The 144,179-nt window shown below is 41.1% G+C and overlaps 5 protein-coding genes across 9 annotated transcripts in view; all 5 read left to right on the plus strand.

Moving 5' to 3' along the window:
- skor1a (SKI family transcriptional corepressor 1a) overlaps positions 1–2,751 on the plus strand; it is a 10,019-nt gene extending 7,268 nt beyond the window's left edge. The window contains exons 8-9 of the mRNA XM_046393394.1: positions 319–384; positions 1,488–2,751. Coding sequence (XP_046249350.1) covers positions 319–384; positions 1,488–1,585 — 164 coding nt within the window. The 3' untranslated portion in view covers positions 1,586–2,751. The remainder of the gene's footprint in view (positions 1–318; positions 385–1,487) is intronic.
- An 8,358-nt stretch (positions 2,752–11,109) lies between these two features.
- On the plus strand, positions 11,110–55,778 carry LOC124061414 (E3 SUMO-protein ligase PIAS1-like). The gene is made up of 13 exons (XM_046393195.1): positions 11,110–11,180; positions 30,470–30,965; positions 42,551–42,635; positions 42,748–42,886; positions 43,048–43,182; positions 44,334–44,439; positions 45,316–45,389; positions 45,701–45,861; positions 46,517–46,653; positions 47,039–47,267; positions 48,626–48,765; positions 49,306–49,346; positions 50,632–55,778. The coding sequence occupies exons 1-13, from the start codon at positions 11,157–11,159 to the stop codon at positions 50,995–50,997; spliced, it is 2,133 nt and encodes a 710-aa protein (XP_046249151.1). The 5' UTR covers positions 11,110–11,156; the 3' UTR covers positions 50,998–55,778.
- A 114-nt stretch (positions 55,779–55,892) lies between these two features.
- On the plus strand, positions 55,893–58,802 carry LOC124061480 (relaxin-3 receptor 1-like). Its single transcript, XM_046393333.1, has one exon. The coding sequence runs from the start codon at positions 56,358–56,360 to the stop codon at positions 57,342–57,344; it is 987 nt and encodes a 328-aa protein (XP_046249289.1). The 5' UTR covers positions 55,893–56,357; the 3' UTR covers positions 57,345–58,802.
- Positions 58,803–61,774: 2,972 nt separating this feature from the next.
- LOC124061485 (mortality factor 4-like protein 1) lies at positions 61,775–70,846 on the plus strand. Of its 3 annotated transcripts, none has more exons than XM_046393347.1 (12): positions 61,775–61,976; positions 62,400–62,446; positions 62,563–62,630; positions 62,780–62,866; positions 62,989–63,069; positions 63,297–63,322; positions 64,153–64,241; positions 65,167–65,268; positions 65,438–65,526; positions 66,362–66,534; positions 68,387–68,471; positions 69,367–70,846. In XM_046393347.1, exons 1-12 carry the CDS (start codon positions 61,937–61,939, stop codon positions 69,449–69,451), a joined length of 972 nt encoding a protein of 323 aa, XP_046249303.1. In that variant the 5' UTR covers positions 61,775–61,936; the 3' UTR covers positions 69,452–70,846. The 3 variants fall into 3 exon arrangements, with proteins under 3 accessions (XP_046249303.1, XP_046249320.1, XP_046249311.1); XM_046393364.1 differs by lacking the exon at positions 61,775–61,976 and adding an exon at positions 61,994–62,299 and having other exon boundaries at positions 62,376–62,446; XM_046393355.1 differs by lacking the exon at positions 61,775–61,976 and adding an exon at positions 61,994–62,299.
- A 2,307-nt stretch (positions 70,847–73,153) lies between these two features.
- Positions 73,154–113,545, plus strand: uacab (uveal autoantigen with coiled-coil domains and ankyrin repeats b). 3 transcript variants are annotated; one of them, XM_046393063.1, is made up of 20 exons: positions 73,154–73,376; positions 92,501–92,586; positions 93,299–93,429; positions 97,482–97,570; positions 99,660–99,724; positions 101,196–101,253; positions 101,473–101,543; positions 101,890–101,996; positions 102,599–102,780; positions 103,271–103,308; positions 103,793–103,849; positions 103,958–104,065; positions 104,348–104,380; positions 105,211–105,303; positions 106,024–106,054; positions 106,150–106,199; positions 106,542–109,256; positions 109,493–109,645; positions 110,051–110,116; positions 110,976–113,545. In XM_046393063.1, coding segments are annotated over exons 1-20 (4,206 nt in total). In that variant the 5' UTR covers positions 73,154–73,375; the 3' UTR covers positions 111,048–113,545. The 3 variants fall into 3 exon arrangements, with proteins under 3 accessions (XP_046249019.1, XP_046249037.1, XP_046249028.1); XM_046393081.1 differs by lacking the exon at positions 110,976–113,545 and adding an exon at positions 110,222–110,887 and having other exon boundaries at positions 110,051–110,160; XM_046393072.1 differs by lacking the exon at positions 92,501–92,586.
- The last annotated feature ends 30,634 nt before the right edge of the window (positions 113,546–144,179 follow it).

A 144,179-nucleotide genomic window follows, 5' to 3' on the forward strand; every position in this document is an offset into this window, starting at 1 on the left:
CTCCTAAATCATGCTCTGGAAAATTGAATAGACAGACCATTATGCAGTGCTGTATCGGTTACATGCAGTAGACAGCAACTAATGCCAGCCGTTAAAGGATTGGTTTAATGTTACAGTAGTTTAAATACAGGGTTCAAGTACACAGAAGGGTCACTCTAAATACCATAGGGGCAAACGGCATACATTACACTCCTCTGGTTCAGATGCTGACAGCAACTCACATTTTCTTTTTCTTTTTCCCCCTTCTGATTTATTTTCTCGACCCTTTTTTTTTTTTTTTTTTTAAATTTACTTTTTATTCATTTTACTTTTGGATAGACACTTTGTGCAGCGAGTTGGACCAAGAGAGAAAGGCTCGTTATGCAATACAGCAGAAGCTAAAAGGTAATTTTATCTGGTCCAAAGAAGAAAAAAAATGAATATATGTCTTCTTCTTCTTTTTTTATTTTAGTTTTTTTTCCTACAAACATAAATATGCAAGTGCTACTTTTTTTTTTTTTAATTCTAAAACCTCTCCTGTGGTCAGTGTGATTGATATTTACAGTGAGACACCATTAAAGGATAGGTTCATATTTTTTTTCTTGACTTGAAACAACACTCACCTGCCCATATGTACATTAAAAGCACCGTTTTAATCGTTCTTCCTGTCTGTTGTGGCTGTAAGGAGAACCTTTCTTGAAGCAGTTTGGGTGTAAGTGATGAGAAAATCCGCAGTTGTTGTTCTGAACAATACGTTTCCTAAGTGCAATCAAAGCTAACTTGCGTTTTAAGGAAATATCCCGATAAAAGTTGAAGTCTGAGGCGATAAAGTTGGCGTGTTGTGTAGAGGAAAGATGGGCCAAAGCGCAGTGGAAACAGACTAAATCACGAATAAATCACGACGCACACGAGGAGCGTGACTTAAACATTGACTGAAGAGACTAAAAACATCAACAGCGATGAGGAGATCTGATTAAACATAAATACTTTGTTTCCATCATGTTGTCCACTCTTTGAGGTTCACTGACGTTCTTTTAGTCGCCCTCTTCCTCTGTGATGGTTTACCGGCTCCTGACAGGAGAAACAGTGTCACCACCAACTCCTTTTATTCAGTAATGAATTGAAAGGCACATTAATTCTCATACTCTTTCACCAATTCTGTTCAAATTTACCCTACAGTTGGATGGAAACCTGGCTTACTAAACTCAAAGAGGACATTTTGCATAATTAGACCCTCAGCCGATCTTTAAAAGCCATTTTAAAGCCAAACAAGACAGAAGACTTTGTCCCCCATCACTTACATCAAAGCCACGTGAAGTTCAGGTGTCTTCATGGGCAGAAACTGCCTCAACGCACATACGGGCAGGAAAAAAAAAAATGTGAACCTGTCCTTTAACAACAACATTAGCTAGATAACAAACTGGCACCAGCAAAGTGAGCAGTAATTTGTGAGAGCGTCTGTCTGTGTTTGTCTGCATGTTCTCACTGATGGGCCCGTTCCTCCCCAGAAGCTCATGACGCCCTTCACCATTTCTCCTGCAAGATGCTCACCCCTCGTCAGTGTACCGGAGCCTGCACCTTCAAACCCCCGCTGCTGCCCCCATAGTGCCCGGCATGATGCTGCACCTGACCCCAGCACAGCCAAAAAAGAAAACACACAACACACACACACACATGCGCGTCCGGCTCGCCTCGAGACCTCTCATGTGTTCGCCTCCCACTTACAACCTGAGGATTACCAGCCTGCGGTATAAATACACACTGATTTACACACAAGACATCAAGATACCCCCTCCCTACACACACACACACACACACAAAACAAAAAAAACTCTTGAGCAAAAGAGATCAGGATTTATTCAAACACGCAGTTTATATTTTACGTTGTGAATCGGAGGATTGTCGATCTGAAACTGCAGAGCTCAAACCGAGGAGTCTCACTCTTAATCAAAGTCGTCTACTCTTTAGCTAAAGAAAGAAAAAAAACCAACACGTTATACACGTTATACATATAAACATACATATGTATGTATGTATATCACGTGACAATGTGCAATGGCTTGTATAATTGTGATATTAAGTTCAAAATGTGTCTCATTCTTTATCTTCTGTTGCTGGTTTGAATGTCTTGAGTTTTTACATGTATTTGTTAATTTATTTGTCTTTGGTTTAATTCATTCGTTTAGGTTCTTTGTAACACTGTATGTCGTTAAGCACTTTAAATGGGCAACATTTCTGAATTTGAACATGCCGTCCGAAACCAAATTCTTTTATCAAAAATGTGAGGATCTTTATGTTTATAACAGAGCACATTATGATGAGCACTTACTTCAACAAGCGTCACAATAAAAGATTTTCTTTCACCGAGTGTGAAGTGATAATTAGAGAAGAACAACCGTTTATAGATGTACAGTTTAGACTAGTTTAACACAAATCTAACCCCATAATCTCCTCTGTTCCAGGGTTTTTTCTATCATCACACGCTTCTGTGAGTCACAACAGACAAAACCAAAACTTTTTCCTATCACGTCATGGTGTGATTTTATAAGAAGACACTCAATAAAACACGTGTAATCTGCCATTCACACAGCTGCAGTTTCATTTTCTTTCGTATGTTGAATTTGGTTTGTAAAAAAAAATAATAAAATAAAATAAAAATAAATAAATAAACACAAAGAGCAGTTCTAAAAGAAATAAATCCTGGATTCTAACACAATCTACCCATAAGTTTCCTATTTATGTATGTACCCATGTCAATATTAATAAAATGTGAAAGCCACTTTCTGCTTTATGTCCTTACTTTCATTATATTATATTTTATTTATTTTATTTTTTTGTCTTCCACTGGTGTAAGCCTGCCACCTGCTGGCCTCCGGAGATCAACTCCTCATACGATGGATCATATTTCCTCTTATTGTATTTGAGTTCAACATGATCTCTTTCATTAGGCGGCTACATCATTGCATGACATGTCCAGTCAACTTATAATGTTTGACGTCGCGTCAGGGGAGCAGGCAGATCTAATAGTGAAATCTAATTCTTCTGATGGGAGGGCTAATAGATATTGATTACGCGGCTCTCGGTCCCTGGATGCTTCATACTGAGACAGATACTCACATAATGTCACTGACACACAATGAATGTTAATTTTCTGTGAACGTAATTGCCCTCCATTTCAAAGCCGCTTCCCTTTGAATACTAACAAGGCCTGCAAAGCTGAACTGAGCTGAACTGTGGGGAAGATGTGTGGCTGCTTTACTGGGGTTTTATTTAGCTGTTTAAGAAAATCCTGATATGTAGCCTGGATGGATAAGGTGACAATGGGGTCCTGGGCACAGATAGGTAAAAATAAAACCAAAAATCCTCATACATAACAGGAAAACCCACACATACAAAGCAAATCAAAATGACAGAAGAAGTTTTGCTTCTCTTTGTTCCCGAGTGTCTCTTTGCTGACCCCAGGGGCTCCATGACCCCCTTGGGGCTCTGGGTTTGTACCTGGTAGGCCAGTTCACTAATGCCATCCATGTTGACAAATAGTAAAATAACGTCTCCTTAACAAGGTGGCTTCAAGCTTTTCTGAGCCCCTCCAAAGTTGGACTGAGAGCCGAGTCTGTGGAGACGTTAAGGACAAAAAGCCTGAAAGCTGCTGACTTCTGGCAATTTCATAATTATGCAACAATTTACACATTACCACAACATAATGATAAATTGTTGCTGTTTTACTTGATGGGCACGAGTTTACTTAATACATATAAGAGGAACAAAGATAAGATAAGATAAGAACTTTATTGATCCCGCAGGAAATTGTTGTGCCTGGATTGCAATACAAAGAAGCATAAAAAAAGTAGAAAGTAATTTTCCCACACCATATAATAATATATAAAAAATAGTATAGTATAATAGTATGTAGTATATACATGAGAAATAGATAACTGGATGTTCTGGATGTTTATATGACTTTTTCATCCTTGCGATAAAGCACCTTCATTTGTTGCACGTTTAATTTGCTTGATAGCAAGTACAGGAAAGAAGTACAGACAAGTACAAGTCAGAGTTCAGGAGTAAAAGGAGAATACTGGCAGCAAAATGTAGTTAGTATGTATGTATGTAGTTTTTATGCAGATTGGCCCCTGTGTGTGTGTGTGTGATATTTCATTTGAATGTTTGGATGATGATGGTTATTATTGATGCATTAACACGTCACCTTCATTTTGATGCTGTTGCTGGTGCAAGTGGAGCAATTTATTAAAACTATGTCGTATTGTTCGTGTAATTTAATCGTTAACAGTGAATATTACTTCATCAACTTCATCATTTGTTTTAAATTCAATCAGAAAAGTACCTTTAAGCTGTGACATAAATGCATCGGCGTACGAAGTGCAAAACTTCTATACAAAATGTGGTTGTGTTGACATGTAAAGCAGCAGAAAATGGAGTAAGTTAAAGTAGGGGGGACAGTTGCAACACTCTTTGCATTTGACTCTGTTACTCAGAGACAGTTTGGATTAGACAAACCAAGTTTTTATACAATAAACCTACATCTGTCTGTTAATAGTCAAAACCTTTTAAAGATGATTACAGAAAGTACACCCTTCACAATTTCTATCTGAATGTAAGGAGTCAGATGTTGCAACTGACCCCGTGCCTGGTGTAACATTGGGGATGGTTGCAACATGTTACAAGAACAATACGTTTCAGTGTTAATAAAAGGATTATTATATAAAAAAATGTAAGTTATAATAATATTACAGTGTTATTTATTATTTATCAGCTTTGATCAGATGACAATTATAGATTTGCAGATGTAAGATTCAAATTGATATAAAATACAGTAAGCTTTCAGTGACGACTGGAAGACTGGAACAATTTATGAGGCAATTAACTTTTATTTTGCCTATTGTCAGTATAGACATTCATTATGCAAAACTGACATTTGAGAAGACTGGACTGTAGTTTGAATATAAAAACAATATTTCCTGTCAGCCATGATAAAACCTCATGTGCTAGCTAAACAAGGTGACCTGATACATGATAACCAATGTCAGCTAAAAGTTAACATATCACTTGTTTAAAGCATATAAGTTTGAGTTGAATCACAAAAACAGTGACAACAGACAACAAAGCTCAAGAAAAAAAACTTTCATACATCAAAAGCAGTTTTTTATGATAAATCCTGCAGCACCTCTCCAATCTGCTTGCTTTTTCTCTGCGGGGGGGCGGTCCAACTGAGCATGTGCAGTGTGAGTGTCATCACTTTGTTTTGTTTCTGATGGGAGAAAAATGACATGTTGCAAACATCCTCTGTTACAACTGTCCCCAGTCTCCTATCATACTGGTACTGAGGAATCACATCTTGGTTACTTTCCACCACTTTTGCGTTTAGCCTCTTTTTTATCCATTTATTTTTCTTAACTAGCTAAATATTTTCCCATGAATAGTTCCTCATTTGATTTTCTATATCCTGACAAATGTATATAGATATGTAATAACAGCAGTGTCCTCATAGATTGCTATCACAACATAAATTACAGGCTACAGTGCTGTGCCAGAGGATTTTATCGCTCGTGTAAGCAACTCAGTACAGGAAAAAAATGCCACATTGTCCCCACTGAGTGCATTTACTCAACCGAACATTAAATCCATAAACTGTAATATCAAACGCTTCAGAAGAAGAAGAAGAAGAAGAAGAAGAAGAAGAAGAATGTTTATTCTTCCAGTTGGACATATTGTCTCGTGGTATTTGCAGTCTGTAGTACTGATTCATTATGTGCTTGTATAAACGCGTGTGGTCAGCGAACACCTGCCCCATCACTGCCCATCAACAATGCGACAGATGGCAGAGATACATAATCATATAATAAAAGCTCTGTGAGTCTGTCTGTGTGACACACGCAGCACAACTAACTTGTCAATAGATTCTTTGTATGAACCTCAAGGGAACGAGCATTTTCTGATAATGGATTTGGGCCTGGAGCTTAATGTGTGTGTGTGTGTGTGTGTATGTGACAGTGAATTTTTGTTCAGTTCGGAAATACAAAACCATCGCAGACATGTCATTGCTAAGAAGCACACAGGAGGTGCAGACTCAGGAGGATCCGGAGCTGAGAATAACTGAATCTGTGATCCACTTCTGTGATCTTCGTCATCGTCCTCTTAGCACGGCTGAATCTCCTCTTGCAAACACTTTTCAATAGGATTCACTCACACCCCTTTTCAAAACAAACCAAAAGTCTGCTGTAAACAAAAAGGAAAGCACTCACTCACACCTGAAATCACCTGCTTAGATATGAATCTTTAATGCAGCCGTGTGAAACATCTTTGCACATGTTTCTGATCCTCATCCATCTGTAAAAGCACTGCGTTATACAAAAGCTGTACCTTCATGAGGTACATGACCGATCCAGGGGTCTCCAGTGTGTTCCTGCACATAAGAATAAAATGAACAAAGAAGGGTTTTATTATCCCTGGTGAAACCATCTTTGTGGAAAACATACGTTCCTTGCTGTGATATGCTTGTTTGCTATATTGGCACCTCTTATGACTAATATAACTACAGACATATAACGCAGATTATGGCTGGATCATACTGACTGTATTTGGCGTTTTGTTGTCCCTTGACTAATGACTGATTGAAAGAATGTATTAATTTGAGCACAAATAGTGTTGTTTGATGTTTGTAATGTTCTGTGAGTTTTGCAGACAAAATATGTTTCAGTTTAAGCTTGTGTCTGTGTACAGTCTTCCTGAAATAAGTAACTCCTGAATGGACTGCAATGTGACTTTATCTTCATTCATAATGATAGGGCGCCACCTAGTGGCAGTAACTTTTCCTGGTCTTGATTTTCTCCTGTCACTGTCTTGTACAGATTTCTTGAGTCTCATTTAGATTTTTTTTTTTTTTTTTTAAATCTTATTTTAAAACTGCTTGTACAGAAAGGCAGAGACATGGAGGAAGTGCACACATACTATATGAATATGCTATAAATTGACCATTTTTTTCAGGGTTTTATTGCCAGATTTTGGTTTAATTTTTTTTATTATATATTTCATATATTATTATATATTTTGTATATTGTCAACATGTAAATGTCTAAATTCTCCACAGTGCTGGGACAAACATTCTAGTGAAGAAATATTTAATCCTTTGTTTTGTTTGCTGCAGACTAGTCAAATTTAAATGTATTCAAAATGTCTACAACTGTTAGAATTATGTACAGTATGAAACCCATCGTGTTAGTTTTATATTATAAAAGGTAATGTCAATTATCAGAGACGATAAAACAAGGTCATGACTTCAGTATCCTCAGCCTTGGCTGCTGTGCTGAACAACAAAGGAGGAAACTGAAAGCACTTTTACTTTGGAGTTACTTTTCTGTTTAAGGTGCCTTCCTGTGATTGAGTTTTACACTTGCAAAATTTGCCAGACTTGTGTGAAACACTGGATCTTAAACTTCCCACAATGCAACTTCAATCAGAATCAGAATCAAAATCAGTTTTATGGGCCAAATATGTTCACACATGCAAGGAATCTGACTCCGGTTTCACTTGCAGAGAGACACAAAACTACAACAGAAGTAAAGATAAGTAATAAAATAATTAAATAGTAGATAAAGTGACCACGTGAACAGTGCAAAGGAATAAGTAAATTGTACTGGGTGGACAGAGGAAGGATGAGTATGAACATTGATTGCTATGCAATATGACGCACAATTATTTTATTTACATGTTTAGCTGTTTATTAAAGTTACTTGTTTGTTTTGGCGTTCAGGGTCGGGTAGTTCAAACAGGATGTGACTGGGGTGTGATGGATCTGCAGTGACGCTTCCTGTCCGTTTCCTCACTCTGGAGGTGTAAAAGTTCTGGACGGAGGACAGTTTAGCACCAGTGGTCTTCTCTGCAGACCTGATTGTCTGTTGTACTCTGTTGCTGTCCTGATTGGTTGTTGAACCAAACCAGAGTGGATTACGGCTGTGTGGGACTGGACTAGCAGGTCCTGGGGCAAGTTGAACTTTCTGAGCTGCCTCAGGAAGTCAATCCTCTGCTGGGTCTTCTTGATAACTGTGTCTATGTTCAGATCCTGGGAGACGGTGGATCCCAGAAACCTGAAAGCAGTGGCATCTATTTGTTCAACCCTTCAAGCCCCCATTTTATTCCACATTTCTGTTTAAAAAAATCGGAGTCTACAATTTTTTAGGTTTAAGCAGGCTCCCTCCAGAGCCACAAACATCATACCATGGTTTCACAGGCTGAGTATCCTTCGCCCCATCATAAGTAAACTGACCCCAATGCACAGAAGAAAAGTTACCGCAGAGAAGAAAACATCTGTGCAGCCAACCAAAAGGTTCTCAGTGGCCCTCAGAGGACAGACCCACTGTATGTACGTATGCATGAATGGTGATGTGATGCTTTTGATCAACTTGCTTTAAGGTTTGATAAGAAGCACATTGATTATGGGGGGTCAGGATCCTCCCTGAAGTCTGGTTTTCCCAGTAGATGTGGAGCTGTGCGAAACCTTTTCATGAGGACCACAGCAGTTCAGACAGTTCAGCCCACCACAAGTATTCAGGAAATCGTAACTTTTGATAAAATGATCTCGGTGATACCGGGACTTCTATGGACAGCTCGCTCTGCTTTACTGCCAACTCACCCATGAAAACAATGTAAAAAGATAGAATAAAAAACAAGGGCGAGGTTGTATTTTTAAACTGCAATCAACTTGGAAATCTGAGTCATCGTGCCTGAGTACGATGAGCTGATTTTACTTCCCCACTTTAAACACGGGTTTTGTATTTGTAAGATCTTTAACAGAAATAATTGTAATTGAGGTTAAGAGAGCCAGCTGGTATTAAATTCCAAAAGACAACAAAACCTGCCTGTATGTGCGGCACATACAGAAACTCTCTCTCTCTTGCCAGGGTAGAGGACAGTAGCTGAAAAGCAGATACCACCTGACCTTTAAATCTCAGGTTTGATCTCGTCATCAGTGTCAGGTTAATTTCTCTGTATGCCAAACTTCTCCTCAAGTCACTTTGAGAGGCTTTTCTTTTGTTAGCTTGGATGGATGGCACTGTATTAAGTATAACCTCCAAGTGACGAGTGATACCAATAAATCTATACTATGACAGAACAATATATGAACATATATATATAAGTGTATCTTATATGAATGTTGTATAAAAGGGCCACTTATTACATTAAGTGTGCTTAATGGATCTTGAAACCACAGAGGTGTTTTTTAATGCTCTTATTCCTTCCTATGCTGCACAGAATCTGTGAATACGTTTTAAGGTTTCAGACCCACTTTGATTACAAACAGTGATTTTTAAACTCCATAAGCAGAGCGCATACATAATAGGAGGGATTCAAGCAGTGGCCCCTCTCAAATAACATTAATTTACAGGTTGTGAGCAATAACGCAACTGTTATTGTTATTGTCTTCTTTCCTGGTTTACATAAGAAGAAATGAATGATTGTGGCCCAAAATCAGACTCCATTACACCATTACATGCCTGTGGAGGAAGCGCATTGTGTCTCCTGCTCAGTGCTTAAAAACTCAGGGACGAGTCACTTTGAGTGTTTTACGATTAGCTCTCTGGTTACTAAGAACTGGGTCGACCTTCCGCTGCAACTGTTCCCTTTATACAGCGGCGTCCCTTTTTAATACCAAAGAGACACACAAAGGAATGCGGTCCAACAAGTTTATTAAAGGGTCAGTTCCTCCAAATTACAAAAACACATTCTACCACTTAGCTCTGCTGGGGTTTAGCCATGCAGAGAGGTATTGCTGTCTAATATTTCTGCCCACATCCAATACAATGGAGGACACCACAGCACAGAAAAAAAAGATTTATGATTTATGACTTTCTTTTCCATGAACATCACCATTTCAACTGTACATACTGTTAGTCTGGATAACTACAGAAGACAGCATAAGAAGTTTTCACACAGGATTATTATCAGTATTAAGTAGTTCCAGACCAACCCTGACAGTAAATTTCTTATTATTTCAAAAAAGTATGTGTAAGGTTCAGTTTAGTATTTTTTTTTTATAATAAACCCAAGACAAAGCATTATGTGCATGGTGCATATGTGACATGTGAATTGCAACATGTCAGACACCTTCTAATCATCCAGACAATAATAATTTTGGTTTGCCAGTAGTCAGATTTCAAGTTGGACGGGGGATTAGTTTTAAATTCTTGTTGGTGAAGAAAGATTCAAGGATTCAAGGATTCAAGGAACGTTATTGTCATACCAGCTCACATTCACATGTTTATGGTACGAAATTAGGACTCAGGTCCTGGGAGCAGTAAGTGGACTATAAAAATATAAAAATATAAAGTACGAGGTAACATAGAATATAAGCTAAACAGAAAATAGAATATAAAAAGAATATAAAACTAGACATTTAAATAAGCTAAACCTTAAATAAGAAGCCGGTTTTAACATATAGCAGCCTAAGTATGCATGTGCAAGTGTGTGCAAGTATGAGGTAGTCCAGAAAGTACTCCTTAATATTGCACTTGTGAGTCCTTAATATTGCACTTAATATTGCACCCACATAGCAGATAGATCTGGACCCGATGTGTCTTCAGCTCGACACTGCTGGCCTTCGGTCAGCGTCGACAAGTATGTTGGGTTGTGCCAGCGTTTGTACAACAGCCATACAAGATATGGACTGTTTTTCTGATATTTTAGACAAAGAGGAGATTAGAGTGACTCCACATTGTTAAAGTCAGAGACTGACATTTTTACATCAATACTAATGACATAGCTTTGCACTAAATTAAAATAAACAAAACAGTTAATGTCCTTTGACCTTCACTTGATGAAGGAAACACTGTATCTCCAATAAAGTTTTTTCCCATGGATATTTCCTCCTACACACCTGTCTACAAGAAACTTAAGGTGTACCAGAGCGTTTACAACCAACAGTCAGTGTTGGCTGTAAAGGTTTGAGTTAAGATTAAGTTCCGATTTTTATGTAGTCATTCTACTCTATTCTATTGTTCTTTACTATGTTCTCTAACACTCTACAACATTCTGCTGCCGTTTTTCCTCTCTTAATTTGTGTTCCTGAACGCACTCCCGTCGCTGTGTGCGCGTTCACGCGGTGCTCTGCGCGTCCCAGTCATGTGATAACGCTTCACCACGCCTGCGCAAACAAATACAAGATGGCGGAGAGTGCGGAACTGAAGGTAAGGCGCAGCCCGAAATCATTATAAATTTACTCGGTTACCGAGCGTTTGATTGCCGAGTCACACAGCGCGTCAGTGATTTAAGTCTTCGTGTGCTGCGATGTTGTCAGATCTGGTGTTTATCGCTCAAACGCAGCAGGAACTTTATTGAATCCGCGAGCGCCAAAGCTTGCGCGAGCATGTTTATGTTGATGTTGAGACGCGCTGGTTTGGCTGAACGGACCGTTTTCTTCAGTACACCAGCTCCTGGCGGGGCGGTATTCACTTTAATAACAATCCACTGTGTCTTGTTTTAAGGCAGCGGTTCACCTCATGACATGATAACCGTCTGTGTGCCGATTGTAGGCAGACGTTCTGAGCAAAATGAACATTTGCTTACGAGCGTTTGTCGCGCCGACAGCGTCCAGACTGTCAGGCGGTTTGAATATGACAGCGGCATCGTGCGTGTTGCTTCGTGTTTTGAAAACAAGCCACATGTACGGATTCGTCCGCACCATATGATCGATTATAAAGTTGATATCGATACCTGTCACTGTGTCCGCGCTGATACTGTCTGTCTGCCGCTGAAGTAACGTTACCTGGCCCGTTCATTAATACGTGTGACTCACTTAACCTGTTGATACATGCGTAATAAACACACGTCGCTTCATGTAACGGTACACATTCAGCCGGCTAACTGTTTTATCAGCCCAGGTGGTCGATTCTCATAATATTCATCGTTGATGCCCATTGATATTTTAACATTAATCTTTTTCCTTGACAGCTGCACTCCAGTATTGTTTTAATTTAACTTTGTAAAGCAGAGTTTGAACATGTGGAGCTGTTACTGATCAATGTTATTTTTGGTTTCCACTGCCTGCCGTGGATCTGTGGATCTGTACATCTGTACATCTGTAGATCTGTGGATCTGTAGATCTGTGGATCTGTACATCTGTACATCTGTACATCTGTACCTGCTCCTTTGAGTCAACTGCTGCTCAGCACACTGTAATGAACAGGGTTTTTGTTTTTTGGAAGAGTCACATGTGGTCTTCCTATGTAGCTTACCAACGCCTTTGTAGGCATACTCTGATTGATGATAGTCCAATGCTCTTACAGCTTGTCAAGCTTCAACATTTGTTTGCTTTTTCTCATGTGTATAATGGAAGTTGAACATCTGGCGATCGGCATGCAAAACAAGTGGATGGTGGAGACCTCTGGACCAGCATAAAGGAAGTCATTACGTTGGTCTGTTTTTCAGTGATTTTAGTGTTGACCGTACGACAGCCATGAACCGTTGATGATACATCACACACTCCCTCTCGAAGGAAGATTTTATAAATGCATATATATGGTTTCTGTATATTCACAGCATATACAATCACGGTGGGACTGCATCTGGCAGACTGGCCTGAGGACTTTGTTTAGAGTGAGGCTTAGTCTGTTAGTGATTTAGTGGTGATTGATTTGAACTGGTTTGAGTGTCATCGCCGGAGTCAGTCACTCACAAGCACTTCTGAAATACAACCTCAAAATGTAGGAAAGCTTTTTGAGTCAGTGCAGAAAGATGAAATACTTGCTGCTTTATGTCCCAAATGCATATATTTCCTAAACCCACATAAAGGAAGATGGCCGACCTGTTTAAAATCCTGGTTTGGACTCTTCCTCTCACAGAGTCAGCAGCAACATCTCTGAAATGACTGTTTTCTTTGCTGTACGTGGAACCCGAGCTCGACATAACCCCACAGGTTTTCAGAAGTTATACGTTGAAAACAAACAATTCTGCACCTTGTTAATTGTTGAAGAAGCTGATGTGAAGCTGAAGCTGCTACACACAACATTTTACAACAAAAATATTCAACAGTAATGCACTGAGATGAGACCCCTAAACCTCAAACTGCATAGTTTTTTGGGGGTTTTTTTTGTCTCATTGTTATTTTTGATTGGGTTTCCAAGTTGTGGGTGTCGCAGCTACCATTGATAGAAGACAAAAGAGAGTTTATTTATTCATTTAATTTTATTGGAGACATGAAAGCAGATAGAAACGGTGCCAGACTGCCAGCCTGAATGGATCGCCAGTCAGCCTTTATTTTCCCAGGAGATTTTGTGCCAAGTGGTGGACAAAATTGCACAGTGAAAGCGAGGTTTTTAGGGTGTCATTATTCAATTACCACCACGTTGTGTAATTAACATTTACTTCAGAATGATACATTAAAGCAAAAAAAAAAAAAAAAAAATCTACTGTCAGTTTAATGATAATTTAGGTATTCATATTATAGGACATCTCAGAGCACAGTGACCAACACAACACATGCTGATGATACTGATGGCGGACGAGCCCCCAATATATTTAACACACCCTGAACAATAAGAACTTTGTGTTCAAGTTCACATTTTAAAACCAATTGATTTCATAGGATTTGGTTAAAAACTGACACGGCTTTATTGTGTTAAAAGAGAAAATAATTAAAAGCACTTTTTTGTTTTTTTGTTTTTTTTTACAAGCAGATCTTTATCGGCATAAAGTTAAACTGAAGAGTAAATATTGTCTAATTGAGAATTTTCTCAGTTAAAATGTCCGAATTTGGTTGAATTTAAACCTTCACATAAGCTATTTTTCACGTTTCTAGAGTAGGACAAGGACATGCAGCAGCTGAGATCTTCACCAGTTGACGTTGTTGATGGATCATGTTAAATGCATGCAAGCAAAAATGTTTGGAGTATTGGAATATGCATTTCTTTTTAGCTCCCTTCATCACAGTGTAGGATTTTTGCACTGTGATACATACAGTATTATGCCAAGATACACCATGTTGCACCAACATGTGGGTTACTACTCCTAAAATGTTTATGTTGGAATGTTATAATTCATCGTGATGATGATGATGATGCGTGTCACCTCAGCCGTCTCCTTTGTGATGTGAATATACTTGAGACTTGAAGAGGTAAAACGAGCCCCGATAACTCTGCTGCTTCACACCTGAGATGAAAATGTGTGTGTGGCTTTAGTGACTGCACCGATGTGGTGTGTTTGTCAGCCACTGGCTCTGATGATGCACGCTGGCCTGGCCTTAAGTCCTGCTTTTGCTGCGAACGAACAACAGTGACAGTGTGTGACAGGAGTCATCAGCCCACCAGAAACAGAGAAACATTACACTGCTCTGTGCTGCATTTAAACAGAATTCCTATTTGCTCTGTGACAAATTATTTAAACCGTTGGCTAATCTGCTGTTTGTTTTCTCACTTAATTTTTTTTTTTCAATAAATTGTCAGGAAATTGTGAAATTTGGCCATCGGCTATCATCCAGAGCTGAAAGAGATTTACAAATGTGTATGTAAAGCACATGTGGGAAGCTGAAACTAGAGAATGATTGGAATTACCGTACTAAATAGTTGTAGTTTCTGATTCATTTTCTGTTAATCACCTAATCGATCTAGCTCTAGTAACACCACAGTTTATCCCCTACCTACTTAATTGTTTTGATCTCAGTAAAAAAATTGTTTATTTCACAATGGCAGTTAGGGGCAAAATGATCTGATTTAGCAAGATTTAGTAAAAATTACCTTTCACGGCTTCCTGAAGTCTTCAGATTGCTTGTTTTAGTCAAGCCAAAAGGCATTCAGTTTACTAAAGAAAAGGCATCAAATCTGGTTAGGATTTTGGGTTGAAAATTTACTTAAAGCAATTAATTGAGTATCAGAATCGTTGCTGATTAATTTTATGGATTGTTCATTTATTATTCCAGTACTCGTTTCAGCTTCACAATATATAGATTTGCGCTGCTGCACGTGCTGATGCACATGCTGCTGTGTATTATTCTAGCCTACTTGGTGAATTGGTGCATAGATCTGTGCTTGTGAAAGCCTCTGATGCTGCCAGCCCCCCCAAATGTGTCCTGTTGCTTTGCATTTTGTTTCACAGGAGTCCCGATCCGCCTCAGCTTCTTTGAACTGTCTCCTCTTTTCTCTGGAGCTGCTTCAGGAGCAACCTGGCAATACAAATAAGTGTCTGTGTGCTGGCGGCTTATAGGTGGAGACAGTCTATTTGTAGAGCCTGTGGCTGGGTTAATCCTTAATGATACAGGTCCTCTTCTCTGCTCCCCTACGTCCTTTCAACACCTGCCTATTTCCCTTATTGTCAGTGTCATTATCGCTGCAGTTAATTAACGGTTGAAAGAGAATTAGACGTTCACATGGAAATGTGAATGATAACCGTTCTCATCTGTTGGTCTATTTAAATCTTACTCATACGTTGGCATGTATTTTGAGCTCACACCAGGCCTTTCACAGCATCACCTCGGACACAAAAGCACTAGAAGCAGCTCTCAGTGCCAAAGCCGAAACGGGCAGTTGCATGTCTCGTCTGTTGCAGAGATGTCAGAGGTGGTTGGCATTGAGCAAGCTGGAACAAACTGTTACAGAGAGTTTACTGCCTTTTTTCTTGTTCTCAGCATTTAGTGAAGTTTATCAGTAAGGCTGCCAGGTAGAGATAAGAAACATGCTTTGTCACCTCAGATTGCATGACACATGTTCTCTGTCTTCAGCCCAGCATTTGAGCTGTTATTGTCTGAAATTTTTTTTCTTTTTTTTTCTTTGCCCCGTGAGAGCAGCCATCGACTTCTGTTAGGCTTCGGAGAGATGGAGCGTTTCTTAACTCCTGTGGTGATTTGGTTACAGCCTTGTTGCCGTGGAAACATGTCACATTTTGAGAGAGACATGGGGAGGTTGCAGTTTGGAGCTCAATTATGTTTCCAACCAGAAGAAAGAGAGAGAGGTTTTAGGTTTTTAAATATTGGAATATCAGAGCGATGTTGGTGTGTAACATGGTAACGGTTCATCCTGGATCCTTCGGTACAGGACCTTGTGTTCAGTGTGAGACATTTGCTGTCAAAATAGTCTGTTTATGCCCAGTTTTACCTGGTCCGTTTTGGTCCACTGTTGTTTATCAGCTCATGTAGCATTGCTGCTCTACTGTATGGGCGTATGGCTGTTTCCCGATCAGTCGCAACGAAAATGGACAACAGTTAATGTTGAACTGTGTGCCGATATCATCCAACTGAAATCTGCGTAAACACGTGTCCTTTATGACGGCATTGCATGAATTTGACGATTAGAGGAACGAGACAAAAACCATCTTGAAGGCAAGTCCGCCTTCCCTCGGTGTTGAGGCAGCCTTTCGCCGCACATTCAGACCAAAGTGCTAACTATTATAGTATTTGTGTTTAATATGTGACTGTGCTCAGTCTTCAGAGTGTGTCTACGGGCTTTAAGCATGTGGTCAATGATACAAGAGCTTGAACTCTGCAACAGTACGCCTTCATGTGTGCAGTCATTCCAGCATTCAGGAATTCTCAACACTCTTACAGTGGAGCATTACTGACATTCGTGTGTTTTTGTTATTGACAGAATGACATTATTTGAACTCCTTAACTGTTTCAGTATGAATTATAGCTAATGTGCTGTTGTCGAGTGTTTACATTTTTCACAATAAATGACAAAAATGTTATGCTCTCCACGATGTGTTCCCTGCTGTATGTTCCCTGAGAATGTACTGAACCTTGACCCTTAAACTGAGGTACATACCGCACGGTTTTGTTTACCATCAACCACCCCAACAAGAAAGATGAATGAATAAAAACTGTCCTAAGGAAACCTTGTTATCACAGCGGCAGGCTTTAGCAGTCTGGTGTGTTGGTGAAACCTTCTCCTTGACGTTAATAAATCTTTCCACCCTGTGACGTGCCGCTCTGTGCAGAATTAAGTTTCACTGTCACTTTTGTAAGTTGTGGCTTAGAATTCACTTATGATTTGCAGCAGTGTGTCAGAATTTTTATTTTTTTATTTTTGTGTCAAGTTTCACTGCCGTTTTTCAGTAGATCTGGCGCACAAGTTTTAAGTCCTGCAAACCTGTTGCGGTATGTCAGACATCCTGTTGCCAAAAACACCTGATAGCACCTACATCACAGCTCAGCCAGACAGAGACAACAAAAGGATTTGGGACACCTTGTCGTACAAAACTGAAACATCTGCTTCAAGATTCCCAGGCGTTTTTATCTTTTTGGCAAAGTTTCTCCACCACGTCATAGCATAACACCTGCAGCCCCACAGCTTTTTTGTCTCAGTTGATGAGGAAGTGATTGTGAATCTCCAGAAGAGAATGAAGCCAACTGTAAAGATGTTTCTGTTCAGTACTGAACAGTCACCTCAAAGGGTTAATGGCTAATAATAGAAGTGAGCGCATGCCGTAGCCTCTTCGGCGACCTGTAACCCGAGGGACCGCGGCTTTAGACATTGATTCTCCAAACCCTCTTCATTCTTAAGGAAGTAGCCTGCTGTGAACGGAAATTCCCTCTGCATTTTAAAGAAAACAGCTTTTGTGTGCTTTGCTTGAAGGATAACATTAAATGAAAATGTTGTGATGATTCAGTTAACCTGTGGAATAATGACCTTCTGGTTGATTCTGCTTTCAGTCCATTTGAATGTTTATTATACACATTTCTGGGATGTAATCCAGCTCTGCGTGATACTAGCGTGTTTCTGTAGGGAACCAAAAGAAAAATGCCCATCAGAATGAATCTGGTTCTCTTTTAGAGCCAAATGAATTGTTTTGCTCAGGTTGTAGTTTTATTTTCTGGTTTTTGACCAATCGATTAGTTCATGGTGGGTACCGAAACCTGTTTGGAACCAATGTGTGAGGAGCGAGTCAGCGGTCACGCACACGTTGAGTTTAAATAAAAGCAGTACATTTTAACTAACAGATGTCCTCATTCCCCACCAACAAACCTAAAACTATTTGATTTGAGGTTTTGATTTTTCAGTTTTCTCAACAGTAGGTGAGCTGCGTGCGGAGACACGAACCATCAAAACCAGCATGGTGCCAAACGACATCGCACCAACAAGGTGCACTTACAGGCTTACAACAATGGCACAATCAGAGCTTCATTAAACAGGGGAGGTCCCACAACAATCGGTGCATTTACAGGAGGGGTGAGGAGAGGAGAGTCTGTCTCTGTCTGTCTCTCTGCAGGACATGTGAGACTGAAAAGTCAGACACACACACTCACCTTTTGCACCGTGTTTGATGAAAGCTGGAGCTGTAGTCACAGCTAAGTTTGCTGTTTTACGATTAGACCATGTTAGACCAATGCCGTGTGAGCGACATCTTAGTTTTATCCTAGAACTTGGCCTAAGCAAGTATCAGATATGATTTATTTTTCATACTTCTTTAGTAAAATGTCCGCAGGCCAAAGGCTGTAATTTTAATTTATTGTATTGTGGAAAGCTGCTGAACAAAGAAATAATAAAAAAAGAAGAAATCAAAGATATTATATTGATTTCAGCAAAAATGAACTGCAGTCCATTTTTCCCATCATGTAGCTGTAGTGAGATGTGAGGCAGAGTAGAAATTGAATTGGGAGACTTTCAACCCAGACCAGCCTCATGTCCCCACTTGAGCCTGACGCCTTTCTCTGAATGAAGCTCAGGACACGACCACCATAATGTGAGTGCAGTTCCCAGGTGGTCCTGTGTCCAAAATCTGATAGGACACTCATAATAAAAAGGCATCTGTTCTGCTGCTACTCTACCAGCAACATGCTTGCTGCACAGCCTGCAGTCTCAGACTACTCACAGTTCTCCTTCATCTCGGTGTCTGCAGACCTCCGCCAACTCTGCAGGATTAAAAGGGTGCAGAGGGCTACTGCAGCTCATTGGTCTTCCTACTCGTCTTCATTTTCTCGCCAAATCAGTGCAATTGGATTTTGCTGTCTAATGTCTTTGTTGTCGGGCCTTTTAGCTTCCATTTCTTATTGCTTTCCTTAAGATGGGTGAGGTCAGGATTAATCTAACAGGTGTTTTGCCCCTGCTCACTTTGCCATCACTGTTTTCCTGCCAACAGTCTTTGTCCACATACATCACAGCAAAAACTTTGTTGTTTGGTTGCTACCGGCAGCATGTACCTGCAATGTTCTGGTACCCTCTCCACCCTGTCATCACAGCTTTGCGCCATTCAGCATTGAAAGGGACGGGTTTCAGATTTACTATCTGCCTGTGGCATGCTGGGACTAGACCTCCTATAGCCTCAGGTGTGGTGGCACAGCATTTAATGTACTGATGATTAAAAGAGAAATCATTCTGAACTGAGTCCAGCTGGGTTGCACGAACTGATCCTGCTTGGGGAAGGAATGGCCTGATATTTTAGTCCATCTTTTGTTTAATCCACAATGCATGCTGTGATTCTGATACCACAGACACAGGAGGGAGAGGGAAAAAAACAGGCAGAGAGTTAAGCCTGAGTCAGAGTAGCTGGAAGGCTAAGAGGTGGGGGGATGGGAGGACAGAGGGGAGGAGGATCGGGAGGGAGCTGGCACTCAGTACAGAGACCTCTAGCTGAGAGTGGGAGCTTTATATAATGGCCAGGTAGTGTGCAAGCTCCCCCCTCCATCCGCCTACGCAACCTCCGCACACCCACGCACAAACACACACATCCTGCAGAACCTTTTCAGAAACTGCTTGGCACAACATTATTAGCCTCACCATCTTCCAGTCTCCTGGGACTCAAAAGAACTGCATTACTGTTCACCTCCTCAAAACCAAGTAAAGTGCAGCAGAATTTTTTTTTTTTAAGCTCTACTGAGAGAAAGTGCGACTCAAAGAGAAACGATGTCTGTTGCTCAAAGCCGTTACTTTGGTCTGTTCAGGTGGGGGCGCTAGTGGAAGATTTAGACTTAATATTCATCTCTATGTTGTGGCCTGGGTAAAACAGGTTAGCTCATGTCAGCAAGCCTTTGTTTGTGACAAACCTGGGTTGAACTCAGGTCGGACACTGGCAGCCTACTGTGAACGTCTTTGTTGGGCAGGGAAATTCATTTTACTAATACGGACATTTAGATGTCATTTAATCATTTGCACATGTGAACACTTCAGCTTACACGGCGTCTCTAACTGGTCTTCTCATGAGCATCCGTTGTGAATCATCCTGTTTCGAATAAGGTTTTTCCATGGGCCTGCGTCAGTCTGCTTTAGCCGCAACATGCTAAGCCAAGCCAAGCCAAGCCAAGCCGTGATATCACGTACATCCACTGAAGCATCACAGCAAGGGTTAGCTGTGCCGTGTCACACCGCTGTGGTCTTGCTAGGTATCAGGACCGACCACGTGAAGTCCCCCCCCCCACCATCTGTACAGCTATGTGGCTTTGCCAGCGATTAAAGAGAAGATTTTGTTTTGTCTCAGTATTTTTGTAGCTTCTGCCTTAATCGCTGTGGTCTTGAACTTAGTTTCACCTGTCAGCCTCATTTTACTGCAGAATTTCACTGTGCAAATAGTTCCTGCTTTTACTGTTCACCCAATATCACCTAAATGGAAACCCTAAAACACAGACCTCAAACAAAGGCATAAGTAACAAGAAAGTAATTTTTTCCATAATCATCACTATGGATATTTGTCAGGTCTTAACATTAAGGCTACCTCAGAGCAAGTAACTAACATTGGATATCTCTTGAACGCTGCACGTGAGAGACTTTCTTTTGCCCAGAAGTCAACCATTAGCTGTTTCAGCAAGGCCTGTAGGGTAAGCACATCCCTTTGAAATCTGCAGTGTCTTTTTATGGTGACATTGTAAAATAAATCAATGAAAATAAATCCAATGCTGAATGTTCGCTGTGCGTATGATACCTTGGTTGAGTCTGTTGACCAATCAGAAGTTGTGCTTCTGACCCCGTGCCATCACGTCCATCAGAATTTCTGTACCGTCTTTCAGTTTTATTAGTCCTTAATCCCCAGAGATTGTCTCGTGGAGTCGTAGTTGGACTGTTTCTTATAGGACTGATTGTAGTCTTAGCCCTAGAAACCGTCTGCATCCCCAGTCAGTGAAGACAGCGATAGAAACATGGAGGTTTAGCTGACTGCCAGTTTTTTCTGACTAATTTCAAGTGTGAAAGTGTAAAATTATTGCTTAGGGCTGCAGTTTAGTATCAAGGTGTGGTCCAGAGGCTCCCGCTTTGGCACATTACTTCTCAGTGTTGTTGCGAGGAGAGAAAACATTTATTGTAGCTACTGTGTTGCCTCAAGCTGCAGGGGAAAAAAAGTCAGCCTGAATCTGTCTTCCTATGCAGACTAAATTTACACCAGGCCAAACCAACCAACGATTGTTTCTCAACCATAGGCAATGTTAATCATCAACATCTTTTGTGTCTGTCAGCCCTGTGAAAAGGAAAGTTTGGAGCTTGTTGTGGCTTCTGGCATCTTTGCACTTTTAATCACTTACCCAATAAACATGCAGAAAGTGTCACTGTGCGCATCTCATATGATGGTCATGTGGCTGAACGGTGAACATTTGAGTTTTTGCACACACACACACACACACACACACACCCCCACACCAGCCATTTGGCCAGCACATGCAATCACCGTGGGCTTAATGATCTCTCGTGTGGTGCGTGGGCCTTGATGCTCGGTGTGTGTGTTTGTGTGTGTGAGAGAACATGTTTCCTCTTGCATGCTATCTCTTTGTGTACCAGAGCTGTTGCATGTGCGCACAGTCTTTGTTACTGCACTCTGCACGTGAGCTCAGTGGGAGTGAAGCAACTCGCATGACAACCACGAAATATTTGGCGTCCCTGTGTGTGTGTGTGTGTGTGTGTTTCTGTTTGCACTTATTGGTGGTTGTTTCCCTTTTAACGTTTGCATTTTTGCTGATTTTGTGTGATTTAAGATTAAGGACACTAAATTATAAAAAAATCAGTAATGGTCAGTTTTCAGAATACATCTTGACATGTCAGTAGGAAAAGCACAAGAGAATAATTGAACCCCATTATGGTGTCATGATTTACTTATAAATAAATGTAGTTTATGTTATTGTTACTGAGCATTGAAAAATAAGGCCTAACCTAACACTGACCGCAAATGTAACAGTACATTGACACAGTAACCCTCTGGAAAATAATTTACACTTAATAATCACCATGTACAGCAGTACCACCACAACAAAAATATTGAGATTGGGATAAGAAATATAGGACTCAATTTGCAGCCTTTAAAATAAAAGAAGTCTGGATTTTCATAAACTATATTGAGTCATTACTGTCAACAGATTAAACTCTAATTAAAATCCCTTTTCAGTTCATAACATAACAGAAACTTTTGTTATGTACTGAAAAGGGATTTTCAGTACATAACAAAAGTTTTTGGCAGACTCCCACTGTAGGCCAGCACTGATTAGAGCTGCATGTCAATTAATCTATTAGTCAAGCCACTAAATTATCCAGTAAACTCTTTTATAATCAATTAATCCAGTTAATTCATTATTTATTTAAGAGACTCCAATCGTTAGTTTCAGCGCTGATACATCTTTGTTAAGCTAAAATTAACCTTTGCTTTGAATTGTTTGGGCTCTAAGCAGTCATCTTTTCAGGTGAGGTAGAAATATAAAAAGCTAATCTCGGCCCATTCAAGGCGACTTGGCCATCGGCCAGTCCCAGGCGGCCTCGCCGCTGCCTCTTTCCTTCCATCATATCTAACTTCCTCTGTGATCATTCATTGTAAATGTCTAGTATTAATGAGCTTAGATCAAATCTCACTACTTCCAGAGTCTGACAGCAGAAACAGAAAAGTATCTAAATTAGAACAACATTTTTTATACAGTATATTGTGATCAACCTCTCTAACTACAAACACAAAAAACTAGTTTGCCGTATTTGTTAAGACAAAGCCAAACAAAATGCAGAATTAATGGTTTTGGCGTCGGTGTGCAGAGTTAAGGTTGCACAGTGCACTTTGTCAGGATTGGCAGACGGAAAAGGGATCATGTACGGGATGCTTTGAATTCAGGAGAAGAGTGCAGAATAACAGTGATCTTCATCACCATTCTCTGACTTTTCTACAACAGTTTAGTTTCTTAATAATCAGTAATGCTGTCAGTTGAGCATGCATGTTTCTGTAAGCCGTGTGTTTTAATAACGTCGAAGCCTCTGACAGATGCACTGGTGTCACTCTGAACCTCTCTGCCTCTGTCAGTTTAGTGGTCGGTGTTTTGAAATGTGACTGCAGTAGAGCGGAGAAGCCTTATTTAAGGAGTCCTCGTAGTAAAAGTCACATTAATTTTCAGCAAAGACGATGTTAGACACCTGACATTTGGAGCTGTGTTACAGTTAATCCGCTTCCTGGATGTAAAAAGCTCGTCAAACACAAGGATTTGCTGCTTTTTTTGTGTTTACTTTTTAATTTTAAACCAAGTATCTTTGGGTTATGGGCTGTTGGTCAGAAAATTGAAGGTGTTTTTGAAGATGTCACCTTGGGCTTCACTCTTTTCTAACGTTTCAGTTTTGTCTGTTTGCTCGTTTGGATATTGGATCAGTTTTGGATGATATTGATTTGTGACAAAGCATTTTAAATTTGCTCAGGTTGTGCCAAAGACTAGTTTGTGGGTTTCGAGCATTGAAGAACATTATATCACATTATTAAAAGAAAATTGTAATGGGAATTTTTAGTGCTTAAACGACCCCCTCTCTCCTGTGTTTTCACTGCGAGCTGTGGAGAATTTCATTTGGTTTGGAGGCTCAGCTGCACTCTCTCTCTCTCTCTCTCTCTCTCTCTCTCTCTTCTTCTTCTTCTTCTGCCCATCCCCCCCTTCCCTTTATCCCTCCATCAGTCATTCTCACCAGTTCTGGACACAGCAAATTATTACCTTACACCCCTCTCTCCAGTCCGACAAGAATCTAACAAACACACCGAGGGATGAGATTGTGGTTACCATCGTTAAAGTCGGTCTCAAAGTCAACACTGACACAATGTACACACTAAATCGGGCAATTGTGAGCAAAAGCTGTTTTGTAGTGCATAAAGTACAATTTTCGGGACATTCACGTAAAGATCCACTCTGAATTATGGCTAAATATCTTCGTCCTGCTTCCCTTGTGATCAGCAAACAACAAAACTGTGCATCGCAGAAAGGAGTGGGATAAAACACAGCCTGGTTACTCTCCATTACCGTCATTCTTTATCCTCCTACTCTCTGTGATCACCTGTTACTGCTTATCGATACACAGATTATCTGAATTCGGTTTTAACCACTCAGGAGCGAGTTTTTGAAAAAGTTCTCTTTAGGGGTGTCGGAAACCAAGGCTGAGACTGGAAAAGAAGGCCACAACTGTGAGGAAACGTAGACCCGCATCTCTAGCAGCTGTTTCTCATAAAGTGTTGTAGTTACAAAGTAGAGTTTTCTGTGAATGATCAACAGAGATGGAAATCTGTTAGGGCTTGTTAGTAGTCGCCATTGGCCCAGCAACATTTTCTCCAAATTTTGGGCCGGTCTGGACGCCGAGTCAGCTACAGATGTTTTGGAAAAACAGAGCAACATGTCTCAGCAAGCACAAGAGAGAAACAGCAGGAGACAGAAGCAGCTTTGAAGGACTAATCACAGTCCAAACACCAGAGTGGACATAAGACTTTTCTGAATGACTAATCTGTCAGTTAGACACAAAGATGTAAAGTTTAGGTTCAGTCAGTTTCTTTTTAAAGTGTGTCTTTTGTCTTTGTGAGAAATGATGGTTTCTTTACTGCTGTGCCAGTGGAGTTGAGCGGGGGTTTTATTTCCATCCTGTTCAGTCTGTTTATCCCACCGTCTGTTCACGGGATTTGCTCAAAGCTTTTTTGGAAAGGTGAGTTGAGTTGGCTTTTATTAAAAAAAATAAATAAATAAATAAAAAAGGGAAAAATCCAACGCGAGAAGCTGTCACATCTTCACAGCTGTATGCTCTGCTGAGCTGCACGTCTGTCCTTCTGCAGGTGGCCTGGCTGGTAGAATTAGTAGCGCTTCTCTAATTTATACAGACTGAGAAGTAGATGGAAGGAAGGGGCAGGGGATTTTATCTAATTATATAAGAGAGGAGGTTTGGTTGATTAAAGAAAAAGAAAATAAAATGATACTGAGTGATAGTGGGTATAGTGTGGGCTAGGAGTGTAGAAGATATCGGTACACGATGTTGCCAATTCAAACAATTTGGATTTTTGGACCTGGGAGCTTTGATGCAGTCCTAATATTCAGTGGTGACAAGTGCCCACTTGCAGTCTGAATGACTGCAGCACAGAGCTTGTAGGATGAAGGTTGTATTATACCAGTCAGCCACTGGTCAAGCAATTGGATGGTGCCAGAAAGAACAATGACAGGAGGGACTTTCTGGAGGCTAAGTAACACTACCCAGAAGCCAAAACTGACTTGGTTCCTGTGGTGGATACGTAGGCAAAATTCCTGGGTTCCTTAAAAGGTTTACAGAAAAGTACCTGCACTGAAAAATGTTTTCTGCTTATTTTTATTCTTCTTCTTCTTTTCTTCTTCTTCTTCTTCTTCTAATTGCACATTTCTGATTGTGTAGTTCTGTACTTGCCTGTTGAAGTTTCATTATTTCACAATCAGGAATCAGAATCATCTTTATTGCCATGTAAATGAAGAGGTTTCACATTACTAGGAATTTGTCTTGGTGATTGGTGCATACATAGGCGCATACATTTTGGGTGTTTGTGGCTTTCAGTCTTAGTGTAATGAGTCGGTCAGTCAAGCTGTTGGCCAAACGAGAATCACTTCACTGGACGGTGAAACTCTTCTTGACACCTGAAATTGTCACTTTTGAATATATTATTTACTGGCACAAAATGTCACATGTTGGTGAATTTAAGAGAAAACTTTGCTCTTTAAAAATCCACACTGGCCTGTGTGTGTGCATGTGTGCGTGTGTGTGTGTGTGTGTGTGTCTGTGTGTGACTCCCCTGTTACCACCCCCAGCTATTCTCTTTGTGTTGCTGCCTCTCTGCCTCTTTCACCCTCCTTCCTTTGTTGCAGCTTCCCTTTGCACCTACATGTCAAGTTGTTTGAGCAGAACAATATAACAGAGCACATCGTCACACGAACGCGCTTTGTTCAAACCTGAATTTTCAATGCGGTCAAGCCTATGATGCTTTTTGTTTTTCAGAATTAAGCAAAAGGGAGAAACTTTCAAGTCGTTAAAATGAAATGATTTTCGCTGTTATGTTTTCAGGGGATCAGTAAGCAACATCTGCCTCATCGGATATTAATACTGTGAAACTATAATGTCAAAAAGCCTCTTTGATATTACTTTAAAGCATCTCATTGTCTCTCAGTGGCTTTAATCAATGTCATGACTGAACCATCCATTGATTCAGGCTCGCTGCACTGCTTCATTGTGATGTGCAGGAGGATCTGCTGCCTTTGTAGTAAGGTGTGTAAAAAGATACTGATACACATTAGTATCGCAGAATTGCTTTTTGTGAGACAGCATCAATTCTCAAAAGCACTGCCGATTTTTAAAGAATAGTTAACCCCTGACTGCTCGATAGCAGCGTTGCAATCTGTCTTCAGCCATGTTGCTCTTACACTTCATTGCAACAACATCAACTGAGACAGAAAGAAGTAAGCTTACAGGATAAACACAAAGAACCAAGGCCTGTGAAACAGTATATCACCTTGCTTACATTATCCCAGCATGTCGCAGCGTGCTGAATCGTAACCTCTGTATCGTGATCCGTGTGGTATTGCCAGGTTCTCGCCGATACGCAGCCCTTAGCTAAACAACTACTTACAACAACCAGTTAATCATTTGAGTCATTTTCAAGCAAAAGTGCCAAAAAATTTGCTGACTGCACCTTTTAAAATGTGAGGATTTGCAGATTTTATGATATTAAACAGAACAAAACTGAGCTAGTGTCTCTCAGAGGTGCTTGCTGGATGGTTGAGTACCTTCAGAAACCTCCTCCCTTCTGTTGATTTGGAAGATGGAGGAGTTTAGGGGCTGTCTGTCCCGAGAAGGAGGATGATTGACTGATGGACGTGAGGACAGAGACGAGAAAGAGCAACAGGGAGATTGAGAGCTGTGAGTTGTTCATCTGTCTCTCCTCCAACACCACCCGCTCCACTGTTTTCTCTCCTCTGTTTGTTTTCCCTCTTTTCTGTTTTTTTGCAAGCCAGAGGAATGTTACACATCCGCACTGTGGTGGATGAGTGTGTGTGTGTGTGTGTGTGTGTGTGCGCACGTGCATGTGTGAGGCAGTGTTTGTGCTTGTGTGTATCTGTCTCTCCTTTGTGTGTGTTTGAGAGAGGGTGGGGGTGCCTGGGGTGTGTGTGTGTGTGTGTGTGTGTTTAGGTGTTTGTGTGTGAAATGGTGGGCAGCCAGTGTCTTCATTTTCTTCACACAACCCTCTCTACCACATGCATATTTCATGGAACTGGTCATTTATGTCACCAACAGTAGAGTTTCTTAGCTGAACCAATATGCTGTGTGTGTGTCTGTGTCCAGGTTTAGGGATTCTGACGATATATTATTGAATATTAAAATGGTTGTTCTGTTAAAGGCGAGGCAGCTGCTGTCTGCATGCTGCACCTGTGATTGATGCTGTGAGAGCCGACTGGCTTTGACTGATGTGTTGTTATAACTGCAGTGCGGTTCAGACCAAAGCCATCAGAATTACATTAAAAAATGGAGGCCTGCCACCAGATGTTTTTTTTTTTCCCCCACATAAATATGCCTTTACCATACATCCACGGGGACAAAGCACAAGGGCAGGTCTGTGTCCTGACTGGTAATTGTGTCTGGATCTTGTATACATCAGGCACTTTGTTAGTATCTGTTTGTGTGTGTGTGTGTGACTGTGCATATATGGCAGCACTACACGAGAAACTGTGTTTGGTCTGTAAACAGCAGACTGTGTGGAGCTTGGTTGCAGCCCAGATTGTCTGAAATGATGCCCTCTGTGCAGGAAGTTAAGAACAACATAACCTGAGTCCTTGTGAATAAAACTCAAAAATTTTGTCTATTAATTGATTGGTCAATTGACAAAAAATGAATCTGATAGTTGGACAGTATTGATAATGCAATTTTTTAGCATAATTGACTAAATAAGCTTTTCAAAAGTGAGTATTTGGTGGCAAAATGATTAATAGATCAATCAAGAAAATGATCAGTAGTCACTATTTTCAGCCCCACCTGCTTTGCTCGAAATGAAATATGTTTAAAAAAGAACTACAAACTCGTGCTCGTCACCAGTCATCAGTGTGCTGTTTGATTGGCGGTATGTGTCCCTGTGTAAGTGGATGGAGAAGAGCAGCTACATGTTACATCACCTTTAATAAATATTGCCCCACATTTTAGCAGAAAATGTTTTGGATGGCTTTCGAAGTTTCAGGTGTTGTGCTTTTATTTGAAGCACATGTTGGTTTGCTGCATTTGCAGGTGCTGCAAACTAGAGATGCAAAAGTGAAACAAGTTATGCATTAATTGCAGCACTTTGCAGGTTTCGGTTCCTTTCACAGCTACGTCAGTTTTAATGACACATTTTGGTTTTGTGGTTGGGTCAGAGTGAGAAGTTTTATTTTGTTTTTCTTTGGAAAATTAGATATGCTTCATTGCATTAAACAGTAACATTATTGTTTAAATAAAACTCCTCCTCCTGAACTGTAGCAAACTGTTATTTAAAGACACAGATTAGACTGTGCTATCTGTGTTCAATATAAGAACAGTTTTCATAAAATTCTTTCCAGCAATGAAGAACTGCTAATGGTGTTTTTGTTTTTCAAGCCTAAAATGTCGCCACTATGGTTGGGTCACAAAGCATCGCCCACAGCAGTCATGTATGCCATTTTAAATGTCAATTGAATGCAAAACCCTGGTGTTATCCATGAAGAATGTGCCTCATTATAAGAAACAAAAATAAAATCTTGAAGGCTTAAAGGTTTATTCCATCGTAATGACACAGAGTCACATAATTGGTACATAACAATAATAACTGTGTGTTTATAATTGACTGGGGGACAAACAATTGACACTTTGTCACTGTCATTTAAACAGTAGTTTCGTTTGTATGCATCTGTCTTTGCATCTCTCTGTTTTCGTTCGCTCTGTTCTGTCGCTTTGTTACTTCACCTGTTTTGATGCAAGGATGTTATGTTTGCTTTGGTTTTTCCAGGAGGGCTGAATGACATTCTGGTGAAAACTGAGAAAAGATATGTCTGAAAGCACTTTTCCTGATCTGAGGTTCTTCCCTTACGTGCCGGCTTGTTTTTTAATGGCAGGTTTTCAGTGTGTGTGCTCAGTGTCTCCAGTGATATGGACCAGACGATGAGACGTTTCTTGCTCGGGGTGTCCTTTAATATTGATGAGCTGTGATGTTTAGTTTTTGATTTATGTTTTATATTTAAGCTACATTTAGTGACTGTAGTATTTATGCAGTTGTGTTTCACTGTCTAAATCTAAGTTTGTTTTTTGATCACTTGAGCTGAATAATGGGATTTCTTTACATTTAAAAAACTGCGGGAAGTGCTCAGTTGCAGTCATTAGGGGTAAAACTTGATGATTTGGGCAAACCTGAAGCCTAACCTGAAGTCAGTACAGGGGACACTCCCTCCTGCTCTCCCCTGGGAGGTATCACCTCAGCCTCACACTGAGCGTGCTCCATAGTGCAGTGAAATACTTTTCTGCCAAGAGGAAAACTCACACTATAGTGTGCGTGTGTGTGAATTTTTTTTTTTTTTTAAACATCTGCGAGGCAAACTGCCAGATGTGCCATGCTAATTTATCTCAATGTTGGGAGAGAGAGAGAGAGAAAGAAAGAGAGTACACGCAGCCTTTGGCATCAGTGACAGGCAACACACCAGCGTCAACCCAGACAAAGACAGAATTTGGGTGCAAATCATCCCATTCTGGATTTACAATCCATCCATTTACCTTCACACCTGGTCAGTTTCACAGTGGCAGAACGTCTAGTAGAACAGCGAAATGTCTTTTTCCTCTGTAACTTCCTCCTGCTTGTCCCTGGGAAATTCCCAAGTGTTTCAAGGTGAACTGAGAGGAACGCATTCACACTTATTATTAGAAAGTATTTGAAATTAATATATGTTAATTAAGCCACATACCACTTTAAGGGAAGTTGCTAGTTTTCTGTTGCACTGCACAGAATATCTTTCGGTTATGTGTAACAGAATGTAATTTTTAACGCAGTTGCTTTGTTGAAACTGTTCAATACGTTGACGTCTGAATGCGAAAGCCTGATCCGCATTGTGGTCCTGTTCCTGGAAGCCATCCTCCACTCGGCAGAGTGGAGTAGAGTACTGAACAACTCTGTGCTTCTGTTTCTCTGGGAATCAAAACGAGTGCGATTTGGTTACACGTCCAAGAATTTAAAGGGTCATCAGATGCCCAAAGTTGGGACAGCTGTTGCTGCCCTCTCTTGAAATCTCACTTGTCAAGTATCGGCGTTACATCTCAAAGAGTTGATTTCCTCTCTTTCGTTCCCTCTTCCATTTCAGCAAATGGTGATGAGCCTGCGGGTGTCAGAGCTGCAGGTGCTGCTTGGCTACGCTGGGCGCAACAAGCACGGACGCAAGCACGAGCTGCTGACCAAGGCGCTGCATCTGCTGAAGGCCGGCTGCAGCCCTGCCGTGCACATGAAGATCAAAGAGCTGTACCGACGACGCTTCCCTGCCAAAATGGTTTCCCACTCAGAGCTGGCCATGCCCGGGCCGCACCACCCGGCCACAGTTGGAATGGTCGGAGGAGGGGGCGCCGCACTGCCCGCCGGCCTGACACAGCTGGCGTATGAGGGTCACGCTGGGCATGGTGGGGCCCCATCGCCTGCTGCTTTGCTGCCCCTCTCTCTGCTCGGCCCTGGGAAACACGAGCTGACCGGGCTGACGCACCACCTGTCCACCTCGGCCACGCTGCACCCGGTCCACCCAGACGTCAAGCTCCAGAGGCTGCCCTTCTACGACATGCTGGACGAGCTCATCAAGCCAACCAGTCTAGGTGAGTGCTGGTGTGCATGTGATTTGTGTGAGAGCTGTGTTTAAGGGGAATGATGCTTAGTCAAATCTAGTTTCAGTTTTGAACAGCAACATTTGCATTTATAATCTGGTGGTTGAAGAAACATGCATGACTTTTTTGTCACCTTATAAAACCAGAATTTACATGGCTGCTTAATGTCCAGAAATGTAAGAATAAAGTAGTGGTGGCCAATCCTGGTGGTTAACGTCATCCCCCTCTCTCACTCCCTCCAGGTGTTTATAATGTCTGTATCTTTACTTCAATGATGCAGTGAATGCAAAAATGCCAAAATTGTAATCCACAGGGTTGTGGGTGTTTATATCAGTATGTTTCCTGTAGTAAGCAATCATGGCAGCAGTCACAGAAAACACTGACATTTGTGTTTCTCTCCGTTGCGGAGAGGCTTCCTGCCAGTGCTGCTGTTGTGCTGCCTGCTAATGTGTTGACAGGGCACAGAAATGCTCAGAGGTCAGAGTAGACACATGAGGCCACAGCTGGTTCCCAAAGGTGTAAGTGAAAATATTAATTGGGTGCCACATCCATCCATGCCTCCTCAGAGTCTCTTGTACTTCTTCAAAAACCTGACTTAATAGAGTGGCGTTCAGGCGTTTATTTCCATTAATGCAAAAGAGAGCCTGCATTTTGTTAACACGAATCATATAAATAATTTTCCTTTTTTGTGGATGTGAAGGTAATGGCTTTCAGCCACTGAATAAGTCTCTGTATGGATTATAAAAGATTAATGGCTCTTATTTTTGATATTTGTCTAATTTCATATTAGACTGCTGTGCTATAATTTGTTTTTGGATGTGCTGAGCGACAGGCTGCATGATGAACTGTCCTTATATTTTCATGGTACCAATGTATTTCCAGCTGTGAGACCAATTTTGCATCAGTGTTTAGTCATATATGAACTGAATCTCTGCACGTTGTAGACCATCAACAACATATGTTGGCTTTGCTGGATTTATCTGCACAAAGTTGCAGGTCTCCAAAGATGCTACATCAAGTGGGCAATGACATCCCAGGCATTGATGAGTACAGGAGTTGAGCCATCGCTCTGCAGCACTGCTGATGAAACAGTTCTGCACTGGCTCTGCAAAACACCATCATATCTTAACACCCCTATAAATTGTTTTTTTTTCCTCATGTTTCACACACCTAATTGTGTGTACAAAAAGGGTTTATACATAAAAACTAACAACTATGATAACAACTGTGTGTACCAGGTTCGTACTAGCTAGTGAAACAATCTAATGATGTTGTCAGGTTACAAGAAGATCTAAAAGCAAGTTTTTTTAATGTACCATTAATCAAGATTAGCTAGTATTTATTAAGTCTTTAACAGTCAAAAACTTATCTGCTCCATCAGGGCTGTGTGGGTGTCGTTGGTCAGATTTCGAGATGGTCAGTGGCACCGCAAGCCAACAACTCACCAGCTGTCATTTGATTTTGATTCAGATATTGCGAAGTTGTCTGGTGGAAGGATGTATGTGACACCCCTTATTTCCATCTGTGGCCCTGCACCTTCAAACCAGAAAGACACAATCGTTAAACTCCTATCTATAAAAGGACTGAAACTTAAATTACGACAAGCTGATTGAGAAAATGTGCTTTTCAAGGCTTTTCATAAGTTCAAACGTCCAGAATTTTATGAAAGCCCAGCATTCAAGCACCGTGCTGCTCTTTAATCCAGTCCATGAGAAGACACTTTTAATCTTGGCTTTATCTTGGCCGGATTTGTCGTTGTATTAGGTGTGCATCCAGCACCCAGGCTGCATTTAGCATAATAACACTCTTTGGGCTCTGGGATATATTGCGAATATATGGAAATGTCTAGATTTTCCTACATTAGCATTTTAATGGAGTAAGAGACCATCTCGTGATTAATTTGCCTGCAGATGCATGTACAAACACAGCGCCTGCAGCTCTGTCATCACACCATCTTTCACCTCTTCTCTCTCTCTCTCTCACTCTACCCATTACCTGCACATGTTCCATCCCTCTCTGCTTCCTCTCTGCTTCCTCTCTCTCCCCCTCCGTCTTCCATCCTCTGCCTCTGTGGCCGTCCTTGCTTAAAATTTGCATGCAAAGTGATGAAATCACACAGACGTACACCTGTGCCCGCAGAACACACCCTCCACTCATTTGAATCTGAATCGCACATTCACATCATTCTCACGCGCGCACACACACACACGCACACACACACGTCTGTGCATGCAGTTCTTTCAAAACACAAACATATTTTCCAATAAATAATGCATGCTGATCGTATTGTTTTCAGAGAAGCAGGGAGATTGAAAGGACGACTGTGAAGAGCAAAAACCCGCAGGAAGATGATGCACATTGTTTCACAGAGCTGAAGATTTGAATTTGCTCCAGAAATGAAGCTTAGCTGCAGCTTGGAGGCGACGACCCTCTTTATCTTAATAATAATAGAGGGCAGTAATGAAACCACTTGATTAATTATAATTCCCCGCTCGCGGGCTGACTGGGAGCTTTTTTTTCCCCTCTTGTTTTAAAAAAACAGCTGTTTTCTCCTAACTCCCTCATCACACTCTTTCACACACTCTTTTCTCTGCTTGTTTACTTCTCTCTGATCTTCTGACAACTGCTCAATCCTCCCCCCTCGCCTCTCCCATGCATGATTCCTCTTCAGCCATTTCTCTCTCCCTCACTCCCTCATTTTTTCCGACTCCCTTCCTCCAATTGTTTGCTTCTACTTATGATTTTTTTTTTTTTTTTTTTTGGAGGGGGGGCAGCTGGAGAGAGCTGATTTGTTGTCCATGTCTGTGCTTAACCAGGACTCTAACAGGGTTTTTACAAGAGCACATGTGCAGACACAGAGTGAGTGCAGTGAAAGGAAAAGATTATTCCATGTTTGGTCCGTCCTTGCATCTAAGATTGGAATAAGATTGTAAAATGAAATGTAGTTTCTGTCCAGCTGCGTTTACATTCATGTTTGCAATAACAGGGGAACTGAAATGCATGTACACGAGTTTTCAGATTTCCTGTCTTCACCTGATTTCTCACAGTAACCTGGTTTCATGTGTGCATGTTAACGTAGTGATTATGTCTCTCACACCATCCTCCCTCCATCCCTCCCTGCTCCCACAGCTCTCTCTGTCATTATTTTCCCCTCCCTCCCTCCTTAGCAGCCTCATGCTCTTTGCTGAGTCGTATCTGTTTGTGGGATAAAGTTTAGTTTAGCCCTGCCAGTCCAAACTGGTCCACAGTCTGGGCTGTGTCAGCTACTCCTTCATTACCATGGTGACCTCAGTGGTTGAACTCCAGTCTCATCTCCATCATTATCCATCCTCCACAGAGAAAACTATGCCTCTGTACTCATTATGGACATAATTGTGGTGCACATGCATTATACATGATTTAATCACCATATCTTCGGGAAAAGGATGCAAGCCCTTTTTGCGTTTGATGAGCGTTTTGTGCATAATGGCTTGTTGCACGGAGAGATTTCTGTGATATTCATACAACAGAGGAAAAAATGGTAGTATAATCAAGCATTTGGATCATCATGTCCTGCAAAGATGAGTCAGTCGCTGATTTTGTTTCTGTATACTGGAGCTTTGAAAAATAGACGTCTGGGCTTCATTGTCACAAATTCTTTATTGCCTATTCAGGTCAGTAGGTCACAGTTATATTTGCCTTTGGTATATTTTTAAAGGCCAAGGGGGAAAAAAAAATCTATCTTCAGCTCTATGTTGCAGTTTGCTTTGGTGGCAGGACATGAATCATGTCAGCATCTGCCTGTCAGTTGCACAGTTCATATAATAACTTATTGAATAATGATACCCGATACAAACTTTATTAGAAAACAGGTTGCCTCTCTACAATTGATGATTTGATTAGATTTGATTTTGGAGTAAGGCAGCAACTAACAGGTATTTTCGTCAATTAATGACCTGAGTTTTTTCTTGATTAATCATATTGATTACAGATGGTTTGTTTCATCCAACTAATAGCCTAAAACCAAAAGATGTCCAATTTGCTAACCATTTATGACCAAGAAATGCGTTAAATCTCATTATTTCTGAGTTGGAAATCGGAGTATTGAAATATGACTGAAAACATGACTGGAATAAGTTGTCGAAACAGGTGCAGGTTGTCCCTCAATCGTCAAGTTTTTATATATTGAAAGTTTCTGAGTCTGTCACTCAATTCTCAGATAAAAGTTCACGTTAATACAACCTACGTGTTTTGCAAATGTAAACTACTGAATGGTATCTGAAAAATCTTTCTAATCATCATAGCCATAAGTGAAATTAATGGTGTTATTTGCATACGACTAGCGATGCTGCATATATCATGTTGATTATAGTTGGACCTCTTGAGCAGCCACTAAATGACTGATTATGAATTAATTGAATGTTCAGTGCTTTTAATGAGTGCGAAAGTACAGGTTGGGAATTGCTGGCTATTTTTGACAGCATTAGATTTTCGATGTGTGTTAATCAACAGCGAATGAGACGCACAGATCTGTTATGTTTTTATTTTTGTTTTTATTTTATTATACTTTATTAATGGGCTGCCATTTCAGGTGCCTGGGCAGCAAATTGGTGAGGGGTTAAGTGCCTTGCTCAAGGGCACATCAGATGGCTAATAGATTGGGGGGGGGGGGGCATTATTAATCACTCCTCCACACCCAAATTTTTCCTTCCAGTGGAATCGAACTGACAACCCTCCTTGAGAAGCCGCTTCTCAAGCCTCTAGGCCACGGCTGCCCGCCCATGTGTTCTTGATTTATACAAAAGGTTTAATCCAGAAAGTGATCATTTACAAATCCTTGTTTGACACATACTCAGCTGAAAGAGTACAAAGTCAACATATATAATGTTTTACCTCATCAGCTTCATTGTGTCTTGTATATATGTGCTTATTATTCTTTATTTGATGTGAGCAACGTGTTTTGAACGAGTTGGGTCAGGAACAACAGAAGACTGAGAAGGTTGTGCACTGCTCAGAAAACACCTGTTAGGCACATCCCACAGGTAACCAGGTTCATTGGTAACAGGTGATGGTGTGTGATCGAGTATGAAAGGAGCATCCTCGGAAGACTCGTCTTTAAGGTCCAGGACTTTATTATTTTGTCCATGGCAAAGTATGATATCTTGTATTTTATAAATATATTGGAATGTTTTCAATAAACCAAACCAAAAAAGAAATGACGGTGAAGGGAGCCAAGTCTTGATTTAGATCAGTGATAATAATAATAATCAGTACATTGATCATACGCTGATCATATTATTCTAAGAACTCTTTCTATTTCTGAATTTGTTGCTCCTCGCTGTGTTTATCTGCTGTTTTTTCACATTGAAACACTCTGAGTGGCTGAGAAGCAGTAACTCCTTCACTCCCCATGACAGGTTTTGTTAAGATTAAGGGAGGTAAAGTGCAATCAGTCTTGAGTCACTGAGTGAAAACAGTATTTGAGACCCAGCCATTATTTGAGAATTTACTCTTAGTTCAATAAATAAATTTAATCAACCATGTCATTCCTCCCCTGTTCAAGAGTAACAGCAGTAAACATCAGGCCAACCACTGACAAATCCACACTTTTGTTTTGAACGTTTTATTTCATCGTGGGTCACAAAGCTGTACACTCACAGCAGCAGGATGTCAGAAATTGCACCAGGGTGTTTTTTTTTTAATTTACTGATTGATTTATTTATTTTAATACATTCACGTCATGCAGAGATCCTTGGTTCAGTTCCTCGTGACAACTGTTATCATCTACCCTGTTGGAGTGTCCTTGAGCAAAGATAATGTGTCACGTAAGACAAGTCATGATTGTAGTACTCCCAAGCTTTTACAGCACAGAAAGCTATAAAGACATCAGAACACCCCGTGATTTTACGTGCTCATACTCCCTTACGCCATTCAGGGCAAAATTCTTTAACTCACTGTAAACTGCTCAGTACTCTGAAAGCAAAGGAGCCCTGGCTGCTCTGAACTACAGACACGCTGCACAAAATGGCTTCCCCCTCTCAGGCCCTTTAAAAGCAGCAGTAATTTCTTTTAAACCCGAGATGCCTGATTAGACCCGAACCCTGACTGTAGCTCCTAGCGTTTGTTGCTAATCTCAAACATGAGCTGCACAGGTCTTTCCACTGTTGCTCTCAGTGTGTTTTGTGAGATACTGACCAGGGTGTAGTGCACGAAGCCAAGCTCTAAAGACACAATGAAATGCCCGCAACAGTATATACATTGATGGGGAAAGGAGCTCCAGCTTCCAGACTTCCAGACCAGAAAATGTCCTGTTCTGTTAACACTCTTTTTTCTTTATGAGCCCTGTCAGAATAGAGCTGTGCTATACCCATATGCAGATAGAAAAGGTCAATCACTGCTGTTCATGGAGAGGAAGTGAGTCTTCTGGAAAGTTTTCAACTGTCAGCGTGTATCCGACCTTTTGTTGTGGATCCTTCTAGCATTGTAGTTTTGAAATTGAGTGACGCTGAAAGGATTTTTGTCTTTGTTCTGCCTATGAATGTGGCTGTATGTGTGTGTGTGTCTGTGCGTGCGTGCGTGCACACTCGTGTGCGCCTGCAGTGTACCAAACAGAAAAAGTAGCAAAGCCACTAACAAGTTAATAAACCCCAGCTGGGTTTCGTTGTGCTGAAGACAGGCTATAGAGCTGAGCACATTCTCTGTAGCTTAGCTCACACATCTTCTGTTCAAACCAGGGAAACTAGACCCAGAACCAAGAGTTTTCTCCATTCTTACAGACTGTAGGGTCAAAATTAGAAGAGGAAGAAGTAAAAATATTCCTCCTTTATATATAAGTTGGTGCTGGTAGCCACTAGCAAACCTATTGATAGTTTCCCTTTTTTTTTTCACCATAAAGTACTTCATCAGATGGGGTTTAGCTTAGCTGGAGGACAAAATGTAGAAATATAGACTGTTTTGAGAACAGATGTGGCCAAACTGGAAGATAAATTTCGATAACACTTAAACGTACCAGGTACAAAGTCTCTGTTTCACCCCACAGTTTTTTTTACTGTCCAGTGAACTTTTGTCGAAGTGTAAACGGCAAGCATTTAGTTCATTATTTCAATTTTCTCCCATGTTGTCTGCTGTGCTCATTTAGATAATAATAGTTTGGGACAGTGATGCATTTTTGACATCATGAACGCAGCTTCCTCTTTGTGATTACTGGCAAACTATATATACTGCACTCATGCATCCCTTATAGCCCTGCGATTGACTGGCAACCAGTCCAGGGTGTATCACGCCTCCTGCCCATAGTCAGCTGGGATAGGCTCCAGCCCCCCTGAGACCCTGACGGATAAGCGGTATAGACAATGGATGGATGGATGGATCATGCATCCCTTATGTTAAATGCTAATGTTAAATGTTTCTGTTGTTTTGTTCATACACCTTAGTACAACCTAATACTATTCAACAGCGCAGCAAACTAGGGACCAGACAGTTGAGCTGCAGGGTCTCCTCTTCCTCCTCCTCCTCCTCCTCCTTTACTCCTACAACAACTACTACTGCTGCTACTGCTGGGAAATCTGCCTTTGGTGTCATGATGGTGATCTAGTGTGCTAAATTTTTTGAACTGTGTCTCAACAAATGAACTGTCAGTATGTTGAATTCTGTGCTCGTCTTTAGCAGCTTTGCGCACAATTTTATCACTTATGGAGGAAACAGTATTTGTAAAAATAGTTTAAACACATGTCTCTATGTCTGTACATTCTCAGAATTTTGTCTTGATAACTGAATTTGCGACACTCATGTGAAGCCATCTATGGTTTCTCACTTGGCTGACAGCACAACAAGATCACGACTTGCCCTTAGCGTCTACAGTTGTGAGCTCGACTTGAGCTCGTCATTAAGCTCAGCAGAAGCCCGGTAATCACCCATTCAATTGAATCAGGTGTGTTGGAGCAGTGAAACATTTAAAACATGCATCAATTTAAGATGGTTTACATAATTATGATCCGAGCCCACTGACACACCCACATGTATTCATCATAACCATGTGTGAAGCCACCTGTGAGTTTTCACATTTCTCTGAGTAGCACAACACAATCACAACTTTCCTTTGGTGGGAAAGGTTGTAAGTTCAATATGCAGGGGATGCAGAATAAACATCTTACATCTACTGAGGCGACGTGCTGGGTGAATCAGAGATGTGACTTTGAGGTTTAATGATAATTTTGGGTGAAAACAGTTCTGCTGATAGACCCTCCTTTCCTGTTTGTCTCTCTCCTTTTCCTTTTTTCATCTTTCTCCTCCTCCTCCTCAAGATGCCTGACCTCAACTTAACGTGATGATTATTTGCGCTAACTGGAGTAGACAAAATATGAGAAATAAGCGTCAGTAGAGCTGTATGTGCCATACTCAATAAACAGGCAACTGACTGTATGTTTTGGGTTCTCCTTGGATTGTTTCCTCTTCACTGTCAACAGCGATGCATTTGGAGGTCATTTTCCCATCTGTCACTCTTCCCACCATCTGTCTTTCCAGCACATACATTTTACATCATAAAACAATGTCAAAAACAGCACAGCGGCTGGTACTGTCTCAATCTATGTACCATGAGGGCAGTTTTTTTGGGCCACACAGCCATTGAAGCAGGGCTCTTACGTCCGTGATAACACGTCGCATAATTCCTGACAGCCAAAGCAGTCAAACTGATTTTAAAGCTTGATGTCAAGCACCTGCTCCATTACAAACTGCAGAGAAGCGTGCCCTTATTTTCACGTCAAGTCGATTCCCTTCAGGACAACTTGGAAAGAAGGTCTGTAATATCCACGTTGGACAACGTCCTTCCTGAAGCGTCCCCTCCTCTGAGGCCTGCACCTTAAACCAGCGAACAAAGTCTCCTCAGCTCTGATGTTTACTCAGCGCAAAACTCTTAGCACTTCATGACACGTGGCTGGAGATTTGCACTGACGGACGTATTTGTTTGTTTATTGTTATTACGCTGGAGTTTCAAAATTAAAGTCCCATTGGTGTATTAATGTTTGTATTCTAATAAACACCATTAAGCAGAAATACAATCATATGCGGTGGCAGAAATGTGCTTAATAACAGTAATTAAAACTCATAGCATCATTAATTTTATCTTCTTCCTCTGAAATTAAATACAGACTTCATTTTTTTTAATTGCATCCTGCGTGTTGTATAATCAACTTAATATTTTATCATAATCTCTTTTTCTTTTTTCTTTTTTAATAGTGAGGTCCTGCCTCAGCTTCTTGTGATTTAAATCAAATTTAGCATCTTGCACGTCAGGCTTGTCATGCTTTTATCACTTGGTTTATATTTTCATGTGTTTGGCATTTGTTAAGACTGCAGCTTCTGTCAGGTCAAGGTGGTGTTTTAGAACATAAAAATTTAATAAAGAAGGTTTTTGTTATCTGTAGACCAAGGCCAGGTTAGGTCTTTCCATCTGTTTCCAGTCTTTGTGCTAAGCTAAGATAAGCTAAACTGGCTGTAGTGTCATATTTAACTGTCAAATCTGAGAGTGTTATTGATCTTCTTGTCTAACTCAGCAAGAATGCAAAAAAGAAAAAAATTGAAGATTGTTTAAGTCAAATGCAGTATAAATCTGACAAGTCCAAATCAGTCCCTGTGTGATTATGGATCTGTAAATAAGAGTTTGAATTGGAGCATCTGATGCCGGGTTTCATTGTATGGCATTTGTTTCTATACACTTTTCTTCTTTTTTCTGCTACCAAAAGTATGACGGTCCAACATTTCACAATTTGTCAGACAAATAAAAACATCCAGGAGTTGATGTCAAACACTTTGCACACATCACGGGAGTTAAAGAAGTCACTGTGGGAGAGTGTGTGTGTGTGTGTGTGAGAGAGAGAGAGAGAGAGAGATCAAGAGAAAGGAAGACATCAGTCAAAGCTCATTTCAACTCTCCTCATATCACTACTAACCACACACACTGAAACACCAGAAACAAACTGCCACTGCCAGAGAGAGAGAGAGAGTTGTAGAGCGATGGAGAGATGGGGTGGGGGGAGAGTGAGAGAGGACAGAGTGAGAGAGCACTTTCTATTTATAGCCCGTGTGCCCGGAGAGGAGGAAGACTGTTGTTCGAAAGCACACTTGGTGCCTCTGAATTCGTTCTGCAGTGCACAGGCTGCCGCTCAAAAGATGAAACAACGGAAACATACGATGAATACGTGCCATGCAAATTATATACCGAGTGGGTGGCAAGATGGGTCATTACTGGGAAAATTAATGGCTGTTTGAAGGGATGATGAGGGGAGGAACATGATTGGTCCAGTAATCATCTGCAGGAGCTGTAGACTTCGTCCCCCTCAACGCCCTACATGGAAAGAAATTGCCTCTATATGCATCATCCTGCTGTCTGTGTGTGTGTGTGTGTGTGTGTGTGTGTTTTGGTATGCACGCACACACACTCCCTTCGTGTGTTGAAGCTGCCACTCACTGAGAGTTCAACATTGTTTTAGGTAATTAAAGCAACAGTCATGACTGATGGTTTATGAAAGGTAATTCTGTAACTCATCTTCCCCCTCACTTATACAGCCTTCAGGCCCAAAGATTCCCACTGAGACCCAGCAATTATGTTTTATAAAATACGGCCCGCCCACGTGTGAAGAGAAGCGCCGGTTCACGTGTCCTCAAATGTTCTAATGTCCCAGTCAAATGGGAGAATCAGTGTCAGTGATTTCTGGAGAAATATAGTTGACTGTGTGTCTCTCTCTCTGGGTACATTATTGATTTTTTTGTAATGGAATTGATAAAGTGTTGAGTTTCAGTGGGCAGCTAAGCCTAAAACAACAAAATGTCATTTTTGTTTGCTGTTTTTTGAAAGGATTAAACAAAAGACAACATGTTAAAAATCAATTATGTCAAGACCGTTTTTATATTTCACTTCCTTTGGACAGAGCCAGGCCAGCTGTTTCCCCCTGATTCCAGTCTTGATGCTAAGCTAGGCTAATGGTCTCCCACCTTCATAATGAAGAACAGACATGAGAGTGGTAATGATATTTTACTCAGAAAGGGAGGGAACCAGCATGCTTTCCAAGCTGCTGAATTACTCTCGACAAACACTGTCAGTCGAGAACATTCATAGTCGCTTCTTCCAACGTCCTAACTCGTACACACACACACACACACACACACACACACACACACACACACACACAAACAAGCTTTTTTTTTTTTCCTCCCCTTTGCAAACCTGCGGTCTCTTAAATGAAGGCTGGGTTAGTAACACCAGTTATTTCTAGCACCTCTCTGTGGGTCTATAAATAGAGCAGATGCACGCACACACACACCTTCTTCACCTCTGTGTGAAATGATCTGACTTTGACGTCCAGGTGTTCTTCAGCTTTTTGATAGTTTAATGCCTGCATGTCCATTGTCGTGCACTCATCTTGACCTTATTTCTTTGGTTGCAGAGGTTTGGTCTTCCTTATCTCAATGTTTCGCGTTCACAGATTGTTTTTATAATTGGCAAAGATTTTGTCACCATTAAAAACTTGGTGCTTGTATGTGATTTTTGTGGCTTTTAAAAACGTCTCTCCCTCCTCTCTGTTCCCCTCTCTCTACAGCATCAGACAACAGCCAGCGATTTCAAGAGACGTGCTTCGCCTTCGCATTGACGCCACAGCAAGTCCAGCAGATCAGCAGCTCAATGTAAGATGAACGCTGCCCTGTCAGTGCAGGAAGCTGAATCATTTATGAATAATTCAGAAATGTGCATGCTTTCTACAGATGTGTGGTGATAAATTTGTTTCTGTGCTCAAAGGGACATCTCGGGGACCAAATGTGACTTCTCGGTTCAAGTTCAGTTGCGGTTTTGCCTGTCGGAGACAAGCTGTCCTCAGGAAGACCATTTCCCACCGAATCTGTGTGTGAAAGTCAACGGGAAGCCATGTAACCTGCCGGTGAGGAGCTCCGTGTTAAAGGGAACTTTTGTTCTGACACGCAGAGCTAAAGAGTGACTTCGAGGCTTTTCATTTGCCGTGTATTAAAATTGAACTTCCTAATATTCACAACGAAAAGATTAATTTTCTCCTTCCTTCTGATATTCTTGTCTGTCATCCAGGGTTATCTTCCTCCAACCAAAAACGGTGTAGAGCCCAAGCGGCCCAGCCGGCCCATAAACATTACCTCACTGGTCAGACTGTCCACCACAGTCCCCAATACCATCGTGGTGTCGTGGACCGCTGAGATCGGAAGGGTAAGGACCAGAGCGTCACGGTTTCTAACATGAGAGATTTGATGAGGGATTATTTATTAAATAAAATTACTGTATTTGCTGATGAAATCTTCTCAGGTCTAAAGATTTTCTTGTTTTCTTTGTTTACTTCTAAATTGTTTGTGTTTTGCTATGGTTATGGTGACTTTTTATCATGTCATTTTATGCATTTGAATCTGCACATACTCATCTTTATATAATGCACTGATGACATTAACATGAACTCTTTATCATAAAGAAGTTTTAGGGAGTTCAGGAAATAAAATGTCAGTGTTTAATTAGTCTGCCAATGTATGCAGCAGGTTGCTGCATCAGCTCCTGGATCAGGTGCTGTCTGTGGAGAATCATTATGTTGTTCTTGAGTGCTGACGTGAATGAGACGAACGCACAGACGCCGCCACAACAACAACAACAACAACAACAAAAAATTCTACAAACACGTGACAGAGCAGAATACAGTTTGAAATTAATCAGACTTAAAGGTGAATCTCATTTTTTATAGTAGCTTTAAATTCACATTGAACAGTCTTGCCTACATTACTTGTGGGACAGAGTAGTCGTGTGTGTGTGTGTGTGTGTGCACCACCTGCATGTGTGTGGGCAGCAGTCTCAGGAAGTGGGATTTCTGACTGGCCCAGTGTTGACAAGTCTTAAACGGCGCAGCACAGAGAGAAAGGATAAAACCACAAATTCGGAGAAAGCCAGTACATTCTCAAGACCATATGTATGGTCCTTGTATGGTCACATGGGTTGAAGGCTGGCAGCACAGCTTATTGACAAAATCACCTTTTGATGAAACATTTTAGATTAAATAAATTTGTTAATTTGACTAAATAGTCTATTTTTCATACATACTTTTTACATAGTTGGGTGGAGCTTGACATTGTAAAGAGGGGCAATAGAGATCAGGAATGGAACCACCTCACAACAGAAATACTCGTTCAGCACGCTCCTGTACAAGTTCTTGCTTCCCTTCGTTCTTCCCTCCTCGCTGCTGAACGTACATGTGGCTCAGAGGAGGAGGATCGTCGTTCAAAGACATTCTGTATAACCCAAAACCCAAAATGTCTCTATGAAGGATTTGAAGTATCACTTTGCACACTGTTGTTGTATCTACTCGTGTGTGTCCACAGAGTTACTCCATGGCAGTGTATTTGGTGAAGCAGCAGTCATCCACAGTGCTGTTACAGAGACTACGGGCGAAAGGCATCAGAAACCCAGACCACTCCAGAGCACTCAGTAAGGACCGTCATGCTCTTTTGATAGAGATCACATATTATGGATTGGTTTATATCTATTAAGCCAACAGTTTCATTACAAAACTTTCATCATAACTTCATTTATTTGAGGCACCGTTGTTCACCGACTTAGTTTTAAACAGCCCAGACAATCTCTGGCTTGAGTCTCTCAATGAGTCTCTCTCACTGATGTGTATGGATTTTAAATTTAGGGAAGAAAAGGGAGACTCCTTAGTGGATCAGGAATCTGTATCAGTTGACTATTAAGATGGTTCATCTGTGTGTTCATGGCCTTAAGTATTGTACTTCGATATCAGCTGGCCAAGACATTGTTGTATAAGAAGAGTGCTTGTTTTCTTTGTTTTTTTTTTTGTTTTTTTTAATTAAGTGTATAGTGAATGAGATTCCTCGTCTGTTTGATGAGCGAACCTCCAGAAGCTGGTGGTGAAGTGGACTTTTTGCTTCCTAATTTCTTATCTTAGGCAGAAACAAATAACACTTCCTGTTGATGTTGTGCGCACCGAGGTTTGAAAGTCCAAAATAAGCTTGACAAACCGTGTCCTTTGTCGATAAATGCTTTCACACAGTCGGATGACCGCATTGTTCCTCATTCCAGATGAGGAAGTTCTGTACTGTGAGTCACAAAATGTTCTGCATCTATCTGTATGTGTTTTTACACTGTATGGGAGGTGATATAAAAAGATTCAGGTACAGAAATCAGCCTCACGCAGCTTGAGGATGTCTTGAACACATTTACAAAATGAATTGCCTGAAATGAGAAACCGAGCCGTTTGGTCTTTACCCACACGTGTGTGTGTTTGTGTGTGTGTGTGTGTGTGTGTGTGTGTGTGTGTGTGTTTTTAACTCACTTCTGCAGTCAAAGAGAAGCTAACAGCAGACCCAGACAGTGAAATAGCTACGACCAGCCTTCGAGTGTCGCTGCTCTGCCCGGTAAACATACTCACATTTTTAAGGCGGTGTTTAGAGATTCACTCATGCCTAGACATGTCTGTCCATTCTTTTCTTGTCTCTTGTCTTTGTGTGTGTCTTAACACGCCTGTGTTCCTTTTAACTTTGAGTTGTGTACATGATCCACTTGTCAAATTGCATTCTCAACCCCTATCATGCACATTTTCCCTGTGGGTTTGGCCTGTTTGTGACATTTATGCAATCTTTATACCCTCCATCCCTGCTCTCGCTCTCTCTCTGTCTGTCTGTCTGTGTGTGTGTGTGTGTGTGTGTGTGTGTGTGTGTGCGCGCAGCTGGGAAAGATGCGGCTGATGATCCCTTGCCGGGCGCTGACGTGCTCCCACCTGCAGTGCTTTGACGCCACGCTCTACATCCAGATGAACGAGAAGAAGCCCACCTGGGTGTGTCCCGTCTGTGACAAGAAGGCCCCTTATGAACACCTCATCATTGACGGGTAAGTCACCCCCCCATAGCTGAACGGAGGATTTTGTTACCTCTGGACAGGGCCTAGTTAGCTTCCACATCCCCCATTCCCAGTCTGCCATGTCTTGCCATTTTCCACATTTATTCAGTCAGTCAGTCAGTCAGTCAAGTTTAGCTTTGTTTAGCTGTTTCTGTCTGAAATCGTGACAGTCCTACTTCACAGAAACATAAACCCCATTTAAATCTTATTATACACCCCCTCAAAGGACCCTTTTGAAAATCTTAAATCTTGAAGGGGACTCTGAAAAGTTTGTAGCTTGCTCCTTTGGCGTTACATTGCCGACTTGGATTCACAGCACACATTCACAGTGGGTTACTTTAAAAGAAATGTCAGAAATGTTCATGAACCTACCGTGTAGCTTTAAAGCCTGCAGATAATGAGTGTTTCATATAAAAGAGAGAGCGATGGAGTATTTCTTTACCTTGCCTTGAACTCTTTTATGCAGAGAGCCTTAACATCACAGTCACAGACGTTAGTGTGTTTAGAGTACATTTCTTGTCTTTTAAAGTTCCTTTGAAGTGGAGGGTCTTTTCCACTTAGGCTATGTTTAGAAAATACCAATTACTGGGTGTATTTGTGTACATTTTCTTGGGTGGATGTGTTTGACGCGCATGTTTGTTCGCAGGCTTTTCGTGGAGATCCTCAACAGCTGCATGGACTGTGACGAGATCCAGTTCAAGGAGGATGGTAGCTGGGCCCCAATGAGGTCCAAGAAGGAAGTGCAGGAGGTCTCCTCTGCTTCTTATAACAACGGCCTGGATGGTGAGACATGAGGGATGAATGTGGTGCAGGGTGGAGTAAGAAACAGAAAGGTTGCTTCTACATGAAGGCAGCGAGGGAAGACTGGAAGTAATTAAATTAGGACTAAAGAGACACAATGAGAAGGGAGAGAAGTGCGTCCCCTCCCGTCTTTGTTTATGCGTTGTCACTTTTAATTTGATGATGCATCAATCACAATGACACTGAGTAACTGCCTGTTTCCATAGCAACAAACAGTGTATCTCACATGAGGGCAGAGGAAACGTGTACGTGTACATTTTAGCGTGCTCACAGTATCCAGCAGTGCTTCATTTTTACTTCACAGTCTAATTAAAATCACTAACATGAACCCACAAGCCCAAACCACCGTGTCGCTGCTGCTCTCCAGGTTCGTGTCGGACGTCTGCGGGCTCAGATCAGCGGAGCTCCTTGTCGTCCAGTCACGGCGGTGACGGCAGCAATAGCAAGAAAGTGGAGGTGATCGACTTGACACTGGACAGCTCCTCAGAGGACGAGGGACAGGATCCGTCGCCTCCGCCGCTGCCACCGCTGCCTCCTCCACCCAAACGAGCATGTCCTTCCATGTCCCCGACCTCGCCGCCCGTCATCAACAAAGGGTCAGATGCACACCCGACACTGTGATCCCATCTCCGCACGCAGTTTGTATTTCATTAAATGTGGAAATGAGGGTCATTTTAGTCGCTTACTTGGGTGCTTGTGCATCTAGATGTTAAATGATCCTTGGATTTTTGCACTTCATCTCTCAAGTATCTTTTATTACCAGTTGACGTCGACAGCACGTCGATTAGGTGGCCAGGAGCGCTAACCGAGGGAGCTTTGTTTAAGCTTAAATCCTTTCATAGTTAAAGTGCATGCATAGCTCGAGAAATGCGTGGCTGTTTGCATTTCTGTATGTAAGCATCAGAGGATTAAAGTTCAGCCAGTAGTAATTCCATATGTCATGTAAAATGTTAAGACAGATCCTTGGCAAACCTCTCAGGATCAGGAGGGATTGGTTAACTTTCAGCAAGAAGACGCACCTTATAGAGTAGACGTCTTATTGGTTTTCCCCATAGGCCGTGCTATGCGGCTCACAGTTGGTGCTCTTCTACATCTTGGACCGGCATGAAAATCTCCCAGTTTTATTGTCAGTCCAAAATAGTAACATCTGCACTAGAAATACCTGGTCCACTGATAACACAGTAGAAGGTACAAGCTTTTGTGATGAAATTTTCAATTACCAACTTGCAAAATTCCCTAATGTGTGCCGGTAACAGCTAGTGGAAGTGAAATATTGTGCAGCTGATGAAGCGTGAATTAGTTCATTAGTGAATTTTGGTCTCAGTTTTGGTGGAATTCAGAAGCTATTGTGTTAACAGCTGAGGCATTTTGAATGGACTCCTGCTCTGACTCTCCCCGCTTACGTGATTCTTCTCCATGGCAACTGCTGCTGAGGCTCATGGGTAATGTAGTACTTAGACCGTCCTTCCTGCCAAAGTGAGGGATCAAAGCTGACTGCACAGAAACAAAGGAGAAATAAATGAAAGCGGTACTTCTAAGCATAACTTATACAGTTGTTAATTGTTGCCCAAAAGGTTTGTGCGTGTGTGTTAAACAGCTCAGAGGAAACTGTGGGAAGAGCCAAGTGAAATGGGAGTACAGAGCGGAGAGAATCATTTCTGAAATCAGCAGCCTCTCCCACAAGCTTCAATGAAGATTTGAAACTTTTAACAGCTAACATTTTCTGTCGAATTAAAATTCATTGCGAGGAGAAACTTATTTGCTGCGTTATTTGATTTTAATGAAGCCCGTGGCTGTTATTCAGCAGGTCTGTGTTTCGAGGTCAGAGCAGGCAACGCTTCGCCTTGTGACTTACCCAATAAATATGACATGAAATCAAAGCCTAATTATAAGCTGAGTGGCTTGTCTTGCTTCTTCATCGTCTCTAAACCTCCTTCTGTGCATCTGCCTTCAGAGTGTTGAACCTGCACCACCAGGCCTCTCCTGTGAGCCGTACTCCCAGCATGCCGGCTGTGGACACCAGCTACATCCCCCCCGTTCCCCCACTTATCCAGGACTACAGACCCTACTACCACACCTCCAACGAGCTGTCAGGTAATGACACACACACACGGACCCGGGACGACTTGGGAACATTCAGTCTCAAAACATTAAACTGGAGGTGACATGACGCTCAAACACATAATACATGTACATATTCAAACATAACTTTATTTTCGAATTCCATCTTTACATCTTTGTACTTGCGGTATGCAGCTGAGGGTTGTTCAGATGTGTGAAATTATATTTTTATTATGCAGCCATAAAAGTGTAATTACACTGGTGCCATAAAGCAGATAAACAACATGTGATACAGTCATAGTGTGGGGAAAAAAAAAAATCTTCCCTACTTATTAATGAACTCCAGGGGAAGTTTAATGGATAAACAAAACGCTGAAGAGTTCCGAGTCAGTCTTAAAATGACAATTAACTTTTATTCTAATTTTTCATAGCTATATATGTAAATGTAGTTTGTTGTGAATGCGATTGAACCCCTCTATAATGTGCCTCCAGCTTTTATTAACTTTAAAACACAAATGCGTGCTGTTGCTTTTTACTGATGTTCACCAGCAGCCATCTGCTCTTGATTTGCAGAGTTGAACTTCTTCTCTTTCCTCCAAGGCGACAATCATCAGGTATGTACAGCGGTGCATTACGTTATGTGGAGATGCTGTTGTTTCCCACGCCGGTGACTGTGGTTCATTTTGAATTAAAACGGGGCTCAGACTCTACCGGTAGCCAAACACTTTGCTGGTGCACCCAGTGCTCGATAACAAACCTCCTCCCTGCAGTAAACACAAGGATGATGAGAACGCCCTCATGCAGAGTCAATCGCTGACTTATATTTGAAACTTGATCTTGGTGGAAATTCCCCATAAAATGTCATGAGACCTGCTGCTGGTGCACAGCGCACCTGTTTCGACTTCTGCTAGTGAGCACTAAATGTCATCCTTACTGTCCTTATGTGACAGTGAGACGTTTGACGCATCAAACATCTCTTGGTTTCAGTTCATGCTCTTCTTCTGTGCTCTGTTTGGGTTCCTTTATTTGAAATTAGACATTTTAAATGATCGGTTCCCCCAGATTACATACAATTATACATTTACTCGCTTACCTCGTGCGATGGAGTATCCAGCCGTTCGGGTCGATTTTGGTTTTGAGATTTCTGCTGGGTGAGAGGAATTTCATTTGTGGTCCCCGCAGTATTGAGAAATTGCATGTAAAAAATTCAACAGCAACTACGTTTCCAGAATCAATATCCCCGGTACTCTGAGTCCACAGACGTCACTGTGGGCGGTTTTCTTTAGAACTTTTCTCCTCTCAACTCTCTCAGTTTTCATAAAATACCAACTTGTTGAACACCATTGTCATGTCAACACGGGTCATTTATTCTTTGAGGGAATAATTCAGTAACAGAGCATGAGTTTGACCCAGTCACTCAGTGACAGAAATGTATTTATTTATTTGTTTAATTACTGCACTTGGTTTGGTTTGATGAATAAAGACATTTTTCTAGTGTAACAGCTGTTAAAACCTTCTTGTCTTCTGTTAAAAGATTGTTTGGCTTCATTAGTGAGCTGAGTGGATTCTTGATAAATTGGACGCCATCGTAACGCTTTTAAAAGTTCGTTAATGTTTTGTTTGGTTTATTTTTTGACAAAACTCAGGCACGATCAGTTTTGTTGCCTACAGAACTTGGTGATGTATGAGTACCACTCACTTCTCGTTTAGGAGCAACTTTTAGTGATAAACGTTTGTGAACTACTCTTGAAAACACAAGTGCTGCTGAATTTTAGGAGTTTCTCTGTGCGTGACTCAAGCTATTGCTAGTGCTAGGATGTTTTGTGATTGATAACTTAAAAAGGCTCTAAACTCACACCTGGCTAATACCTGCCTTCTTGTGTTTCTCCCACGGTTCAGCATTACAACATGGTGATGGCAGCGGCGGCCGCCGCTTCAGCCTCAGACGACCACGAGCTGCTTCTCAACCGCTTCCTGCCCTACAGCACCTCCTCCTCCTCTTCCTCCCAGCTTTTCCTCGACCAATCGGGAGCCTCAACGGCCAGTTCGCTGACTGCGCCGACAAACGGGGCGAGCAACTCGGGCAGCACCAGCAGCCTGGTCTCATCCGGCAGCCTCCGTGACACTCACTCCACGCACTCGTCCTCACACTCGGGCTCGCACTCTTCACACACACACCCTGGGGTGGTGGCCAGCCGGGGCAGCACCGAAGCAGCAGTGGCAGCTATTTACGGCGGGATACCTGACGTTATATCGTTGGACTGACTCGAGAAGACTCGAGGCTACACTTTGGGTCCAGCTCCAATCCCGTAAGAAACTTCTTGACCACAGGGTAAAGTTTTGATCCAGAAACTAGACTGGCCCTTATTCATCAGACTGAAAACATTTGTGGAGTCCTACAGACAAGGCTGCTTCAAAGAGAGCACCATTATTATGACAGTTCCCTTCACTAGACTGACCTGAGGACAATGCTAAATCATCACTGAAAGGGGTCAGCTGTGGACATTGTGTTGGTATACTGATTTCAGATCAGCACATGAACCCACATTACTGCTATACTGGTACCAACTCAGCACAAACAGCAAAGACGCTGCAAGAGCAAAAACACAAAGGAGGAAGGCGCTTTTATACAAAAAGGATGAGTGGCACCGTGTACAGAGAACAAAATATATTTTCCTCTTTTACTTTTGTATGTTAAATCAGGACTTTTTCAGTCTAGTGAGCTGCTTCAATCGCTGTTTTTAAGTGGAGGACTGGAGTTTTTTTTTCTTCTTCTTCTTCTTCACTAAAGCTTAAATGTATGCCTGTTGCCATGTGGTTATCTTTTTCTTCTTTTTTCCTTCTTCTCTATCCTGCTTAAATTCTCCTGTTTGCATTTCCTCAGTATAAACTTCAATTCTCTACCCCGTTTTTAAGCTTTCTCTCTTGCTCTAAGCTCATTTTTAAATTCATGGTGTATTATTTCTCTATCCAGTGACAAGAACTTTTCAGACACTGAATTTACAGTTTATACATGTACTAATAATTTTATTATGCTTTTAAGTTATGTATGATATTTAAACAGTTATAAATATATATGCATTCCCTTTGACCTTCAGGTTAATGCTGTTGGGAGTGTTTAGGTGGAAATTAGCCATTTCTGGTTTTTCATTTTCACTCCTTGATTTCCAGCTTCTTACAAAGACTCTGCCGACATACAGCATTTAGAAATAGGGACTTTTAGACTATTTATACTTGCCAATTTAAGGTTTTGAGCTGGATGAGTTTGTTTTATTTTTTGCGCAAAGCCAAAAATAACATACGGTACCTATGAAAATGATCACAGTAATCAAGAGTGCAGTTGAATCTGTGTGCCACAGTGTTTTCAGTGGAGAGTCCACTTCTCCGGTTTCAGCTGGTGTTTAGTCAGACGCTCAAACTGTGTCCTTTTGTCTCTCGTCTTCTCTGTTTCATCGTTTTGTGCTTGACCGTTCAAAAAGAATTACAATGAGAGTCAAGCTGTTGTAGCAGCTTGTTGTAGCTTTTAAAGAGACAGACGTCCATGACGTGTGGCCAGGTTTAAACTAGTGCCTGTTTGTGTGCATGTTTCACGGCGTGTTTGAGTTTTCAAACTCGGAAGAATGTCTTAAATGGTCACACGTGAACCTCTGTCGGGGACTTGACTTGCGACTGGCGTCTTTGGCGGTGTAGGTGTAATGTACAGGGTTATCTTTTGTCAACTGCTTGTGGAGAAGCTTGTGGAGAGTGTAAGCAGACAGTTCAGTGCCACAGTAGGAGAAGGAGATCTCAACATGCCAACTTCGGCTGGGCGCAAAGCCAGCTGGTTTAAAAATACATGACCTGTCTTTAGCTGAAAAAACTCTACGAGCTGTTCGGCGTACGATGTTGAGGCGTCAAAACGAGGTTGAGGTTTCGGAATACCTCAACGTTGGCGCCATTCAGCGTACCTGCGCTCATGAATGTATCATGTAGTTATAGGATTTGCTTCCATTCCCCTCAGTAACAGATGTTGCAGAGATCCGCTGTCATCTTCTCACATTACGAGTGACATGCAGTAGACCAGGCGCCCCTCCTGCTCAGTCAGCCCAACCCTCCTACAGCGTGCGTGTCCTTGAAACTTTCCCAGAGTTCCCTCTTATCAGGCTCTCCACTTCCAGACGTCCGAAAGGGGCAGCTCACTTCAAAGCCTCATTATCCCCACCACGATGAGATAATCACTTCTGACAGCAAACCCCATCACCTGACATCGCCTGTCCTGTCCTTCAGCAACTAACTGGGAGACAACCTAAAATGACCCCCATCTCCCTGCTTCCCAGCTCCCTCCTCTTTAACTTTATTCCCTGTTCTTCTCATGGGAACCAACCCCAAACCGACTGCCGGAACAAGTTAGTGTTTTTTCCTGTGTTGTGCAGTATTTTATTTATTTTTTATCCTTATTTCCATATATTATATTTTTACAAAATGTTTGATTTCCATGGGTGAGTGTCAATGTCACTCGGGAGCTGTTGTGATATGATTTTATTTAATATGCATTTTATTATTCTTTCTATTCTATTAGAGCTCAAAAAAGGTACCATTTAGTTATTCATCATGGAAATACCTGCGTGTATTTTCTTGGGAGCTGACGTATACTTTTAATAAGGGCACAAAATGCATGCTTAATTAATACAAGCATGACTCAAGAAGATTTAATGTGTGAATTAATTAAGGATGTATTGTGAATTCCTGTTGCTTGCTCTTAAAAAATTAGGCCGTCTTGTTTGCGCTTAATGGATCATCAGTTAATGTTACTTATAAACTCACAGTTACTTCAAACACAGTCATATGCCACCAGTTTGGCTGGACTCCAGATACAAAAGGGCATTGCTAACTCTTACAGAAGTAAGATGCTGTTTTTAATCAAACTATTAGTCAGATGCAGCTCACAGTTGGATTTCTGACTCAACATTAATACTCGGCTTTTAGCCTAAACACCTGCAAAAGCAATCAGGCTCACTTCAGCCTCAGCTGTGTTCACTTATAGTTCGTAAGTGCAGGAGTTCATTCGCCTCAATAATGGTCCCCTCCTCTAAGAAAAACATGAAAGCAGCAGAGGACTTTTATTTTGACAAACAGCTTGGCTGAGAACATTCTATTTCATATGTCTTTAAATTGTCACCTGGAACCTTCTGCTTTTTCCTTTACATAAATAAAGACGTTTTCACCACAGATTAAGAGACACAGATTGGCGCATAATTCACCAAGTCTTTGACCCTCCTTTCCCGGAGGAGGACCCCCACAGCCCCTGACTTTAGATGTGCTGCGTGCGTTAGTGTTTCCAGTCACGTAGCAACATGCAGACGTTTTCATCTGACTACGAGTGTGATAAGAGCAGCTTTCCAGTCTGATTGAGAAGTGTGGGGCTGCCCCGTCCAAAGAAAGCCATGCGTCCAAATTTGGTGACTGAATTTTTCCGGATACTTTGAGAAAAAATATTCCACTTAAGCGACATAAACCACTCAGAAACCCACTGGATTATCTAAAAATACTTGGTCACAGCAGAAACCCAGTGTGTTTTTCTTAGCCAGTGAAAAGTACGTTGGAGACGACATGATTTCCATTGAAATTATGTAACTGGACTCCAGCTAGTTTGGTGTCACATAAGTTAATGTATGATCCATTAAGTGTTAACTGATCACATAAACTCGCAGTGACTCGATCACGTCTTAAAAGTGAGCAACAAGCAGTAACCTCGTGACACATAACGGCTCATGTATTAGTTTTACATTACTTAAGCATGTGTGTTTGTATCTTTATTAGAAAGTGTTACCCTGACTTGCTATACCGATGAAGATGATGATCCTTTAGTTTCTGTCGTGTTAGTTTAAATATTAATCACCAGTATTCGGATACTTGATGAGGTGGTCACGGTTAATGATGGCATTTGATCACAGTTTAATTTATTTGAACGACTTCCTCTTTCAGCAGGTTACAGTTATGCACATGAAGTGAGAGAGCTGACCGTGTTGAATGTGTTCAGTGCGTTTGTGTTGGAGTGCTCCACGCACTGTGGTGGTGTTGGTGGTGGTCGTAGTGGTGATGGGGGTCAGATTCCCCTCCCCACCCACCTGTTTCAAAATGTTATATGTCCACAGCTCCATCCTGTGGCTCACAATTGTTAGTTTCCTGAGGGCGAAGCGGCCATTGTTCTGCTTTGTTTTCTTGTTTGTTTTCTTTCACCTCAAAGAAATTGTCTTTCCTTTCTTTCTTTATGTCAGATTGCATGCGGGGATGGAGGAGCACAGAGCTGTCTCCATCTCGGTCCCTTTTCCCTTGCAATCACACGCAGGGGTGAACGTGTGTGTCGTATACTTAAAGCATTTCTGCAGCAGCTTATGACTGTGCTGGTTGTTACCAAAACTGGGTCAAAACCGGCATCTGCACAGATTAAAGTGAATGGAATATGGCCACTATTATCAGTAGTTATTCTTAAACTGTGTTTTCAGAATCTCCACGGGCAACCTTGGCCAAGCAGCTCAGCTCTTTGGCTGGCGTGATGTCTCAACATAAGGAAAAGGGAAATGTCAACAATGTGTAAATTATGTCTGTATGGAAACGTGAAAACTGAAAGTTCATATCCAGACGTGGGTGTTTGATGTCCATCTGTATGCTTTTTGTGTGTCAGTTCAGAGCAAGAGAATAAATTAATTTATATATTTTTTAGAAAATGAAAGCTATTATTAAAAAAAAAAAAGGACTGTGGCCAATAAAGAGTCTTACACAACTGAAATAATCTCAAAGTCAGACTCGAGTCAACATCTGCACTCACTGCCTTAAAACATTCACAGGTTCTGTTTTCACGGCTCCAATCCGAGGAAAATCATTTAAAAAAAGGCTTTTCAAGGGGGGGACAAGGAGAAGACAGTGTACAGTAAACCCTTGTCAGTTGTACAAATATACTAAGTGAAAAAAATATTTATTACCTGCATTGGAAGAAATTGTTTACTTATTGAATGTTACCTGTTTATGTAGAAAAGTTTAGATGTATTAAAATGCATTCTGTTACATCGCAGTGTGTTCTCACTTATTTTAATAGATGGGGGCTCATCTCTTGGAGAAACGTCTTACCAGCCTGTTGCACTTTAAAACGAACACGTGGTGGCAGCAGAGAGAGACGTTTTCATCAACTCATCCGTGGCTGTGATGGCACAGAAACCAGTTACGCACACTTTATCAACTCCACTCGTGTTTTTCTGGCTGTGACACGAGCTATACGGATATCTGGAATTATTAATTAAAAGTCTATTTTTTGACTGCAGATGATTGCTAAGCCTGACGCTCTGAGGAGCTTCCATCACACATAACACATCAAACCTTATATTGACCAAGAAAAAAAAAACAAGACCTCAACCCCACCGTTCCTCTCACGCTGTCAAGGCTGAGAGCAGTCATGTTGGATGAATATGCGTCGTGGCGGAGAGAGGAGGGGAGATGGCAGGAGGGTGGGGTGGATGCTGACGGAGGAGTTGGGGTGGCATCATATACTTCTCACTAATGTGGCTGTATTTGGACATGTTTTTGTCGAGCTTGGATGTAGACGGCTCTCTGGTTATATTCTCACGAAAAGTCTGTGAGCTGCTGAAATTATGAGTGAAGAAAATGAAAGCGTGTGTTTGAACAGGTCACTGGTGGAGATGGACAGCTTCAGCAACCTGGAGGACATCGACGTGACGGCTGACGGGAGCCCGATTCTGAGGTTCCTCATCTGCCTTGTGTACTCTGTAGTCTGCGCTGCGGGTCTCATGGGCAACCTGTTGGTCCTCTTCTTCATCAGGGTTAAACAAGAGAGGAAGAAGTCCAAAGTGAACTTCTTCGTCCTCAACTTGGCGGTGACAGACTTGCAGTTCGTGCTCACTCTGCCCTTCTGGGCCGTGGACACCGCGCTGGACTTCAGCTGGCCGTTTGGAGACGCCATGTGCAAAATCATCCTCTCGGTCACCGTGATGAACATGTACGCCAGCGTCTTTTTTCTCACTGCCATGAGTGTGACCCGCTACTGGTCAGTCGCCTCGGCTCTGAAGAACAGAACCGTGCAGGAGTCCTGTTCCACCAAATGGATCTGCGTAATTATTTGGACACTGGCGACTCTGGCGACTGCGCCGACGCCGATTTTCTCAACTGTCAGCAACGTAACGGGAGAAAAACTCTGTTTGCTGAGGTTTCCTGGTGGACAGTACTGGTTAGCAGTTTATCACATACAGAAAATACTTGTGGGTTTCGTGTTGCCAATGTCCATCGTGTCCATCAGCTACATCATGCTGCTGCGTTTCATCCGCAATCGAAGTATGAAAACAAGTAACCCCAAACGGAGATCCCAAGTTACAAGATCTATCACCATCGTCGTGTTGTCTTTCTTCCTGTGCTGGATGCCCAACCACGCCATCACCTTGTGGAGTGTGCTGGTCAAACTGAACGCTGCAAACTGGGACAAGGCTTACTACATAGTGCACACATACGTGTTCCCACTGACCGTGTGTCTGGCGCACACCAACAGCTGCCTGAACCCGATAATTTACTGCCTCATGAGGAAGGAGTTCAGAAACAAACTGAGAGTTCTGATGCACAGAGGATAGTAGTTTTAGAGCTGTGTGGATGATCTGACGGAGTGCGAAACGTATTGGGAAGCATTCACCAAGACGCAGCCAGAGCGCACGGCAACAAACGAGAGGAGACCCGTTAGAGAGCAAAATGACGGCAAGCAGCGTCATGTCCAGACTATTTACTCTAATATGCTTATGGAAAATGTGACTTTCATTTGCGCTTCTTGTCTTGATATGCTTGTGTAATATCGCTTATTTCCATAGTAAAAAAAATATAGAAAGATAGTTTTTAGGTTATACGCTTTGGAATTGTTCAAACTGTGCCAAAAATATTCCACTTAGCACCTCGTTAAATAACCATATGACCATTAGAGGAGACGTGTCTCTTCACGGTGTGAACGACCGTGTGCGTAATTACGCGTGACAATGAACCTCGCATTAGTGTGCTCGTGTTGTAACTGAACAGGTGAAGTAGCTCTAAATGTCGTAGCTAAAAATGTAAAAAATAAAATTAAAAAGTGTACGATAACTGTGTTATAAAACAATCGTGGATGCAAACGTGACCCCTTATCACGTGCTTAAGAAAAGGTTAAAGGTCACAAGACATGAATACGTTATGGACTAGCCTGTCATCAAAGGTTTGGGCACATAAGACACCAAAATGTATAAAATATGATCGTTGTAAATGAGCAAACAAAGTGTATCCATTATATATGACAATAAAATGTCCTGAGGTTTTCCCGCTGGTTAGTGTTTCTTGGAGCTCTTGACCGATTGTGCGGGAACAAAAGCGTAACAGGTGATCAGATTTGATCAGCAGGTGAGAAGAAGTCTGAGCTGTGAATGGCAGTGAAGGTGAGGACACAGACGTGTCAGCCTGCTGCAGGTCACACTGACCTGAGCACTGAAGCTAATGAGCCCAGCCATCATCGGAGCGGGCGGATGAAAATAGACTTTATGAAGGGCTTTTATGCTCAAATCCGGAAGCTGTCCAACAGCATCCATTAGAGAAAAGTGGCTGCGCACGCCAGGACCGCTGATCTCACGGCAGCCATTGGTGGAGAGTACAATACATTCACTAACTTAAGTTCAATTCTGAGGTACTGGTACTTTGCCTACTGCACTTATTTGAGTAATACCATTGTAAACCTAGTAGCACATTCTGGTTGCCAGAACGTTTTGAGAACGTAGCTTCAGGTTGTAACTAACCTTGTTGGTTACATGTTTGGTTCCCTCGATGTTTAGGGAACGTTAGGCTTCGTTAGGTTTCTGCCACGACGTTAGTACTTGGTTATGGTCTAACCAACCTTCAGAGAACCATAGGCTGACGTTATATATACGCTCTGTGTTACCAGGGCAGCAGCGTTTTAGAGATTTTACATCAAAAACTAAACGTTCGCGCGTAATACCTTTCAATACAGACAGCGCTGTGCCTTAAGACACAGTTACAGGCCATACTTCCTGTGCTGTCCCTGCTTGTAATGTGTGTGTGTGTGTGTGTGTGTGTAATAGTCCAGTCTGTTCTCTTAAGTAGAAATCATGATACACAACAGCCGCTGTGGACGTGGCCCATCAAGCCGCACAGGAAACAGTCAGTCATTGCGTGTTCACCACTGCAGCTGAATGATGTTGAAGATAAATGTGCTCCCGTGACACTGAGCCCCTCATCAAGTAAGGACTTAATTTCAGTGAGACGGGAACTTTGTGGAGAAAGAGATTATAACATTAAACTCCTTGTACCACAGTATATTGCAGTCTAATACTAGTCTAATACTCTTATAATGGGTAAAGTACACAAACATGCAGCATATATCTCTTATAGACTCCATAAGACTCACCATAAAAGAAAAAATGTGATTAGTGAGTATTCAGAATAATTCAAGCTTTTATTTATTTCCATGTTTATTAGATTAATATTAACTAGAATACAACAGAATGAACTATATCGTCCAGACAAAGCAGAAAAACTGTTCTTCTGTTATCATTGTGCCATTACTCTTGTTTAATATAAGGTTAGATTTCCTCTTACATGTTTATTACTTTTATTATTGGGAGCAGCTGTTGCCTAGAGGTTGGAGAAGCGACTTGTGATCGGAGCGTCGTTGGTTCGAGTGTTTAATATGAAAAATGCTCCCCCCCTCCATTAGCCGGCTGATGTGCCCTTGAGCAAGGCACTTAATCCCCAATTTGCTCCCCGGGCACTTTCAGTTTTTGTTGTCTGTAGATGCTTTACAGAGACCCAGAGCCTGAACCCCCGAGCAAGCAGACAGTGGCAAGGAAAAACTCCCTTTAAACAGGAAGAAACCTTGAGCAGGACTCGGCTCGCAAGAGAGAACCATCCTGCTGATAGTCGGCTGGGTGAAGGGGGGAAAGAAGAAGCAGACAGGACAGAGAGGATGAAAGAGAGAGAAACATACATGCAGTAAACATCATACATTACAAAGGACAAACATGACAGGTTGTTATTATTGGAATTCTGAAGACTATGTATTGTATGTATTTGTTTTTTAGCTGATATGTTGTTTAAGTTAGTTATAATAGCAAAATGCGCTTGGTGCAGCCCACTGCTCTTGTGTGTGTTTCACTGCATGTCATTTGCTGGGTGTTGCATGTGTGTTCAACCAAGGATGGGTTAAATGCAGAAGACAAATTCAGTGTGTGTATGTAAAATATATATACTGTCAATAATGTGATTCTTCTTCTTCTTCTTCTTACTACTGTCTCTGTGTAAACATTGGACGATTATTTGCACAATATTGCTCCATGTATCTCGCTGCTGAAAAAAATGTCTGTATGTTTGGTGATGTTGTCCAATTAAAAAAGTCTAATGCAAAATGAAGTATTTCTGCAGGTTTTTCAAAATCATTAACACTGGGTCTTGGGTTTCTCACATGCTTTAGCTGACAGCTGTACCAGTTTAAGAAATGCCTTAAAGATATTTTTTGTGTCTCCCTTGAGTCTTTTTGACATTGTTAAATGATCCTTTCTTCCTTTTCTCAGGCGTCCCCTCATCAATAAAGTCTACAGTATAATTCCTTTAAGTGTATATTTTCCATTTTAACTTGTCCTCTCATGCAACAGATAAACATTATTTGAGGGTTTAAAAAGATGTTTACTGGTCTTGGAAGGGTAATTCATTATGACAATGTGGAGGAGGATGTAGATGCGAGGAGGTTAGTGGGTAGGAGCTCAGTGAGGTTTTCAGCGTCCTTCATAAATATGGTCCATCAAAGGAGGTTGAACCTGTATCTCCCAGTCAGTGCAGTGGTTTTCAATCTGACAACACAAATGCTTGTCTTTACTTCATTTGTCTTAAAATAGCAAAACATGGGAGGAGAGAGGGGGGACTTGCATCTTCAGTTGTCGTTTTACAGCATCAGAGATTCTCAGGCAGCGTTTTTGAGATGTTGTCGGCTCCACGGACGTGAAGATGAGTTCGCGAGAGAAAACTGAGATCCTGATGAATGGTTGTTTGACAGAAGAATGTCATGATCAAATTCACATGACAATATGACAACTCAGAAGTTCATGAGAAATCTGTGACCCAACAAACATGGTCACAGGCCAGAAAAGGCTGAGAAACGCTGGTGTGGTGACGCCACAAAAATGTCATCTTTTTCAGTCTGCCCAGCCTCAACTGAGCTAACTCTACTAAAGACAAAAGATTACCGTGAATTTCACAAACCTTTAAAAACAGGTAATCATATGCTCACACACAACTTCATGTTGAAGCCACTTTTGTCTTTTTGTAAAACAGATCAAGTGTCATGATTCATGCATAGAAAGATTTCTTATGCCATGACGGGTCAAGCAGCAGGGTAGCAGCTCTGTGAGTGGAGGAAAAATAAAAGGGTAGTTAAAAGGTACATTATACAGGACAAGAGCATGATGTTGTCCACAGGTTGCACAACTTGATGAACACTGGATTGTTTTCCACAGTAAAACAATAACATGTTAGAATACACACGTCTCATTTAAAAACTTTCCCAGCAAAATTTTCCCAGCAAGAGTTTCTTTTTATTTTTAGGATTTAAATTTGGCAACACTGGTCTAGTGGCTGAGAGTAGGCCTACTATGTCTCAACATACTGCGATACCACGCAGCTTCATTGTCCAAGAAGTGGAAATTAGTGTTTGGCTCAAACTTTGAAGCGTAGAACATTAAGACAAATAAGAGGAACATTAGAAACTACATCATGGGCTGCTCTCCATTGGTCTGGGAAAGCAAAAGTAACATAAAATACATAAACATAAAATAAATAAAGTGAGAAAATTCTAATAAAAAACTACGATACAATTTCATGTTTGTACTGGGAAAAAACAGATTTAAAAAAATATATATGTGCTTTTTCACTGAAGACAGTAATGTAAATTATGCTAGAAATACTACCAAACTTGGCATGAACAAACACATTTTTTTACGAGTTTTACAGGAGAGTACCTGAACGCACCACAGCCCTCAGTCTTCACGGTAGTCACGTGACGCAGCAGCAGGCAGGCAGGCAGGCCATTCTCGCCTTCTCCTTTGCTCAGGCTCAAATGTCGGAGGTGTCTGTGTCTGGAAGAAATGGACATTGGCAATGCACGAATTTGATCATTCAGAGATCCGATCAGCTGAGTCTGTGAATGGCGCCAAAACAGGACCCTAAACCTAAATTTCAAGAAGGTCGGTGCAGAAAAATCACCCGGGATGAACCGCGGTTAACGTCTGGAAGGGGGCGGGTTTGTTGTGGTTGAAGCTGCTGCTCTAGCTTGACAATAGTGGTCTCCAGGGAGGGAGACAGAGCTACCGAGCCATTATTACTGTCCATATGTGTGGAGGATTAATGCAAAACGTAGCCCAAATTTACGTACATTGAAGTTTATGTCTTTAAATAAAGCCAAAGACGTAAAACTGACGTTAACGTTAGGCTAACGGTTAGCTAGCTTGTTTGTTGTGCTACTCGTTATTCCTCATTCATTGGACAGTCATTGACGCGCCGAAACTATGTTAGTCCAAATTATAGAAGCTCAGAATTGAACAGGTCATAACACTGAAATATATTGTGGTCGTTTTGTGTCTCAGGGTGTTTGGTTTCTCTCCCCGCAGGTGAAAGAGTCCTGTGCTTTCATGGGCCATTGCTCTATGAGGCGAAGGTTTGTTTCAGCGCCAACCTTACACTGTTTGTGTGTTATCGGTTGATTATTAACAGCAACACGAATGTTAGCCGACTTACGACTTACGCAGATGTGTGTATTTTCTTGCTTTGCAGTGCGTAAAGATCAACATAAAGGATAAGCAGATTAAATACTTCATTCATTACAGCGGATGGAACAAAAAGTGAGAAGTTTGATTTCCATGTCGTTTGATTTCCTGTTTGCGTTACTCTATAAATGATTGTCTTAGATCTCCTGAGGTGTGTGTGAGAAACTTTACTGAGGACCTTTCTTCTCATGGTTATTGACATTGTCATGCTGTTTCTTTTGCAGCTGGGATGAATGGGTTCCTGAAAGCAGAGTTCTCAAATATGTGGACAGCAACCTTGCGAAACAAAAAGAGCTTCAAAAGGCCAATCAGTAAGTTTCCACTTTGTCAATGACCCTGGGTTTATTATTAACTGCTTTATAAGTTGAAACGTGATGTTCTTGATAGTATAATATGTAAACAAATGATCCTCAACATTTTATTTCCACCCCAGGGACCATTATGTTGAGGGAAAGATGAGGGGTTTAGCACCAAGCAAGAAGATTGCTGCTGTGCAGCAGAAAAATGTTGATCTGTAAGTGTCCACTCTTTTCCCACCTTTTATAGTTCAATATTGACACTATTTGCTGAATGGAACAAATATTATTATAATAAATAATATCACAATAGATAATATTATAATGAACATATGCATGTATGTACTGAATGTAGTCGCTGCACAGGAAACCACACAGGGTACACATGTAATATCATGTTGTCACTGCAGAGTGTCGCTTATATATTTCCTGTTTTCCATCCTAGGAAAGTGAAAAAGTCAAAACAGAAGAGTAAGTGAAATGTTTCTACATTTCTTTACATGGCTCGACTCCCCCCCCAATGCTGAAACGCATGCCCACTACCCCAAACTTTTCATCAGTTGTTTGCAGTGATAAGGGAAGCATCTTATAATAAGGATCCAAATTGAATGTTAGTGAAATAATGGTCAGCATGGCAGCATCATCATCATATTTTTCTCCTGGTCATCGACGCCTCCTCTGCAGGGGCTTGGAGGTCTTTCAGAACCACCGTGTTAACCAGCTTTTACTCAAGTGCATTTTCTTCAAACAACATTTAACATTTAAGTGCTACATTAAAATGTTCTTGGACCATTTTAGTGAGCTACTAAACATTAAAGAAAAGGCAAAGATGTCCTTTTTTTTTTTTACTGTTATATGGTGTTATCAGGTAAAGCATTTATAAATTAGTCACTTTTAAGTGTCTTACATTACATGTATTTTCAGACTAACCAGATTAACCTTTCGTATTTAACCTTTTATCAAACATGTAGTCCACGGTGTAACACGAAGTCCCACTGAGCCTGTGAAGATCACCAGCGATAAAAGATGTGAAGAGCTCCTAGTGGTGGATAAAACTGACTGAAGTGTTGCTTTATTTTTACCTTCCCTTTCTTTTGCACGTCAGAAAAACATTACAGACTACACAATGAGTTGTTTACCTGCTCATCCGTTATGCCTGAGAGCACTGTCCTCTTTAGGAAACTTGGATCTTATACAGTATAAAAAGATGCTTTGACTTTAACAGCACGCCAGGATTTTTATTAAAAATGCTTACCTTCGTTTCTATGTAATTTTGAAGCTGTAATGGATGTCTTGTTTAGCCCCAGGCCCGGGTGAAGGTACCAGCAGCGGAGAAACGCCCCAGGGACCCAGGAAGAAGAGGGCTCGGGTTGATCCAACTGTGGAGAGTGTGTGTATCAGTACTAACTGGCAACCCCCATGGATACACATGAAAGCATAATTACTACATTACACAGCTTAAACAGATTATAGCACAGCATTTATTATGTAGGATGTTGGGAAGAAGTTTGTTTTAAGGTGCCATTTTGAGCTCTTGGCTTCTGTACAGTCACAGACTGAGAAAAGATCTTTGACATGCTTTTTAAAACCCAGTCCCAGTTCTTACTGATTTCATCTGGTTCAAAGTGTTGTTTGAAGAAGAAGGTCATTCAAGCACGAATGTGACAGCTTGACCCCGTGGGCCACAGTAGATGATTGCTGGGACTCTTTTGTGTGCCCAGCAGTGAGAAAAATTGTTTTGTTTGCCTCAGAAAGCAAAAAAACAAAAGAAAATTTGATGTAATTGTGAACTGTACACAAGCAAAATTGTGTCAACACAAGATAATAGCACTTATGTCATCAAAAACCCGAGTATCTGAGGGTGGAGGCTGCTTGCAAATGCTTTATATTCAACGTAACCTGGAGTTTCATCTACCAAAACAATCGTGGGTGAAAAATCTTTGATTATTCGAAATGAAACGTTCGCTCAACGTATTTGTTTGTCGTCTCCTGGCGTTGAAATGAGCAAGAATGAAATAATCATGATCAAAACACAATCAAGATTAATATGAACTGCTGATAACAACACAGCACGGTGACATTATACACTGATTACTGTGGGTTTAAAGGACTTGTGTAGATTTTATTTTGCAGTTGCATTTGTAGTAACAATTTACATTTGATAATTAAGTTAAATGAAGTTGGGAAATTTTTGGTTTAAGTACCTTAGAAGTTCTTGAAAAGTGCTTGAATGTATGAACCCTGCTTTATTGAGGCGAAAGGGGAGGCTTTGCTGCTCAAAGCGAGAAGCTCAACATGTTTGTGTCTGTGTCCAGGAGGAGATGTTCACCAACCGCGTGGAGGTGAAGGTAAAGATCCCCGAGGAGCTGAAACCCTGGCTGGTGGACGACTGGGACCTCATCACCCGACAGAAACAGGTGAAAACAACAAAACACACACACACACACAGTCACCATCACGAGTTCCTGTGCTTGCTGTAGATTTGTGATGTCCTGTGGAGGTCAGAAAATCAGCTCTGCAGCGAAGAAAATGCCAACATGTTAAAAATTTATACGATCTTGTTTTTTCTTTTGCTTTCTGTCACAGTTATTCCATCTGCCCGCTAAGAGGAATGTAGAGACTGTCTTGGAGGACTATGCAAACTACAAGAAATCAAAAGGAAACTCGGACAATAAGTAAGAACAATCATCTCAGCATCCTTCAAGTTCTGTGAGAAGTAGAGAAACGTTGGTATCCGGTGACAATCTGTCCACCTCATTGTATCACCACTCACATTCATGTGTGCATCCACAGCTTAACTTCTCTGTATGGAATGAATTACAGGCAGTGTCGAGACAATCTTGCAAAATTTTCCCCAGCATGGTGCCGTTTATGTGCCGCCTCCTCAGCCAACTATTTAAATGACTGTAACAAATGTATTTTCCGCTTTTTTATTCCACCTCCAGCCACTCATCTGTGCTGCTGGCCACATTTTTGCATATGTTTTTTGTCTTCTTGACTGCTATATTATATATAGTATATATTCATTTCAGTAGATTATAACAGTCAACTTGCTAAGATTAGATATTTGCTTCAAATGCAAAAGCATGCAACGACAAGTGTACCCAATTTAATGTTGTGTGTTGTAGGGTAACGCAGTCAAAAAAACACAGACATATTTGGAAATATTCACTGGACTGGTGCGTTTGTGTGCTTTCTGATAGATCAGATAAAAAGTAAAAATGTCTCCTAATTTAGCAGGGGAAATTTGTTACATTATTGATTGCCTATTGTTTTTCTTCTGAGTAAAGGGGAAGGCACCAGACAGCTGACTTTGAATTGATTGAAACACACAGCACAGCACAGCACGAACCAGACTTTGATGTAAATGAACCCAACCATGTTAGCTTTCATAGATTTTCTACATTTTAAAATCTGCGCAGTTTATGGTCCTTTACAGCTGATGTTGCTGAGGTCTCCATGGAAGCTCTCTCCAGAGAAATACGTCACTTTCCTCTGTTCCCACCACAGGGAGTACGCAGTAAACGAAGTGGTGGCCGGGATTCGAGAGTACTTCAACGTCATGCTGGGCACCCAGCTGCTTTACAAGTTCGAGAGGCCGCAGTATGCTGAGATCCTGGCTGAGCACCCGGACATGCCGATGTCTCAGGTGTACGGAGCTCCACACTTGCTGCGCTTATTTGGTAGGCACTGTGGACAGCCTCAAACACACAGACGCATGTAGACATTAAACAGGCCCTCAGGCGATCAGCATGCATGCAGCTCACACACGCAGACACCAAACCATCACTGAGTGACCGGATGGGGGATTTTAACATTGTACAGAAACTGAAGTGATTTTCTGTACATTATAAGTGCATTCATTCTGAGAAAATTGCTCTCATACAGGTATAATGGCTGTAGGACTAAACTGACTGTTGCAGTATTTTTTAGTTCCCTTGTCTTTGAAATGTAAAATGCTCTCAACAGAAGCTTGAACACTGTGAACACAAAGAGAGGCATTGCTGTTCCCAACCACTCATTAAACTCATCATCCAGTTTTGGTTACATGACGTGGCGAAGTGTAACTTGTGTCTAGAGGCTTAATCGCTTCAGGTTCTCCTTTCACTTGTGAAATTACGCAAGACTGTCTTTGGTATTTCCAGTGCTGGTTTAGCTTAATTTGTCCAAGATTCATTTGACTCCGGGAGCAGCAGATTATTAGACCAAACTATCATACCATCATCGTTGTGTGCTGTGAGAGATCACATGCACCACAGTTCAAAATAATGTACACCAACTACTAAGACAAAGTTGTAGTAAGCAGCTTAAATAATGCATGTGCACAGCTCTTTACTGAGTAGCAGCAAGATTCCTTTTAATTGTTGTTGAGTTCATTTAAAACTAATCTGCAGTTTTTAATATTTTGATATATTTTAATATCATGCTGTAACCTCTTTGCTGAGTTCCTCTACATGCATGTGCACAAGTCAGCGAACAGCAGAGCAGAGAAGCTGCATTGGTGGCAGTGAACCAGCTGAAGGTGAAGATAACTTGATGATAAGATTATTTGTGTTGAAAAAGCAGCCGCTGGTTACTTTATCAGTACACTCGTCCAGCAAGCACAAACATGTAAATATGCATAAAAGCGATATTTCAGTCTGCTCTGTCTGCACTCTCTTATCCACCACCACCACACGAGCACAGCGCCACCAGCTCAGCTAAGAGCAAAGTGTCACGAACAAGCTAAAAAGAAAGCTGTCTGTATGTCGAAATGTTTGCCACATGTCTTAGCTGCTGGCTGAGACAAACCAGCGCCTGCAGGGAGTGAATCACATCAGCAGAGGGAGGAAGACTCTGGGACGGGATGAATAACTGATAGTGACCCGTGTCCGTGCTCTGTCATTCTTTCTAAACTTCTCTCGGTGTTGTGATGTCAGGATTATTGTCTATTCCATTGACATTTTAGATGTTAACAGTGAGATATTATTGCATTTAGTTATTTTTGCTGCTCTAGAAACATTTTGTGACACCTGTGCTTGTATTTGGCACATGCAGAAATGGAAATGAAGACTGCTCAATGACATTATTTATAAGATATTAAGAGTTCATCATTTTCAACGAGTACCTCGATTTGTCAGCTATTCAATTTACTGGACTGGCCAAGAAGCAGTCATTACCCTTTTGCTATTTTGAATTTCCAGAAAATTTATTACATAATGAAACACATCGCTACTGCAGTATGAAATTGCAGATCACAAAATATTTAATCCATATTACCCCTCTTAAACTGTGAGGTTTTTAAGTCCAAAACCATCTGTAACCCTAAAACATCACATTTACAGAGTTTTATCAGGTTACCTCGGGTCTTTGACAGTCCTGTAAAAACTTCCCTACAGATTTACATGGAAGTAATTTCTGTTTCCGGGTAATTGCCCTCAGAAACTTTCCTCTTCTGAAACGTTTTTACGGTATTTAAATGAAATCAGTCCTGAATCTGCTGCGGCCTGCTGTCTCCTTGTATTCTTCCTCACACATACGTTGTCCTCCTGACAGTTCGTATTGGAGCCATGCTGGCTTACACTCCACTGGATGAGAAGAGTCTGGCTTTGCTGCTAAGTTACCTCCAAGATTTCCTCAAGTAAGGTTTAACTCCCACCACACCACCAGAGACCCCATGTCTTCGCTGGCAGATGTCATGTTACATCCACATTCATATTAGTGCAGTCAGGCTTGTTTCAGATCCTCAAAACATAAGCCATGGAATCGATTTTCTGCTCTGAAAAATATTCCTGCTGAGACTGACTGTACATTTGTTTTGGCAGACAGAGCCAACGTTTGGGTACTTTGGGTAGAATTCATAGTTAAGGCAGTTTCACAGATGACTCATGTGTGCCGTTTGAGTCATTTTGATAAGTGATGGAAAATCTAAATGGGAACGAACACGGAGCCTGACTGTGTTCCTGTCCACATAGCATTGTGCACATACTGTCCTTTTACTGAACAAAGTGAATGTGATTCTCAAGAAGCTGAATGGTGAGATACTCTGCAAAGGTGCAGAAGAAGAAATAGCAAAAAGTACTCGAAGTATCCAGGGTCAAAGTGAAAGGGCTATAGAAGGTATAGTATAAAAACCACTTATTGAGCTCTGAATTAACTGAGTTTGTTTGTCAGGTTTGAAAAGCTGTGACTAATCATGGCACAGTTAAATAGCTGTATTGATTGAACAAAGCACCTGTAGTGCCCGTCTGCTGTTTAATTTCTTTACGTGTATATAGTTTCATTGAGTCAGACCTCATAAGCAAGCTGTCACACTTTCTCAATAAAACACGTCATTACTTATACAACCTATAGGATATGTAATATCACCTAATAACACCTAATATGTAAGCCCTGTGTTGCAGTTCTATGAGAAGACCTTTTAAATTAAAGTACCATGCTTCAGAGGGTCTAACTGCTCAGTGTCACAACTTACCTTTATGCATGCAAACCCGCTCCACCGTTATAGTGCAATTACAGCTCTGCGTTTTCTTCAGGTACCTGGTGAAGAATTCATCCACCCTCTTCAGTGCCACTGACTACGAGGTCGCACCCCCAGAGTACCACCGCAAGGCTGTGTGAGAGCTCCGAGCACACGAGGCTCCTACTGAGGCACGCTGTCCCCCGTCTCCCAGACCGCATGTAAAATAACCATTACTGCCCTTTTGGGTGAAGGCTTCGGTGAAATTTTTCACTTGAACTGATTCACTCCCTCCACTAAGGTCTCAGGAGCTTGTCGCAGTTAGGAAGAAAACAGGCTGAATCTCTCTCTGTTGGTTCTTCTTTGAAACGGTACGAAACAAAACAAAACAAAACAAAAAAAAAATTTTCCGTTGACACGTTACTGTTTCCACTCGCAGCTCGTTGGTGTTTTTGTGCGTTCCACCTGATAGATTTGTTACTGTTGCATGAGTGTATTTATTAGTCCTCCTTCTGCCACTTGAGGTGCAGTTAAATGCTGGACCACATAGTCAGCACTCAGCAGTTAATGTTTTTGTATCTGTATCTTGTGTATTTGTATCAGTTTGTAAAAAACAAAAACAAAACACGTTTCTACCCAATCCCTATATTGTTTACTGTGTCTTCTTGTTAATATCTTGTAAATGATTTGTGGTCCTCTTTATTCTTTCAATATGCATTTCGCATTGTGTCACACACTGATGAAATGAGCTGAAAAAACATGGAGGAAAGGAAGGCTCACAGTGGCATCAAAGCACAACATCTTGCATCAGTCTTACATTATGGAATATTCTTTAATATTCATCCAACAAGACAGCAAGGAAAAGAAATCCATCTTTCATGGATTGAGTTCATGAAAAATCGAATACTTATCAATATTCATGAATGTGAAGAATCCAAAATGCTCACAGCTGTACATTTTTATTGATAAGAGCAAAAATAATTAGGACAGAGTTGGGATTTTAAAATATCATTTTTAAAAATTTAATGGCCAAGACAAACATCAGAATCAACGCCAGCTGGCAGACTACAAAATACAACAATTATCAATAAATTATAAAAAAGAAAAAGCATTCAGCAACAGAAATCTAATTCCTGACATATAGATGATTAAACATCTCTGAGGAACACCAGTGTCTTGAAGTAATTCTTTTAGTCGACTCCAGCCTGAGGAAGTACCTCGTTACATAGAAGCTTTCTTATGCAGGTCAGTCTAACTGTGGACTTTAATGAGAAAACGTCCTTGGAAGCAAATCAAAAGCTATCTTTTGGTATGACATTCAAAAATACGGAATATAGAGATTACGGCTGGTTGTTTTATTAATATTTAAAGTGTCCCTTTGAGAATGTTGTATTATAAAATCACATTATTGTTTTACTACTGCTGGTTTCATGTGTAAGTTGCAGCTGGTCGAGGTCCTGCTAATTTTAACGACTGTTTGTGCTATTTTTTTTAAAAATGATCACGTGTTTTGTATGTAAATTTGTAATCTGAATAAAAGAGTGGAGTAAAAAACAGCATTTCCATCTATAATGTAGTAAAGTGTACACAGACAGTGACATGTAAGTGCAAGCACCTTAAAATTGTATATAAGTACAATGGACTACTGGTTACTACCACTAGGGGCGCTAAAGCTACTTGTAGTGGTCACATTGTTACATTACATTACACTTCATTTAGCAGACGCTTTTATCCAAAGTGACCTACAGAGTGAAGCCGAATATTAGTGATTATGTCTGTATTCTTATTGTTGCACTGCATACTGCAGATTATGTGGAATATCCATCCATCTATCTGTACGTAGCATTGTGAGTAACAATTTTTTAACTGTTGATAAATGTGAACCAGTCATTCTTGTGGTCGCCTGCTTCAGTTTTCTCACAGATTATGATTTATTCATTATGTTTATTAAACATAAGAGATTGTCTAATGTTTGTTCTAAGAAATAGAAAGCAGTGTTTATTCCATTCTTCAAATAGCCATCAACCTGAAATGTCATTATTTGATCAGCATCAGCTTTATTTGCCAAGTACGTGTGACCATACAAGGAATTTGACTCCGGATTTTTCTCTCTCCTGTGCACCATACAAAATACCAAATAATAATAATAATAATAAAAAATAAAGTATTTACAAGAAGAGAAAAAAAACAAGATATAAATATATGTACATGTAGTGCAAACAGTGCGATGGTTGATGCAATGGCAGGTGGATTACGGGGAGATCAGGGAGACAGCCTGGGGGAAGAAACTGTTTTTGTGTCTGGTAGTCTTGGCATACAGAGCTCTGTAACGCCTACCAGAGGGAAGCAGATCAAGCAGTTTGTGTGCAGGGTGTGAGGGGTCTGCAGCGATGCTTCCTGCCTGTTTTTTAACCCTGGACTGGTATAAGTCCTGACTGGAGGGCAGGTTGGCCCCGATGATTTTTCCTGCAGACCTGATTATCAGTTGTAGTCTGTTCCTGTCCTGTTTGGTGGCCGATCCAAACCGGACAGTGATCGAAGTGCAGCGAACAGACTGGACGATGGAGGTATAAAAGATGGTCAGCAGCTCCTGAGGCAGGTTGAACTTCTTCAGCTGTCGCAGAAAGTACAACCTCTGCTGGGCCTTTTTCCTGATGAGGTCTATGTGGGACTTCCACTTGAGATCCCGGGCGATTGTGGTTCCCAGGATGACCTGAGAATGAAGTCTTTCTTCAGAGCTGTTGACTTCCCAATATGGCAGGTTCTCCGCAGCTCAGCTTCGTACCTCAAGTGGGTCATAAGTGGTGACTGAGAGGGACTGTATTTGTTTGAGTCAGTATGTTAATTTTTTTAAATTATCATTATTATTTAGGAAGTTTCTACATATGATATGATATGAATTTAAATAAATAGGTTCAATCACTGGTGTTTATATGTAGATGCAACAGATAGGACTGTTTACACTTGATAATAAATACAGAACAGAAGGACAATTCATCTATTCTTTGGTTTTACTCAAGGTTTCAGACAGATTCAGTTCCACTTATATTAAAGTGTGTGCCCCTGATCATTTTTTTCCCAACAGGGCTGTCATAAACACTCACCAACATAAATATTTCAGCTTTATTTTAGAAGAGGATATGACTCCTCTCTTCTTATGCAGTGGTGATAAACAAAGTCTTTGTTAAGTGTTTGTTATTTTCATTTCTAACAACTACTCCTAATGCAACTGCTCGTCTCATTAGCCAGTGAAGACTTGGCCCTTGTGTGTGCAAACACAAAACAACTGTTGCTACTATCACTTGTCCAGAAGCAGGCGGTCAAAGTGATGCCAACTATATTTTCTTTTTCATCAAAGTGTTTATACGTTTTGTGTGAAACCATCAGATAAACCTACACGGTGGCATAAAATGTAGAAATGTTTGCCCCATCAACCCAGTAGATGAGTGTTGTTAGGTGTAAGGTCCATTACTACAGGGTTACAGCACAGTAAGCTAAGTGTTGCGTAACAAATAACAGACAGGTAACTCGGTAACAGACTGGATAGTTATTAAGGTAATCTTCATAGCAGGTGTTAATTTTAGATAGTAGGTAATTATGTAAACAGTTTCTGTTTACTGTAAATGGCAGATAATGGTAATTTCCTGCCTGGTTGCTCCGGGATTAATTACTATTTCAAGGTGTTTCATTCCTCAGGTAAACCTGACGTCATGCCAGGTTTTTCCTGCCCCGTCCCAGGATATCTCCAACTTCTCCCACCGACACTTTACCAGGAAGTCCCGCCCTCGAATGTTGCCCATTGGATCACAAGTAGACCGGGCGTTGCATATTTCAGTTTGATTGGCTCCGACGGTTGTCAATCAAAGCGCGTGCAGAGTTTACGGTTAGGCGTCAGGTGAAACTCGCTCTGTGAGGAAAAAGGGGGCAGATAAAACTTACTTCGTCTGAACTTTCTGGAAAGTTTTTTTTTCTTAATGCTATTCATGAACTTATTCGTCTGAGGAAACCTTTAACACCAGAAACCAACACGTTTACAAGATGAAAAGCCTCAAGTATCGATTGAAAAAGCACGAAGTAACCATCACAGTAAGTTTAAAGCTGTTGTTTTTTTCTGTATTAACTCAGTTTTGCTAATATTCCCCTCTCTTATCATTGTGTTGGTCGGCGATGCTAATGCTAGGCGTTGCGTGTTAGCACCGGGGGGTGGTTATTGTTTGTAACCCTGACCTCCTGCGCTTAACGACCACATTAACCTCGGTCATGTTCCCACGGCGGCGATGTGGTCGGAAATTTCACCGCCAGCAACTTTAAGCACCTGCAGCCCCGCGTCAGTGTTGGATGTGGCCTGGCACATTTTTTATTACCACGCATTTATACTTTTTTATGAGCTGTAGCAAATCCGCAGCAGCGTTGTTGTTATTCACAAAGCGGAGGATGGGTCTGCAAATCAGAGCTCTGAAGCGCCTGGTGTCCTGGTTGTTGTCTACGGGAACACCCTTAAAAATATGCTGGGTCTGCAGTAATTTGAGGTTCTGTTTGTGTTCAATCTACTTTATGATCACTTTTGAGGCTGTGGTTTGTGCTGCTGTTGACTTGTGTTGTGTCACACTGAGGGGTGTTTAAAATATTACCAATAAGGGTAGATTAAATGTTACCACAATTAACGGTTGGAGGGTTTTACCCGAAAAATGTGAAAACAGTAAAAACAATGCTATTTATAACACTATATATAAAAGATGTTCGGTTAACTAACATCTGTGACATAGAAATAATAAATCCTCACATTTGAGGAGCTGAAATCAAAGCACGTTTGGCAGTTGGGCTTGAAAAAACACCAAGAACAGTGGATCGATTATCAGATTACCAAAATACTTCTTTACTGATTTTCTTCCAGCTTCACAAAAAAAGAAAATCACCAAAAGTCGAGTCAACACTTGTATTTTAGCAAAAACTGAAAATCCTAACCTTCATGAAGCTTAGATTTATTGCAGGGCTGTTGCGTTAGGCTGCATTGGTTTTATCCTAATAAACTGGCATCTCAGTGTGTATTTATAACTGAAAAGAAATGCAGCAACCCTGGAACAAAATACAGAAGGCTTTCAAACAATATGACACGAAAACCTCCTGTTTTTACAGAAACTATCTCAAGCAGGCACCATGGCCTGGTGGCACCGTGGAGACACCATAAGTCCCTCTGGGAATGCTAAAGTTGATTTTTATTCTCAGGCTAAGTCTGCACATGTTACAGCCAAGAGTACTGAAGGAATATCACAGTATAGTGAAAAACTGCCGAATATCTGTCAAGTTTTTTCAGCAGCATTGAGTAACCCATCACAGATCATAATGTTGAATTAATTCCTCACAATCCAGCAGCAGCCTCTGAACCTCACTTAATAGACACTCATTACGATTCTGCACAGTTCAACATGCAGTGGGTGTTTGGTGCTGCGCTCTGTATTCAGCTCCCGGCAATTACCATGAGAAAGGCATGAAGCCAGAGGAGCTGTGTGTGGCAAACTATAGGGGCCTTTTTAAAGGGAGAAAAAAAGCCTTTCAGGAATGACATGGTATTGTATCTGCACTGATTGCTGTCTCAGCCTTGAGTCTGAAGCAGAGAAAATCATTTAAATTTGAAGCAAAAAAGCTTCTTTTTCTTCCAGATTTGTATTTATTTTTTATGACATTTGTTTTAAATGTATCTTAGGAAAAGCTTAAGGTAAGCTGTGTTGAGGAAACAGACGTGACATTTACGGTTCCCATAGCATTCCTGTATGCAGGCGGATACCAAAGGAAAAAAACCGACAGAAGGCATAACCTTTACACCATCATTATGTCTGAATGTCTGCTGTTGAATGTTTTAAAGACATTACTGCACCTTTGTTCTAATTCGATTGTTGCCAAAGATAACAGATATATTATTGCATACCTGCTCGTCAGGTCCTTTGAAGTAAATGAATAAATAAATCATATCAGTCAACACCCATTAGACTGACATTAGTCTTACTGTAAATATTTTAGGGACATGCCTCCCTTGTTGGTGCACCGTGTCTGAGAGGTGAACTCGCTCACTCTTTCCTGGTGGGATGACTAATAATTAAGAAAAATACATCTGTGTTTTCTGAGTGAGGAGAGTGGAGGAGGAATTCAAAGGAAACTTCTCTTGAATTATGTGAACAAACAGCAACTCACCAGAGCAAACAACGCCGTTGCGTAAGCTGTATCCTCATCCACCCCTTGCGCAATGTAAATTTATTATCTTTGCCTTATCTCCTCAAGAAAGAATGTATAGATTTGCTTTGAAATGGAAGTTTATAGCTTGTTTGCTAAAATTTTGACATGATCTTTAAGTGATGACTTGACCTGATTTATTGGGTTCTGTGTTTATCCTCCAGTCAGATTTCCCCATCAAGTTTTGGAACAAACTTATATTAGTCAAGAGATGACAGACGACCAAATGATTTAATGTCGCTGGAAAACAAAACTGCAATCTTGCTGGCAAGGATACAAAATGCCAAGTTGTTCCCTCAGTACGAGCCGTAGATTAAAGGCAAGAAGAGGTCTGTAGTTTGGGCTCAGGGCTCGAGTTTCTGTGACTCTCTTGTGCAGAAGACTACTAAGAGTGTTTTATTACAAGGCTTTTCATGACCAGCACTCTCTTGTATAATTGTCCCGTGCTTCCAAATAAAAAGAAAACAAGAATCCATGATATATATGAGCTGACAAGGGCTGCAACTGATGATTGTTTTAATTAGCAATTAATCTGTCAATAATTTCCTCACGTAATCAATCCATTGTTCAGTGTTCAAAAGGTGATTCATAGGAAATCCTCACATTAGAGGAGCTGGAACCATTTTTCTCTCACAAAATGACTCACAACAAGCAATTGATAATCGGAATAGTATTTGATTAATTGTAATGCGATTAGTTGATTAAAAGTAACAAGAAGATTCTTTTTGTATTTTCGAAAATGTGCACACAAAGTTTTTAGTGTTTGCTGTATTCTAAGAAATTTTACCAATAAAATCCAATAATGTAATCATTCTTTTGCTGAAAATTAAATTAGCCTATGGCAAGCAGATCCTTATACATAAAGACAAATGGAAAAGAAAACAAAAGAAATTGTCTAGATAAGAATACCCACTGCAAGATTAAGATCAAATATCTGAATCTGGTTGGACTAACATTCTCCAAATATCTAAACTGGCTACAACCCACATTTCCAAAGTTAATATGTTGAAAAAAATGTTCCAGCTTCTGCAAAAACTGTTTTTCAGATTCTTATCTGCAGAGACAGGAGAGCTTGGCGAGTAAGAGAAGAGAAACTGGAAATCCTGGTTAGTTTTCAAATTAGTCTGTGCTGCTGTCCCGCAGTCACGGCTTGTTGTCACAGTAAACATCTGATATGAGCAAAGATCTGATCTGTCATCCGAGGAGCTCCACTGTGTTTTGTCTGTATGGCCGGCATGCACTAAAATCACTCTATTGGACATCCAAGCTGCTTCATGCTCAGTGAGAGAAATGCTCTACCCGCCAGTCATCTGCTCTGCAGCTTGCATGGGGTGACGCTGATCTGAAGCCGATTTATCCATGTCCTTGCCAGACAACAATGAGAAGCAAAAGTGGTTTGGCCATGCGAGGTTTGCGTTATGTCTTTTCAGAATAGTTTTCTGGTTCTCATGGTCAAAACTCTTAAGAGCTTTTGTTATATTTTGCTCACTTGAACACAAACTGGCGTCTTTCTTTCGAAAATGGTCAACACTGACTCCCCGTGCGGTACTGATTTCTGTCTGTTCTCTGGGTTTATTTTTAATGCCACATGATATTAAATAACACCGAGGTTAGGTTATCGGCCAAGGTGTTGCTCTGCATACCGATGAGTATCGACGAGTCTTTTCAGAGGATTTCTTTGCAGTGCATTCTAGTGACCTCTGTTTGATAAGAAAGAGACAAAATTTACTCTGGCTGCATATAAAGGGCTACAATTAAACTGAAAATGCCATTCAGTAATGTAGTTAATATTGCACATATTCTAAAGCGATTATGCTTGCCAAGTGTTGAGCATAATCACATTAACTTTGTAATGAATTAATGGTGTTTCCATGGTTCCAGCCTACTCATATTTCTGCCTAGACTACCTTATAATTGTATTATTAGTTTGCATGTAATATGGCTATTGTGGGAAAGTAATTAGAAATTTTAGTTTTGCTGTTCCACTTCCATTCTCACTGGCACATCAGATAGACTGACTCTGATTGGTTCTGGCATCCGTGACACTGATGGGAGTGTGTCGCATCTAATGCTGTGACGACAACCACACGACTGCCGTCACATAACGTCTACAGCAGTGTTGAGCTCATTTGTCACTGCCGCAGCTTTTTGTTTGGTTAAGCACATGTTATCCCACCGCACAATGTGTTTGAGACCAGATCTGCCACACTTATGCTCAGTGAGGAACACAGCCACTCATTGGTCGACAGACTCAACTCATGGGTTTGACAGTGGGCGGCTAAGAACCATGGTGACAACAGCAGTAACTGTTCTCAACACAGAAAAAATGGTTTAATCACAGAACAACACACCATGCTGGAAAAACTGCAGTGATTATGAATGGTTTTGTGTTTCTTTTTTTATTTTGCACATGGATAAGGACCCATGTGCATCCGCCCACTCAAGCTCCCTGGACATGTGATCGACAGCTGGTGTCAGCAATCTGCAAAGAAACACAGCGATGCACCCACAAAGGCAGTTAAGAAGTCTGCAAGCCGACAAACAGGGATGTAGACAGTCCACGAGTTAAAAGGGCCTTTTCTAAAAATTTGTTTTGCGAATGTTTTATGAGGAAGGAAATGCGCTCCCCGTGTTTGTTAGGCCACAAGAACCCGCACAATGCGTTTGGTGAGGAATGTAAATAATTCATAGACAGGCACGTTTAAGAGTAACGTGTCTCTCTTTCCCGTGTCATGGGGATTGTATAAGTGGTTATAGAAATGAAATGAAAGCCATTCAGTGTCACACCCCGTATGAATCTCTGGCATTAGGGTTAATCATCAGAGGCACGTTGGATTGTGTGCAGCCCGCCCTGTGGTGCAAAAAATTTATGCCTGGTGACGATTGAGATCTCTGATCATCACACATCTGATTCTGAACTGTCACAGAAAGGTGTTATCGTGATTATGATTTCATGAGTTTCTTGATGAACTGCCCCAGTAATATTTCCATGTTTAGTTTGATTTCTGGCCAAAGATGCTTCTCAACATTAGCTTACCTTCTGCCTTTTATTTGGTAGAGACCGCCCGAGGGGGAGACAGCAATTATGCTTTCTTTATTACCGAGTATAATCATTTTAACTTTGCAAGAAAAGAATTGTTTCTGTGCTCTCTCATATTTCTGTCCTCACTACATTAGAATTGTATTGTGAATGTGAATGTCAACGTTGATATTGTGGGAAAATGGCTATAGAAAATGAGGAAACCTTATTTCCGTGGCTTGAGATGTTATTGCTCTGTTTCTTTTCTTCTTTTTTTTTTTCATGAAGACTTCCATGAAGTTCTGAGTCTGCATACATTTGTTCTATAATATTCTAATGTCAGGTCTTCTGTAACTACTCAGGGTAGTACTACTGAGGTTCTATTAAGGTTACAATTAGAGAGGCAAAACTATTCATCCATGAGTGTAATTGTCTATTAAATTAATGGTACCATAAACCTGCAATAGCTGATTTTATGGCTACTCAACAAGTTTTGACCAAACATCATCGCCTCACGTTGAGGCGGTGAACCTTTTACTCGCTTATTTACACATCCAGCAGTTTCAGAGCAATATTATCATTCATTTGGAGTTATGTTTGGGGCCAAAAAGTGCAACATTTGTTCTGTTTTTGCTCATGTTTTGGTTTTTACACACCCCTGAGAAGAGTATCTTGCTCCTTGGTCTGACAAATGCTCCACTACATGCTAATGGCTAGTCCCTAACTGTGTCTGTCTACTGTTAGGAGCTAAGCAGCAATGAGAATGTTATGGATGAAACTCGCTATAGAGCTCTATAAAGTAGAGTGGAGGTGTGCAGATTCAGGTCCTAATTCTCTGTGGGTTCATCACTGTGAGTGACCATTATCACTATGTAACATTGTTTTCACTTTGGATAGTTTTCGACCATAAAATGTTGGCTATAGCTGCTTTAATTTATTAACAAAGTGTATGTCAAACCTGACATTATTATAGACCAAATTACTGTGTGGTCAAGAAAATAACCAGCAGATTAGTTGATAATGAAAATGATTTGGCTATTGGCTGTAGCTGATCCATAACCATGAAACTGTTGTTTTAGTTTAAGTTTAATACCTCAAAAGTAGTTTGTTGGTTGCCTTCTCCTACCTGTAACAGTAAAGCCACGTCTATGCTGCCTTTGGTCTCATAACTTCTGTTGTCCTCCACAGTATTTTCAAATTGCTGTGTGCAGACATGGAGTGACGTTCACTCTTGTTTGTGTTCTGCAGATGTCCTCCCTGTTATTTAGACTGAAGACGGTTTCAACAGCAAACTGAGGCTGGCCATCAAAAGCAGTCCTTGGGTTTGGAAAGTTTTCATCAGTGTTGGGTTGAACACTCACCTGATATGAACCTTCTCTCAGTGTAATGAAAGGGTCACATCAGTTATAAAGTATTCATTCGGGTGCTTTGCGTCCCTCTTATAGACTGTGCTTCAGCATCGATGATATTAGAACTTTCAGCAGCATAAATGACTCACAGCCTTATTGTTGTCGGGTCATTTATTCAGTCTGTATCAGAAATGAAATGAGCATTGCTTTTGCTGCTGGTCAAAGGCTGTCAGGCCTCCCATCAGTCAGTTCAGCTCTTCAGGCTGCTTTAACATCCTCCTGTGTATTTTCAGGACTCAGTTTCTTTGGATGTAGCACTCGCCTCCATTTCTAAGGGTAGTTTGCTGTATGCCTGCATATTGTCTTGCTTCTTTTGTGTTCCTGATCACACCTTGTCTTACTCCTGTCCTCTCCCCCAGCAGGTATGCGCTTTAGGGTGAAATCTAAGGTCCTCCCGCACCCTTGAAGTCGTGTTATTTTACAAAACAGAGCAGGGCTGGGACGAGTTAGAGCTGGACTATATTGTCGGGATGTCGAAACAACTCTGATTTCAGTGTTGTTTTTAACAAAAGGAGGGCGGTGATGGGGCTGGGAGATGGGAGACAGGAGCATCTGGACTCCAAGCCTGTGGCAGTGATCACTATCTGCCGTTTTAGTTACGGCTTTGTATTTACTGATAAGATTATGAAATTGTTGAAATAGTCTGCAGATGAGCTCAACACAAATCTGTTCTTACAGTCTGATATCATGTGGTAGAGAGTTTGTTTTCAGACTTTAGAAAGGTGAGTAGCTGTTGAAAGCCATTTGAGCTTTAATCGGTATTTTGAAGTCTCTCTCTCTTCACACACACGCACACGCACAAAACAAATAAGCTATTAGCCGAGCGCTCTCATATAATCAACCCTAACAGCCACAGAGCTTCAGTCATCCCATCAGCAAAAAGTATCTGTAAAAAGACCTCAAGTTGGGAAATTAGCTACATTTGTCGCATTAACACAACAGGCTTAATACACTGTAATAACAAAGCCACAACTGTAGCGCCTACATTAGCAGCAGGCTATACATGATAGATCATTTTTAATACCTCTGGTCAGACTTCCCTAGAATCAGCGCTTGTTTGTCAGATGGGGTCTACTAATAAATATTAGTTTTAGCAATTTTTTTTCTACTTAATCAATATAGAATACAAAGCGCTATTCTAGGACACCTCGAATTGATTATAACTGACAGAATAACCCCAACTCCCACAGATTTTATGTGTGTGTGTGTGTGTATTAGTGCTGAAGCCATTGTGAAAACAAATGATTTTGTTCCCGACTCCCTGCTATCACACAAAGCTTTTAAAATGTGGGAGGCCACTGTGGCTCTTTGGAGAGTTTGGTATCGATCTGCTGCTGGGGTTTCAGCCCCAGGAGTGTCCATGGCTTGCTTCTAGTTTTTCCTGTAAATCCTGTTAGGAAAGTACAGCAGGAAGGTAAAGGATATGCAGTATGTTCCATCTGTCTGTGATGCAGAGGGAAAGCCAGTCACAGGAAAGCCTTGTTTTTGTGAGATGTTTTTAAATTGGGAATTACACTTTTAAACATGGATATTGTAACGTGTTTGTCACTTCGCCAGCGACAACTGTAGTACTGACCGTGTCTCACTTTCACATAAATAATAACATAAATAGCATTTGAACAAAATGTTTGCTGAACCCGAATCAGTATTCTCAAACTAAGATGAGAAGTTTGTTGATTTTTACAGTAGTAAACATCACTATGCTGTGGGAACTTGTAGGTTTTGCTGCATCTTAAATGCCTGAGGGATCTTTCTGAAGCCGTTGAGCAGCCTTTAAGGCTTTGACTAACTGTGTAATGTTATCAAGTCGAAACCTTCTCCAACTCAGAGACACCCAGCAGGTGTTCTTAACCCTCTGCTGGTGGGGTGAGGAGGCCTGGGATTTGAAAAATCCTCTTTTCCCCTCTCCTTCATTTTCAAAGTGTGTTTTGCTTGCTTTTCGGTTTTGAGTTGGTATACACTAAATGTTCCATTTGAGTTAATCCCAGGTCAAACTTCTCTGACAAGCGCCTGTCAGACTAAATTACTGGCCTGTTTGCTGTCATGTCAAGAAGATGTTCACGCAATACACTAACATCAAAGGCTGCTGTCACAAATGAATACAAGGGATGTCACAGCACACAATTTTGTCATTCAAGACATTTTCCCATTCATCCACAACACTGAACTGTACAAAATTGCTCTGTTGTCTGTCTCATCACACAGAAGCTAAAGATTTAATATTTGAAATGTCATTACTCAGAATAACACCCTTTTGTGAGCGATATAAACCCACTTATTTTAACTTCTGTAGAAATAAAAAGACTAAAGAGAAACTACTGGCTTGAGAAAGGTAATAAGATATATGTTTTGTTATGAACACAGCCACTATTTAAAAGCTCCCACAATAATGAACATATATACAGATTTAGTCCACTGCAGGTCCTTGTGTGGTTTGTCCAGCTGTTACTTAACTGCAGGGTACAATTGATGTAAAACGCTGTGCTGTCTCTCTGTTTTGTCTCGTTCAAATGGATTAAAAAGTGTAAAGGTAGAATATATTATGAGTGTTGAGAAAGGGCCGGTTGTGACAGTTTTTGTAAAGTGTCATGAAGTTGATCATTTTGTGTGCAGATGTTAAATTCCTTTCAGAACGTGAGCTAGCTGACATACGTTATCTAACGAACAGTCCATAAGTTCTCTGAATTTTCTGCTCGCTGGAGCGAATCCATTTCCATTGTGAAGTAAAGAAAAGAAGTGTAGTCTGACTGTATGCAAGCTTGCAAGATGCAAGAAAATGAAATGATACTTCTTACTTGATTTCTTACCTCAGTGAGTATTTTAGTGAAAGGCTTATGGTCTCAGTATCTAGTTTTAAGTCTTACTCAATACAGCATGATGTAAATTATGGTCCCATGTGCTTGAGTGAGATTTCACCCACTGACGACACCACCGCAGCACCAAATAGATGTATTGTACACGATCAGTCTGTGCTGTGCTTTATTCATGGTGTCTTTCATTCACTTGAATAGAGAGCAGTGGGCAGAAGGTTTGTGGTGGAAATGGATTTGCTGCGTGTGTGTTCCTGGAAAGGAGAACATAACTGAGCCTTTTTCCAAATGGCTTGTGCTGTATTCACTCATCAGTTTCTACTGGCCTCAGAAATGTAGTCGAAAACACAAGCAGTCCGTGCTGACTGAATTACAGGGAGCCTACAGAGCTCACGCCTTAAGTCTGGCTTAACCCTGTAATGCAGAGGTGTAAACAGAACTGTTGCAGTTCTGGTTGTTTCTTGGGTGTATTTGAAATGTTTGGCCAGATTGGGGCTCTTTGGAAAACTGTGAGGAACAGAAAAATCTTTAGGGGATATTATAATAATATAGCCAGTTCATGTCTTTCTGTGACCAAGTGAGATTTGAACTTTTTTGTGAAAAATAACTTCTTTCTGCATGGCTTTGCGGCTTTGTTCACACAGACATCGAACTTACATTCACAGTAGGAGGCCAACTCTCAGACAGGATGAGCAGAGTTTGTTTTAGGCTGGATGTCGTGTTGGCTGTAGAGTAGGTGGTAGCGTGACGGTCTGTGTTTTTAGGATTAAAGTCTGGCTCCATGGGGGCAGCCGTGAGGTCATCTCAGCAGTGTTACCCATCTGTGTTCCCATGCTGCGTCCGCATCGCTCTGCTCGGAGCAGGGAGCGCAAGTGTGCTGTCTGTGGCTTGTTTGTACGTTTGTAGTGTGAGTTTGGGGACCGTACAGTTAGTAGACTGTGTGTATAATATGAACTCTGTGTGTGTGTGTGTGTGTGTGTACGCGCTTGTGTGTTTGTTTGATTGTTGGTTGGGTCAGTGATGTAGAAGGTTTGCATGTGAGTGGAGCATGTTATTGATTGACTTTGGACAAGCTGCAGCCAACATCAGCAGACACACACACACACACACACACACACACGTGTACAGTCAAGCGTGCTGAGCAACAGAAACACAAAGATTCTGCTGATGAGGGACAAACCGCTGTGAAATGGCTCAGACTAAGCCTGATCAAGCTGTGCTCACTGTGTGTGTGTTTGTGTGTTTCTGGCTCTCCTCAGACAAGTATTTCTGCTTTATCACAGACCCTAAGCTGGTCACAATTCATGCAGTTTGATAGTTTTGCAGAAGTCACAATGACCTGTGGTGGTGAAATCGACCAGTGCTTTTGTGTTAAACACTGCGTCTCGGTCTCAGTTATCACAGTCTTTGTACAGAGGTGTTTGTGTCCTGAAGCCACCGCTGCTGCTGCTGCTGCTGCTGCTGCAAAGATGCAACTTTTGTATGCAGACCGAACACTTATTTCTCTAAGATTTTAAGTACAATTGTTTTTAGATGTTCTGCCAAAGTCTCTGAAATGACACTTCTTGGAAGTGAAGTGAACATTCAGTTCACGGTCAACAGCTCTGGTGGACATTTCCTGCAACCAGCATGCCAATTCCTGTGACATCTGTGTTGCTGTGTGATAAAACTGCACATTTTAGTGTGGCCTTTTATTGAGACCGATCCAGAGCTCACACGTGCAAAAATCACACCGTCTAATGAGTATGTATCCTGATATGCCCCTACTGTCAAGTGCATGGCTTATTTTGACAAAGCGTAAGTGCTCCCCAACCCAAATTTTAACAGATTTGTGTTTTTCTTTAATGTGCATAAGAAAAAGGTTTCAGTATTTTAATTCAACTTGTGAGTGTATGTGGAAAGTAAATCTCTTTCTCCATGGTAGCCTTGGTTCTCTTGCGTTCTCTCTCTTTTCATGAAAAGTGCAGCAGAAGAGGCTGTGATGTTCTCATTGCTGATAAGAAAGAGGGTGATGTAACAGTCGGTCTGCTGCTTTTCTGCAGAAAGCTTATTCAGAAGTCGGCAAAGAAGAGGTGGGGCGCTTGGCTGGTTGAAACACGTCAGTACCTGCTCTGTATGCACCCAATTGTTTTCCCAGATTCTCTCCAGCAACTAAAAGCCATTTTCTGCACTTTGCTGCGCGTTACTTATTTGCATTGCATGTATTTCTCAGAGTAAAATTTTGCAGATGTGTGTTGTATAACTGGTGGCGTATCGTCTGGAGGCTCTGAAATTTTTGCAATCTTTGACCAAAGTGATGTTTTCCCACATAGCTAATGAAAGTTATATTGTCGCATTGAGCAACTGTTGTTTAATACATTCCACAAGGCTATGGAAAAATATTTTTAGTATGCATGTTTTTACAAAGCCTTGTCCATCTGACCGCCCTCCCCCCCATCACATTCCTCACCCTGCCTGTGTGTGGGATGACTTGTAAGTGCTGGCCAAACAAGCATCATCTCCAGTGTTTGTGCCCAAGTACCAGCATGCCCCAAGAGTTCCTCATTTAACCAAATTCTCCTGTGGTGTTTTCCCTAATGTTGCCTCATCATTTTCTTGATGTGAGATTAAAGTAACAGCCTTGATTCTTCACAATACTCCCTTTGGCCAAATAACACTAAGATACAGCAGTATACTCTGTCTGTTTCTTCTTCTCTCTAGTCTGTATTCAGTTATTGTTTCTGATGGCGTGGAAAATGCAAATTGTGATGGTGTATTCTTTAAAACTAGTTGCCCTTTAAGAAATCACTGCCTAGTTAATTTAGTGAAATGTCTCTGCTTTAATGTCCTTAACAGTTCTTTATGATTGGATTGGAAATTATTTCTTGGCCCCACGGCTCTCTGTTTGCCTGGTGTTTTTTTTTTCTTCTATCTCCACATCATCAGACCAGCTGAAATAATTTCAGCCATACCCGCAGGAATGTACAGCCAAAGCTTGTTTTTAATTCCCCTGCTTTGCGACATTGTTATTTCAATGATGGGCTATTAAAATCAGCTAAGCTGCTGACATTTTATAGGAGAAGAGTGTTTTTAACCTCATGCAAGGGCTACATAATAATTTCAGGATTTTTTTTCTCTTAATTGACTTGAATTGTAACTGTCACAAAGACAACAGGATTGTTAATGCTTGTTTTTGGCTCCCATGTAGCTCCTGGTTTGTTTTCTGGTTGTTAGCGTTAAGCGTTGGTCGCATACAGCTAGCAGCCTGGCCACTGTTGAAGAATCTGCATTTGAACCTACATATATATATATATATATATATATATATATATATATATACACACATAGATCCTCTGTGCTGATTGATTGAAGATGTGCATGTAAAGCATCTGCAATTTCTAGAGGCTGTGTTTAGAGGTACATGCTCACTTCAGGTGTTAACTTTGCTAATGATGCTAATTCTGATCTGATGTTCACCATCTTAGACACCTTCTGTACTTTTGCAGGTATATGCTCCAATGAAAATCTTGGGCACTAGATGAAAAGTCAGTGTTTCAGCAAAGGTGTCACAATTCACCCTCTGGGCATTATGGATTTCTGTACCTGAATCATTATGATTCATTTTCTGGGTCGCATATGTAAATGTCAAGCCATCAAGTAGATGTTTAGATATCTCAGTCTGACCAACTTGGTGGACCGACCCACTTCCTGGAAGTCTGAATTACAGTTTATATGGATTCTCTGGGGCCTCATCTGCTTTAAATATCACTTACATTTCTACTACAGAGAGAGAGAGAGGAAAAGATTGCAGGCTTGCTTCATTCAAGTGGATGATTGTTAATGTTCCAAAATTGGAAGCTCATCATCCTGCCAAGAAATATGTGATTTTCATGTGCATACTGCAATTTCAATCATCTCATGAAATAATATAATTTTCTCTTAATGATTCTTACTTCAGAAATATGCATTATACTCATTAACCATATTTTAGAAAAAAGTGCTCAGTGTCCCATTTTAAAACATGTAGGTTTCTCTCTCTTTTGAGAAAAAACTATTTCTTTTTAGAAGCTTCACCCAGTTTTTCAGTCGCTTTAATGGTCTGAAAACGCATTAAGGGTCCAGTATAATCCTTCTAATCCATTTGGATTGAAGGACGTAAAGCTAACAAAACATTACCTTAAAAGAGGCTTTGTTCAGATTCAATAATGGACATCAGTTTTGTTTTTTCCCCAGATGTCCACTATCACTGGTGCCATCATCTTTCAGAAACTACATTATGACCCTCCTGTTTTTCCTGATCCTGTTGTCTTTACTGGGCAGTTGGCAGGGGCAAAGTTCACATGGTCTGGGCAACTGGAAAGCTTATCCCCTGCCTTGGCGGAGGGTGTCGGAAGTAGGAGAAAATAGCACGGAACAGCTTTGCCCTCTGGGTCGTAAGTCACCTCAGATGGTGTGACCCAGCAGCTGGACAGTCTAGTCTCCAGTTTTGGCTCTTTGGGCAGCACAGGTGAGGATGTCTTAAGAGGGTCACCAGGAAACTCCCAATAATCCACTTTATCACATGGGTTTTATTATGGTTTCAACAGATTCAGGCTTAATTCAAGTATCACTTGATGGATGCTGTTTGTAATTTGTCATTTTTTTGCTTGTAATTTTGTAATAAATAAAAAGTTGTTTGTTTCTGGTCTCAAAAGCAGAATTACGATTTGACTCCATTCATCAGTTATTTATTTGAGAACTTTATGGCCGTGGAGAGACCTTTTTTGTTGTTTTTGTTTTTCAGGTGCTGTAAGCTTCAAATATTTAGGTTGTATTAAAGCAGCCACAGTTACACAGTGTGTTGTCACATTGCTGAAAAATATTGTGGCCCTCGTCTGAAGCCGGCGCCGTGGTCCTCATGCCAGACCCAGCAAACCTCAGCAACTCCGTAACTGACTGTGGCCCACAGACCTTACATGTGCCACTCAAAGTTTTAAAATGCCGTAGTGTGTGATTGCACAGACACACTGTCTATCAGATTTCCAACTTATTGTTAAAGAAAAACAAGGAGGCAAGTTTAAACAAAGTGTTTCAGTTTCAGTGTCAGTTTGTTGTATCATTGCAACATTGACATCTCTCCAAAGATGAAAGTGCAACTCCTGCAAGTATTTACATAATGATCATAATTTCTGACTCAGCCTGCAGAGGGAACGGGGTACAGATCAGACCAGGGACCACGCTGACTTCTTCTACCTAATAGATGGAAAAATTTGCTTCATGCTCTCTAGACAGAGTAGTTTGACTGACATATTGACAGTGCAGAGAGAAAAGGGATTTGCCTGTGATGAGAAGATCAACACCGAACACAACCACTGGTCTCTCTGAATTGGATCCGTCATGTTTCAGTTCACCAGCAGAGGGAGTCTGTCCTCCTGCATTCAGTACACATTCAGTATTTCTGCCCAGCAAGAGTGGTCCTGTACTTAGCAGCTACCAAGATATGCGACTAGTGCCTCATGTACATACCAAAAACAGAGTGCCTCTCTCCTCTGGACACCTGGCCTGAACCGTCAGTGAGGGCTCAGCCCGATCCAAGAGGGACTTTAACTCTGAAGCATCAGCTTACCTGTGCCATAATGACAGGCTGACCACAAGCATGATGTATCTTGTCACTTTCTCACCTCTCCACATATTCTTTTACACATTTGTTCTCTTCACATATTACGTCTATCCTTCTCCAGCCTTTCTGGCTCTGCCCCTGAGAGGTTTCGCTTACACTCTGCATGCCCAGACAGTTGCACAGGTCTGTGGTAGCTGATTAGCAGGCTCAAATTGAATTTACAACAGTTTTTGTTTACATTCTCAGCTGTGATTAAAAAATGAAATTAGCACTGCAGCACTAACTTTGATCTTAAGGCTGACTGAAGACATCACATGCACAAGGGGTTGGGGATGTGGAGACTCTCTGAGTTTTACAGTTAGCTTCTGTTTATGCTTTAAATCCACAGAGATGTCAGATTTTGTGTGGGCCTGCTGGTTCAAGGCTGGTGTGTATTGGTGTATGGAGTGAACTGTGTCTATTTATCATGTACGAACATTTTCATTTTAAAAAACTATGTTATGTTCAAACCCTGACCAGCATTGTTTGTTATTTAATTCCGCTTCTTGGGTATCAGCCGTGACACACATAATTTCTAGATATTTCTGTGGCGCAGTTTCTGGTATTCGAACTTGCTCTTAAGGTTCTCATTAACGCTGATCGAGCTAGAGTTTTGCCTTTTTTACTGCCAGGGTATATTGCGCCAATAAATCAGCTTGTCACTAAGATATTCAGACAGCATGCAGTATCGAGGTCACACTGTTACCACTTTAGTACACTGTAGGAGCTTTGACAAAATTGTCGTGACTGATCAGTTAAATGGCACCCTTGTTTTGCCACCATCCTTGTGTTTTTGATTGAAAGTGGAAATAGACAATTTCCCCCATCTAATATTGCCAAGTGGTATTGTTGGCGCAAAGACACTTGATCACTTTCCTTTTTTCCTCAGAGTAGCAAATTCCAGCAACCCGGGACAGAAGCGTGTGTTTATTCATTCATTTAGTGTGTAATAGAGACATGAAAGCAGATAGAAATGGTGCCAGGCAGCGAGCCTGACTTGATCAGTCAGCCTTCATTTTCTTGGAATATTTTGTGCAAAATTGAAAAGTGAAAGCAAACACTAATGGTGTCATTCTATTGCCATTACATAGTCAACATCTGTTTCATAATGGTAGCAAAAACAACTTCTCTATTGACAATTTGAGCAAATATTTTCTTAATTCTGATCCTGCTTGCCCTTTATTAACACTGTGCCAGTGCTTGTAGAGAACTTCAGTCTCTTTGACATGGTTTTTTTGCATGAACCTGACTTTTAGCTATGCTAGCAGTGTGATACAATACAATATACTTGGCTTATGGCTCTACAACAGGCAGGCATATCCACAGTGCTGGTTCTATGAAAAAGTTATTTTCTGAAAAAGCTGAATGTGTCTTTCAGGCAGTTAGAGTGTCCTTTTTCTCTTTGTTTTTTAATATGTTTTCTTCAAAGTTTAAAGCAAAGAAGCAAAAGAAATTACTGCTGAAGAAGATCTGTGCTTACAAAAACCTATGCATGTCTAACATAAAATGTCACAGGTTAACATTTCATGGCATAATGTCTTTTCACGTATGCCTCCTTCTGCACGATCATGATCATCCCCATCATCATAATCTTATGAGACCACATCAGTGTCTGCAGTATTTGGCATTGGACACAAATATCACTTAACATATCGGCATATAGTTTTATGTTTTGGTCTTGGCACCAGTCTGTTATCAGATGACCAGTTAGATATTTTCTGCTGGTGAGTTCATCTGTGAGGACATGAGAGACCCATTAGCCTGTCCAGGGGCTGAGAGAGGCAGGAAACGGAGGTGTTGGAAAGAGCAGCCTGTTGGAGTCTGTAACAGTGATGGAAAACCTGAACTGAAGTATGACCAGACACCAAGAATATTCTGTGTGGACAGGTAGTGATCTGACCTGGCTCACACAGTGTCAGGTGATGTTTTGTCGCCGTGTTAAAATAGAAACTTTAAGTAATGTGTCTGTTTCAATTGCACACAATGAATTCAGCATTCAGAATTCAGAATTTGCTGGTTTATCATCCTGTTAGTGCCTGCATTGTGCCCAAATTAAGCCTTTTTTAAAATTCCTTTTCTTTTTATATTGCGAGGTCAGTCGGTTGGTCAGTTAGTCTGATCTGCCACTTATGTGGAGACTGAACTATCCAGGAAAAAAAAAATCAAAATAGGTTTAAATTTGGTCCAGATATAGATGGTACCCAGAGAATTTTTGGTTTTGAGTGTAATATCTTGACTATTGGATGGGTTGCCATGTAACTTTGCACACTCAGAATGAATTTTAATTGCTTGTTAATTAATGAGTCAATTGACTTTTCAAATTAATCAAAAGATCAAATCAAGTTCATTGTCACAGTCATACACAATACAATGTACAGTTCAGCTATTATGGGTAGTGGGCAGCCAGGGACCAACTCAATAATAAATAATATTATAGTAATTAATATGACTTTGTGTCAGTATCGACCAGCTCTCCTTGAAGAGTGACCGCAGTGGCAGCTCTTGCTTGTTAACAGCCCTATCATTAACTAGTACATTAACAGATTCAGAAACAAATACGCACAGCAGCAGCACACCCGTGTGAGGTATTTACGTGACTGATGTACAGTATGCTGCGTGGCTAGGTGCCATTTTGGCGCCTTTGTCTCTATGCAAGGGTGAGCAGCTTTCGTAAGTTGACACCTACTTCTTCATATGACATGTCATGTGGAGGAGGTCTTTTTACATGTTTGTGGATATCAGTGGTGCTCTGTTAACGCCAGTCTGGCAGCGGACAGTAACACGAGGCCACAAGGAGCTGATGCAGTGTGTAAATTATACAGGTTCTTGGGTTGCTGTCTCTGGGTGCCTTTTCACCTCCCTTTTTGTCCTGTAATGTTTTACCTGATAAAAGGGAACGTTGTGACTTTACAGTGTTTAGCATGTGGATAGTAGAGTAAGTGAAGAGACAGTGTAGTTTTTGGTGGGGCTGCAGTGTCAGACAGCCAATTGCAATAAAAGGCTGACATCTAACCTTGCTACTGTGCAGGTAGGATCAGAGGGCTTTGGAGCCACACCACCCTCTTTAGATGGATTGGCTAACAGCAACTCTTGGCCCAGAAGTGTCCTGTGAGGGTCAGTGCCAAGACCACTTCAAATGTCCAAACCATAATCCCCCTCTGACATTAATATTTTCAGATGGAGGGTAACAGGGGAGCATGGTGGGGGGTGGCAATGTAAGCAGGGTCTTTTTGGCTGGCCTTGTTTCATACTGGCAGTGGTGATAGACACTAAAGCCATTACTCATGGTGCAGGCATGTCCAGAATGTATTCTTAGCCCCTGTCTTCCTATCAGTCACTACAGAAAGGTTGGAGGGTCAAAAAATAAAGAGGTAACCAGTCTGCAGGGCTGTCTGCACCGTTGCTGTTTACCAGGGAGGGGGTGATATTTTAAACTTGGGAGAGCTCACATATTTACCCCACTCAGCCCGACTGACTTGCCATTTGGTGGGGTGAAGACACTGGAGACCACTCATAGAAGACAGAAGAGGCAAGGAGAGAAGGTCTTTAGTTACTACTTGATAATCAAGCAGCTTGCAGCTTTAACAGATAGATATCGGCTGCAGGAGGAAGAGGAAGACTATCAAAAGAGAAGAAGAGTGAGTTAAACAGAAGGTTTGGGATAAAGGCGGGGACAGAGGGGAAGACGTTTGGAGGAGGCGAGAGGTAGCCAGGCTGAGCTGACTTTACCCCCAGAGGAGGAGTTGCAGTTGCTGGCCAGGGCAGGTCCCAGGGCTGGCAGGGCTGGCCCTACTGCTTCTCCACCTCCTTTCCTTCCTCCTCTTCGTCCTCCTTCTCCTCCCTTTAACCATCAACCAAACTGCTGTGCAGTGATGAACTTACGGGCAGAGCCTGTGCGCAACACAAGAATGCTTAGAAAATCCTGCCAAATGAACTTCTCTGCCTTAAGTGAGGGGAAATCCAGAGGTTGAGCCTCCCATAAGAGGACCTCCACTGCAGCACAGACTGTCACCCTTTTGTGTTTTTGTCCATTTTTGTTGCACTCACTGGTTGATTGCACAGAGAGACTGAGGGGAATTTTTATACACTTTGTTTTTCTCCATTTTTGCTTTTGTAAACCGGAACAGTGGCAACCTTTTCAGTAGCACGGTGCAAGGACCAGCTCCACTCACCCAAGATGAGCCGCTGGCTGAAATGCACCTCCATGCACTTTGTAGGTATTCATTGATAGTATTTTCAGTTTGTCACCTGTCACTTTTCAGCTGTTCTCATGGTTATTATTTTCTCTGGTTTTGTCCTTTCATGTACAAATTGAATTACCTGAAAGCGGTACTTTTAATAAAGTAGTAATGCACTGAAGGAATTCTTCCTGAGGCAAATATGGTAACTGAGACATATTGTTATGACTGGTGAATCGGTTTGGTGACTCGCTCGCTTCATAATTATCATAACTACAGTATGCTGTACATGTTATCAAAGTTATGTATGAATGGGATTATTATCATTTCTTTATTTATTTTCAGTTCATTGCTGCTGTTTACACACAGATTGCTCGTGCTTGAATTGCAGCTTTTAATTTGTGCTTGTGTTTTCTGTCCATTTTTGACCTCCTGTATAAAGCACCCAATTTTGCTGCTCTTCCCAGAAGCCTTCAGAGTACTCTGTTCCCATGCTTTGTAACCATCACTCATGGGGCAATTTAGTGAAACTGCACTACAGCACATTCTTGGCACATTCTGCACTAACTGAAATCTATTATTGTCCTACCAAAAAGAAAAATAAAGAAAGAAAATTCACATTGCAAAACTGGAAATCAGATTATTGGTATCACGCTCTAATGTTGTACATATTTGGCAAAATATGTGTTTGAATATTTGTTTTGAGTAATACCGTCGTTCCTGATTTCTCACTGTCATCGTTGTCAGAACACAGACTGGAACAAGTACGATGATCGGCTGATGAAGGCTGTGGAGCGCGGCGAGGTGGACAAGGTGGCTGCTGTTCTCAGCAAGAAGGGCATCATCCCTACCAAGCTTGACGTGGAAGGACGCTCTGCGTGAGTAAACACACACACACACACACACACACACACACACACACACACACACACTTCCCTGTTCATTGTGTTGACATTCATAGTCATGTCATACACATGTGTGCATGGGTTTTTTTTTGTTTTATTTTATTGTTTTTTTTTTACTGTTACTACCTCCCATGCCCCTTTTGAACATTTGTGAACCTAAAAATGCTGAACATCACAAATTCCAAACATTGTGGTGGTCACACATGCCCGACCCTGTTTCCCAGATAAGACATAGATGCAAATTCCTTTACAGTTTATTTCTCTCTTACCCCAAAGTAGTTTTAGTTTCGATGCTAGATCTCACTGCAAAACAAAAACAAAATTTCCAGCCTTAAACCTTCACCCAACTGCCCTTCATTTGAAAGGCTCTGCGTATTATTATATGTCTGCTTTTCCATCAAGACATTTCCCTTTCTGTGTCCATCTGACTGGAGGTCAGTGTGGGAGTTGGTATAAAGAATGTTTGTGGCCACTGAAGACCTGACCACATTGGCTAGAGGCTGTTTATGTAGTCCCTACAGGAAATGACTCCCTGCAAATTCAGATCAGATCCACTGTGGTGCTTGCAACACCAACTAATACATTTAGGCTCAGCTGCAGGCTATTCTAAGGATCAGCGGACATCTTGAAAGACCATGTTGTGTATGGAAGGATTTTTGAGTGGGAACCGAGGAAGGAATGAGTGAACAGAAATCTTAGATAGGAAGGAATGGAAGGTGTAGGTCACTCTAACTGAAATATGTTCTTGTAGGAATTTTTGTTGATTGGACCCATTTCTCATCCTGATGTTAATTTTGGTCCGATTGGTGATCATAATGGCCTGACCTTGGAAAACAGGCCCTTTGTTTTCTTCCTAAATGTAACCAGATTCCAACACCAGCATTTTGGGAAACCAGACCCCGAGTTTAATCCCAGATATATGAAGAAGTCACTGGGCTGTGCTTCAGGTTTATTTTGACAAAGGCTTTGTTAAAGCACATAACTATGGAGCACCAGATCCCAGAAGCAAAGGTGTCCAGTATTTTTAGCAGTGTGTGAAATTCTCTTGTGGCACCATTGAAAGGAGCAATGATTACATACATGCATGCATGTAAATAAACAGAATTGCACACACAACCTGATAAATGTGTCTCATAATAAGGTGCTAGAATTTGGCACAACTAAATCCAGAACTGTGGTTGCCAAATTTACGGAGACAGCCTGTAGGGGTTGTTGTACACAAACACAGTCGCACTCACTGTGTAGCGTCCCCCTGCAGGGTAGACACACCTCTGCTAGTTCACTATAAAGTCAACACATCACCTTAAGTGAATGTTTATGGTAACACTTTACACTTTTTGCAACGTCTGCCCAAAACAAAGGTGAACCACAATCGCAACTCAGCAAGTCTGCTTATAGTTCAGGGGACCACACGCAGGCCAACACGTGTCCATGGCTTTCTGGCCCCTGCAAAAGCCAACAGAGGAATGCTGAATGGCGATCCCTTGTAATCATGGACCTCTGTGGGGAAACTAATTACAAACTGTTACCCCAGATATATAATTTGGTGTGGCCTGGATTAGCCTCACTGTGTTCAGCTAATGAATTCAGCTCTAACTGTTCTATCGTGGCTTCCAGCTGAGTAAACAGTGTACGTCTCTGCCATGGCACTAGATGGATCCCAGCGAGGCAAGCCCACCCATCACACCTGCTCATTCTGTGCAGTTGTGATAGCTGGCTGACGAGGGCTTAGCAGCAAAAGAAGTCCACGTGTCAGCGAGCCACTCGAGAAGAGCACTCGTTTGGCCCTGCAGCATCAAACTGGCACTTACTAAAGATACTCCTGCGTGCCCCTTGTTTGTCAGGATTAGCAGTGTCTTTCAAGCATAACAATAGCAAGCTGTGAGTTTCACAGTTGGATCTGCATGATGCTGAGCCTGATCTTATGAAAGATTGAGAACAGACTCATAGTCTGCTTTTGTTTTTGAGTGACAGTTTGGCTCTCCCTCTGTGGACTGCATTTATAACACTTCACACAGACAGCAAATGTCAGTTTGCATTTCTTAAATGTGTTTTAACTGCCAAGAAGACCTTGCTGTTAATTTAGTTTTGAGCAACAGATAACATATATGTTATCATATAAATATACTGTGTCGCTGGCTGTGGAGACGCACGTTATCCTGTATGTCTCAGAGACCAGCAGTGTACTCTCTGGTTTACTCCTCTCCGTCCTTTCTCTAAATATAGCAACCATATCCTGTAGGGTGTCATCCTGAAAGCTGCTCAAGGAGCAGGTGTGAAGATGAAATGACATAGCTGAGTGTGTTCCCTTAAAGCCAGCTCCATTGGTCTCCCAAAATTCATCTCTAACCACTTCCCTAAGGTCTCCTGCTGAGTAAGCAGTATATATTTTCCACAGAGTCTTCTTGTTTGGTCACCATCATTTTGCTGTTTTGTTTGTTTCTCAGTTTTTGTTAGCAGTCTTAGCTGTTCTGATCTCATTTATTAACATATTATCATTATATTGTTATTGTTATTATTGTTTTTTTTATTCTTTTATTCTTACGATATTATAATATTTACTGGACTATTTTAGTGGATTGAGGTCACCTTAAATCAAATCTGTCTGTTTCATATGTTGCATATAGCCATAATGTAGTTGCAAACACGTGATTGTCAGGATTAAACATCTTGAAGGCTCTTGGCGCCACATTGTTATGCGACTCGTCATTGCTTATTTGTCATGAGTAAAATCCACCAGTTCAAGTTCGTAGTTATGTATTTTTGACTATTTTCGGAAGCGTTCCTTCAGGTTACCATACTGTGACTCTTGGTGAGTCACATCACTTGGCTCGCTCTTGTCTGCTTCCTGTCTGCTGTTTGCCCTGAGAGGTCACAACCCTCCCCTGCTCCCCAGAGAACCAGCATCTCCTGGCCATCAACACGGCTTTTAATACCCACGCCAGTGTTGAGGTGACAGCCTAGCTGTCTCCTTGGCAGATACCTCGGGGTTAGTGTATAAACAGGTTCATGTGGCTTGATGGGTGACAGACTGAGATTGGTTTACACACAAGTGCTTCAGACCTTCATGACTACTGGCGGCAGTGCTGCTGTGAGTTAAATCAGAGAAGGGGGACAGGAATGCTTCAGTCAAAAGTGATGATTAAAGACATGGCAAACATATGCAGTGGGAAAACTACTTCAGTGAGTAGGCAAGTAACAAGGGAGTGCGCAAACTTTTCTGGCAGTTAAAACTGAATTAAAAAATTGACAAAACAATCATATTTCAAAGTTGACTTAGTAGCTGTTCTGGGGTTTTCATTTGAAATGAGTAATCCCCATTAGCAGATGGAGTGTTCTCAGTTTTTGTGGAAATATAGATCTTTAAATTAGTATTTTAAGGACTTCTTGTCTAGTTGAGTTTAAAGGTCGTCTGATGTTGCCAAGTTCAAGACTGAGCTTTAAAAACTCATTAATAAATGTAAATATTAAATAACTATTTAGGTCAGTGACGTGACTCAAAGCTCAATTTGTGTTCTACCCTGAAGGCCATTTAATTTCATCACATTACGCAAACTAGACAGTGAACATAGGCAACAAGAGCATAAATGGTGTCACAGTGTAATCGCAAGATCAGTTTGAACAAGGCCAGAACTGGTGCCTTCACGCACAGAAACAATGGGGGGGGGGGGGGGGCAAAAAGCTGTACAGTTTTTCTTGCAGGTAGTCTATCCTTTGATAGGAAACAGCAGTGAAGCTGATACAGAAGAAAAGTGCTGTTTGTGTAGCTCTAGGTTACCATGGAGTCATTACAGACCCGAAGGTGTCATTTGATTTGTTCAGGAATGCAGATCTGGCGAGGAGCCAGGTGTCCATTTGCGGTCCCTCTCTTTTCACCTCAAGTTTCACCTTCACACATCACTTTCTCACTTGCCCTCCTCTGCTGCTGTCCGCTGTCTACTTTTTGCCATCTCCATCGCCCTTTATCGCAGTCCGTGTCTGTTTTCCGCTCTTCACTTTTCTCCATCTCTGTTTTTGTTTGCCAGGTTTCATTTGGCTGCAACGCGAGGACACCTAGACTGTCTCAACCTCATCCTGGGACACAATGCGGATGTCACTGCGACTGATGCATCTGGTGAGTTCAGGCTGGATGAAAGCAGTACCCTGGAGCTGTTTTTATATATTTTGATGTTTTTTCCAGTATTCTGTTCACCTCATTATATCAGTAAGGGTAGACTTAAACTCCTTGCAGTATCACACAATAAAAAGTCAGCGATGCCACAAACATTTGACAGTTTACGTAGCAAACAACCAGAGTTTCTCTGCAGGGGGTCCACATCAAAATGAAAAACACTGACAAAATCTTCTGCAAGAGGTTTTTATAATGCTTTTTGCCGACATTAAAAATAAACCACACTTACATACAGTAAGTGTGATGTCTTTTTTAAATTATCGCATTATTCACTAAGGCAGATTACTCAGAGACAGAACACGTTGCTGTTTTGCAGAAGGAAATGAGGATGTGTTTCGCAGAAAATTGGGCTTATTGGTAGACTTTCTTTTCCTCTGCTACAAAGAATGATGTTCAGCAGCAAATGTGTTAATTGTCCTCATTGTGAGAGCATAAATTGGGATGTGAAATTGGGCCAAATAATGAGCAAGAGGCCTGAACTCAGTCACCCTCACTTTCAAAAACCATGTGGCGGAGTATTATCCATTTATTATCCATTTTCAATCAGGTACACACATTGTAGGTTCACCTGACAGGATTTCATGTTAATAGGTAAAAAAATCAAAATAAAAAAAATTTAAATCAATAGAAGTTTTATGGATGGAGAAAGATTAACAGGTAGCTTAAGGAATCAATTTTTAGACCATCAAGTATGGTCTCAAGAAATGAAAAGAAACAAGACTTCAGTCGAATATTATTTAATTTATTTATTCTATCATTTCTGATGAGATACTGAAAACGGACTCAGCTACATTTTCTTTCAGTGTGATTTGGATGCTACATCAACTCGGCAAACTTACTTTGATATGTTTCCAAGTGGGAAACTGGTGAGGGCACAAATCCTTGTAACTGGACTACCAAAGCCTACTAGTTGGTCAGGCCACTGCTGGGAAATACTGCCACACTGCAGTGACATGGTCCGCAAGGGGAATCTGTCATTCACAACTGGGAGAATAAATGCCCTGACACACATGAAGGGAACACAAAGGTATCATTGTGTATTGTACAGTGCAGTTGTATTGTTTAATAATTTCTCCCTGGTAATCTATTGTAACTGATGAAATCACTTAGTGTACAGGCTGTCTGTTCAGCTCATCGTCGCACAGCATGATTTATGTGACTCACTAATTGGCTCATTATCATTTGCAAACCTCTGCTTTACCAGCTCAAAGTGATGCACTGATTGATCTTGTGGATCTCGTTTTGCTGTTTCCTGAAATGGCAAATGTAATGCATGCATTGCGATCAAAAAACAGGCGAGTTGACAACTTTGTTAACACTTCCAAACATCAAGCAAGTAAAACAACACAAAACAAAATGTGGCAACAAGTACAGCTATTCGTCGATCACAAAACTCCATAAATCGCAGAGTTGAGGCAGAGCAGCAGGACAGCATCAGAGGGAAACTCGGAAAGCCTTTTCTCCATAAAAAAGACAGAAACAGTTTCACCTCGTACGTATGCTGCAGCCTTTTTGCATTGCGGACATATAATGTTGGACTACCATAACACAACTTGTCAGCTGAAGAGTGAATCCCAGGGGATGGCTGCAGAGGAGGTCTGTATTTTCTATGCTGGAGTGTCTAGACCATTGACTGCATATGAAGATGGATGTCTTGAGAGCTCCCCAAAACTGAAGCCAAAACATCTCAATCGCACCCTGAATGCAGGCTCCTATACAAGTCACAGTCATGCTGATGTATGTCTTAGTATTCAATTTTTCTGATAGATTTGGTTTGAATTACTTATTTGATACTACATAAAGGGGGTGAAAAGTCATGATTAATAGCTCAGCGCAGCTCACGATTGGTTCGGATGAGTGGGAACCCGATCCCTCAGCTCCACTCCATTGAATGATACAAAGGCATTCGTACGTATAGTGTAACGATAACTGCACATGGTGGCATTTGGCTCTAAACATGCATGCAACTGTAGATGTGAATGTCAAATGGGTATTTACTTCGTTTCCTGATTGCTGCGTTTATCACTTTCAGGTAAAAATGCTCTTCATCTGTCTTCAAGAAATGGACATTCTCTGTGTGTGCAGAAACTCTTGCAGGTAAAGTGCACTTGTCCTCACCACGTTCCTCCATCACTTTGTGCCTGACTCACACTTACTCCCACGAGAAAATGTGCCAAATTACAGCAACATTTTATGTTTTTGTTATATAGTTTGAGTTGTTGTTCCCGTGCTGTGTATCTACACACCTTTATGCGCGTTCCACAGAGCAGCTTCCCAACCACTGACTGGTCAGAGCAGTTTTCCTTTCAGCTCCTTTAAATACTTATTGCCAAACAGCTCTGGCAGCTGAGCCCGCTTCGTATCGGTCAACAGTAGGCCCTGTTGAGTCACCATGACCTACTGGAGGATTTATGTGTTTACAATGAGGGGGCAATATTGTGCTCTCACAGCATCGTAGCCTCCCCCTCCCCCCTGAACATGGCAGTGATCTAACAGAGGTTGTGGCTGTTGGCAGGGGGTTGTCAGTGGTGTTGACAAGCCTATCCTCCTGCAAACCTGCCATCCATTCTTGGTGCCGTCATCACACCAGACATAGCAGCTGGACGCCAACACCCACCGCCTCCACTATCTCCCTATGTCAGCCCAAACCCTCGAGGTATAGGATATCCCCCCTGCATGCTCAGCTCCCACTGCCGCTGTACCCCTGCCACTCTACGCCCACCCCCTCTTAGCTTTGTCATTTGAGCATGCTGCTAATTTTTGGCTCTTGTTGCTAGAGAGAGTTGAGTTTTTATAATGGTGGCGAGAGGGGGGCGGGCAGAGCTCAGTGGCAAGCCTACCCAGCAACATCAGGCCCCTGTTAGCATTGAGTCCTCAAGGCTTCATAGCAGGCCCTCATCACCACACGGTAGAGTCGCTGGTGTCCAACCAGCTGACGTACTGTGTAGAGATGTCACAAGCATATCAGCACAGCACCACTTAGCCTAATATGACCTGCCTGCTTTTGTCTCTCAGACTCCACTGACAGCCAGTCAACCAGTGGAAATGACCTAAATCAATGTAATATAATTATTGGCTTACTAGCTATCTGGCTAAAGCTAAAACATACAGTAAACTATGCTGGTGGCAGCTAGTTTTTATAAACATGTGGAGGTTTCACTGTTTCCCAACGAGGGTATTTGCATATACTAGAATGCACGCATTGCAGAGCTGGCTACCCAAACAAAAGAACAGTGAAGCTTTGACTACGACACACACACAGGGAGTGTGATTTTGTTCTCTGCTCAGGATGCCAGCACTCCACGATGTCTTTATGTAGTTATTAGTTGTTTGTTGCTATATTAAAGTTCAGAATCTCATACGTTGAACCTTTTTAAACTCCTTTAATTAACCATTGTGAATATGTTATTTTCATAGTTGATGTTTACAAAACTACTGTGAATTGTGAAAATGAGAATTTTTACAGATATATTTTACACAACAAGTATCCAGGGATATTTCAGCACTAGTAAAATAATTTGCTTCATTTGCTTCTTTTGTGCAAACCTTTGTTTATTTTATTTTAAAGCACAACTGTCCAGTTGGAAACGTGGACCTACAAGGAAGAACGGCTCTACATGATGCTGGTAAAGACTGGCTCAGTTATATTTTGAATTGCGTCAAAGTAGCATTTGCATACTCACATTAATGTTAACGTCTAACTACATTACAGAGCAAACCAGATATTCCAGTACATAAATGGAAAAATGATTTTACTGGCTTGGCATTGAGAGTATAATCAAAGGTTGTGTTTCTCAGCTCTGAATGGATGAATTGATTGCCATTGTTTCTTCTTTTCTTTGCAGTCATGGCAGGCTGCTCCTCCAGCGTGAAACTTCTCTGTGATAGTGGAGCCTCTGTGAATGCCAGTGATTTTGTGAGAACTGAACTTTCACTTCATTTCACACTGCGTGTTGTAATGCTCTCTTTTAAGATATTGTTTTCCATGTGTTGAGTCATCATTGTTGAAAAGCACATTGGTCTGCTCGCTCCGTCAAGGTTGTTACCTTGTCAGCGGCAATGCTATTAAGTGGCACAAAAAGGCATTCACTAAATCTTAACTCAGTCCACTTGAATGAGCACACCCTGTGCTCTGGATTTTTGTTAGCCTTTTATTACTTTGAGGGCAGAGACAGATTGATTCTTTGGACTGGATTGTAATATGTGTGACTTTGTGGATGAATGTCTATGTGTATGTCATTGGGATTTTTTTTTTTCTCCAGGATGGCAGGACACCTCTGGTGCTAGCAACTCAGATGTGTCATACACGCATCTGTCAGCTGCTGCTGGAGCGAGGGGCTGATATCACCGTCCGGGACAAACAAAACAAGTAAGAAACATCAGTCCTTATGGAGTTTGTCTTGTCTGTAGGATGGGCAAGCAGCTGAGAACATGTGTTGCTGACAAATGCAGATGTTCTGGGTTGGTGACTTAAAACACGTCATGCCGTTTGCTTTTCTGTTGATGTCCTCGAAGTGACAGTCTTTCTGACATTAACGTGAAGTTGCAGAAAATACTGTAACTACTATGCAAAACCTGGATTAGGCAGGTGATATGCACCAGTAAAAGCAGAAAATGAAGAAAAATGTTTTTGAAGGCAAAAGAAAAGCAGAGTGTGAGTGTGTCTTACATTTCTGTTTTCTGTTTAATCTAACTCTTGGCACCATGACATGTAATATGAGTTTTGCCTGACTTGTGTAATGTGCTAATGTCTCAGCAGCATTTGTAACACAAAGCAACGAGTCTTTTGAAATGCAATAAACAACGAGATGAGGAGCCGCCAGAGCACTGAATTATTCACAAAATGCATGATGAATTGTTGTTTCTGCTTCATGTGTTGAGAGATTCATATTCAGTGATGCAGATTTTGAGTTTCATGGCTACTTTTTGGCGTCTTCCCCCTCATAAAACTGTCTTTGTTGACCCCCTCAGGACTGCACTGATTCTGGGCTGCGAGTATGGCTGCAAGGATGCGGTGGAGGTGCTGCTGAAGAGCGGCGCTGACGTCAAGGCGGTCGACAGCTTGGGTCACGACGCATTTCACTACGCTCGCCTCAGCAAGAGCCCAGAGCTTGTTGCTATGGTCAAAAGTTATCTCGACAAAACCAACAGAGGTAAGACGGCAAAACGCAAAAGGTAATTCTGTAGCTGTTGAATTAGAATAAATACGGGAAGAGCATATTCAGCATCAGCATTAATAGAAATTATGAATGATCATATTATTAAAGAAAGAAGGAGAGCTTCTGAAGCTTACATTTCTGTCTGACTGCAAGTGTGTAGGCTTTTCCTTGTTTCCTCTCATGTTAAAATAACTAATACCCTGATGCTGTTTTGCTTTTAATTTCTTTTGGGTTTTTAATCATATTTTTACACAATTTTAGATGTTGTGGCTCCCATCTTGAAATATTTTTATGTCTAATCTCTGTCAAGTCTTTTTCAACACCTCTCTGTTTTGATATGTCACAATATCTTTTGCCATAGGCTTTCAGGTTCATGTTCTGATTCCATATATCTCTGATGTATTTGCTTTTGTCTTTTTGTCACATGATGACTGATGGCAGGAAAAGTGAAATCTGAACTTTTTTTTTTCTCGTTTTGTCACAGAAAAAGAGGCTGCAAAGGTGGAACAGTGGAAGCGACAGGTAACCCTGCAGCATTCGGTTGACTTTCCATTAAACATCATTGTGAGGAGCAGCTGTTGTTCTTCATATGCATGGAAGGACTTCTGTGCATCCGTGTTACATGATGGGAATAACAATGGACCAACATGTCCCCGTTTCACATGCACAATCTTTTTGTTAATAGATGATAAAGGTCTAGGATGCTTGCATCACAGAGCCCTTGACATTAAGTCCTTCCTGTCCACCATTCAGACGCTAAGAGCCTTTGAAACCTGTGCTGTGCCTTCGAGATTTTTCCTTTTCTTCCAGTCGTTCCACGTCAAATCATTCTCTTTGACTTGGTGTTGTTTAGTATAGCCTTTATATCTCTAAACATGCAAGGTACTCAGTTCATGACTGCCATCTAGTGATTATAAGTGAGAGTATTTTCATATGCTTACATAGCCTATGGTAACGGCATATCTTCAAAACATGGTTGTAAAAAAAGATCCCGTGTTTCCTGCAGCATTCAGTGGAGCGCTCAGAGGCAGCCGAGGCTCACCGAAGGGATCAGATCATACATGTAAGTGTTTCTATACAAACACATGCCACACACGTCATACATTAATTGAATTTTGACTGGTTTAAGCTTGTAAGCTTCATGGTGTTTACGTGTGGATGTGTGTTTTAGGACTTGGAGAGACAGAATGAGGGCCTGCAGGAAAGTCTCAGGAAGTACCACCAGGAGCAGAGAGTCCTGGTAGATAAGGTCAACATGCTACAGCAGCAGCTCACACAGGTATACAATACAGCAACACAGCAAGAGTTTCCGACAGCACAGTACAGCAAAGGCAGAAAAGCATGCTTGTCCTTGTCCTGTTAGAGATTTGGATGGTAAGCAAATATAATAATAAAAACTACACTGGGTCGCGATCTCTTTCCGTGTATCATAGTTCTTGAATACCCGAATATTAGCTGCAAGGACAATATCTATTCACCAGGGAACAAGGAAGTTTAATCATGACAAATTTTGGTTTCGTTATTATAATTTCTAAATGCCTCAATCTCTTTTCATATGCAGGAAAAGATAACAGTGGAAGACACTCAAAAAGAGGTATGAAACAAAAATGATTGCTAGTGCATTATGGACGCCATTCACAATTTCCTCTATTGTTTTCTTTCTTAAATTTGCAACAATTATAATCAACTGGTCATTATTATATGGCAGTATGTTGCACAAGAGGGGAGTTTATAGACAGTCTTAAGTAAACGTTTGTCCTCTGAAATGTAAAAAGAAAAGCCTGGCAAAGACTTTGGAGGATGTTGTTGGTGCTTTATCCACACAAGAGGAAGCAATGGGAGGTAGAAAAGGAAGGTGGCACAGTCTGAAATGCCACTCAGTTGTGACTTAACAGCACAGAATAACATCCTACCAGGTCCACACACATTTGGGAATCAAGGTCACATGCTGTGGCAATTCAAAATATTGTAATTTCCTAAAAAACATCAAATCTACAGAGGTGAAGCGACTTGACTGGACCAGTATTTGTCCATATGATTTAGTGTCTCAACACAGATGCTGTTCTGACTCACAACCTACTCTGTCCTACAGAGAAGGTGTGGTCTCTTCAGGATTAATCTGCTGCCTTAAAGGATTATTTTGCCCCTAACTCTTTCACTAAGCTCCGATGATACTGCTACAACTTTGAATGCCCTTGAAGCACATACAGTCGTGACAAAAACATACTGCAGAGCACTGAATAAGTCAGCAGGTGTCTGTTTTGAGTTTTTCACGGACCAAATAATTCACACCGTGTCAAAGTCCTTAATAAATGGTTTGTAACAGGATGTTTCCGAGCATTAGTCACAGATTAACAAATATTGATTTGATGTCACCCTGTATTCAGCCATGCCTTTGCTCTGCTTTCCTTTCTGTTGGGTCAGAAGGAGCAGCTAAAGGTGTTACTCGGTGCCAAAGAAAGGGAGGAAGGGGCTCGAGGCTTGGAGACTGTCAAGGTGCAGCTCCGGAGTACTTTGGTCAGTGGCTTTATACATATCTGGTTTCTACTTTGAGGATTTAAGCCTCTTAAATCAAAGAGTTTGTATTCTGACTCGATACGCATATTTGGTATAACATGCTTTTCAAGCTGTCATGTTGTCCTGAGAATCCACGTTTCTGAAGTCTGAAAGTCTTTGTTAGCACGCATACACTCCGTTTATTAGGAGCACATGGCTGAAGCTAATGCAGACTAATGCAACAGTTCTGCAATAAATCCTGCTTAAACGAAGGTTATAATGTTTGCTTTTTGTTTTAAATGGGTTTTAAGAGGTGCTGATTCTGTTGTATGGCTGTTGTGTGGTCGAGTATTAATACTGACAGGTATTTGTATGATTTTTGTCTAACCCAGTTATGTGTATCAGCGAGGGTGGCCTAAGCATCTGACGCACCTCGCTGTTTAATACAATTTAGTTCAACAGCATTAGAAACTACATCCTCCCAAATGATCATGAAGGTTTCAACAAAAAACCGAGCAGTATAACCCTCATGAAGGATTTCCTGCAACACTTTTTCATTAGACCAGTTTCAGTTAGGTGTACCTAATAAACTGGCAATTAAGTGTATATGCTTTAAGAAAAGAAATATACATATGAACATTACAGTAAGGTTATGAAATCAATCAGTGCTGCTAAGCCAGTCTATTTAGTATTTAAAAACAGTATTTATTTTAAGGATTTTTTGTGTGTTTGTATTCACAGGGGGACTACTCTGGGCAATCTGTTATTAAAGGTGAGCTTTCTTCCATTTATTCAATTTTAAAGACATCATTTCAGTCTTCACCAGCACAGTGTGTCAATGTTATATTTGTACACGGTCCCCTGCAGGTAAAGAAAACAGTTTGGTCAAACAAGCTCACAGCCTGGATTCTGATCAGGTCAGTTTTTAAATCTTTGGAACTGGTTCAAATGTAAAACATAAAACACAATGTAGGTACTTTGCCTCTAAGCAGTCTGTGTCAACAGCACTGGGCTTAATCAGAACCCGCATGCATATCAAACTGCTACAGTAGTACAGTATTAAGATCCTGATTGATTTTTTTTTTCTTGCCTTCAGTAAAAGGGAATTAGAACTCCATTATCTTTTAAAAATGAATTGGTCTCTTGTGAAGGTTTTAGCCAAAATCTACTTTGTACTCTAAAGTCAAGTGTCTGGTTTTCCATTAACTAATAATAATTTGATGTATTTTTATCAATGTTTTTTCCCTCTTTCTGTGCAGGGACTCCAGAATCCTGCCATGTTGCGCTCAACGTCCAGACCTCCAGAGAAGAGTCAGCCCACCGTAGGCTGGAACCTTTCCGGTGAACTGGATGCCCTCCGACTTGAACATGAGGCAGTCAAGAGAAGACAACAGGCGGCAGAGGAAGAAGCGGCACGACTTCAGTCTGCCCTGAACCGTAAAAACCGAGAATGTCAAGAGCTGGCTCAGAGTCGAGAAACCATCCAGAAACAGGCTGACCAGCAGGTTCAAGAACTGGAGGATGCCCTGGGTGACGTCCAGAAGAGGATGCTGGATTCTGAGTGTAAGGTCAAACAACTGCAAGCACATGTGGTGGCTGTTAAGGAACACTTAGGAGGCCAGATGGTAGAAGAACTGCGTGCCCAGCTCCAGGATGTCAAGACCAAGTATGAAGGTGCCTCAGCCGAAGTAGGTCGAGTTCGTAACCGCCTCAAACAGAGCGAGAAGGCCTTGGAGGAGTACAAGAGCAGCGAGAGCCAGCTAGCAGCTGAGGCAGAGAGGCTGAACCAAGACCTGGGAGCTGTGACTGCAGAAAGAGATGAACTAGCAGAAGCCCTTTTGGAAGTGGAAACCCGGCTGAAGGAGGCCCAGACTAAACATGGCAACACAGTACCAGCTGAGAAGTTTGACAACATGAAAAACCTGCTGACAAATGCAGTTGACGAGAAGGAACGTCAGCTCGCTGAGCTGAGGGAAGACTATGACCGTGTGCTGGAGGAGGTGGCCGAACTCCACCGAAAGCTGGACAGTCCGTCATCACAGGGAGGATCAGGGGTGATGTCTGCTGAAGAACAACAGAGGATCAGGGCTGCCCTCGAAGAGCAGAATGCTTCATTCAAAAGAAAGCTGGTCGATTTGACTGCCAAAAGCCAGGCTCTTATTCAAGAGGTCAAAGAGAGCGAGGAGGAAAGAGATCTACTACGAGAGCAGCTGGATGAGCTCAGCAGCAGGGTTGAGACCGACTTTATACCCATACAGAACCACGAGGAAGCTCGGAGGAACATGATATCGGCTTTGGAGGACCTGGAGGACAAGCTGGTGGAAGCCAGTGAGCGTTATGGAAAAGCAGAGGCACAAGTTCAGCAGCTTCAATCCGAGAGGGCCACGATGCAGGAGAACATCAGCAGCATCCAAAGTTCCAGTCAGAGACAACACAGTGAAACGGAAGATCTGAGGGCTCAAAATGCCGATCTGATGAAGAAGCTTGAACTTTTGCAGACGAGATGCGAAGACAAAGATAAAGAGCGTGTGCAGCTGACCACCGAGATCCAGACTCTGAAACAGAGTGTTGAGGGAGCGCATGTTCCCAAGCAGCAGCACGAGCAAGTGACGATGGAGTTAAGCTCCACCTTAGAGAGTGTTAAAGCTGATATGTTGAAGTTGGAGACCAAGGCAAAAGAAAGTGAAGAAGAACTGAAGAAGGTGACAGAAGGAAATGTTAAGTTGAAAGAAAAGTTAGAAAAAGTCCTGCTGGAGATGAAAGAAGACTTCATTGATGTAAAAGACCACAAAGCTACCACAGACAAGTTGAGCGCCGCTGTGTTTGAGGCAGAGAAGAGAGCAAATGAAATGTCGGCGATGTATATGTCGGCTCAGGAGGAAACTGTGAAGCTTACCCAAGAACTGGCGGCCCAGACGAAAGAACTTGATACCATTCAGGAGGCTATCCAGTCTAAGTTCATCCCACTGACAGTGGCTGAGGAAAGAGAACATTCTTACGTTGCTCAGGTGAAGGAGTTGACGGAAAAGCTGGTGGAAATGGAAGATAAGTATAACAAAGAAAGGTCTGCCATACAGAGCAGCAAACAGGAGAAAGAGAAACTAAAAGTTGAAATTGAATCTGTTCAGCAGAGGCTCGACTCTGCTCTAGTTACCAGTGAAAAGCACAAGGATGTTGAGGAAAAGTTCAAGGGTAGATTTGAGGAATTGACTCAAAAGATTGCCAACTTAGAGCAGCAGCACAAGGAGGTAACGTCTCACAACGCCGATCTTCAAGATCAGAACACCCTCTACAACACTCAGATCCAGAATCTCCAGGAGCGTTTGAAATCGGAGTTGACTCGGATAGCAACGTACGACACGGAGCTTCAAGCCCTCCACGACGCCATGCAGCAAGCCCAGGCCGACTGCAAGAAAGCAAGAGAGGCTCAGCAGGAGGAGGCCCAGAGGGTTTGTGCCTTACAGAAAGAACTGCAGGAATGCCGCAGGGATCAGGCTTCTCTGCTGCAACAACAGGCCAAGTCCAAGGAAGCCCTGGAGGCTGAGGTCGCGCAGCTTCAAATGGCTCTCCGTGAAGAGGAGGAGAACAACGCCCAGAGGGCTGAAGACGTCTCTGCCCTGCAATCCGAGCTCCTTCAAGCCACACAGGCTCTCGAGGAAATTCGCTACAAGGAAGACCAAATGAGCCAGCTGAAGAAGGAGAAGCAGCAGCTGGAGGAAGAGGCTGCCGCCCTGCGCAACAAGCTGACGAACTTAGCAGAGGAGTGTGAAGAAGCCCGTCAGGAGTCGACGCAAGCGAGGGAGGGTGAGAGCAGGGCCCGGTCAGAGATGGAGGCTGTGCAGGAGAAGGGACAGGCCATTGAAAGAGAAATTAGGGAGCTGAAGGAGAGATATGACGAGTCGCTCAGCACCATCTGTGACCTTCAGAAGAGGATTCAGACATCAGCTCAGCAGACTGAAGCCAAAGACAAGAAGGTAGTAAAAATCTGACGTTATTATGGAATCGTGAATAGATGTTGCAGTGCTTAGTTGTGATTTCGTATTTATGTGATGAAAAGTATTTGTGTGTCTGTGCATTTAGAAATAACATCACCCATCTATTATTTTTTCTTTATTTCTATGCTTACAGTTTGGCCATGCGGTTGATAAAGTAAACACGTGTGAATATTAACATTAATATTCGTGTGTGTGTGTGTGTGTGTGTCTGGCAGATCACAGAGTTGCTGACAGATGTTGAGCGGTTGAAGCAGGCACTGAATGGTCTGTCCCAGCTGGCGTACACGAGCAACGCCCCCAATAAGAGACAGACGCAGCACATTGACACACTCCAGGCCCAGATCAAGAGCCTGCAGCAACAGCTGGCTGTGAGTGCACTTGCATTACATGCTAAAATTACAGAAAATTATGTTAACGTATGCATGTTCTGCTTTACATTTAATTAGATTTGCTGCACATTAGCTGTCCTTCAGACTGAGAAACATGTGCAGGAGCCAATAAGTTCTTTTTTTTCTAATACATTTCAGAAAGTTTCTTGACAAAATTAATGCAGCAACATTTTGGCTTCACAGTCCTGCATCTCCACGCTTTAGGTAGAAGGTTGCGTTAACTTGTGTTACATTAACAACTACATTGCACGGTATTTTAGTTTACTGGCTCATCGGGTAGTTCACAGAATGAAACATGTGGTAAGCGACGGATTTGTAAGCTGAAGCTGAAAACTAACTGCTGTGTTGTCCTTCTGTCTCTCCTCCTTCTTTTTGCTCGATAAGGATGCTGAGAGGCAACACCGGGAGGTGGTTTCAATTTATCGAACTCATCTTCTCAGTGCAGCACAGGTAGGTTTGTCTCCGGTGAAGTGAGTGTTGATTTTCTTCATTACACTCATGCGCAGGGTCTACTCAGAGGGCTGGTCTCTTGTGCATGAGTGGTGTTAATTATTTAGCAATTTAGGTTCTGTTGTTCACATGGTCCTCTGATGAACTGGGAGTATTTTAATAACAACATAATGAAAAGGAGACGGACCATGCAGAGATTCAGTGATTAGATTTTAGAGCAGAGTTCATTTAAGAATAGCTGAAGAAATAAAGACTTTGATTGCATTAAAGATGGTCTGATTGTTTGATAAAAGCTGATCTTTGATCTTGGTCAATGCTTGGCTATTCCTCGCATTTTTCTGATTCTAAATTAAACTACTAAGATGTAATTGGCCTCTCGTAAAAACGACGGGGGCTGAAAAGTGTTCCAGCACACAGTGGGTCCGTCACAACAACAAGGCTCTGGTTCCGTAACTTGAAGACAACATTTTTGTGAGACGAAACAGATCCCTGAAGCCGTGTGTGACACACTGGCAGCTCATATTAAGATAATAAACGATCGCGCCGCCGCATTGACTGATATGTAGAAAGCAAGCAAAATGATGTCTGTGAACTGAATCATGACTCTGAATTATGACTGTGCTTTTGTCAAATCAAGGTCATCCACACAACTTTTAAAAAACAACTTTCAGCACTTTGGCACCAGAATTCAAATGTTTGCGCTCTGGTGTAAATTTGTTGTTAAATGTTGATGATGTTGCTGATTACTTAAAGCAGCCGCTGCAGGTGGACTGGTGAAGTGCAGAGCGATCTGTTATGTGAGTAACTAACAGAGCTTACAGTGAACTGAAGCCCATCTCGACTGTGTTTTCTCTCGCAGGGCCACATGGATGAGGACGTCCAGGCTGCCTTACTGCAGATCATCCGCATGAGACAGGAGTTTGTGTGTTAAAGCTTCCTCCGACTAAACAAAATGCTACCTGCTGACTCAGATTCCCTCATTCTCTCATCTCCTGCTGCTGAGTTCCCCTGCTGTGGCCCCTGTGGGTGCCCTGTGTGTGTGTGTGTGTGTGTGTGTGTGTGTGTGTGTGGCTGCTCTGAAATTCACATTTTTCTAGTATAGCTTCCCTTTGGTCCCCAGATATCTAAAGCTCTCTTATGTGAGTAAGACTGAATAACTTTAGACTTCTGATGCAGATGAGTTATTTCAGCTTCTGTCAGCACGCAGCAAGCGAGAACTCAATTCATTTAGAAACGGCAGTACATCAGTTCCTGTATCAGACTGGCCTGTGAGCTAATTTTGATTTAATGATCTGCACGTATGCAGGAACAGTTTTCAGCTTCTTTTGCAGCACAGTATGTGAAGATGTGATTTCGTACATTTCTGTCCAATCTATTACGAATGATGATGCAAATCTCTGAGTTTTCACGTGGCTTTGTCTCATTACAAGCAGTGATGTGGGAGTCTTTCGAAATGTTGGCTCCCTTTTGTCGATCACTCTTGAAACACTCAGCAGAAAACACAAAGACCACTTTTCACATTCCCACCTGACAGTTAGCTCTCATACAGTATGTTTTTTTTGTGTTTAACAGCAATGCTAGCTAGAATTTCAAAGATAGGTTCACAATTTTTAAAGTTTTCCCACAGGAAGTTCTTCTTTCCCGTGTGGCATTGAAAGTATCAAAACACTGAGAATGAATGTGCTGCTTACAGCAATGAAAACCTGCTCCAAGTATTGTTTTAAGACAGATTTGAAAAATTGTGAACGTATCCTTTAATAAAATACACAAATGCCCACATGTACATCAGAGTTCACTGTAATCGTTCCTCCTGTCCATATTGGGGGTGCAGAGGTCCATTTCTTATGTGATTCCAATGTTGACAGCAAGTTATGTGAGAAAATGCATTTCAGGAGGCAAATATGAAGCTTCAGCAGCGTGAATGAGTCAGACAAAGTGTGTTTGTCGTCTTTTTAGAATGAAGTTCGCTCTGTGTTTTCTCCAGTGTTTTTTTCCATGCTGAGCTGCAGGACAGCACTAACAGAAAGAGTAAACTCTGACCTGAAGTCTCTGTACCTGTGGACAGAGTGCTCATTGGAAAACCATAATCAATGGATCTCTTCATCTGCTGTGTTGGCAGTAGGCACGATTGCAGCGTCCAGTAACTCTGAATGTACATCCGAGTACTGCTTTACGTGAACCCATCCTTCAACCTCGTTCATGTCAGCTGTGACGCTTCAGCTGCATTCTTGAGACAGCACTCATTTTGTGGCACAGTTATCTTCTTCTGGAGGTCCAAACTAGCACGTGTTTTCAGAATAATCCAAATACCAAAGACCTGAAGAGGGTAAAAATCATCCAAATCTGAACCTATTTGCCATTTTGGTATATGGCACATGGTAATGTGACAGTTGTGTCCTTCGTACAGTCTGGTTTGTGCTGGATTTGAGTCGTGGGGGTGTGAAGTGGAGATCTCTTGCTGTGTCCCACAGTTTGCAGTGGCACGTCGTCCTTTTTGTTGAAACCAGAGTGTCCTCTAGTGGTGAGACTTGGCAGGCCAAGTTGATAGAAAGTGTAATAATCACTGTGGCCCAGGGGTAGGCAGTAGTTGTTTTGGGAAGCTGTAGTTTCTGCATGCTTGTGCTGAAAATCAGGGAAATCTACTAAATGAAATGTGAATATAAAACTAAATTACTACTAATATCTGTGGATTTGCATTACTACATTAAAGCCAAACCACTTTTAAAGATGGCAGACGTCCCAACTCAAGCATGACTAAATATAAAACCTAATTTAGGCGGCAGCGGACCTTTCAGCTTCCGAGAACACGTTTGGCATATCCCTGAGCCGGCTCTTTGTGACTCTTGATGGTGTAGTGTAGTGGTGTTGTGATTGTTGAGCGAGTCTCTTATGCCTTTAAACTGATATATTTTTCATAGCTTTGTACTACTTTAATTACTGTACTACAGTGTGACAATTCTGATATTCAGCAGGTCTGGAAGTAGAACGGCACAGAACACATTCAGGGTAACATTTACCACAGAATGCCATTTGATAAGTCTAGAACAGATTTCTTTATTTATGTGAACAGACGACCCCTTAACAATTAGCTTATTCGAAGCACTCCTGTCTTTACCTTTCAGCTAACACACTTTACCGAGTAAACTTTCTTGCTGTCTTTTTTTATATTTTGGCCAAAAACTCTGTTCTCATGGTTTAGAAAACAATACCTCTCGCATTTTGTTATGCAGATGTTATTGATTAACACTAACCTTTTTTCAATATTTCTTTGTCTTCCCTCTACCGTTAACACAGACTTTAAGTTGCATCTTGTTAAACCTCTAAATAAATATGCCAGTCTGTTTAAATTGGTTGTTTTCTTTGGCAGTAATATTTGTGTTTGAGAATCAGTAATACAACATCAATAAAAGTGCCTAACATAGAAAACTACGTCTTTGTGCGGTGTGTTTTGTCCAACTTTTTTTTTTTTTTTTCAAGGATCAAGGAAGGATTAAGGAAATTTTATTGTCATACCAGCTCACATTTACTCTTTTACTCTCTTTAAGTAAAAATAGAATATATAGGCTAAGAGACAAATACAATATAAAAAAACCTAAACATTCTGAGGAATAGGAATAAATAAATAAGAAGCCAGTTTAGCATGTGCAGCATAAATATGCATGTACAAGTGTGTGCTGGTGTGAGGTAGTCCAGGAAAGAAGTCCGTATTGCACTGACATAAAACAATGAAGTTTATCATCAGATATCTTTGTACTGTTTTCAATTCAGTGTATCTCAGAAAGGAGATGCAAGTCTTTGCATTCTCTTACACATTTGGCAACCGCTTTATATTGAAGGCCCTGAAAACCTGTTTACTTAGTTAGCTTCTTACTGTGACTATTGAGGCTTTACATGAACACATCATTTTTTGGGGGAAAGTTCACATTTACAATCTGGATTTAACAATATTTTAATCAGTTGGATGATAGTATTGTGCTTGATTTTCTTGTGTTGCCAGATCACTGCCAGTCAACTCGGATCAAATGGCACCCACGTAGTCTGATGAAGCAGAGTAGCTGAGTTTTCCTAAACTTTAATGTTGTTTCTTGCTCCTTTAGTCATGAATATTTAATGTGACCGAGAAATACCTTTTTTTTTTTAGGCACTTTAAGTGGTACAGCACACTGTATGTGTGCTTTTAGCTCCACGCACTCTTACTGCTCTTGTGGGAACAGCTGGGTTCATGTGGTTTCACTTTAAGTACAATCAACCCAGGAATGAGAGCGAGTAGCTCTTTGGCACACACTGCTCACTTTTATCTCTGAGCCCTCTGCTTCCATTGATTTGTCTGTTGGTCTTCTTCTCTTCACAAGATTTATTTTTCATTAAAGCTCTTTTCAGCGGGACACTGAGAGGAGAGGTCATGGCTATTTCAGTTATCTCATTTCAGATAAATTCATGGCATGCCGTTACTGAGCTCAGGGGAGTTTTCCATTTAAGAAGCATAATGTGGTTAAATTGGCCTTTGCTTCTGAAAATAATCAAGATTACTAATGCTACAAAAAAAAAAAAAAAAAAAAAAATGTTACTACAAGCCTCGAGAAGAACTTTAAGTTTATGAGTAACAGCTAATTCATCCCTTATCCCATTCTCTGTTCACACACAGAAATGCACAACACGCACACACCCTCTAATTGATACAAGCCTTGTCCTGGGTTTGATTCCTTTGAACAAACCTTGCTGGTTTCAAGTGGCAGCCGTCCCTTCTCTCCACTCCTCCCTCTTCCTCAGTTTTATGATTCCCTTTTTTGCGGTCTGCACTGAATAAGCTGTTCTCAGCAATTATGGCAAATACAATTCAGGCTGTTGGTAGATCTCTCTTTAATCTCATTTCCAGGGTCCTAATCAGTCCCATACATCTACTTGCGGCTATTTGGTTTACCATTGTAACCCCTTTCCCAGCCGCAAAGAATCCCATCTTTATAAAATTCGTCATCCCAAGAAGGATCAGAGGCTTTATTTATGTTGGAATAAGCTCCGGCAGTCCACCGCATGCCTCATGAGTGGTAAACTGGCTGAGGAAGCAGGCGGGTGGTTATATACACATAAGACACACGCCCACATCTTTGCTTCCAGTCCTTTGAGCTGTCACGAACGTTTGTCATCTCGCACAGCCGTGAGCCACCTCTGCGACACTCGTTCCCTCCAGGGGCTGCTTTGCATTGCATTGTCGGCCATACAGGAACTCGGAGGCCTCTTATTGTGTTTTACTAGAACTGCGGCAACTTTCTGATATGACTGCCTGAATATCTTTCTCATCCTCTCTCTCTTTTTTTATTTCCCTTCTGTCCCCACTTTTATTACTTGCCAGACTAATCTGTCTGGGAGTCCCCAGACAGATTAATCTGTCTGGGGACTCCCCAGTTTAAAACAGCACTCCTAAAACATTGTCAGATGGTTTACAGAAAATGATCAAAATCAACGCAAAAGAATAAGGGACAGGTTCGCTTTTATTCGACGCTTTCCGATTTTCTCTACAAGGTCTGGAGCCTTCATTATCCAAAATGCAATCTGACCACCAACGGTTCTGTCAGAGATTTGGATTTGTTATGTTAGTCGCGGCTAATGTAACCTCTTGCCGCAAACCTCAAGCAGTGATGAGGAGAGGTCTGGTGAGCTGTCTTTTTTCTCCAGCTCTGTCTTACAACGCCCATAACTGCACACCACATTTTCAAACTTGTAGAGCCAACCAACGCAGCCACAAGTGACATCACTTGAAACAATTTATCAGACTCCGTGCTGCTTTCTCCGGAGTCACAAAAGGCTTTTTCGAATTCTCAGATGCAACGGTACTCTCCGAGACCTGTGACCAGACTTTCACGTGTAAAATCAGAGGAACTTCCATTAAAGCACAACACAATACAGATGGCTTTTTCATTATATTATAGTCAGCTGGTACTCTGCACAGTTTCTGTTTGTCAGGTAGTTTGTGGTCATTTACACAGTTTTATTCAGGAGAATGCACCATGTGAGCACAATATAAACTGAAATTCTAAATGTGCCAGAGCCCCTTATGGCAAGATTTCATCATAATGCAGGACTCAGCCAATTGTTTTATACTTCAGTGGTGCAAATTTTACCAAAAAAGTAATCAAATTATATCTTATTTTCTTTTACTGTCTGTCTCTACTGCTTCCTTCCTTCCTTCCTTCCTGCTGTTTTACCTTTCGTCTGTCATCCTTGCTTCCTGGTTAATTCCACAGGTCAGGTCAGCCAAGAGGTTTGTGTCGTATTTGTCTCCTTGGTGTAACTGCTAACTATTTCTCCGTCTCTAATAGGCCATTACTCAAACAGTGCCGGCCAGCCAGCTTGTGAGGCTGCACTGGGGGCAGTGAACACGAGGCCAGGGGCCCCTCTTTTTTCATTAGTCCCCTGAGGAATCGGACTACTCTTGGCTCCAGGCCGAGACAGGCGAGGCCCCTTTAATGTTTTTGCAGAGCTCCAAAGCACTTTGTTGCCTCAATAAAGTTCATTTATGGGATAATAAGGTTCTGGGGGACACATGGTGCTGATTTGAGTTGAATGGTTTCAGCATGGCTCACATTCCCAAAACCAAACTCTGTCTCTTCCATCTCTCTCATTTATTTCATCTTGGGGTTTTTTTTTTCCACACTTCTCACCTTTCTCTCACTCCTCACCTCACATCCCCCTGTCTTCTTTATCTGCCGTCATTTATTATTCTTCTATCTAACACCTTGGTAGAGTAACCGTCTGATCCTGGGTTGACCTGGGACTTGCACACCTGGGAATGAGTAGCAGTGATGGGGCAGGAGGCCCTCTCATTTCCCAGGATTTATTCCAGAGCTTTGAGGGGGAAGGTTGTGGGGATATGAGGGAAGAGAGGAATGAAAACCCTCAAGACCCAAACCCTGGCAGAAGGATCAAGCTCTACATGCCAAGGCTACACCAACAGGCGTGTGCCTTGGACATTTGCTGTATCAAAGGTGTGGAAGTACATGCATTGGAAACATGCGTTAAAACAGATTTCTTATACTCTGAGAATGGGCTAAAAAACATGCACAGATAGATTAGAAACAGGCCCAACTTCCACTTCTCTTTATTCCTTTGGTTATGACACATGGGGCTTACGTGAGTGTTGGCCATCTTTCCCTGAAACCCAGTAAGGATATTGTACACCACTGTATGCTAAATGGTTTCATCTGAGTTCAGTTTTTCTTTTTCCCTCATTAGTAGTTGGTTAACCACTAATGCTTAGTGTATCTGCTCAGCTTTTCTTCCTCCCTTAGCAAGAAACAGATGGGCCCAAACCGCCACATGTCCCTCTCCCTTCTCTAACTGTCATACTTCCCACCACTTCTTTTACAATAATCTCTCGCTCTCAAACGGAAAATCGCCCCAGTTTTGCATGTCTGCTGGTGGCGCAACACATCAGACAGTGTATGTGGTTTAATAGGATAAGGCTTTTGGGGTTGTTGCTTGGTGCTTGGAAACATGGCTGAGGCCACCTCTGGTTGCTTCAGTCATCTTAAAGACATTGGGTTAGGCCTGAGGGTGTTAGCTTGAGCTTGTTAGTGTGGTTGGAAAAGACTGTGTTTGATTCCATGATGAGGACTGACTATGATTTTATGTTGGCGTTTGGGAGCAGTTCCATTTTCAATTGTGGTTTCTTGGTATGGCATGACAGGCAGGTAGCCACCTCAGCCAAAACAGACCACTGACAAGAAGACCGCCTCTGCAGCTGCAGCAAAGACTTTTTACCTGTAAGTGGAATAGCTGTTGTACATTACTCATGTTAAACATACACATAGGTTGACTGGCGTGCAGAACTCTGTTTGGAAAAAGGTCCAGAGTGTTCAGTGTTATTTCAACAAATTTTTGGTGCTGTAACCAGTAGGAGGACGACGACCGACCACCAGCTAAATATTTGGAAATGCTTGGAAATGTAACTCACTTGTAAAACCACATTTCTGTTTGTATGAATTAAACCACAGTTTCTCAAAGTGTGGCCCTCAGCCCTTGGAAACATTTTGTGGGGCCCAGGAACTTGATGTGAAATGAGTTTATTATATTTTAATCAGCTGCAGTCGATTTCAGTACTTTCACTTTCAACAGCCTACATTCAATACACCACTCAGCTACTGCGTCACACTGCGCACCTAATCGCAAGAGTCTGAAATTATATCTATTAACTAAATTTGGCGTTTTTGGTGAAAAAACTCAGCTTTAATGTGGAAGTGAGATGGAAAATCCACTACAGAAAAAAAGAGATTTCAGGAAAAACTGATCAACTCTTCATTTGTCTGAGCACAGGGGTACATAAAGCAATGAAATCTGTGATCAGGGAATTTAATATTAAACTGAATTATGAGTACAATGACAAGTTGTATGACAAGTTCATGAATGACTAGTTTGAACAGTTTCATTGGGACTTATCTCTTCAGCTTCAGCTTCATAAATCTCAAGTCTCCTGTGCTACTGGGGAAGCTTTCCAGCACCTTAATGTTTAATAAATGAATGATTGGTATGGCAATTATTTTGTTTCGTGGGTACAGTTTTTCCAATGTGGCCCTCAGTCAAATGCTGGCTCCCGAAATCGGCACTCAATCGTCAAAAACCTGAAGAACCCTGAATTAAACAAACAAAATATAACATGGTAATTAGTGAGATTAAGAGTACAGTACACAGTAAGTGTATTTTTGAACTTTGGTGCCAGCCAGGCAAGGGGTTTAAGTCTGTATGCTAAGCTCAGATAATCACCTCCGTGGTCCAGGACTACACTAAACACACTGACATGCTAGTGGTATTGATCCAAAAAACAAAAAAAACCCCAAAAAACAGCAGTCGGTTAGCCTAGCTTAGCATGAAGAATGAAAACAGGAAGAATGCGCTAGCTTCCCCATTTCCAGAAGTAACAAAATTCGCCAGTGATGTAGTAGTGATGCTAAGCTAAGCTAATGGATTCCTTGTCCATACTAAACATACAGACATAAGAGTGGTATTGTTTTTTTATTTCACTCTTGGGAAGAACGCAAATGTGTTTATTTTCCAAAGTGTCAGTCTTTTACTATTATTATTATATATATTACAGGGTTGTGTATCACTGGATAATTTGACAGAACTCATTGTTCTTGAACAGTCACTGATTGTTTTCCATTTAGTAGAGTCCAGACTGAGACTAACTTATAGCGTCCAACTCGTTGCCTAATTTGCTCTTGCCTGACATGAATTAGCTTTTAGTTTGGCTTTGTAGTGAGCTGATGATGATTTAGATGTTCAAAGCGGGGTTCATTTCCTCAAGAGAGTTGGAATTGCAGTAGCAAGGGTGGTCAAAGGTCTCAGCTGTGGTTTCATTTGCTGAGTTATTCTCATGTTGGATTGTAGATATTAACTCAGTTTGACTTCAAATCGACTTTATAGGATAGAGCTGCTGTTTACAGGACCTGAACGAGTTACACCATCTAATTAGACACATAAAAGAAAACTTTTCTTTGGGCAGGAGTTCACAAGATGTAAATAGGCTGTAAAATGGAGACATCTGTATTCAGTTTTTCCTTTCTTCCACATTTGGTAAGCTTTAGTCAACATAGCTCAGAATCAAGAAAATCATTTAGATCATCTGCCATAAAGGCTAAAATGAAGAAATGAATTTTGGTCAGGCTTTGATTGGACTTGACCGAGCTGATAGATAGATAGATAGATACTTTATTGATCCCAAGGGAAATTCAAGAGCATGTGTGCGTCTAAAACAAACAAAATACATTTATTTCCACACAGTTTTACGGCACTTGTCCTTTACCTGTACAGGCCTTTTTCCATGATAAGTTGCTTCATACTTTAATGAGAGAAATATTTTATTTTTTACTGCACTACATTTGACAACTAGAGCTACTTTCCATCAATGTATTAAGCAGTTTACTCCAGTTTAATTAGATACATCAAAATATTTTTTTCATATTTCATAAAAAAAATTGTTAAAATCATTTATTCCTGGTGATCATTGTTGACTTAGAGTTGTTAAATTGTAAAAAAATCAAAAAAACAAACAACAACAACAAAAAAACAAACAAACACTTGGCTGTTTTTTTTTCCACTTTCATAAGTTTCGTATGTTACGAAAACATACTTTAATATGTTTTCGTAATGTGCATTGCCATCATTGTCTTTGTTAATGTATGTTATATAATAAATGGAAAAAATAGCTGATTTAGGAGGAGCTCTTCTCAGCTCCCACACAGTGGATGCCATCCTCTTTTTATCCCGCACTCTAAGATTCACACAGAATAAAACGCACCTCATTGCCTCATAATGTCCACCCTTATTGTGCAGTGACCTAATTTTCCCTTATTTGCCCTTTTTTACCCCCTCATTAGCTCGGGTTTAAATGCAGAACTTTGTCTTCAAATTGTCTGTGTGTGAAAGTGTTTGCCTTGTGATCTCAGCCTTGCTGAACGACTTCCTCTTTGTGTCTTTGATGCAAACTCACAGTGATTGGAGGTTTCTGGCATTCCCGTTTGTAGTCTCGTGGGGAGCGCTCCTGTTCACCCGATCGGGGTTATTTGGCTTTGACGAGCTGCAGATTTACATTAGATTGTGTCTCTGTGTGTGTCTCACAAATCTGATTTTTATGGCCTCACTTCAGAGGGAGCTTTCCCTCGGCCAGATCTGTTGCCCTTGGTGAGACCAAAGGGAAATATTTATAAATCATCTACACAACAAATATTGAACTCAACCTGAGGGGTCAAAGCCATTCGATTGACACCCTCGCCAGAAATGTGCAAATACAACTCCATTTCCACCTGCTGACCCATCAGAGCGCCCCTGAAACCACATCTTTGACCCACTTAGCCGTCACACACACCACTCCTATGGACCTATTAATAACAACATGCTCCCTGTGGGACTGTGAACTGCTGCTTGCTGGAAGATCGAGTGTAAACATCTGGTACTTCAGCAATGGAGCAACCTCCAGAATCGAGCCTCAGTGATCTCTCAGTCTTTTTCAGCAGCCTGCCTCTGATTTTTATTGTTGTCATCTGCCCCTCTGATTTGATTGCCAATATGTGAAATAACTTAAATGTACCAGTAACGACTTTATAGTAAATCTGTTGTGTTGCGACAGTCAAACAGCAATTTCTAAGTCCTTCTCCCTCTTTTTTGTCTTGTAAAAATATGGGAAATGAGAAAGCATTTTTGAGGGGGAAGGTGAGACTAAGAGAAGTTCATTCTTAAGACATTCTGGGCTTCTAATTGGACACTTTGTGATATGGAGGATTAATTGAAGGATTAGACTTTTTTTTTGTCCACTGGATTATATTTGTTCTGGATGAACAGGAACAGGAAATGTAGCTAAGGGATAGATGCACTGAGGTCAAAAGCAGACTGACTTTGCAGCTAGTTTGTTATCCAAAAGTTTGCTGAGGTGAATAATGCATGGCGTACTGGAGGAGAGCTGTGTGGCCTGTTTTAATAGCCCCACATAATTAATACACCAGCACTCACTGTCTTGTATTTTCACCATATCATTCCTCTGAGTGCAAGCCAATCGTACGTGTTTAATACACAGTATACTTGGGATTTACTTGCATTTTAATGTCTTACAAACTGGTGCATTGGCAGCTTGACATGACCGATGGACATTTGTGGGAGGAATAATTATACTCTTGTGGGTGTATTGCTGTCTGTGTGGACTTTGACATGTTCATTTTATGCATTCAGTGAAAAAAATATGAAAATAGTGGAGTAAATCTGATTACTCTGTTTGGGTCCACAGAGAGAGTATAATGCAACCCTACAGCCAGCACAAACTTGGAGAAAAGGAGCCAACTTGGTGTGGAATAGGACAACTTCAGTCTCTGCAGTGTGGCTCCTTAACACATTTTCAAAACAAGCTTGAGGCCTTTTGTCAGTTCAAAGTGCAATATAAAACTTATAGGACTCATAAATGTGTCATAGATTTTTGCAAGATGAAAAAAAAAATGACAAAAGCCGCAATTTATTACGCACTCTTGTTTAAAATTCTACTCCTGATCACAAAATTTTTTAAGATGCCTAATAAATCAGATTGAATAGTGAAGAAAAGTGTGAAAATACAACCATTCGCTGTTATTTTGAAACCATAAAGCAGTTTTAGTACCACATGAAGTATGGACCTGGCAGATACAAAATAAAGCTACTTGTGGCAAACAAAATGTTCTTTTGAAACTATTTAATGAAACTTTTCAGGAAAAAACAGCTTCCAAGAGGTTAAGTAAAACATGAGTTTTTAAACTGGGGCTCGGTCCTCAGTAGTTCAAACCAATAACTCTGAGCTGGTGCAATTTATGAGCAAAATGTATTTGACATATGATACGTTCGGTTATATTTATGGTGGATGGCTGTTATAATGAGATTATTTGTCAGAACTGAAGTTTAAATGTTCAATTGGTCTTGTATGTATCAGAAATTTAACAACCTTGAATGTTTCAATGGTGTTTTGGTAGCTTCAGCTTAAGGGTGTCCACGTCTACATTAGATGAGTCATGTAGAAAAGGTAGCTCATTAATTGTAGATACTTCCAACAAGGGTAAAGGGGGCTGTAAGTCCTACACCCAAAGTAGATGTTTTAGTGAGTCTTGACATTTTCAGGACCTACTGTGTTGTAGCTGCAACATCTGTCTTAACCAGTAGAGGACAGCATATCCCCATCTGTTCTGTGCTAGATGTTGTGCAGACCCTTTTGAAAGCAACAAAATGAGAGGACTGACTTCACTAACAGAGCCACTCCCCACAGAACATTGTTTTTTGATGTGAGCAGCAGCGCCCCATCAGTGTTGCTGTAGGCGCTGTACCAGTCTATTTATTTATTACATTTTTCATAGATTTCATCATTATTGTGCAACATATCTGACTTCTTGCATTGAACGCTGTTTCCAAATCTGTGACTGTTTGCTTCGTGTCAAAATTCTGACAGATAAGGGATGTTTTTGAGCTTCTGACAAAGATCAGACGGCATCACAATGATGCTGACATGCATGGAGGGTGTACGTAACAAGGCCACCTCTGAGACAAATTCAGTGAAAAATGATTTCTGGATACAGGGAGGAAACGAAAGGGTTTGCAGGCAGAAGAAAAAAAGGTAGTAGCTGAACTGAAAAGGGAGTTCTCATTTCAAGTGCTCTTGTTATTGCAGCCTGTTCTGGCTGTCAGTGGACCTGACTGAACCCTGACCTCTCTGCCAGCAGCATGAGGAAGTGGTTAGACAGACTCATAACAAGACATGGTGCAGCTGAGTACTGAGAAACACAGGCTGAGGGAAGAGAAGTGAATGTTCTCTTTGAGTCTTTGTTTTTGGCACGGCACCTCAGGCCACCACCGTGGTTCCTGCGCTTCATAAACTGTCTCACGTTGTCTATCGATGATCAGACCGCATGTTTGTGCGTCAACCTAAACCACATCTTCTCTTTTCTCAAAGAGCGAGTGGCCTTGTTCTCAGTCTGAATAGCATGCTCTCATGAGAAAAACGGCTCCCAATCCCATTAATTCAACCGCTCTCCACTGACCATGTGGGTGAAGTGCGGATGGATAAACCAGCCTGCTGCTCCATTGCACCAGGGCAGTTTCACGCTCATAAACGCAGTCAGGGCTCAGTAAAAGCACACTCATCATTGAACTCCCGCCCCTCCAATCCCTTCATGTTGTAGCACCAAATTCCCTCCCTTGCTCTCGTGTGTGTGTGTGTGTGTGTGTGTTTTCATACACGAACACACACACACACACATTCAGCAGTCTGGAGGGGGCATGCCAGATGTCACTGCTTCGTCTTGGAGCAATTAAACCAGTTGTTATGATGAAAGAATTTATTTGCCATTTGTTTCTCCTGCTCAAGACTAATTGAGTGATTGAGATCTTAATTAGATTGGCTCTCTTTTTTTTTTATACCTTCATTGTTTTTCAGCCTTTTTAATCCCTCATTTGTCTTTAAACTCTTAATTGTTGACGTTATACCTCCATGTTTAAAGACTTCTGTGCAGAGCTGAGAAAACAGCAGATTACTTCAAAACCACGGCGGTTACTGAACCAAGATTTTAGAGAAGTGATGCCTTTTCTTGTATTTTTAAATGTCTGCATTTTACTTCTATTTGGGTACTTTTGTGTCAATTTAATCACCTTATTTTGCATATTTTTACTCGTTCAAGTCTTGTTAATGCAGCAATAATCAATATTTTCATAATATCAACTGATAACATAAATATACATGAAAGGGGATAGTGACAAACCCGCAGAGAACCATCACCAGACTCTGAGTTCCCTGTAGCACTATGGAGCATCTCTGCATCTTTTATCTCATTGTTTTGGTTTTTTTGGCCGACAACTTCAGTGTTTTCAGTTTCACTACTCTAACTTCTTCTTATAGCTGTGAAAAAAAAACGCCCTGACAAACAGGAAACCAGTTCACCATCTCAGCTTAAAAGCCACTGTTGTGTTTGTAACAAAATTGGAAAAAAATCAAGTCTGCAAGTTTGAAAATAGTAACAACTAAGTTAGTTATAGTTATTTATATAGTTTGTTTCACATAAAGTACGAGTAAGTATAAAAGTAAGTTACACTTTTTTATGAAGACACTTGCAGTAATAAATTTCTATGCACAGAATCACATACTGTGATGATTTTCAGTTGCACAAAAGATTACAAAGTGTCAATCTCCCTCTTTGATAATGCATTATATTGTTGGGAAAATGTTATATCACGCAATTTTATTCATGATCTTGGAAACAGAAGTTTGACCATCTGCGAAAATTTAACACCGTAAACAGGCAGACGGGGAAGGGTCAAAGGTCATCAGCCATACGTCAGAGGAGGACAAGAGACCAGAGACACCAAAGACCATTTCAAGCAGACATACATGATCACCTGTAATTTCTGGAAAATAACTCTCACCTGGCCTATTGGTAGATACACATTATCTCCATGTAGTTGCAGAACTTAGTGTCACACTATAATAAGGGTTTTGGGTTTTAGGTGACGGATGAATCATCAGCACAACACTGCGTGAGTCTTGGCAAAGAGCAGTATCATGTTCATAAAATCAACCCACAATGCCTCAGCTTCCTGTCTCACAACATGTACTCGAGTGATTGTGAAAAACACTCAGCTCAGTGCTTTGTGGATTAGAGCATCCATATGTCAAACCAAAATGGAAGTAAACCCTGTCTGTGAGGTGATTGTGACTTTAGACGTTCCTGAGATGGCCACGGGGAAGTCTCTCCAGCAGAAGATTTTTAAAAAATGTGTTAATGATGCTCTGTTTTTCCTTCACCGTGGCAGATTATTAGATGCTTGAAACTGTCTTTGTGCTCCTACAAATTTGTTTTCTTGCTTGTGTAGTCTGTAAACAACTCACTGTTCCAGAACCTTGCAGAGACCAGCCAAGTTGTTTTGCAGTCTTGTTCTTGGAGAGACAGCAGTTGGGTAAAAGCTATAAATTATTTATCCACGGGTTGTTAGCGGAGATATGCTGGATGCTAATAAACTCCTGCGATGTTTGATCTCCTCGGTACCTTCGTGCTGAAAATAGCTGATTGTGGCTGAGTTGTATTTCAAAGGAGCTCCTCCATTTTCTGTCTACTTATTGATGTGATGGGCAACTGGTACATATTTGGTTTGTTGGGAATTTAATAAAACCTTCAGAAATAAGAAATGAATGAGTAAACCTTTGTAATATATACACAGAGTTTGGATAATTTGTGTGTTTTTGTGAATACTGATTTTCAGTGGTTCCTGGCAAAACAGCACCTGACAAAACATTATTAAAGCAATTATGGATAAAACGATGGGGGGAGGGAGGTGGTGTTATCTGTCCTAAACTGTATGCTATGCTTCACATGTGTACGTTTTATTTTTTGGGTGGCACTGAGGTTATACGTGTTGCAGTATAAAGCACGCAGGTTCTTAACGCTGCATAAATATCTAGTGGGTGTTACATTAGTGAGAAGTACCACAGCTGCAGATCATATCGGTGTCATATATAACGTGCAGTGCTGTATTTATCATTTGGCCAATGACTACTGAAACAAAACGTATCCACATCCTGTTGCTCAGTGCGGGTGCCTGCGCGCTGTACCGTGCGTGATGTTTGATGAATGTACACGTTGTAACTTAAAAAGGATATTAAATAAATCATCATCAAAGTCAAACTCTATCCGTCTGCTGCCAAGACAGAAGTTCCCTATTGCGCGTTTTTGGTTTTTTAATCAGTTTAATCAAGATTTTATTTGGCACGTAAGGGTTTATTCTTTTGCATCGGCTGCATAGATTGTAACGTCACCCACACCCCGCTCTGCTACTAACGTAGAAGATAATTACATCGGTCAGGTCTACCGAAGGGAAGGCAAGTTAAGTTTATTTATTTAAAACGTCCATCCACTCTTAAGTTTCCACTTTATGCCACAGTGAAACATTCAGGAATTTTGTCAGAGAACCGAAGAGATGAGCCCGGCTTCACAGAGCGCAGGGCCGACAAACTGGCAGTCAGTTAGCTAACGTTCGTTAACGTTAGCTTCCGTTTGCTTGCTAGCTAGTTAGTTAGTTAGATAGATCGTTTCCCCAGCTTTAGCTAGCAGTGAAACACGGTGAAGATGGACTTTTGGTAAAAGATAACTTCACGAAATTGCAGTTAATTGTATATTGGATGTGATGGGACTTAACTACGTTGAAATCGGGCCTCTGGCAGTAAAGAAGAAGCCCAGATGCTCAAGTGAACAGTGACTTCACCTCTTAGCTAAGATGTTTAGTGAACCCCCATCAGTTTGAAAACTTTGAGTCTAGCGGGAAATGATAGATAAATAGATAGATAGATAGATAGATAGATAGATAGATAGATACTTTATTGATCCCGAGGGAAATTCAAGACTTGATGGCATGAGGGACGACAGTCTTCATCTTCAGATACCAACAGGTGTGGACAAACTCTCTGCTTGCTCTGGTTTTACATTTGATATTTTCCCCATTTGCGCGTATTTGTTGCTAAATTATTAAAGTCACGAAGGACTTTGATGTGATTTGTGATTAATTTATGGTCTGGGTTGTTTGAGTCCTTGACTTGTCTTTGGCTGCTGTTTGATATTAATTTATTAATTAGTTTTATAAACTGGTGTGGCAGACATGGGCCATTCTCTGTCCCTTAGGTAAGAAAGACGTGTAAGCCATGTATTTTATTTGCTTGCAGTTTTAGTGGTGGAAGTAGTGAAGTCCAAGTTTGAGATGTTCGTTATTATCTTTTACTTGATGTTTCTACCTCATTTCAGAGGCCAGTATTGTACTTTTTACTTCATTTATTTGCTAACTTTAGTTACAGTCACTTAAACTCGTGTACTGATGGACACGTGACAATCCTGCTCCATGACATTTCATGAGTTTTTCAATGTTAGAGCTGCAGTGATCAGTCAATTAAGTGACAACTATTTTGATAATCTACAAATAGTCAAGCTATTTTTTTTTTTCAAGCAAAATTGCAGAAGATGTGATCGTTCAGTTTCTCAGATGTGATAATTTGCTTCTTTTCTCTGGCATCCTTCATAGTAAATTTATCTAACACATTTTGTCAAGGTAATTTTATACAGTAACCGTCAAGTCGTCCCCAAAGTCTGCTGTGCCGATTGCTTGCTTGCGTTAAGTGTTGAGGTCAGAGCCTGGACTCCGAACATCAACCCTACATATTTTGCATTCATGTAATAATCTTGAACATGTGAGTTGGTTGGCTGAAATACACTGCATTTATTCACTGAGGATATTTTTCTAAGTCTGCGATAACATTATACCACCCCCTCTTGAAATTATTTCCCTCTGTGCTTGTCACCGCCTTCTTTCAGATTGTGGGGAACACTCAATCAAACCTTTCACATTTTGTGTTACAGTGTTAATGTCACTCTGGGCCAGAATTCAAAAATAGCAGGTTGCCGTAGGCCACATGCATTGTGAAGCAGGTCTTGATAATTGCCCACTGACACTGACACACTGCCTGAACTCTTTGCGCTTACTGCAAGATTTTATATGGGGAAATGGGAAAAATGTAAATGAATACAGTTTAGCTCAGCCACTCAACACTCAATCACGTATTAGGATTAAAAAAAACACACTGCATCTTATTGGGAGGAAATGCTAAATATTGTCAGCATCTGGTTGATTGTTTTTATAATCCTGTCAACACATTGACACCCCTCAACACACACACATGCACTCCCACCACTTGCATCCTCCAGACACCTCTCATAATCTATCAAACATTCACTTCCAGCCCAGTCAGACTGGCTTAATACATGCACCAAATCCGGGGGGAAATTACTTGCAAGTTATTTTTCTACAGCTGTGTATTGGCAGACCTCCATGAATAGTATTTTCCCCTTAAAGATGTATTACTTATGAATCAGAGGGAAAAAGGAGGGGAATTACTTTTATTAGAAGGAGTGAAACTTATTAGAAAAAGTAAAAGCGTAAAAGCGAAACACTACTGCTATGAAAGGATGCTCAGAGACTTATAAAAACTATTCAGTTTTTTCACCAAGGTCAGAGGTGTTTAACAGCAGAGCTTCGACAGTAGCACGGGCTGTACCACCTACACGATACTACATATTAACACCTCTGCGAACACATGACGGAATGCAATGAAATTTCTGTGTAGGATCTGCCTTGTGTCAGAGTTTCATGAGCTGTGAGCAACATTTCTGCTTCCTGTGCTAAAAATTATCCGAAGGCATTGAACTACTCTGAGGCCCCTGAGAACATTATTAGAAGTTGTGGGTATCAAATTGGTGTAAGGAAGTATTATAGCTGTAGAATATTAGCATCACCACTCTCTCTTTCACTTCCTTCTGCCTGTAAATCATGTTACACTAATAAAGTTAAAGAATAAACATTTAAAGCTACAAAATGTATCTCCATGCATATATAGATAGATATATATTTTGAAACAGTACTAATTTGTTTACTGTCAGAGATTTTGGCAGGCTGCTTTAACTGTGGTAGCAGCTACACCTTGGATGGATAAAATCATTATTGTATATTTTTGGTCTGATAATCATTGCTGATGTTGTGTTTTTCTGGTGTTCATTCAGGCACTGTTGCAAGGTGCTTGGTATTTTACCATTGCAGTGTTTCTCACAGATTTCACGTGTTGTCATACACCGCTCCAGTTTTTCTGCCCAAGGCAGTCCTGCCTTTGGGGAGTACTGGCAGAGACCTTCAGGTGCTAAATAGCTTGTGGGAGGCACTAACTCCTTGTGGATTGAAAACTTGGCTGGACATTCTGACAGTCCAGCTATGTAAGGGAGCTGATGTTAAGTTGCTTCTGGTGGTCCTTTCTGAGTTGGCAGTATCTTTGTTTTAAGTTGTGTTGGGATTTTCATCATCCACTCTTTGTACCTGTTGTACCCTACAGGATTTTATGCATATCACCAATGAGTACACCATATCACCTATGCGAAAATTCTTAAACTTTACAGTCTAGCAAGAGAGAAAAGAAAAAAGACGAATATAAAGACGTGTAAACACAATATGCTGTATAACATCCTGTCTTGCTTGTCTGCAGCCGTAGTATTTGCTGTAATACTTAACTCTCTGTCTCTGTGTTTGTGTTTGTGGTGAATTTGCATGCCAAGTATACCCTGGGGGAGGTCCTGACCAAACTTGACCTGACCCTTGTTGTGACCTACAAGTGAAATACAGATGCAAAGCTATTTCTGGTAAAAAATAACAGGAAAAAACAGGACAAATATGAGACATGGAATGGTTGGTTTCTCTCAACACATCCTCTAAATTCTTTAGTAAACCTTTGTAGTAATACAGAAGTAATTTGTAAACATTATGCAAAGTACAAAGATGCTCGGCAACTGTGGATTTTCTAATCAACTCCGTGCAAACTTGTATGTTGGTATTAGCAATGTAAATGTGGCAGCTGGCCTGCACACTGCCCATTCACTGAATTGCTAACCTTTAATTTTGGTTTTCTGGGCAATGCTTATATCAACAACCTAAACAATATCCAGATGTGACCAAAGAATATAGGTTTTTTATGCAGTCAGAAATCTCAATTCCCCAGAGTGCAAAATGTTTAGTTTCTCAAGAAATTATTTTACAAGAGGCATTTGAACATCAGCAAGAGGCTGATGATTTGCTGGGTTACTGCTTTCATCATGACTAATGTTGCAGAAAAAATTACAAAGTTTATTACAGACTGGCAATAGTATGTGCAACTTTACATTTCACCATTCAGCTGTTTCCCATGCATGTTAAACTTCAAGGTCACGTACTTCTGAGAGACTTATACTGAACAGTATTTAAAAGTGTGGAAACATATTAAAGGCAATGCTGAGAATTGTTCACATTTTAATTTGTCTTATTGCTGTAGACAGGTCCTCGCAGTTTTTCATCTTCTTAATTTGACTAAAATGACTTTTTTGCCACCGAACCATGCAAGAAGTTGGACTCCCAAATGAGATCTGATGATGATGAGATAATGCAGCCTGCAGCGATTTTTACTCTACCTGTCAGCTCTTTGTTTGATTAAAAAGCTTAAGCTTGATTTAAATCAGGAAGCCTGAGCGGCCTGTGCCATGGGAGTCTGAGCTGCAGGCGGCTGGAGAAGTCGGTTTATGCTTGTGTTATGGATTTGTATAAACTCTGATATGTTACTTCTCTTTTACCGCAAGGGGCCATTTTGTTTATGACCCAAGCAGAACAGACCACCACGACTGCATTCGCAAGCTCTTTTCACCATGAGAGTTGTAACAGGCCAGAAGAGTTTCTGTCGTGTGTTGAGCCCCAGACAGAAAATGGCACTCTAGGGAACCGCAGGCATCCATAAATATTCAACCCCAGAGAAGTTTATAGAGTTTGTCGTTAAAGAATTATGGTGGGCTGCAGAAGTGGTCATGGAGGGGGGGCTTTTAAACCCTACAGGAGGGGGGATTGTGCACACTCCTCAGAGGGCCAGTGCTGGTGTTAAGAAAACGGAAATAAGTGCTAAGATTCACTGATGCAAACCTCACACCCCACCAGTGTGAAAGTAATTAAGTTTGGTGTTGTTTGGCGGGTTTAACATTCCTGTTGAGTTGTTGCGTCATGGTGTTGGCCAATTTCACTGTGCTACATTGCTTTCCCTCTTGTGAGGAAAACAGTTTTGTGGATTGCCATCTGTTTGGTGGTTTAATAGGGTTGGAGGGAAACCCCAAGACAATGGATTGTCGTATCCATCCATTCAACATTATACTGATGCATTTCAGTTTCACCATTTAACATGCGCTTACTTTAAGGTATGCATCACCAAAACATTACACTGACTAAATAGGTTAATCTTTTAGATGCATCAAATTTAAGAGGAATAATAAAAATGAAATACATGCACAGAACAATACATGCTAATAACATGCCTGAGTTAGTTAACTCAGTTAAGTTTTCAGCTCTTGTTTTTGTATTTGTGTGTGTGTGTGTGAACATGAAACCGCTCCAGCTTTTGCGGAACATCATGGTTTGGTCAGCACATTTGTCTTTCACAACCTGCTTTCTGTTTGGCTGGACGGATGCCTGTCTGTGCTCACCACAACAACATGATGCTTAAACCAATGCCAGCACAGTGACTGTTTCATGTTGCATTTCACACCTACATTTTTTTCTCATGTTTCTACTTCCCCATTCTCATCCCTTTTGTCCGCTTCATCAGTCCCCTTTAGTTCATCTTGCTCTTTCCTTTCCCCATTTTTTTCTTTCTCTCACACCGAGCTTTCAGTTATTTACAGAGGTTTCTGTGCAACCTCAGCTTCCTTCTTTTTCTTTCTTTTTTTTTTTTTTTTTAAACACCACCCTCCTGCTGCTGGATCACTCCAGTAAGTCACGTAACCAAGCTTTGTTGTGACACCACTGTTTCCCTTCAAAAACCTTGTGTCATTGGTGTCTCCACACAAGACCAAGACAGTAGCAATTTAAAAGTTAAGGTCACGGTGACGTTGTACTCTTCAAAAACAATTTTCCCTGTTTTCATAATGGTGGTTCCGTGGCTGAATGCACAGATCTACGTGGCCATTCTGGTGTCACAATGTGCAGTGTGAGTAGCATTACCTTCTCAGTGAATGGGAGGAAATTCAGAAAATTAACTCTCGTCAAGACACTGAAGATAGCTTTTAAATGACCTTGCTTGCCAGCCTGCCTCTAGGCAGAAAAGATCGCTCTGATCTGAGCCTCTTTCCTGAGGCCCTGCCTACTCCAAGTACTGTATGTACCATTTTTTTGTTTCAGCGTGTATTCATATTGGAGGCAGTGGAGGAATGAACAAAACTGTCCATTCTGCAAAGTACTTCAGGATAGGCTTCACAGGTTCCAATCAACATGATGATTAATTAACGAGGTCGCTCAGATTTCAGGAAACATATGTCTGAGTGAGAGCGAGAGACAGAGAGAGAGAGAGAGAGAGAGAGTGAAAGCTGTCTAAAGAATCCACCACAAGCTACCCATTCCTGGCAGTGTCATGTGATCCCACCAGCATCCCAATAAAAAGCAGGAAGCTTCATTTCCTATCCTACCAACAAATTGCTCATCCATCCTCCCCTATCTTCACAATGTTCAGATTTAGATAAGAGAAGAAACAAGGATGATGTTACAAGAGAGTAAACAAGGCTGTGATGTGAAGAATACAGCTGCATTTATGAAATAAATATGAAAGGGGAATTGTTGATGTCTGTCTCTCTGTGACAGATGTGGTTACAATAAAAACATGGCTGAAGTAGATGGAGCGATGTGATAGCAAAGATCAGTAGTGAAAGACATATTCAAATGCTTTACTTAAAAGAAAGTACTAATACACTCAAATAAAGTACACTTACCTGAAATTTCTTTTTAAGTACATGAGTAAATGTTCTGAGTTACATTACACTCTGGCAAAGACACAAGTAAACAATTTGAAAATGCGACAGGAAGGAGCTGCTCCAGACATTACTTAGCGAGAAAGAATTTTCGGTGTCTCAGCTGAGGATGCCTTGACCTATATTTTGGTAGAGACCTGTCTGGATCAAGATGGTGCCAACATTGTTGTTAGACCAGTTGTTAATACATCCTGGAGCTAAGAGGGCTCAGGTCTGTATCGTGCTTTTGCAAGTAAGGTTGGTCTGGCACTCATTAGTTCCAGTCTAGATATTTTGTAGTGGAAGGTTTTCCTTTTTGGTCCTTGTGTATATGTGAGTGAGCTAGTATTGGTTAAATGTATTGTTTTGCCTCTTTGGTCCAGTGTACAAGCTTAAACCAGTTTAATTTCAAGCAACCTGACAGAGCTGGCATTTGTCAGGCGAGGAGAACATCCGCACACGGCTAACAGTTAATTAGCAGGAGCCCTGAGATGATAATATTATAACATTATACAGTCTAACATTATTTCATGTGCTTCAACACTTAAGTACAAAGTCTCATTTTGATCTGCACTGCTTGCCCTGTTACTGCAATACGTGGATATACAGGAACATTTCCTGTATCTGTTTCACATTAAAAACCCTGTGACATTGCATTGGGCAGAAACCCTTCATTTTATTAACAATCATTTTCAGGAATGTATTACGGAAAACTCACTGACTTGCAAGGTTCCCCATATGTGAAATATAGCTACTCTCTTCTCAAGTTGCACCAGGCTAACATTTTATTTTCTTAATTATTTTGATGTTAAATTTTAGAAGAAGAAGTTAGAAGTTGAGTGTTTGTGAGAAATGCAAACACAACATGTTAAAGCTGATGGCTTATGGTGCTGCTATTCACTTCTATTTGTGGTCTCAATTAGAGGAGCTGCTGAGTCAGTTGTTACACAGAGCGGTAAAATTCGGTATCTCAGCCTGGCCCAGTGTTTGACTTCATATCAAACCAGTCTGGAGACTTTTACACCTGAGCATGATTGTTCCACACGATTCAAAGTTAATACTCATTGGTGACAAGCTGTTGATTTATCAAATCTTTAAATCTTAGTTAGTGTTTGTGCCCATGCATGCAGTCATGGGTTGACTCAATTAATTCACATGTGTGGTTTGAATTGCTTGCTAACTGCCAACTTGGTAAAAGGGAGCATCAGTTTTAAATAATGCCCAATTTATTACACGAGAGGGAAGCAGTACTGATTAAGGCAAACTGTAGACCCTTAATGGGGTAAGCATTATGCACAGCAAAATGGCCCTTAGCACCCTGAGCTAAAGGGATTTTAGACTGGAGTGTGAAAGGTCTCATAGTTCATTATTAGTAAAGCTAATGGGACTAACTGGAGGCCTGTTTTCTCATCTGTGTCATTAGTTCCTCTTACACAAGTCCTTGGTGTCTATACTCAGCACTACTGGAAGTAGGCCCTCTCTGCTTTTTAGCATTTTTTTTTTCGTCTGGCAGCCCACGAGTGAAAATAAGACATTTGATGTTGTTTCGCTGTCTGTTTTTCCTGCACCCACTCGTCCATCACTTTTTTCTGCACTTGGCGGTATCTCAATCACACATGTATACAAATGCGCACCCACACTATCTTTCTTTCTTAAACACACAGACACACACACATAGAGAGGAAAATAAGGCAAACCGCCCTCATGAATTCTTATTAAAGTGAGATTATTGAAATGGCAGTGTTTGCTTTTCCATGTCAATCATTGCACATTATGCCAGTGGCGATAAAAGTATTTATTTTCCATCTGGCTTCAGGTCCAATTACTCCTGCAGTTTACTGCACACACGGCGGTGAAATTCAGGTTCTTGGGCCAATCTGGTCAACAACATGTTGGGCTGTCTATCAGCATTTTATATGAGACGCCAGTTAAGGCTTATAGGAGCTTGACAGATATCTCGGGCTGATGAGGCTGCTAATTTACGATATCTTCTGCTCCTCTGCTATGCAATTTTCAGAAGGTGCACTCACTTATTCCTGTCTATATTTATATATCAAATTATACCGATTATTTTTTTTATGTAATCTTGTTGCTTTTCTAAAGTTTATTTGCATGTAATGTTAAAAAGTGCGGCTCCATCCTGTCAGTTCATCCAGTTTTTTTGGCTTATCTGCAGTTGGATCACTGTGGCAGCAGGCTCAGTGGGCTATTCCAGATATCCTCTCCTCAGCAATGTTTTCCACCTCCTGAGGTGTTCCCAGGTCAGAAGAGAATCCCTTGTAGGTGGCTAGAAACCCTCAAATGGCCCATGATAGCGTAACAATATGTTGTAAACATATTAAATAATCACACAGTGAAAGAAAAAAATCGTTTACAGCAGTCACAAATCTTGACGTACCAAGAAGTCTCAGTATATTGTTTTCTCATCCCATTGTAGGCCTCTGAATCAGAAGAAGGCATCAGTATTATAAAAAGAAAGATATCTGTCGATGAGAAAAAGGATAAACAAGTGAACTGCCAGTACATGACAAATGAATAAACCAAAGGTACTGCGTACACCCTGTACAGTGCAGGGGAAACGACCCTCTGATTGAGTGAGTGTTTCACACACTGCCTGTACACCTTAATCTGTGTCTGTGTAATGCCTCTCAGTCTGTCGGCCTCTGTCCGTCTGCGTGTCCATCAATAAGTCAACATTACAGCTGCAAGTTAGTTGGTTTCTGTTGATATATTTATAGGGATTTCCTGAGGCTCTCTTTCTCTTGTTGGATGTTTCCTTACAGTGCCAAGTGCTGTCCGGTACTGCCTAAGTGTTACATCTGAGTTATCTGTTGTGACTGTGGACTGTCTGATGACATTTGTCAGTATCTACTGTTGCATCCTGCTCTTCCTGACTGTGACTCAGTGGTGGCAAGGTTGCAGAAAGTTCATCTTCTTTTTGTTGGGCGCATGACCAGGGCCAGACATGTGTACACTGTGTCAGGTTGTCTTTGTGTTCTCATACAGACATTTCCCTGTCAAAGATGTGTTGAGGTGAACCTGAATTTGAATGCCCTCTCTCTCTGTCTTTACTCTTCTGTCATGCCCCTGTTTTATTTTTTTGCTTTTGTACAGTATCTAACTGTATTTAACAGATTTTACTTGGGGAAGTTCCTTAATCATAAGAATTAGGGAACTCTGTCACCGAAACCGAAATCAGAAACACATTTCTATGTGTTTCATGGCTGTGGAAATTCAAGTTCTGAGTAGATTTAGCAATCTATAAGTCAGTTGTCACAGGACATCTTAAGTTAAGCTTAAGATATGAAGTTTCTGTAATATGGCTTGCATCACAGGTCAGCCGTAACTCAGCTTGTTGTGTCAACGCATACAAACACACAAAGAATGTGATTAAGCAATGACAAAACTTTACTTGAAAGGATGTCTCAAAATGAGTTTAGTGGATTTAAACCCGAAGGGGACAGTGCAACAAACTATAAAATATATAAGATGCAAAGTTATGAATGTATTTGGAAACAGTTGTATATTTATACATACATAGACACTTGGCATCATTGGCATTCATGTGGAATTGTGTTTTTGGTCAGGGGGTGAACGAAAGTCCTATGTGCACTCTGTGCTCCACTCTGTTCACTGGCTAGTTGCTAACCGCCTGTCTACATTTTAGCGTTGGGCGTGTCGTGTTCAGCTTTTGTCAGAAACAGCAACCTGCTGTGACTGGAGATAGAACCAGTTGTGAGCTGACCAAAGGAAATGATAAACTAAATTATTCTAAGAGGCTCTGTAGGGCTGAGAGTAACTGCAGAATCACATGATAGTTCTCTGTGGGTTTGCTTGAACACGGTTCACAGTACACAGTCATTTTTGATTCATAATATTCAAACCTGAAGTATATCCATCTTTTACCTATTAAACAGTGATAGGTGCTTGCCAAACTGCAAAAGATGGTCACCTTAGTGATCAATAAGCATTTTACAAGCCTCAAATGTTTCCTAAAAGCTCAACAAGGACAAATGCAATAAATGTGATATCATTACAGATTTGGTTCGATGACCTTCGACCTTCACAGTGCAACAATGGACCTAATTTGACATTTAATTTGTTGATTTACACACAAAATGCCAAACTCACAAAAAAACACACATCAATATTTAAGACATGTTAAAAAATCTTGAAGTTGATACCTGATGTGTTGTAATAACACTAAACCTCACAGCTTCAGATATCCAGTTGTCTGAACATAGCATCATAGTCCCTGGTCTGTCACCTGTGACTCTGCATCCACTCACATTTTCATGGTTATGCAGCCATCTCTTAATAAAAGTAGAAAGATCTGTGAACACCAGTAATTTTGTGCCTTTATAGTTTTTAATAACAGTCAGCATCAGTGATGAAAGACTGAGATCTGATAGAAAGTGGAGGATTCTTAACAGTATCACCAATAATAATCCCTTGCTTGAGATCAGCTGACGGTCTGCTTGTTGGCATAGGTCACTTGGCACCCCCTCTTTCAGTGCACCAGGTTCCCTGCAGTGTCTCATTATCCTTTTATCTCAACATTTATCTGACAAGAGAGCAGGGAGGGAGCATACAGGCCATCTTTAAAGATTAATAAAAAGCAGTAAAAAAGAAAAAAGAAAGCCCCCCCAAAAAAGAAGGGAGACTTAAACTAGCAATTCTGTTTAATGTCTGCATGTGATAGGGTTGACAGAATTATTAATCAGGAACTAAAGAAAATTCAGACCTTTGCTCTCAGCTGCCTCACTTAGAGTCTTTAGTTACCACCATTACATAGCAACTGAAGGTCGGGAGGTCTGCCACTAATTGGTTCTACAGGGTTTTGAATAACAATGAGTGGAGCCCAATTATAAAATCACTATGAGACACCACAGAGGCAAAAGAGAGAGAGGGTGTGTGAGAAGGAGAGGTTCGGAGGGAGAATGAAAGAGTGAGACAGAGTGACAAGGGACCTGCTGGACCAGGGAGAAGAAAGACAGAAGTGAAGCTGTTTCATCACTTTTGCTTCCCTCTCCTCAGCAGCGAGCTATTAATAAAATTTATAAATCAGTGGGGGCATAAATTTTAATAGAGGGCTGTGGAAAAACAGTCAAGGTCTCTGAAGCTAGCTCCACCTCATTTGAAATTCCATTTGCATAAAAGATGCACGTCACATGGAAGATTTGAAGAGAATCTTTTCTTTTTTTTATTGTATGTTCATTTATTAATAATAGAACCTTTTTTTACATGCCAGGATCTGACTTAAGCACTTTGGAATATAAATCACTGTCTTTTAGAACAAGTGTCTCCTCCTCCTCCTTTTGCTTTTTTCACTCCATGTGTGGCACATGCGTCTGTTTTTGCCTGGATATGCATGTACAACAACGTACCTGTGATGCGGAAAGCATTAAGTGCATTGGTAGATGTGTGTGTGTGTGTGTGTGTTTTTGTGCAGATGCTCTAATGCATCCGTGCTGTGTTTCATGTGATGAGACATCAGCAGAAAGGTTCAGCGGCCACCTGGTGGCTCTGTTCCTCAGAGAAACAAAGGAACAACACCTCCCCAAATTAGTGTTTTGTCAGGTAGGTGGAGAAGACCTGTCAGGTGGAACAACATCCCCTCCCTTTAACTGGCTTACACATGCACACTCTGCTGGGTATGAATTGACATGCTACCAGCTCATCTGACAGGAAGCTCTTACTCAAATGCACAGCTTTATGCAGTGTGACATTTAAGAAAATGTGTCATCATTTTGATGGCTGCTTTGAACAGAAGGAAACAGCTTGCGGCTGATCAACAGCTTTTATTACACTGCCACTGAAAAAACATGCTCTCTTAGAGGTAGAAGAACCTTAAGGAACCTTTTTGGTTTCTAGACAAACCCTGCAGGAGAGCATCTTCAAGGAGCCACTGTAAGGTTTGAGGTTAAATTTCAAAGTTATTATTATTATTATTATTATTGTTGTTGTTATTATTATTGTTATTTGTATCGGTTTGTTTCAACAATCAAGATTTACAAATTACATATACCCTTCATAAAAGACAAAATTTTAATTTAATGTCTTGATTATTCCCGCAGTTCCTTGAGGCTCTTCTAATACTATGAACAGTAGCTTCCCATTTACTGGGTGCTCTGCTACGACTCTTTGATCGCCGTATGATTGATCTTTGTGGAGCAAAGTAGACACCTGATAAACATAGTGTTAATTGTCTTGCATTTGTCTGGTTAGACTGTCATGGGCTGTCGGGGGCTGTCGGGGGCTGTGGTCGACCTTTAAGCAGCCCGGAGCAGAGGCCACGTCCTGCTACCTCTTGTCCATGATGGTATTGGCAGTATTGACCGTCAAACAAAGTATTGATTGTCAAACAAAACAAAAAGGTCTGTTGATACACCCGGGGCCGTTACATTGTTTGATCTTTGCTGACCTCTAAGCAATAAGTCACACTTAATCATTAAATTGAGTTTAAACTGAAGAACTCAGTCTTGTGTAGGATTTTTCTCTAATTTAGCCAGTCAGTTTCATGGCTTACAGCCTGCATATCTAACAATTACCCCAAATATCACATAATTTTATCCTTTTGAACAATATATCATCTTGAGGTGAAGATTTCATTGATTATATGATCATCTGATGTATTGAGAAAATAAATATCTGATTCATTGATAATGAAAGTAATCATAAGTTGCTCCCCTGTCAGATCATCATTTTTTTTTTTATTTTATTTTTTTTTTCCCACTTTGAGGAAAAAATTGATTCAGGAGTGTCGTTCACATACAGCAGAAACTGTTAAAGTATCTGCATCTGTTTGTCAGTATCTGTTAAACCTTGACGTGCACCTGTGGCATCTATTAGAAGACTTGAGCCACGTTCATGCACAGCTGCCACTATGAAGTGACTGCCTCTTCATTGTCAAATTCCATTTGTTTTGTCCCCTAATTAAGCAATTAATGTGTGCCATTTTGATTGTTTGCTTTTTGCCTTAGTGCCAGTAGTCGCAGTAGTGCTCTATTTGTCTGTTTGCGGGAGGAAGGCATTTGCTGAATAATGCATGGCTCATCACTGCAACAGACAGCATTGCCATTTGAATTATGAACACAATGGGGTGAGACACTAACTCGTTCTGACTAGCTTGAGGTGAAAAGAGAGAAAAAGGCAACAAAAAAAAGTCTCATCTTGAGCATCTGCTGCTTAACCTTTATTGGATGCAATGGATGAGAAGGAGAGTGGACATCTCGGATACTTTCATGTGTCTTGTTAAAAACCCTCAGAAACCTGAAGGGTGTTAGGGCAGTCTGAGGATGGTGCTCTGTCAGCATGCCTCATTTAGCACATAAATGTGTTCGATTTGCAGGTGAATTGGGCTTTTTCTCTTGTTAGATTGTCCTGAAATGTGTGCTTGTACAGCCATGCAGGTGGAAATGATGGACATCAGACATCTCCTTCCTTATGTGTCCTTTCCTCTGTTCCCATTACGATTACTGTAAGAGGAAGATAGTGTAGCGCTTCTTTTATTGTTTTATCATCATTAATTATAGACCCTTCAACAGGAAGTTAATGCCAGTTAGTTAATGACTGTTAATGACTGATTCTCCAAATGTTTTTTTGGCTGTCTAATTTTTTCTGTTCAGTTCATTGTTCAGCCATTTGATGTACAAAATAACAAAATGGAAGTATCATTCTGTTGGTTGGTCAATCTGTCCAAATCAGTTTGGACCCATGAGGTCCGTGTTTTTGGTTTTGAGAGAAACATCTCAGTCACTGTTGGATGGACTGTCAAGAAGAGGAGCAGAAGATCTGTAGTAACTTTGTTGTTCCCTCGGATTTTCATCCTAATGATCAGTATGTTAGCATTGTCAGTGTGAGTGTGTTAGCATGCTGATGTTAGCATTTAGCTCAGAGCCCTTCTGTGCCTAACTGCAGCCTCACAGAGCTGCTAGTGTGGCTGTAGAAAACACTTTAATAAGTCTATTCCATCTCTTAATATTATGCATAACTCCATTTAACTTTGAAGTCAGTTTAAGTTAACCTTAACACACAGCCCTATTTGACTGATGTTCGTTTTTTTCCCCTCAAAAAATAACAATAGAGTACACAGGTGTATTTGTGTATTTAAATGATAATTTATACAGTGCCCTGTGGCGGATCATCAAGTTCTCTCCCTCGTTCTTGTTCCCAGCTATTCTTTGATAAGGTTTACAGGGATGAGCTGGTGTTTGATCTGTGGGGATCGTGTGTGCTTTGTGTTGAAGTGAGTGTGGGGAAGGCATTGAGGCGTGCTATAGGGGAGAATTGGGCATACAACAGTCTGTCACCTTGAAGAGAGGCAGGATGTGCAGTTCAACTCTGCGGGGAACAGATCTGTCATGAGAGAAGTCTGGGCATCATTCCCCTGGGAGACAGACGGTGAGACGAGAGGGGCTGTGGGTGAGAGACAGGTGAGAATGTCACTGAGAGTAGTGAAAAGACAGTGCTGATAAGGGAGTAATGAGAAAGTGTTTGTATGTGCCTGTGCCAAAATCCAGATAACTGCCTCTGACAACTTATTAGCACATTAAAGTGAAAAAGGGGGTAACAAAACCAAAACAAAAACATACTGAAGCTGCTGCTGCTTTTAAGGACATTTTGGCCCCTTTTTCTGCAGCAACGCACATCCTAAGCTATGCAAATCAGGCTCAGTATTTGCCTAGCTTGAAAAAGCAACTCTATTATTATTAACAGCAAAAGAAAAAAACTCTGGCTGGGGGTTATTTTACCTCTCCCAGTGGGAAGTCTGCAAATTAACAAAAAAGAAAATGGAATGCAACATTCACTGTGTCTATTATTTCTGTATTTTCAATCTCTTTCCCCACATGAGAATGCTACATCCTCTAAATTAATTAGCTCTGAATATGTCTTAATGATATTTATACTTTTTAGTGTAATTGTCTAATTGTGCTTTTCTAAAGAACTGTGTGCAGTGTGTTTTAGAAGACAAGTTGTTTGCAAGGGAGAGAATTTCTCAGCTTATTAAGGAATTTTTTTTGATGTTCAGCACATCATTAAGTCTGCTCCCATTGTGATTGTGCTTAACCAGCCTCCTCTCTCTGTCTCACTGCTGTCTCTCTGGGGATAGATTCTGCACCAGGCTGTTGGTCAATTAGTCAGTGTGTGTAATTCAAAGGCTGAGAAACGACCAGAGGGAAATGGAAAGTATGCATTTTCTGCTCTGTATATGTGTTTGTGGGAGTAAGGCTTGTTGTGGTGGTGAAGGAGCAGTAAATTTAAAACAACAAAAGAATATGGTTTAATGGATGCTTGGCCATGAGGTAATACATCTGACCTCTTTAAAAATGTAGGTTTCCCAATGACAGAATGATTGAGCAGAGCTGTGTCAACACAAACATGCAACAAAATGGTCCATAACTAGATGACCAGTATCACTATCTGTTAGAGCATATGCTCTCCATTTATACAATGAAGAACAGTACTTTGTATGTGGTTAGAACACTAATGATAAATGGATGCCTCATGGTTCAGATTCTCATTCTTAATCGGTCTTTTGCCTATGTTGGTGCAAAGTCTACTTCCTTTTAGAAAATTAGCAAAAGCATTTGAGTACTGATTTGGACATCGATACCATGGCAACAGCCAAAGCTTTCTTTTTCTGGTCAGTCTTGCGTGAAATATCTTGTCTTTGTGTTGTATTCAGTTGAATATATGTGTAAAAGGTTTTGCTTTTTTAAATTTACATTTTACACAACTTCCCAACTTATTTTTTTAGTAAAAGTGGTATCACACAGCATGTAACCCACATGGACTGATTCACGCATCTAAACTCAAAGCAAGGAAAATGCAATCAGATAGATGCAATTGAGCACATACGTGCATGCACACACTCACTCACACACGCAGGTGTATATAATGTTTTCAGACAAAATAAACTTGACAGCAAGTGCTTGCCACTGCTCTGGGCTCAAGGCAGCTGCTTGATGTAGCAGAGAGGAAATAGGTTGGACAGACTGGATGTGGCTCTCAGCACTTCTGTCACTCAGAATGTTTACATAAACACTATACATTATTGTAACAACATTAAGTTAATAGCATGATTAAAGTGTTTATGTGGCTTGTAACAATATTTTCCCCAGTAATTAGAATTTATATGCTTGATAAGTTGTTTAACATCTAGAGGGATGTGTGGTTTCAGTAAGTATCTCAGTAAGTGCCTCAGAATGAGGATATAAACACAGCAAAGATGCCAGGAACCACTGACACCTCATCCACTTGGCTGTCTGTGGGTGGATCCATCAAGCTGTCAATCCAAATGCAGCTGGGAAAAAAATGTGTATGTGTGTATAAAATAATGGATTTCAACCACAGGAAGTGGTATGGAACATCTTTAAAATAACTTCTGGTCTGATCACGTTTATGGATGCAAAAACAAAAACAGTGGTGAGATTTTCCTCACCTTCCCACCCTGCAAAGTGAACATAGCATTTGCTCGATAAATGATTGTCGCCTGAGCTAAATTAGAACATTTGTGACTCATCTCGTCTCATTATAAATGTAATTACTAGATCACGGTTTAATAAATGTCTTACTCATTAGATATGTGTTATTCTGCTAATTTAATTTTTTCTTTTATATTATGTTTCCTGAAAGTGTAATTAGTGATTATTCTGATTTATGTTTCATTTTATGTGAGACGGTGAGTGAAAAGAAAAATGGGAGGACATAATAAAATTTAGAGAGCATGATTTTCATTGTGTCTCTAACGGAAATTTAAGTTGATTAATTGTGTCCTGCTTGAAATTATATCGGTATTAAAGTGACCAACCAAGTCTACTTGCTTTATATTGGAAGTGTTGCCTTAATCTAAGCCACCGTGTGGCTGCAGTGAAGAGCTGAAGACCCTTTGTGTTTTGTGACAGATGTCGGTGAAGCAAGCAAATGCAAGTCAAGAAAAGTTTGGCTTTGGTTCTGAACCGGCTGCTCGTTCAATATGAGGACCTGCGTTCACTCTCAACTAAAGGAAATCCTGTCTTTACTTGCAGTGCTCACCTGTCTTTTATCTCTGCACTATAGATTAATATTGCAAGGCCTGTAGCAACCTCACCCTTTCTCCTCTTCCTCTTGTTATCTCAGCATCCCATCACTCAAGCATGTTCACTTCCACACCTCCACCACAGCCTTCTTTTCCCCTCCTCTCGGCTTGTGGATAT

This window comes from Scatophagus argus, chromosome 1, assembly GCF_020382885.2.
Source record: "Scatophagus argus isolate fScaArg1 chromosome 1, fScaArg1.pri, whole genome shotgun sequence".
In the NCBI taxonomy this organism is placed as follows: Eukaryota; Metazoa; Chordata; class Actinopteri; family Scatophagidae; genus Scatophagus; species Scatophagus argus.

Bases quoted from the DNA above. Each gene is read 5' to 3' on its own strand.
- LOC124061414 (XM_046393195.1), top strand. From the start codon at position 11,157: ATGGCGGAGAGTGCGGAACTGAAG. The intron at 11,181-30,469 runs GTAAGGCGCAGC...CTTCCATTTCAG, and splicing joins CGGAGAGTGCGGAACTGAAG to CAAATGGTGATGAGCCTGCG. The intron at 30,966-42,550 runs GTGAGTGCTGGT...CTCTCTCTACAG, and splicing joins CATCAAGCCAACCAGTCTAG to CATCAGACAACAGCCAGCGA.
- LOC124061480 (XM_046393333.1), top strand. From the start codon at position 56,358: ATGAGTGAAGAAAATGAAAGCGTGTGTTTGAACAGGTCACTGGTGGAG.
- LOC124061485 (XM_046393347.1), top strand. From the start codon at position 61,937: ATGGCGCCAAAACAGGACCCTAAACCTAAATTTCAAGAAG. The intron at 61,977-62,399 runs GTCGGTGCAGAA...CTCTCCCCGCAG, and splicing joins TAAACCTAAATTTCAAGAAG to GTGAAAGAGTCCTGTGCTTT. The intron at 62,447-62,562 runs GTTTGTTTCAGC...CTTGCTTTGCAG, and splicing joins CATTGCTCTATGAGGCGAAG to TGCGTAAAGATCAACATAAA.
- uacab (XM_046393063.1), top strand. The intron at 102,781-103,270 runs GTAAGACGGCAA...GTTTTGTCACAG, and splicing joins TCTCGACAAAACCAACAGAG to AAAAAGAGGCTGCAAAGGTG. The intron at 109,257-109,492 runs GTAGTAAAAATC...TGTGTCTGGCAG, and splicing joins CTGAAGCCAAAGACAAGAAG to ATCACAGAGTTGCTGACAGA.